At 42.6% G+C, this 144,179-nt stretch overlaps 1 protein-coding gene across 1 annotated transcript; it reads right to left on the reverse strand.

Annotated features, from left to right (window-relative positions):
• Positions 1-5,767: 5,767 nt before the first annotated feature.
• Positions 5,768-79,394, reverse strand: SPATA7 (spermatogenesis associated 7). The gene is made up of 14 exons (XM_065402654.1): positions 79,258-79,394; positions 67,068-67,144; positions 66,349-66,411; positions 61,333-61,407; positions 59,699-59,791; positions 56,853-56,900; positions 43,383-43,516; positions 27,778-28,259; positions 24,928-24,994; positions 18,331-18,398; positions 15,841-15,894; positions 8,397-8,474; positions 6,731-6,788; positions 5,768-6,250 (listed from the first exon to the last, which is right to left on the reverse strand). Exons 1-14 carry the CDS (start codon positions 79,392-79,394, stop codon positions 5,768-5,770), a joined length of 1,917 nt encoding a protein of 638 aa, XP_065258726.1.
• Positions 79,395-144,179: the final 64,785 nt, after the last annotated feature.

A 144,179-nucleotide genomic window follows, 5' to 3' on the forward strand; every position in this document is an offset into this window, starting at 1 on the left:
AATGGATCAGTCTCATGCTGCCCTCTGAGAGTATGAGTTCGCATAGCTCAGTGGGTTGCCTAGCTGGGGTTTGTTTTGTTTGTCTCAGATACCTCACTACTCAGTTATTCTAGCCCTTACTTACCATTCTCAAGGGCTCATGTCACCCCCACCATCCTTCCAGCTGAGGACTGGATAAGACTCACTCCACTGGAGGCTATGAGCACGATTTTGTAAACAGTAAGCGAGATTGCTGCTTGGAAATGCGAGTCATGCCTATTCCATAGGGACTGGGTGTTCTGCTCCTCTAGCATTCTCATCCCACTCTGGTCTGGGAGTGGGCAAGAGAATGGCTTGGGCTATACAGCCCGAGGGCTAGCTCCACAAAGAGGACTTAGATGGTAAATGTTGCAATGCTGTGTTCAGGCATCCTGCCACCTAATGGAATCCACAGGCCCAAGTTACGCACTCAGGAGCGTTAGATGCCTAGGAATGGGATCCAGAAAGGCCAGCTCACTCAGCAGTGAGTAGCCAGTAGGAAATGCTGAGGAAAGGGGTGAGTCCCAAGTCCTGCCCCTCAAAGGGACTTACGGGCCAAGCCCCATGCAGGATTCACAGCTGTGAACTCTCTCCTGGTGTTACAGTGCCAGGTCAACCCTTTCTTCCAAAAACAGGCAGAACCTCTGCCTTATAACGTTTAGCCCAGTGGTTAGCCTGCTCACCCAGGATGTGGGAGCCCCAGCTCCAATTCCTCCCTCTGCCTGATGTGGACCAGGGATTTCAACCTGCCTCTGAGGAGGGTGCCCTCACCACCAGGCTATCTCCTGTTGAAGCTGTTTTACTTCGTATCACTGATTTAAATAGTCATGTGGGGAGGCAGAGCTAAGTAAGGGTGGGTATGACTATAGCCTGGTGGTTAGGGCCTGCTTCTGGTATGTAGGAGACCCCTGTTCAAGTCCTCCTTCCACTGGCTATTTATTTATGCAAAGTAGAATGGCTTCAGTGGGAGAGAGCCTAGAGTGTGGCTCTGTTGCTATCTCAGAGCTGTGGGTTCTGAGCCGTGCTCCACATCAGGCACAGGGAGGATTTGACTCAGTATCTCCACATCCTGGATAAGAACACCAGGCTAACAGTTATAAAGTGTCTTGTATTGGGCCTGATCTGTTAGGTGGCCCCTAAGCATGCCTATTGGATTGGGCCCCGCCAGTGAGATAGGTGGGGAATACCTAATTTGAAGATCCTGCAAGGGTTTAGGGATGGGCTAGGCACCCAGGCCCCTGAACTTTGGTGGCAGGGCACATGCCCAACAGCAAATGTTTAGGTTCTTAGGGGATTTTATCAGTGGAAACTTAGGCATGGAGGGAATTTAGGTACCTACATGGTTAGGCAGCAGCAAAGCAGGGGTTTTGAAGATCTACATTTTGGATTTAGGTGCCTGAAGTGAGTTAGGCAGGTTTGCAAAAGACTCAGGGCTAGATCTACATAGGGATTTAGATGCTCAAGTGCCTGCATAAATGATGGTGGTAAGTATAACTGGCTTCTGCAAATTGCTGATGGGCTCATCAGACACAGCTCCTGTCCCTAGTTGTATATTACAGTGAGACTACTTGAGAGAGTAAGGGTTGCACGAGCAGGCCCTTTGTTTTCACTACTGAAGACAGAGTCCAGCAGCTAAGGTAGTTTTCTACATATAAAAAAACCCTTGTTTACAGTAAACCAAAATATTTTTAGCTCTAGTTTCCTTCCTCTCTGTGAACCATCCTAACTCCTGATCATGGGCTGGCTGACACTGAGGCCTTCCCAGTTTTTCATTGAGCAGGTCCAGTTTTAGATGAGCTCAGAGCTGCTTGGCAGATTCATTAGTAGCCATTATGTAAGCAATGACTGGTATTCTTCTCTTTTCCCACCCACTCCGGAGATACATCACCCAGTGACATGTTTGGCTTCCGCTGGCCCAAGACCTATGCGTGGGTGTTTGAAATTGGACCTCTTGGCTAGTAGTGATGTGACCTGTTGCAACAACTGCTGCAGTGGTTTGTTTTACTATTTGCCTGTTCATGTGTAATTACTATCACTGTTAAGGAAACTGATCGTTGCTGGATAGAGCAGATTTCAATTTTGGGGATGAGGGTTCTACAGAAGAAAACTGGAAGATTTGACTGTTTGTGTATTTGTTTTTAATCCCTACCTGCTGTTCCTTTCCCCCTAATCAGTATCTACCTGTGTGCCCTTCCTTAGATTGTGAGCTGCCGGGGATGGTGTCAGTCCCTTCTTGAATGTCTAAAACACCCTCCACGCTGAGTCAGACTATAATCAAATGATAAAAACTCTGGCGTTTATAAAGACAGCATTAAATAATAGTTCTCAGCACAGAACCCATCGTCTGCAGCAAGGGAGATTTAGGTTAGATATTAAGAAAAAACTTCTAACTATAAGGGCAATTAAGCTCTGGAATAGGATTTGAAGGGAGATTGTGGAATTCCTGTCACTGGAGGTTTTTAAGAAGAGGCGGGACAAATACCGGTCAAGGATGGTTTAGGACAGTGGTGCCCAAACGTTTCCTGTCATGCCTCCCCTTACAGTAATGGAATCTGTCTGTGCCTCTCCCTCCATTACAGCACAGTTGGCTCAGCAGAGGAGCTGGGGCTGCAGGTGGAGCTGGGGACAGAACTGGGGATGGGGGAGGAGCTGGGGCTAGAGGTGGAGCTGGCCTCGGGGCAGAGAGGAAATGGGGGCCGGAGCTGGGCTGGGGGCAGAGCAGGGGGCGGAGTGGAGATGTGGTTTGGGATGGAGCTGGGCTGGGGGTGGAGTGAGGCTGGGTGGCGCTCCTTCCCCACCCCCATGGGGGCTGGCCTGGGCCCCACTGTGTGCGCCCCTGAACTGAGGGGGGCACCCCACAGTTTGGGAACCACTGGTCTAGGGGTACCTGGTCCTGCTTCAATGCAAGGGGCTGGACTTGGTGACTTCTCAAGGTCCCTTCCAGCCCTACATTTCTATGAAACAGAGACACAGAAAGGTTGTGACTTGTCCAAAGCCACAGAACCAACTAGCAGCAAATTTGGAAATACAAAATCTCTCGAGGCCCAGATCTGAATTCCGTCCTCTGGGCCATACTACCATTGTGTGGGTTAGATATTTATTGTAAACTACATTTGGAGTTATTGGGCCTAGTTTTCCCTCACATCAGGATGCCTCTACAGTGCTTCAAGCAGTGCAAAAGGAATAAGTTACTCTTACTTTCAGGCCCCTTTACAGTGCTAGTATCAAGAAGAAACAGCACCTCTATAAATTACTAGATATAGGGTCTGTTTCTCCACTTGCCCTGTATGGTCATTTGCATCTAGGCAAAGTGGGTGTAAACTGCTATCTTTTTGGCTAGGTAGCATTTTACCCCCATTCTGGACAGGTGTAAATGGTGCAAGAACAGTAGAGAACCAGGGTCATTTATTAATGCTGGTTATCATGAACCCAAATAAGTTACTGTCTTATGCAGGACTAATAAGTAGAAACATTTTTTATCATTAGGGAAAGTGTTGACAAGGTGATAATATTTGACTGTAAGCAAAGTCTCCAGTTATAATTAAGTAACAGCCACTGGTGCAGTAGTTGTAAGTGTAATTTGAAATAAAGATGAACACGATTAGGGTCACGTTCTTCTCTGACACAGACCCTTATTGACTAGAAATGTACAGCGTGTAAGTCAGGACACAGCATTTACAATCTTAATGGTAGAGGTTGTGACTGTCTCATTCCCACCATAATATTTTGGTTTAGCACTACTTCTGGCAAAACTTGAATATTGTGCAAGAGAAAACAGATACTGTGGTACTAAGGCAATACAGAAGAACATAGACAGACCAAAAAACAAGCTTGCACTATTGATAAATCTTATCAATGAAGTGGCCTTTGCTACATTAATTTCTGAAAATTGCAACCACACAAGTAACTGCACCCGTTGGAGCTGAAGTTAGCAGTTGTAGCTAGTTCCTTATTTTGCAAAATTGTTTGGGAAAGACAGTTAATCAGAAAATGGAGGGAAGGAAACAGGTAGAGTTGTGTAAATGAGCTCTCGCCACCTAACCTTGTTTTTGGAAGAAGGAGATTAAGAGATAAAACCAAGAAAAGAGCAGGTACACTGGAACAGGTGGCCGTTTCCAGTTCCTAAAGTTTCTTATAATTAATCAGAGCCTTTGTTTAGCCTCTTCAGTTGTGCTGTTCCACTACAGCAAAGACAATTACTTATTTCTCACAGATACTTCAGGATGAACTGGATCAGGAAGATGAATGTCAGTAATTTAAGGGGAAAAGTAGCAAGATGTGACTTACCCATATGTATTCTCAGGCCCAATCTATTTAGGTAAATGTTGAACCAACTAATTATACACTTAAAAATGCTGAAGTGTAAGATAGTGTAAGATACCAGGACAATGTCAAGCAACCCACAGTGCTTCCCTATGGAATTAACCCTTCTTTAACAGGTGGTACTGGTGGAGACACATTGGTGCAGCTACAGGATGAAGCTTGCTCAGCCACTGTTCAGGCTGTAGCTGTACTATAGATAAACAAAGAACTTCAGTCTCTCAGTTTGTCAGTGCAATACATTTCATGTGTACTAGTATAAATACATATTTAAATAAAAACCTGCCCTTTCTACATTTTCTACATGATGCCTGATGTTTTAGCCAAACGCTCCTGATCTTGAATTAAAGCCCAACTTTCGTCAATTTATTAAAACAAAAATATATGCAGCACTTTAAATCAAGGCTTTCCTAGGTGCAGGAAACTGAGCTGTACATTTTAGTGTTGTGCAGTTTGACAACTGTTGCAAAATCTCCACCCTCCTAAAATATTAACATGAACATCCAGATTAAAACAGTGTACCAACAAAGCCAGCCAACTGCAGCAGTTACCGAAAGATATCCTTTCTTAGCCAAGCAAGACGGCAGGAGGTTAAGTGAAGACTGAGGGTTGCTATTATGGGAGAAGTCCCACTGCTTTCTACAGCAGGTAAAGACAGGGTAGAAAAGATCTGGCGATGAATACAGGAAAGAAGGGAGTGAAAGGAGGAGTAATCACCCCCTAGCAGCCAGTCACTGGCACAGAGAAATGCTCATGTTTCAGACTGTGTAACTGGATTTGAAGAGGGGTTCATCTCCTCTTGGGAATTTAGGACAGCCTTCAACAATGGACTAGGAGTGCCAAGAGATGCAGAAATCCCCTCCAATGTGGATGCAAGAGACTCCATGTTCACTCTGCACATTTCCTGCAGACACTAGACTCTGTGTCTTGTTTTTTGATGCTGATCAATCCTGAATTCTTCCTGCAAAGTGATACTGAAATGTTCAGTAACAGCTTAAGCTGTGATCTTAGCTCTTGGTGGCAAAAGCTTATTGTATTACAACTGTGCTTTAAATGCTTCAGTTATTGCACTCATTTATTATAAAAACAAAGAATAAATAATATAACTTATTATTACATCTCTAATAATCCTAAAAATATATACCTCTAATTTTAGCACTTTCAACAGTTATTTCCAAATTAGACACTTAGCTGAAATATATAAAGTCCTTTTTAACCAGTGACATTTGACACACTACAGGTGTATGTTAGTACATGAATCAGTTAAAGCCTGATTAATAATACTTGTACTCCTGCTGGAGAGGCTATAGCAGTGTCCAAAGAGAAAAATTAAAGGTAAAATGAATGATTCACTAGCATTTATTTAACAAACGTCAGCTCTCTGCAACAGTCTACTGTCCTGTTCTGCAGCTAGTTCTTGTCTACTACTTTACATAGAGGAAATTTGAAGGGCCTCTGCAAAGTTTTCCTCAAGATCATCAAGTTCCTTATTTGATTCAAAGTCACTGTCACACGTGGTTGAGTTCAGTGTTGGCTCAAATGTGTGTGAAATATCTGGGGCTTCTTCAGATTGCACTGAAGAGTAAGGATCTGTTCCAACACTCACCACTTCAGTTCTATCTTTTGAAAAGATATCCTTGTCATGCATCTGCTTTGAAGTTTCACTGTGTACGGGGTGTTTTAGTTTGTCTGTCTCCTTTGATAATAAATCCATGGCTTTTAGGAACTCCTCACTTTTTGTAGTCTTATTTTGTTTCCAATTTTTGCTGGTAAATTGGAGCTGGTCCAAGGTCTCAAATCTTTCCAGATCAAATGGGTCAATCACTTCCATGCTGCCATTGACTCTCTCAGATTTCTCTGTGCTGCAGCCCAGGTCGACTTTGAGGACATCCAGTAGGTGGCGCATTTTGTTCTAGAATTTAAGGGAAGAAATAAGGTTCTTAATCACTTATGGCCCACTCCACACCTGCCTGCAGTCTTAAGACAGGATCTGTAACAGATTTCATAGTCCAAATAGCTGAATGTATTAAGAATTTATTTTCAAATTAGCATGTTCCATTTAGTTACATTTTTGAGGAAATACAGGATGCATAAAATCAAGTAACTTAATTATTCTTATAATTACTTTGCAGAAAACAATGATCAAGTTTCTGAAATAACTGTTACCCAGTGCATGAAAGTATGCATGATGTGGGTGATCTAGAAAGGTCACATTTCCCACTTCCACTGCTGACAAAGTACCACCACACAATCTCTCATTTAAAAGGTGGATCTGTACTGAGGGTTATGGCTACATTTGCAGCATTTTTAAAAGTGCACTTTGGAAAGACCTCTCTGAAGTCACTTACATGGACTGAGAACATTACAGACTCTGTTCGGAAAAAGAACATACCTCATCCAAACGGTGTTTATTTTGCTCTATGTGACGCTCAAACAATCTCTCCAAAACCCTAAAAATAAATAAATAAGTAAGGCTCAGGCAGATCATTATTTTGAGAAGAGAAAGATAAAATGTCCTAAACAAGCCTAGATGAGTAAAGGATCCAAGCTCCAGAGTCTTCATGCATTTACTAAGGGGAAATAATCAGATTCCCCTCATTATACTTTGTCACAAAGAGGCCAACATTGTGTCTACAGGTCTCTCATATCTTACGCTGGGGTTACATTCTGCGGTCAGCGCGTAAAGCGAAAACCACGTAAAGTCAAAATTACATTGAGTGTAATGGCGGACGGAATCGCCCGCACTACAGGAACAGTATTTAAATTGTTATTTTTCTCTTTTTTTGTGTTTTTGCCGACCGCGTAAAGCTGAATTCGCGCATGTTAAATGCGCGTAAGATGCGACAGACCTGTACATTTTAACAGACATTTACTCAGTGGGCCAGGCCTTGTCATAGGGCTGAATGAGAACACTAACTGATGTACCCCTTGCTCTGTCTTAGCCAGTCTCAGCTCAGATAGAGTGAGCGGATGCCACAGACTGAAGTATTCACAATCCCATAACCCCTCCCCATAGTGGCTGCTGATGTGCAGAGGTACAAGCATAATCCTATACTCCCAGCAGACCCCCTGTCCCAGGCCCTATACTCCCAGCAGACCCCCTGTCCCAGGGGAGGGGGAAGAGACAAAACACAGCTTCAGCAGCTCACTGTGGCAAGGGAGAGAAGATCCCTCAGGCCCTAAAGGCCCTCTATCATGGCCTGTGGGGAAGGCAGAGAGAAAGAACCTCTGGTCCCTTCTTCAGAGACTGGGGAGAAGAAACTGTGAGGAGAGAGTCAGGAAGGAGATGCTGCTAGGGCACCTCTGTCAGTGCCAGGATTGATATGGGCTGTGCCCCTCTGCTCCACTTGATTTGAAGTGGGGGGAAGGAGGAAGTGGACTAGAAGGGTGGAGAATGTGCACGAAGGAAAGAGTGGGGGGGATGAGGAAACAGATTGAGAATAGAAAGAAAAAAGAATTAGTGAGAGTGAGGGAAAGAAAGGAGAGACAGGAAACAGGGAAAGAGAAAGAGGACAGGCCGGTTGTTGGGGATGAGAAAAAGAGAGACAGAAGGAAGAGAATTCAGTGCACAGAGAGAATTTAATGGTATGGGAGAATAACCATTGGAACAACTTTCCAAGGGACATGGTGGACTCTCAATAGACTTCATTTGAAGTCTATAAGATTGGAGATCTTTCTAGTAAATATGTTATAGTTGAAACAGAAATTATGGGCTTGATGCAGAAATTACTGGGTGAGGTTCCTTGCTTTGTGTTACAATGGCCTTAAAATCTATGTATCTCTGATAGGGGAAGAGTGACAAGAGATGGAGGAGGAGAGGAAGAAAGAGAGCAGTCTATGAAGATGTGCCAAGATCTACAACAGAAGTAAAAGGAAAGGAGAGAGAATGAGAGCAAAGGGAAATTATGTTTTTAGAAGTGTATTTAATAGGAGGTTAAATGCCAAAATCTTATTATAAAAATGTCACCAGGGTCAGAGATACTGCACTCCACACTGCTTACAGAATCCAATCTGTTCTGAGCACAGTCCCTACAAACCTTAAAACAAAGATATCTAACCTGTTGGAAAATAATCCAAGCTTCAGAATTTCATCTGTTACATCTTCAATGAAACTCAAATACCGAAGCTCTTCTTCTCTGCACAGAGAACAGAAAATCCAGTCTGAATGTTTAAAAGTAGAGACATCTGTCACACAACAGAGCAAGAAGCTTTACCTGCTAAGGGAAATTACTTAGCAAATACCATGGAGAAAATGGAAACACTTATAGCTCTTGGGACCAACTTAGCTTCTTGTCTTACAGAAGACAAGTTACTTAGGTCCCATGTTTAGGTTGAATAAAAATAAGCTCTGTATAAAGTACGATGATATCTGCAGAAATGTTGCCTTGGCATGTCAGAGCAAAACTGTCAAGCTTTATGTTAACTTCCTGCTCTTGTATAAACTAGTCCAGAGCTCCTGAGGTGGGCAGTCCTGCAGGAGGGGTGACAGATCACAACCTGCTTTGTGCTGTGAGATCTGGAAGGCTAACACTGCTCAAGAAATGGGTAGTGCTAGCCAGGTAGGGGGCAGAGACATGATGCAGCGCAATGCTCTGATTCAACTGCTTTCACAGGGGTTTCCAGGGAACTTCAATTGCTACTCCCTGGTGGGAGGGCAGTGTTTCCACTGAAAACCTCCCTTACTTCAGGCATTGCTGGTGCAGGGAGAGGTAATGGATACCTCTCGGAGCCAACTTCATTCATTCTGATCCTTTCTTTTTAAATTTCAATGGAAACAACCCTTTAGCAAGACAGAAACATTCCTCTGCAGTGTTTGCAACCCAAATGTTGCAGCATTCAGCTAGTGCAGGAGAATCAGAGAATGAAACTCACTAGCACCTAGCACAACAGGTCCTGCTCCAGGACCAGGGCTCCTAGTCACTATGGTAATACAGGTAATAATAATAATGATAATAGCCAATTTTCATTGTAGAGTCAGAGAGCTACAGAAAGAAAAACAACGCCCTGAGTAGAAAGTTCATCAGATTAACATATTTTCAATGCTAACAGCCAAAGGTTTTACTAGTAACAATGCTAAGGAATTTTTTACACAAGGGTTTTAGCCTATAACTACTCCAGGAAGAACAGGGGAACACTAGACTGTTCAAACAGCTAAGCATTAAAAGTATTCTTCAGTGGCACGTGCAAGCAGCTGTCATTAAGAAATATGTAAGAGAATTAATCAGGCATCAGCATAAAAATATATTGATGTAATGTGTTGTAAAATGTCCTTTCAAGTAAACAAATGATATAGCTAAAATGAGTTGCTTGGATTATGGGAGTTCAACATCACAAATGCCTTGAAGAGTGTTGAGGTGTTGTGGAGCTCTTTGGCTAACATTCCTTAGAACCAGTGGTGATGCCAATCACTATGGCTGGGAGAGCCACCAAAAGTTTGGAGTTCTGTTGAGACAACCTAATAATAACAACAATAACAACGCAGTAATATGTTCCCCTTCTATAGCATCTTCCAAGGATTCCAAAAAGCTTTTCAGTCAAGTCCTCTTCAAGACAGGGAAGCATTATCATTCCTTTTATAGATGGAGAAACTAAGATATAGAGCAGGGGTCGGCAACCTTTCAGAAGTGGTGTGCTGAGTCTTCATTTATTCACTCTAATTTAAGGTTTTGCGTGCCACTAATACATTTTAACGTTTTTAGAAGGTCTCTTTCTATAAGTCTATAATATATAACTAAACTATTGTTGTATATAAAGTAAATAAGGCTTTTAAAATGTTTAAGAAGCTTCATTTAAAATTAAATTAAAATGCAGAGCCCCTCGGACTGGTGGCCAGGACCCGGGCAGTGTGAGTGCCACTGAAAATCAGCTCGCGTGCCGCCTTTGGCACACGTGCCATAGGTTGCCTACCCCTGATATAGAGAAATTACGTGACTTGTAAGTCAGTGTAAGAGCTGGGAATATAATTTCAATCTCTGACTCCAGGGTCTCACCAGGTTTCTGGCCAGAAATACTAGGAGAATGCTCTCCATGATCAGTTCTGTTCCTGGATATAAACTGGAAATAACAACAATCAACCAACTTATCCATGTGTTTTAGAACTTCAAAAAAGGTTGGGTTCTAAAAAGGAGTGAGGGCTGGGGGCAGGAGTTCTGACTTTATTTGGACCGGGCTGCCCATCCATACAAGTACAAGACTGGGAAGGAGATCTGGGTTCTATTCCTGGCTTTACCCCTCCTGAACCCAGTTGCCACATCTATGAAATGGGGATAACTATCTAGCTCACCAGGGGATTGTAATGCTCAGTTCACTAATGTCAGCAAAACACTTTGTGTTATTCAGATGGAAGGGTCTATGGAAGTGCAAAATAATATTAATGCCTCTCTGAATATCCTATTTCTTCAGTGTGCTTTCCTCTTCATCCCTGTTGCATGTAAAGGGGATCTTTGTTCTCAGAAATTTCTCTGTTCCTGCTACTTGTTCTCCACCTGATGCCTGATTGCAACATTACACTTCGGTTGCTCTGGAAATGTTTGTTGTATATGTCTGTTGTCAATACAAAGAAAAGACCATGGTATCAAGGGGGGAACTAGTAGCAGGAGCTCTGCAGTAACAAAGGTCCCGTCTTCATAGAAATATTCCTAGTAATAAACAAGAACAAGAATAAACAAGAATAGCAGAATCTAGTCACTTTCCCCCAAAAAGTTGTAGCTAGTTTTCCTGATTTTTAGATCCGTGGGGGATATTTCACATGCTGTCAAATGGATTTCTTTATTTGTAGCCATGTCAGATCCAGATCAGACTCTGATGTGATAGTTTATTACAATGCCTCATTTATTGTTTTAACATAAGAACATAAGAATGTCAATACTGGGTCAGACCAATGATCCATCTAGCCCAGCATACTATCCTCTAACAGTGACCAGTGCCAGATGCTTCAGAGAGAATGAAACAGAATATGGCAATTATCGAGCGATCCATCCCCTGTTGTCCAGTTCCAGCTTCTGGCAGTCAGCAGTTTAGGGACACCTGGAGCATGGGTTAGTATCCCATACCATCTTGGCTCATAGCTATTGAAGGACCTATCCTCCATGAATTTACCTAATTCTTTTTTGAACCCAGTTATGCTTTAGGCCTTCACAACATCCCCTGGCAACGAGTTCCACAGGTTGACTGCATTGTGTGAAGAAATACTTTCTTATGTTAGTTTTAAACCTGCTGCCTATTAATTTCATTGGGCGACTCCTGCTTCTTGTTTTATGTGAGGAGGGTAAATAACATTTCCTTATTCATTTTCTCTACACCACTCATGACTTTATAGCCCTCTATCATATCCCCCCTAATCGTCTCTTTTCTAAGATGAACAGTCCCAGTCTTGTTATTCTCTCCTCATATGGAAGCTGTTCCATGGCCCTAATCATTTTTGTTGCCCTTCTTTTTACCTTTTCCAATTCTAAAATATATTTTTGAGATGGGACGACCAGAACTACATGCAGTGTTCAAGGTGTGGGTTTACCATGGATTTATATAGTGGTATTCTGATATTTTTCTGTCTTGTCTCTGTCCCTTTCCTAATGGTTCCTAACATTCTGTTAACTTTTTTTGACTGCAGCTGCACACTGAGCAGATGAATTCAGAGAACTATCCACAATTACTGCAAGGTCTCTTTTCTGACTGGAAACAGCTGATTTAGACCCCATCAATTTGTATCTATAGTTAGAATTATGTTTTCCAATGTGTATTACTTGCACTTATCAACATTGATTTCATTTGCCATTTTGTCACCCAGTCCCCCAGTTTTGTGAGATCCCTTTGTAGCTCTTCACAGTCAGCTTTGGTCTTCACTACCGTGAGTAATTCTGTATCATTTGCAAATTTTGCCACTTAACTGATTACCGCCTTTCCACATCATTTATGAACATGTTGTACAAATCCCTGGAGGCCCCGCTATTTATCTCCCTCCATTGTGAAATCTGATAATTTATTCCTGGCCTTTGTTTCCTATCTTTTAACCAGTTACTGATCCATGAAAGGACCTTCCATCTTATCCCATGACTGCTTACTTTGTTTAAGAGCCTTTGATGTGTCAAAGGCTTTCTGAATGTCTAAGTACGCTGTATCAACTGGATCACCCTTGTACACATACTTGCTCAAAGAATTCTAATAGACTGTTGCGGCATGATTTCCTTTTGACTCTTCCCCAACATATCATGTTCATCTATGTGTCTCATAATTCCGTTCTTTACTATAGTTTCAACTAATTTGCTTGGTACCGAAGTTAGGCTTACTGGCCTGTACTTGTTAGGATTGTCTTTGGAGCCTTTTAAAAAAATCAGCGTTAGATTAGCTAACCTCCAGTCATCTGGTTCAGTGACTGATTCAAACAATAGGCTATATACCACTGTCAGTAGTTCAGCGATTTCTTATTGGAGTTCCTTCAGAACTCTGGGTTAATACCATCTAGCCCTGATGACTTATTACTGTTTAATTTATCAATATGTTCCAAAACACCCTCTACTGACACCTTAGTCTAGAATGGTTCCTCAGATCTGTCACCTAAAAGAATGGACTGGATGTGGAAATCTCCCTCACATCCTCTGCAGTGAAGACAGATGCCAAGAATTCATTCAGCTTCTCTGCAATGGTCTTATCTTCCCTGAGTGATCCTTCAGCATCTTGATCATCTAGTGGTCCCACTGATTGTTTGGCAGGCTACCTGCTCCTGATGTACTTAAACATTTTTTTGCTGTTAGTTTTTGTGTCTTTTGCTATTTGCTCATCAAATTCTTTTTTGGCCTGCCTAATTATACTTCCATATTTGACTTGCTAGAGTTTATGCTCTCAAAAAAGATCTCACAAAACTAGTGATTGGGCAACAAAACGGTAAATGAAATTTAATGTAGATAAATGTAAAGTAATGCACATTGGAAAAAATAACCCCAACTATACATACAATATGATGGGGGCTAATTTAGCTACAACAAGTCAGGAAAAAGATCTTGGAGTCATCGTGGATAGTTCTCTGAAGATGTCCACACAGTGTGCAGAGGCAGTCAAAAAAGCAAACAGGATGTTAGGAATCATTAAAAAGGGGATAGAGAATAAGACAGATAATATATTATTGCCCTTATATAAATCGATGGTATGCCCACATCTTGCCCAACTTCAATGTATACCCCAAATTAAGAAACACAGTAAAAGAACTAAAAAAGAGCCACCATGGCTTAACAACCATGTAAAAGAAGCAGTGAGAGATAAAAAGACTTCCTTTAAAAAGTGGAAGTCAAATCCTAGTGAGGCAAATAGAAAGGAGCATAAACGCTGCCAGATTAAGTGCAAGAATGTAATAAGAAAAGCCAAAGAGGAGTTTGAAGAACGGCTAGCCCAAAACTCCAAAGGTAATAACAAAATGTTTTTTAAATATATCAGAAGCAGGAAGCCTGCTAAACAACCAGTGGGGCCCCTTGATGATCGAGATACAAAAGGAGCGCTTAAAGACGATAAAGTCATTGCGGAGAAACTAAATAGATTCTTTGCTTCAGTCTTCACGGCTGAGGATGTTAGGGAGATTCCCAAACCTGAGCCGGCTTTTGTAGGTGACAAATCTGAGGAACTGTCACAGACTGAAGTGTCACTAGAGGAGGTTTTGGAATTAATTGATAAACTTAACATTAACAAGTCACCGGGACCAGATGGCATTCACCCAAGAGTTCTGAAAGAACTCAAATGTGAAGTTGCGGAACTATTAACTAAGGTTTGTAACCTGTCCTTTAAATCGGCTTCTGTACCCAGTGACTGGAAGTTAGCTAATGTAACGCCAATATTTAAAAAAGGCTCTAGAGGTGATCCCGGCAATTACAGACCGGTAAGTCTAACGTCGGTACCGGGCAAATTAGTCGAAACAATAGTTAAGAATAAAATTGTCAGACACATAGAAAAACAAACTGTTGAGCAATAGTCAACATGGTTTCTGTAAAGGGAAATCGTGTCTTACTAATCTATTAGAGTTCTTTGAAGGGGTCAACAAACATGTGGACAAGGGGGATCCAGTGGACATAATGTACTTAGATTTCCAGAAAGCCTTTGACAAGGTCCCTCACCAAAGGCTCTTACATAAATTAAGTTGTCAAGGGATAAAAGGGAAGGTCCTTTCATGGATTGAGAACTGGTTAAAAGACCGGGAACAAAGGGTAGGAATTAATTGTGAATTCTCAGAATGGAGAGGGGTAACTAGTGATGTTCCCCAAGGGTCAGTCCTCGGACCAATCCTATTCAACTTATTTATAAATGATCTGGAGAAAGGGGTAAACAGTGAGGTGGCAAAGTTTGCAGATGATACTAAACTGCTCAAGATAGTTAAGACCAAAGTAGACTGTGATGAACTTCAAAAAGATCTCACAAAACTAAGTGATTGGGCAACAAAATGGCAAATGAAATTTAATGTGGATAAATGTAAAGTAATGCACATTGGAAAAAATAACCCCAACTATACATACAATATGATGGGGGCTAATTTAGCTACAACAAGTCAGGAAAAAGATCTTGGAGTCATCGTGGATAGTTCTCTGAAGATGTCCGCGCAGTGTGCAGAGGCGGTCAAAAAAGCAAACAGGATGTTAGGGATCATTAAAAAGGGGATAGAGAATAAGACTGAGAATATATTATTGCCCTTATATAAATCGATGGTACGCCCACATCTCGAATACTGTGTACAGATGTGGTCTCCTCATCTCAAAAAAGATATACTGGCACTAGAAAAGGTTCAGAAAAGGGCAACTAAAATGATTAGGGGTTTGGAACGGGTCCCATATGAGGAAAGATTAAAGAGGCTAGGACTTTTCAGCTTGGAAAAGAGGAGACTAAGGGGGGATATGATAGAGGTATATAAAATCATGAGTGATGTGGAGAAAGTAGATAAGGAAAAGTTATTTACTTATTCCCATAATACAAGAACTAGGGGCCACCAAATTAAATTAATGGGCAGCAGGTTTAAAACAAATAAAAGGAAGTTCTTCTTCAGCGCACGGTCAACTTGTGGAACTCCTTGCCTGAGGAGGTTGTGAAGGCTAGGACTATAACAGCATTTAAAAGAGAACTGGATAAATTGATGGAGGTTAAGTCCATTAATGGCTATTAGCCAGGATGGGTAAGGAATGGTGTCCCTAGCCTCTGTTTGTCAGAGGATGGAGATGGATGGCAGGAGAGAGATCACTTGATCATTACCTGTTAGGTTCACTCCCTCTGGGGCACCTGGCATTGGTCACTGTCGGTAGACAGGATACTGGGCTAGATGGACCTTTGGTCTGACCCAGTATGGCCGTTCTTATGCTCCTTTCTATTTTCCTCAGTAAGATTTTACTTCCAATTTTTAATTGATGCCTTTCTGCCTCTAGATGTCTTTTAATGAAACTTAAATTTATATTTGTAAAAACTTAAAAGGAACTTTAAATTTGTTGCCATTTTACTGTTTCACCCAGTAAAAGAGAGAGGAAAAAATATACTTACTCAGCCTGGATTTTTCTCATTGCTGAGGATTCCATAGAATACATGGATGTCACGCTAGTCAGAAAAATAGATATTAAAAAATAGCATTAGGCAATTTCCTAGAAACCTCCAATTCCCTGCATTTCACTCTCTTTCTGGAGCAACCCACAATCATGAGATGCCCTCACCCAAAAGTGTCTGCCAAAGAACACTGAATCCCTGTGGTAATAACTGGGTTAGCTGTACCAGTGAGAGTTATGGGAATGTCACTAACATCCTTTATCCATTTCATCTCTATAGAAAACAATCCCCTGCTCCAGTGGTAAACTCCACTTCTTAACTTCAAGGCAGATGAGAGTTTCCTCTAATATTGGGACAGTCAGAACCCTTACCCCAAAGATGGAAGGTATCCCTCAGACTGAAAAGAAAGTCCCAATGTTACATCTGAGGCTGGGTTTCCATCATGGCAGTACAGCATCCCATAATCCATTTAGTGCTTTTAGTAGAACATTTAATATGCTGCATGTAACTCCTACTCATGCAAGTAATCTCACTGCACTCACATATCATCTTGGCACAGAAAGGAGGCTATTATTTAATTTCTTGTCATACAAACATCTCCATGACTTCTTCCATGCCACTATATATGGAGCTGAGCAAATAATTGATTTTTTGGTTTGATAGATACAGAAAAACCCAAACAAACTTTTGTTTCGGGTCAAACTAAACATTTAATCCGACCCAAAACAACATTCTTCCATTGTTTCGTTTCATTAAGTTTTCAGCTGTTTTCTACCCTTTAAAAAAATCTCTAACAAATATAACTAAATTTCTAAACCAATCTGCAAATAGTTTATTCACTGATAAATGCATTTTCAGTCAAACAAAACTATGTGCCAAAAAAATAATAATAATAATAAAAAAATGCACCCAGCCCTAGCCCCATATGCTTGGAACACTGTCCCAGAGACTGCCCACTAATCCACCACTCTTGCCTCTTTTAAATCTCTTCTAGAGACACATACACTTCTACCAAGAAGTGAGCTACCTATCATTTTAAATTATAGGCTCAAAGTTCATCAAGAAGTGTACACAAATGAATGGATTCTCTGCATGATCTTATTTATGTGACTCTACCTAACCCTACCCAGTGCCCTCTTGTTTGCATGTCCTCATAACTTCTATTGTGTATAAATTCTAGACTGCAAACATTTGGGAGCACAGAGCTTATCTATCTGTTCTATGAGGTTCCTAATGCACCTGTATACAGGTGGTGTATACATAATGATAATTTGAGGTGACTCAAAAGATCAGTTCCATCTTAATGCCCCCTTTCTGAACTTGAAAACTAGATCAATTTCTGTTTGTCTTTCAGGTAGAAACTGAGACAAGAACCGGAAAGGCCATTTAGCATTGTAAGATTTACAATATTTCCTAGATTTCCAGTGGAAAATATTTCAGAAGTAGAGCTTTGATTGACTCACCGATTTATAGTTTGCCTATCACTGGCTCTTACGTTACAGAAAACATCACACAGATGTTTTAATCCTGATGTTTTACCCAGTGAGACTATATCTGCTATAGCAACATAGCATGAACTGAATACAAAACACACTTGTGCTTTGTCTTCAGATGAGACTTAGTATTTATTTTTAGCCTCTATGGCAGACAACAGGTGGATTATCAGGGATAATTAGCGATGGGCTCAGCTGGCAGTGTGGCTGTTTAGGGTAGAGGATGGGGTAGGCTGTGGTAACAGGACACATAAAAGCATTACAGTCTCATAGGAGGCAGTCTGCTATCTTGGGCATAGTTAGCATCACAATGTAGCTGAAGCACAGGTGGGAGGGATGGGATTGTAAAAAGGGAGGAGAAAAGGTAGCCATGAACAAAAAGGTGAAAGCCCGGGTACCACCATCAGTCTAACTTAATATCACCAGTTACTGCTACATAGAGGTAAGAACCTATTCAGTATATGGCCTTGCTTCATGGGTAATTTAGATGATCAGATATTGGGGATCTCTTTTCCCTTGAAAGGTACTTATTCATGCATGACTATGGCAATGCATCAATAACACCATCACCACCAACCTAACAAAAGAAATAGCTTGTAAGTTCTGATCTTAGTTCTAGTGTGTCTAAGGAGTTATTAGCGGTGTTGACTCTGTCATACTCACTCCTGGCTAATGGAAACTCTTGCTCAAATAAGCACAGGAAATTTGAATGCAAGAACACAGTGATCTACATATTAAGAGATGCTACAGTATATAAAGATTTCTTCACTTATTTCACATGTATCTCACTATATTGGCTTCATGTTGGAATTTTATCATAAGGAAAATGTGAATATTGCTTCCTGATCTATGCACAAAGTCATTAATCTCCAAAAACTCCTTGCTATAAAACAGGGCTCGCAGACAGAAATGGTAATAATGGCCAATGAGCCTAATAACTAGTGGTAAGGCAAGCAATAAAGAATGTTTGAAATATTTCCTTCTGCAAATCAGGCACCTTGGCAAGGAGTACTGAAAAGCATCCATCCTTCCCTCAGACTCATCTGGAGCAGACGTGACTTCAGCCTATAAACACAGAGATAACATCTTTATTATTGGTGCAACACTACATAGCAAAACAAGGCTCAGAACATGGTTAGTCATAAGGCGCCAGGAGTGTGGGGGGACAGGAGGTTTGTGCCACACACATAGTCATTAGGAAATTCCAGCTTAGAAGACCAGGGGGAGAATTTTGTTATAATTTTATCATCTGCATGTGATTCAGCTAATCTATTAACATTAGTTTTAAAACTATGTTCTTAATAATCCTTTGCTATAATATTATAAGCATACAGCATCTTTTATTCAAGGATCTCAGAGTATTTACAAATATTAATAAAACCTTACAACACCTTTCTGAGGTCAATATTAACAGTACATTAAGGCACCTGGAGGTTAATGGCCTAATTTGAACATAGGCTAAACACCTAAATCTCCAGCTGAAGCCAAGGGAGATGTGGGTACTCACCTCCTCTGAAAATCAGGCAAAAATGACTTATCTAACCACACAAAATGTGTCAGTGGTAGAGTGGGAGTAAAGTCTAGCCGTGCTGAGTCCTATTCCATTGCACTAACCACCAGACCATTCCCCCTCACTTCAGGCACTCACACAAACATAGAGATGGTAAAGTTGTCTACTGCCTGCATTTTAAACGACAACACTCAGAAAAGGCCATTAATGCTCCATTATTGACTGTCACTCTTTCATCAGCAAGAAAAAGGCTGATGTGACAGATGTTGCCATATGAATACATAGTACTCAGTTGGACTGGAGGGGAGCTACCTAATTATTAAAGCTTTGTCTGAACCAATTTCTACCCAGTTCAGATGCAGCCACTCTGTCATTTTCAGGGAAGGTATAAAGCAGCAAATATCCCGCAAGCATAAACAGAACTATTTGCTTTATTCATAATCTGAGATGTTAAAGGTCCAGTACCTACTCATGTGAGTAGTTCTATTAACCTTGACAGGATTATTTGTTTCAGGAATACGTGTCTGTGTACAGGCTATAGGATGAGGTCCAAAATTCGGTAGCTATTTGAAAAATCTCAGTTCCAGGTCATACTCTTCAACACAAAAATGAGCAGAAAATGAAAATGTTAAGACAAAATATCTTCAGAGCTGAAGCCACTTATCACCACAAATCAATAGTGTGCATTCAAAAATTACTGAAAATTCTCCTCCGGTAAAAGACATTTCTGTGCTATTGCAATTATTGTCACAAGCTATATATTTTATCTGAAAAATATTAGCTGAGGGACAGAATCTGCCTCCCTTGCTCATGCTGAGCAGTACCCTACTCCTCAAAGTCCTACTGAAATCTATGAAACTACTTGTAGAGTAAGATACTATTCAACATGAGTAAGGGCAGCAGAGCCTAACAAAGAGATCTGTTAGTATAAAAGACAAAACTAAGCACCAGCTAACCACAATCATTATAAAATCTCCTATGACTGTCAAGAGTATATTTAATAGTGTAGTGCAGCGGTTCTCAAACTTCATTGCACCGCAACCCCCTTCTGACAACAAAAATTACGACATGACCCCAGAATGGGGGACCGAATCCTGAGCCTGTCCCAGCCCGCTGCCCTGGGTGGGGGGAGAAGGAGCCAAAGCCGAAACCCAGCCCCAGGCAGGGGGGGCCTGTAAACTGAGCCCCGTCACCCGGGGCTGAAGCCGAAGCCTGAGCCCCACCACTCAGGGCTGAAGTCCTTGCGCCCTGGTGACCCCATTTAAACAGGGTCGCGACCCACTTTGGGGTCCAGACCCACAGTTTTAGAACCCCTGGTGTAGTGTAAAGACAAATTGACTGATGGCACCAATATACAAAAGGCTGAGACTTCTATCTCAAATCATCCTGTTATGTGTAGGTGTTGAAGCAAATCAAGAATTAAGCTCAAAACGGAGATACCATGTGTGCGCCTCCCCCCCCCACACACACAGTGTAACTATTCAAGGAAACAAGGAAATTCCCAAATTATACCCTGATAAAACAGCTCCTAGGCATTTGCAATATGAGAATCTAGCAGCTATTGCATATTTTATACTTTTTATGAAATGAAGATTCTGTAAAATACATATTTACAGGGCATTTGAAACATGATTATTGATTCTGAATCCCTAATACACATTTGGAGGTTAAGCAGCTATAATAGTTTCTTATCTAAATACTTATTTAAGTCTTTAATAAAAAACGGTTACCTACCTTTTGTAACTGTTGCTCTTATAGATGTGTTGCTCATGTCCATTCCATTCTAGGTTTGTTCACGCCCACCTGCCCGGTTATCAGAGATTTTTGCCTTAGTGGTATCCGTAGGGTTGGCCTTGGCACCCTCTGGAATGCTGCACTCATGCATCAGTATATCAGGCACCGCCGGCCCTATGCCCTCTCAGTTCCTTCTTGCCAGCAACTCTGACAGAGGAGCAGGCGGGGGCAGGGTTTGGAATGGACATGAGCAACTCATCTCGAAGAACAACAGTTACAAAAGGTAGGTAATTGTTTTTTCTTTTTTGAATGATTGCTCATGTAGATTCCATTGTAGGTGACTCACAAACAGTATCCCTGGAGGTGGGATCGGAGTTCACGGTTGTGTGGCTTGCAGCACTGCTCTGCCAAAGCCAGCATTGTCTCGGGCTTGCTGGATAAGCACATAGAGAGACATAAACATGTGCATAGATGACCAGGTAGTGGCCCTGCAGATATCTTGAATAGGCACTTGGGGCAGGAAGGCCACCGATGAGGCTTGCGCCCTAGTCGAATGGGCAGTTACAATTGCTGGAGGAGGCACTTTCACCTGTTCATAGCAAAACTGAATGCAGGCAGTGATCCACGATGAGATCCTCTGGGTGGACACCAGATGACCTTTCATCTGGTCCACCACTGCAACGAACAGCTGCATCGACTTACTTGCTTGGTCCTTTCAATGTAAAAGGCTAGCACTCTTCTGACATCCAGAGAGTGCAATCTACGCATCTCCTCATACCTATGAGGCTTTGGGAAGAAGACTGGCAAGAATATGTCCTGGCTCACATGAAACTGAAACAACGTTGGGCAGGAAAGCTGGGTGTGGCCGCAGCTGGACTTTGTCCTTGAAAAACACTGTATAGGGCGGCTCTGAGGTTAGTGCCCTAATCTCAGAGACCCTATGAGCAGATGTTATTGCCACTAGGAATGACACCTTCCAGGAGAGCAGAAGAAGGGAACAGGAAGCCAGTGGCTAAAATGGGGCCCCCATGAGCTATGCCAGCACTAGCTTCAGGTCCCAAAGAGGGACTGGGTCTCAGACATGGGGGTAGAGTCACCCCAGACCTTTCAAGAACCGGACCATCATGTCGTGAGTGAAGACCGAGCTGCCCTGAACTGGGTGAAAAGCTGATATAGCAGCCAAGTGGACCTTAATTGATGAAATGGTCAAGCCCTGGAGCTTAAGATGTAGGAGATAGTCCAGGATTGACTGCATTGAGGCCTGCTCAGGCCTAATATTCTGGTCCAAGGCCCAGCATGTGAACTGTTTCCATTTGGCCAGGTAGGTTGCTCTGGTAGAGGGCTTCCTACTGCCCAACAGTACCTGCTGGACACGGCCTGAGCACTCCCGCTCTTCCGCATTTAACCACACAGCAGCCAAGCAGTCAGTTGCAGTGCTGCCAGGTTCAGGTACAGAAGATTGCCATGGTTCTGGGACAGCAGATCCGGCCAGAGAGGCAGCTGCAGTGGGGCCACCACCGAGAGGTCCAGCAGCATGCTGAACCAGTGCTGGCGATGCCAAGCCGGGGTTATTAGCATTACCTTCGCCCTGTCCTGTTTGATCATCGTGAGGATTCTGTGGATTAATGGCACTGGTGGGAAGGAGTACATCAGGGCCCCCGACCACGGGAGTAAAAAGGCATCTGACAGGAAGCCTCTGTCGATCCCTCAAATCAAGCAGAACACATGGCATTTCCTGTTCTGAGAAGCAAACAAGTCCACTTGGGCAGTTTCCCTCCTTTGGAAGATCATGCTGACCACCTCCAGATGGAGTGACCACTCATGGTGAGACACGAAGGTTCTGCTGAGGCGATCTGCTAATACATTCCAGGTCCCCAGGAGGTGCACGGCCACGAAATGAATGGCATTCTGCACACAGAAGTCCCAGAGCCGGAGGGCTTCCTAGCAAAGGGCTGTCAACCTGGCTCCACCATGTTTGTTGATATAAAATTTTGCGGTGGTGTTGTCTGTCAGGACTTGTACCACTCTGCCCTTCAAGTGGGACTGGAAAGTCTGGCAGGCCAAATGAACCACTCTGAGCTCCCTGACATTTATGTCACGCAGCCAGCGGCCTTGCGTGCTGAGCTCGCCCAAGTGGACTTCCCAGCCAAGGTCCAAGGCATCGTAAACCAGGGTCAGCGACTGGGACAGGGCCGCGAAGGGAACCCCGTCCAACACCAATTTGGGGTCCAACCACTATTCCAGTGACAACCGGATGTGGTCTGGTACCCTGACTACCAGGTCTAGATCATGCCCTTTGGGGGTGTAGACTGACACCAGCCATGCTTGCAGTGCAGGAGATGGAGCCAGGCATGACGGACCACGTAAGTACAAGCTGCCATGTGGCCTAACAACCTCAGGCAGGCCGTGATGAGCGGGTGGACCCTTATGGGGGAGTTCAAGTCTGACATAGCTTAGAAACGGGCCTCCAGAAGGAATACTCTGGCCCGCGTGGAGTCAAGGACTGCCCCTATGAACTCTATCTGTTACACTGGTACGAGGATCAATTTATTTTCATTTACTAATAGGCCCAGGTCGTGACAGGTAGAACGCACCAGATTGAGACTCCTCTGCACTTGATCCTGCAATCTGCCCTTGATGAGCCAATCGTCGAGATAAGGATAGATCTGGACCCCTCGATGTCTCAGGTAAGTGGCTACTGGGGCCATGCATTTTAAGAATACACGCGTGGCCGACGAGGGGCCAAAGGGCAGCACTATAAATTGGAAGTGAATCTGACCCATCATAAAACAGAGGAACCGTCTGTGTCATTGGAAGATGGAAATATGAAAATTAACATCTTTCAAGTCGAGAGTGGTGTACCAGTCTCCCAGATCCAGGGAGGGAATGATGGAGGCCAGGGAGACCACGCAGAACTTCAACTTTTTGAGATATTTGTTGAGTCACTGCAGGTCCAGAATGCGTCTTAGGCCCCCTTTTGCTTTCAGGAATAAAAAATAGCAGAAGTAAAACACTTTCCCCCTCATTTCCTGAGGGACCTCTTCCATTGCCCCCAACTGCAGGTGGTTGTCGACTTCCTGAGCGAGGAGTTGCTCATGAGAAGTGTTTGCCAGAGGGATTTAGCAATCTTTAGGACCCCATCGTGCACCAGAAGCGTGACACATGCAGGGGTTGATGCGGAGAGCACATTAAACAAGGTGTCCGATTGCGCCACCATCTCCTCCACCTCTAGGCCTAAGTTCGTGACCACCCTTTGGAGCAGAGATTGGTGCTCCTTAAAATCATCTGGTGGGCTAGCGTGAGAGGCTAAAGGCAAAAATCTCCGATGAATGTGCATGTGAGCGCGCACACATCTAGAACGGAATCGACATGAGCAAGCACTCGAAGAAGAAGATGGGGTACAGATCTATCTGATTCAAACAACTGGTATCAATAAAGTCCATACTAAGAGATGGCTCTCAAGAGTCCATTTTGGACTACAGCAGGAATTATTTTTATTTTTGGAGTACCAGAAGCTTCTTTACTACATATTCAGGAACTGAATGGTTTCTCACAAGTTCTTTTTACTTCCCTAACCTAACAGCATATAAAGGCTCCTTATTAATATTCAGGTTCGTGTGTCTGTCCAGCTCTCAAACATACATTCAAGCGCAAGTGCTAAAAATCCTTACAGAATCCATCTCCAAACAAATTCTCCTGTGCATGATTCTTAAGTCATTTTTTTCAAGAAAATAATTGATTTTTTATTCTTTTCTCCCAAAGATTCCCCAAAAGCCCAAAGTCCACACTATTGTCTAATGGGCTGCTACATTCCAGCTTAGAAACAATGCCATTTTTGAGCTATAGTATTTAAAATAAAAGTCACTAAAGATCTGGCTCTGGTTTTCAAATCCCTCTCCAAAAGTTCTAGGACTGTATTCCATATGTACAAAAATTCCATAAATCATGTTGTGTACCTATGAGCTATCTATCTGCCTACCTACAATACTGCACCAACTTCATCATGTTTAATGATACTGGGCCAAGTGTCTGCATTCTTATCTGTATCTCAATTTCATACGTGTATATTTACATGTGTGCTTACCTGTAAACGTCACATACTACACATAGGTTTTAAAAAAACTAGTTTTTCAGAATCTATTTCAATTTGTCCATATTCTTTCTTATCATTCCAGCTCATTCCTTTGAAACAAGTAGCTTGACACACACCAAATTAATCTGTCGCCCATCCAGAATATGAAATTTAATTCAGCTTTACACTGTAGTGGCAAAGATAAAATATGGGTTCTCTGCATGGTGGACATGTAGTCAAAACACCTCAGTGACTGATAGAGATATTATTTGTATTACCTGTGTTATGATCTTCTTCAGTATGGTAGTATCTTTTCTCTCAGGTTCTCTGGTCTCAGATTGAAAACTACAAAGTTTAAAAAGAATATTAGACAGATCTCTCAGAATGTACATGCCTTGTAGTCGAAACAGCTGTTTTCTATATACATTGACAGAGATTTTCAAAGCCACCTACAGGATCTAGACACTTGATTCCCATCAATGTTAAAGGTTACTGGGCATTCAAATCCTTTAGACATCTTTGAAAATCTTTGCTATAGCTTCTACTCTCATAATGAAAGTAAGAGTCAATTTTCAATGATGGCAATATTTAAGGTAATAAAGCCATATCCAGATCATCCAAATTGATCTGCTGACTGCATAGCAAAATATTCAGAATAATTGTCTGGGATTGGGAGTGGAGACTGCCAAAAAATTAATATAAAATGCAATAGGGCCATTATATAACCTACACACAGCAAATCAATAGTACAAATATGAAAGATGGTAAATTACCACCACTGCAGTCTTCTGAATTCTAAAATATATGGAATAAAATAAGCAAAGACCAATCACCTCCAAGTACAGGGTAGAGTATAGGAGACGCTTGCATTGCTACTGCCTGTGTTTTTAATAAAATGAGGGCTTGAGTGTCCAGTTTGGCCAATATACCACCCTTCGTGAGCACAAAATTAACTTAAATATATCACATAAATTTCAACTGCTAAGGAAAAAAGAATTAAAAATAGAAAGTAACTGACATTCTCAAAAAGGTTTATGAAAGACTTGTGGTAAGAAGCATAAATCAAATTATATTGGGAATCTTGATCTTTGTTTAAATGATCAGACTCAATCAGCAGTGGTTCATGTATTAGAACAAAGATATTTGATGACAAATGTCTTAATAGAACTATTTAAAACAGCCAAACTTAATGTTTCTTCTATATGCCTTTTTGCTGCAGATGGAAAAGGGCACAGGTATTTATTTTAAATATACATTACAATGCCTATTCTCCTCTAGGTATCAATGGAAATTTCATCTAAGTGGTCTATCTACCTGTCTATAAAAAGGGACTACCTTACCCGAATTTTAATGTCTAAAGGTGTTTTGTATCAGAGGGGTAGCCGTGTTAGTCTGAATCTGTAAAAAGCAACAGAGGGTCCTGTGGCACCTTTAAGACTAACAGAAGTATTGGGAGCATAAGCTTTCGTGGGTAAGAACCTCACTTCTTCAGATGCAAGTAATGGAAATCTCCAGAGGCAGGTATAAATCAGTATGGACTGATTTATACCTCCATACTGATTTATACCTGCCTCTGGAGATTTCCATTACTTGCATCTGAAGAAGTGAGGTTCTTACCCACGAAAGCTTATGCTCCCAATACTTCTGTTAGTCTTAAAGGTGCCACAGGACCCTCTGTTGCTTTTTAAAGGTGTTTTGGCATTTTATCTGTGGTGAAGTATATTTGCCATTAGACCATATTACTTTAGTCACAATCTATATCAAAAGGAAGTGATGAAGTTAACAGAGGTAAGGGAGGAAGGAGAAGCTCAGTTTCTTGCAAATTTTTTGTTCAATCATTTCATTACATCCACCAGGCAAGCCCTGGTTTCAGATCTGGAACCCTACTTGAATGACCAAGGAAGCTGACAGAAGTTGAGCTCTTCCTACCTCAATATTCCCAAGATGTTGGAAAACAAGTCTCCTGCTTTAGATTCAAGTGCTTTCAGGGGTGCTGCACTTGCCACTTGAAATCCAATAGTATGGATTTCAGTCCTGATGCTATGGGGTGCTGAGCCCCCTGAGCTCCCATTGACATCAGTGGGAGTGGAGGCCATTCAGCATCTTGCATATTGGCCCCACAGTGATTATCCTCTATCCACTGTTTCCTCAAAACATGCACATGCACAGTAGTGCTCTCATTTAAAGGTGCTCAGAGACTATGCTGATGGACATGGTAAAAACCCTAGGCAGGATAGACAGCTCATACAGGAGAGCGGAGCATTAGGGATACAGGCACTGAGGCAACTAAGGTCCCTAAGACTATAAGAAACTTACTTCAGAAGGAAAAATCTGACAACAAAAATTCTGCCTATGAGAACATTTTATACAAAATAAAATTGCCTTCTTCTGCATTAACATGTCCACTGCTCCAAGCAGCAGCACAGTGCAAGAGAAGGCAATTTTATCTTGTATAAAATGTTCACACAAACTGTATCTTAAAATGTTTTAACTAAAAATAGAATCACATATCTTAAAAAGAAAAAAAGAGGCATTAAGAGATGTATTCAAGGGGAAAAGGGCATTGTGAGTGAGATTTCAAAAAGGGATGGAGAGTCAATTAGGGAGACACCAGAGTACTCTCTATATAGACTGCAGGAGCTGCAGAAGGGAAGGTTCATGTGTAAAACTGTGAGAAAAGACAGAAAGAAAGCCAGTGTAAAAAACAGAGAGAGCAGGGAGGAGAACAGATACATGAGGAACGAGTCTCCACTTTCTTGTACCTTGTGTTGGCATTGACACCAGTGCAAAGTGCATGTAGAATACTGCCATTTGGATCTGGTAGCATTTGAAATCCAGAATGCATAGGTGTAAACAGTGACACAAAGTAAAAGGGAGTAGAGAATCATGTCCACAGTCTATGATACAGATTGGAGCAGGTCTTTGGAGGGTTTTTAACACAAGAGACCAAATTCTATTCTAATTTATATGAGTGATAAGTCTGGAAGAATTGTAGTGATTTCAATTAAATTACACTGGATTTGCACCTGTATAGATGGGAGAAGACTTCAATGCAGTATGTAGCTTTATGAAGATCCTGACATAATTAACACTTAAATAACACTATTTTAAAATTTTAGTCTCTGTACCTGCTCAAGTCAGTTTGTGTTTCTGCTTCCACCTGCTGCTTGGGGGAGTCCTTCTTTTTTCTTTTAGCAGGTGTGTAATACCTATACTGTGACAGGAAGGATTTAGCATCTGATTTTAAGGTGCGTGGAGTGAACGGTTGATGGCTGTCAGTAAAGTGGTCAGAGTGCCTATCTAGGAGATCCCCGCTGTACACTTTGGATTCAGTATCCTGATGCTTGTGAGAAGGACTGATGTTCATAACACTTTCAGCAGAAGAACTGTATGAAACTCCAGAGTATTTTCTTTGTGGACTTGAAACACTGACACTTGAATTAGAGATCGAGGCATTAGATGTTTTCCGAGTATCTTTTCTAACACATTTTGCAGGGTTGGGAAGATCCAGGCCTTGCCTGTCTGAAGACAATAATGATCTAGACAAATACTTCTGTGCATTTTGTGTGTGAGAAGATAGCTGGTCATTGGCTTCTGCTTCAAATGAACTCTAGAAAAACACAAATGATAATGTTCTGTGAAACGATTGCTTAACCGGTTTCTTTTCAAGAGATTACATGGAGCACATCTAAAGTATGAGGCACATAAAGAGTGTCAAAGAGCAACTATTTATCTCAGAAAATCAGTGTGAACAATTGGTTTGACCCAAAATAAAGGAAATCATTAAATATGAAATAATTATAAATTATGAAACTGAACAAAATTTAACAAATTACACTTATTATTAATACAGTAAAATGTCTGTACACTTTTACGCTGAAAAGTGTCAAGGTAAAAACTGCACATCCTTATTCAATAGATAGGCTCCCTGTGGGCTTTAGAGACAAAAGCATAGTAATCTTTACTACTATTAGCACTGCAGAACCAACACAGACCGGTAGGGAATAGTGAGTTGGATTCTACTCTTTCTTGTGCATAACCAACAGAATTGTGTACAAAATTTCAATCATTTACACCAGTGCAAAAAGCCACTGAAGACAATGAGGTTGTACAGGTGTAACTGAAGGCCTGGATTGATTTGCAGAACACCTTCATTGCCGAGGATGATGTGTAAGAAAGAAAACCCCTAGTGTAACTCTCAGATCCCAGGTTGAAGTTTGCAGGGCTGCCAGTAAGAAAGAACATCTGTCTCTGCAGCTCAGGCTGTGGTTTTAACCAAGTTGGAGATGTTTTCTATAAAGATTTTGCATTTCAATAAAGTCAAATGCATTAGCAAGAAACACCAATGGTGGTATTTTTAGTCACCTCCAAACAATGAAGGATTTTAAAGTGCAAAGGTTGTAGGTTGGATACTGAAAATTAAATGCGATGTCTTACAATCAGAACATCCCTACAAACGCTGAGGTGCCATATTACATATAGCCTTTGTATAGACTAGAGCAGGGGTGGGCAAACTTTTTGGCCTGAGGGCCACATCGGCCTTGCAAAACTGTATGGAGGGCTGGGTAGGGAAGGCTGTGCCTCCCCAAACAGCCTGGTCCCCGCCCCCTATCTGCCCCCTCCCACTTCCCACCCCCTGATTGCCCCCCTCAGAACCCCCAACCCATCCAACCCCCCCTGCTCCTTGTCCCCTGACCACCCCCTCCTGGGACCCCCACCCCAACCACCCCCCGGGGACTCCACCCCCTATCCAACGCCCCCCGTTCCCTGACTGCCCCCCCCGAACCTCCGCCCCATCCAACCGCCCCCTGCTCCCTGTCCCGACTGCCCCCCCCCCCGGGACTCCCTGACCTTTTCCAACCTTCCCCCCCCCTTACCATGCTGCTCAGAGCAGCAGGAGCTTGCAGCCCCGCCGCCCGGTTGGAGCCAGCCACACCGCCGCACTGCCCGTCAGGAGCGGTGGGCCAGAGCACGCTGGTGGCACGGCGAGTTGAGGCTGCGGGGGAGAGGAGATAGTAGGGGAGGGGCCGGGGGCTAGCCTCCCCGGCCAGGAGCTCAGGGGCCGGGCAGGATGGTCCCACGGGCTGTAGTTTGCCCACCTCTGGACTAGAGACTGGACTAGAGATGTCCAACCTTTTCAGCCTGAGGGCCAACCATATTTCAAAAAGGTCAAAAGACCACAATCAATGCTTTGGCGCAGGTTCTCTGACCTATTCAGCTCCCTCTGTGCTGCACAGACAGAGAAAGATGAGTAGAAACCACCCACAATTCTCCTGCATGGTATTCCCACACCGGGGGTATCCTCTAGCAGGTGTGTTGCTGGCATAGCCTGCTTCTATACTTCCCTCCCCACTGTTCCTTGCTGGTGGGAGCATGTTGCATTCCTGCTATCCTCAGATGGTGTATTATCCCCAAGGTGACCATTACCAGGTGGTGCAACTTAGAGCCATTTGGGAGCTGCTCTAACTTGGGCTGGGGCACAGAATTGGTTGTTGGTTCTCAGCTTCTCCATTTTATCCTCTCTCCTGGGCTGCCTTAGGTGGCTGCCTGGGTGAGAGGAGCCATTTTTTGATAGACGCTGCTGTAGGCTCTGGAAGAACCAGTCGTGGTCCTGTCCTGCTCTCCATTGGCCTTCCTCAGCCCTAAGCGACATCTGACAATGTGGAAAGGATTCAGAGGCACTAAATGAGGAAAGGCACGTTAGAAAGTTAAGTGTGAATGGCTGTGTAATGTATCAGCACTAGTCAAGCCCATTGTGATGTGGGTCCAAATGTTCAGGAAGCATCCTAACAAGACAGTTATTGCACAAGCCTTTAACACATCCCTGGAAATGTGTAGTGTCACAGTTGGACTTGAAGGATAGTAAAACTTCTAGTGACTCTGCTAACTGGCAAGAGTTATTTCTAACACTTTATTAACTCCAAGGTCAAGCTGCAGCTAGGAAACTGACTCAGAAGCTTACAGACAACCACCACTTGCCAAAAACTTAAATATATATTTTTCATCTGTACAATCTGTACAAAAAGTATAAACTATGTGAGGGAGGGGGGCACAGCACATACTATATGTATTTAAAACTGCTCACTAGGATAGCCTTGAGAGAGAAACATCTCATTTGCATGTAGGCCCACGCGAAAAGCCACAAGGATACGGTGTTACTCTAGCACAGGGGTCGGCAACATTCGGCACACGGCTCACCAGGGTAAGCACCCTGGCGGGCCGGGCAAGCACGCCAGGCCAGTTTTATTTACCTGCTGACGCGGCAGGTTTGGCCGATCGCGGCCCCCACTGGCCGCGGTTCGCCGTCCCGGGCCAATGGGGGCGGCGAGAAGCCGCGGCCAGCACATCGCTCGCCCGCGCCGCTTCTCGCCACCCCCATTGGCCCGGGACGGCGAACCGCGGCCAGTGGGGGCCGCGATCGGCCGAACCTGCCACGTCAGCAGGTAAATAAAACTGGCCCGGCCCGCCAGGGTGCTTACCCTGACGAGCCGCGTGCCGAACGTTGCCGACCCCTGCTCTAGCACATCTAATTATCATACTGTATAAACAATATAGTGCAGCATTCAATCTAAAAGAGCAATTTACAAAACCTGCCAGTTTAGTTCACTTTAAACTGAATAAAGAGGCTTCTTAAAATGAGGGATTCATTGTTCGTTACACTCAATGGGCCTGCCTGGCTAGCATTCATATCATCAAATGTTGTAAAATGTAAATGAATGTAAATATAGAAAAGGGGTTTCTGAAGGGCAGAATTTAATTTATTAGGCTAATTAGTTACCAGATTTCTTGTGAACTTGAAGTTTAGCTTCAGACAGGTGGAAGTAGAAACCTTTCATATGATATATACCCAACATATTAATTAGGAATAGGTAGATCAGAAGACACTGGTATATGACTAAAGATTAGGCAGCATGTACTTTAGAAGTGATAAAAGAAGGGAGCCAAGGCAGTTGAATTCATGAATAAAATACATTCAGGAATGTGTATGAGTTTAAAATTATCTTAAACATCTGGCTCTTTATACAGATTAATTAAAAAATAATATGCAATTCAGTCCATCAGCAGGCTTTCATACAAATGATTACAGATTATCACTTGACAAAGCCTTGATTCTAAGCAATGTCCTACTCACAAATGCCACATGATTAAGGCCACATTTTAGTCATGGGCATTATTAGTAAAAGTCATGGACAGGTCACAGGCAATAAACAAAAATTCACGGCCCATGACCTGTCCATGATTTGTACTATATATCCCTGACTAAATCTTGGGGGGGCATCCCAGGGATGCCGCGGGTGCTTGGGCAGGGGTGGGGTGGCGGTCCAGGGGACACCGTGGGTGCTCTTGGGGGAGCAGCCCAGGACTCCTGCTAGTTCTGAGGGGGCGGGGCTGGCAGGATCCCTACCTGGCTCTGCGCGGCTCCCCAGAAGCAGCAACACATCCCTCCATCAGCTCCTAGGCGGAGGTGTGGCCAGGCAGCTCTGCGCACTGCCTCCTCCCCAAGCTCCGCAGCTCCCAAAGGCCTAACTATTTCTAAAAGTTCCTGATAGTACATTTTCTGCTCTCTTGTGTGCACCTAAGCAATGGGTTTTTGTTTTTTTTTAAGATCCAGGAAATGTGCCTTTTTGCTGTATAAATGATGTTACATTACCTCCTAATAACGGTGTTATTAATCCCTGTGTCACCAATAGCCCATTTTTTCACTCTCAGAACTCCATGGTGTTTTAAACTAAAAAACAAACGTGCCTTTTGTGGTATTTTAAACAGTTCTTGTAATAGCTTTAAAACAAACAAAGAAAACCTCTCTCTAGGAAGACCATCAAAAATAAATCACAGTACACATTGCTCACATATAACATGATATTTCCCTTTGCCTTCATTACACTTTTCTCCAAATTTAATACAAATGTTACTTTTCTAGTGAGAACAACCATTTGAGATATGTTTACATGCTAATAACTGGAGCAAACAGCTCATATATTTACAGTTAGTAAGGATGCAATGCACCCTTCTTTGTGGTATTTCACACTTAATTTTACTTCTACAGCACAATTAAGTGCTGAACTGGTAACTTGCAATAACAATGCCAAACAAATGCCTGTGTTAGCAAGCAGTATAATAAGGTTTACTACATGATTATTTGGATATAAAATAATTGCAGCTATAGTTTGGTGCTATGGAAAACAGATAAGACTGGAATGTTTCAAAATCCACCTATATGAATGTTTTGGAAAGCAAATTGCAAACCCTTTAGCATTTACATAAACAACAACTTCGTTTTTGTTGTACAATGTATATTTGGTGCTCTTATTTTTTAAAATAGCTTAAGGAGTTTCAGCGTAAATCAAACTTTAGAAGCACTTAGTACATATGACAACTTAATCACATCTACAATAAAATAGAGTAATGACTTTTTGTTGCTAAGGGTAATGGGTCAATTATTGTGCTGATTCCATCTCATGAAAATACACTGGACCCAGTCCTTAGACACACTGAGCTGAGTGAAGGGGGTGTCAGCTAGTGCAAAATTAGGCGCTGCTGTTTGCATGCACTTTACTCCTATGTGTACAACAAACTGATTCTGATGTTTAACAGTTCTTTTTGTATAAGCAATCTAATTTATAGATTTATATATGTATGTGTATATATATTCATTTATATTACGATGTCATGAATCTACTTAACATTAGAGATTTATATAACCAGGGCCGGCTCTGGCTTTTTTGCCGCCCCAGGCAAAAAAGCCTCCGGCCGCCCCCCCCCCCACAGGGGGGGGGGGCGGAGCCGGGGGGGGGGCGGCGCTCTCCCGCCGGGGGGAGGGCAGCCGGAGCCCCGGGGTGAGGGTGGCGAGCCCCGGTGGGGGCTCCGTTCTCCCCCCGGCGGCCGGGCGGCGGGGGCAGGGCGGCGAGCCGCGGCGGGGGCAGGGTGGCGAGCCCCGGCGGGGGCTCGGCTCTCCCCCCGGCAGCCAGAGCGCCGGGGGCAGGGCAGCGAGAGGGCAGCGAGCCCCGGCAGGGGCTCGCCGCTCTCCCCCCGGCAGCCGGGGGGAGGGCGGCCAGAGCGCCGGGGGGAGGGCGGCGAGCCCGGCTGTGGCCCCGCTCTCCCCGGCGGCCCGAGCGCCGCGCCGCCCCCCTCCAGGTGCCGCCCCAAGCACCAGCTTGGTTGCCTGGTGCCTGGAGCCGGCCCTGTATATAACCATGAAAATATGGCTAATTTTACACAATACTACAAATATTCAGTGTGAGACTGCATGGGAGATTTTACTCTATCCATCAAACAAAACTAAACAATTTAAAATAAATAGTGGAAACCCCATTGTTTGGGACATGTAAAACTAGACTGAGTATGGTACTGGAAAATATACTGTAAGGGACAATCCTGAGCTGACTTCTCTTTCACTTCTATTTTCTATGATCCGACTGTATATGAATGAGTAATTTACAACTCCTATGTTCTTACAAACACAACCTTACTAAGGCTACTTCTGCGATACATACCCATACTAGCTTTAATCTAGCTAGCTCACAATAGCACTGACTTGGGGTGGTGCGGGCTTCAGCATGGACTGCACAAAAAGAATGCACCTAGGTGAGGTCATGCAGGCATGTGCATCCTCACTGCTATTTTTAGTGAGCAAGCTAGATTACACCTAATGCAGGTTCATCTACATAAGCTGCAAATCACACCCCTAGCTGCAGTGAAGACGTAGCCTGAGACAGGCAGTTTTCACAGAAATAAAAAAAAGGCTTCCAGAAAATATGTGAATACTACTACTACTAATAATCATGAGGTACTGAATTAGCTGAATGTCAGTAGTCACAATTTTGTGAAAAGTGCATTAGTTACAGAGCAAGTCCCTGACCCTGCTGCGAGCTCTGCACCAGTGGACCCCTGAACCTACACTGAAGCCCTGGAAGCAAGGGTCCGTCCATCAGAACAAATTGCAGATCAAGGCCTCAGCTTGCTAAGTGGTGGGCAAGAGATGCACACAACAAGCCGGGGAGAAATGGATTTGCCTCTAAATTATTTTTATTTTCAAAAAGAAAGTGTTATTGCTTAACCAAAAACCCACTTTGATGTCACAGATGCCTCCTAAAATCGGGCTAGTTCATTGAAAAGATCTGCTTTTATACAAAGGTGTAAATTCATCCCTGAATGAAGCCAGCAGAAGTGCACCAAGGATGAATTTGGCTCAGGAAATTAATTTTTGCTGTAGGTGAGGGTCTAGAATATGACAGCACGTCTTCTAATGGTCAGAAAACAAGCTTCATGATTTATAACTTTGTAGGTAATTCATCACAAAATTTAATATTTTTACAAGCTAAATAAAGGATGGAATTATAAGATGTATTCTCATGTTTGCTGCAGAGAGCAGTTCACAGTTTAATATTCATTCAGTCTGACTAAAAAATATTTGCAATAGTCGAGACAGCAACAAGAGCCTTGTGGACTTTAGAGGGTTTCCTTTAATGAGATTATTTAGGCACTTTGAAAGCTATACTATCAAAATGCAGAAGCTGCAATTTTGTATCATTTTGAACTGCTAGTTCTTTTAGCTTGAGACAACCTGAGTTGTAATAGCTACTTACAGATGCCTATGGCAGGCAGGGGTGCTGGAACAATTTGTATAGTGGGGGTGCTGAGAGCCATTGAATCAAACTGTAAACCTTGTATATGATGGAAATCACTTCAAGTCAGAAGGTGGGGCAGCATCCCTAGTTCCAGCACCTACCATGGCAGGTCTGACTTGTGCTTGACATATCTGCAGAGTAGCTTGCTTGAATAGAGCAGAAAATAAGATCTCGTTGGTAAATATTAGTATTTTACATAATCTGTGTTTCCATCACCCCTTGTACATACTATCAGTCCATCTAATTACACTCTAATATTTACTTAATGAATGAATAAAATGAGGGAACAAGTTCACACAAACCTGTTTCTGTCATTCAGGGGTGGTCTGACTAGAGCCTTAGGGATCTAATTTGTTTACAAGCAGATATATTAACATTCATGATTTTTCTCATTTTACAAAATACCCTGTAGTGTTGGTATTCATATATAGAGTAATATTTTTGACTGTAATCTATTATGCAATATTCAGATTGTATAGTGTGATATATTCCTATCTTCAACAAGTAGACATAGATTAAATTTGTTAACTAGAGATACAACTAAATGTATATGTGAAAATGTATGAATTTGGACTTCTAGCATAAAAAATGTGGTTGACACCATGAAGCCATGAAGGAATTTTCCGTTTGTATTTAAGTGTTCACAATGTAAGTATGGGTTTTTATTTTAATACTTTAAATGGTATTTTTGGTTTCTATAGGAGTTCATTTATTTAATTCAGAAAGTACTAATTTGAGTATAACATATCTTGAGAATGTTAATAGCAATATAACAATAAATATTTAGAGACAAGACATCTGATTAGGCAATTATAGCTATGAATGCATGCACAGTGTATCTGAAATTAAAAATATAGATAAAAACTTAATACCATTTCCTAATATGTATTTGATATGCACAAACAGATTTCCATATGGTCATAGCTGTCATTTTACAACTAGATTTTCTGAAACTCAGCAAAGCACATACTACACATTAAGAGCTACCAGCCAGTTTTGTGCCATCTCTCTCTGGGAAAAAACCCTGCAACAATAATTGAAAATGGGAAATGTGTTGGACCTGATTCTCTCCTCATTTTACATAGCTTTTACCCACCAATGTAATTTCACTGACTTCAATATTTTTTCATCCTCTAATAACTTAAGTGGTTGAAGGGATTTATTCTCCAGAAGAAAGAACCTCAGAAATGATGCTGGCATCCAGGTTTGGCTTTTGTCATGGCTGATATCTTGAAAATTTCCTCATCTCAGAACTGGTCAGTCAGAAGCACCCACTAGCAGGGTTGTCTGAGCATCAGATAAGAATTACCCAGCCTTGCCTGAATCACAGCTTTGACTCATGGTAGGATCAGCCCAGCTATGCGTGCTTTATAAGATGAGCTCCAGCTTGATGCCTGTGGGTTTTTTAGATGAGGGCTTATAAACCAAGGTCTGTTCTGCCTTGGCATCAAAGATGCCATGGCACTTGTTACAAGGGCAAGGATTTCTACTGGGGTAAAACCTTCCCACCCTTGCTCCCTGTGTTGTGCACTACGCTACTGTGCTATCTTCCTGGTTGCTGCTATCTACCCTGTGGGTGGTTGCATTTCAGTGGTGCTCTGCGTAGATGGATCGTACAGTACTTTGGGAGCCTTTTGGAGAAGGGCACTATATAAGAATGTCATCTGCAGGTGAAACTGAAAGAAGTCGGCACTCCTGATAGCTTTGGCTGACTTTTAAATGGAGATGCTGAAATATTCAATCTAACACTACGTTTTATTGAACAGGGGGAAACCTTCACCATCTAGGTGAAGAAACACAATGTTACTTTTAGAAATATTAAATTTCATTAAAATTAATAAACCTCTGTGCCCTCCCTAGCTCCTGTGTCCATATACCCTTTTCTGTTGCAGGAAAGCTAATTAAAATATTTAAAGTAGCTACACTTAAAAAGGAATAAATGTGCCTCATGCATTGCACAGAATGGATGGACAAGGGGAAAGAATTAAGATTGTGTGGACAACCACAAATCTTTCAAATCCTAACATTTAAGTGCTTGACTTTTCAACCTAACTTTCATTCATTTAACAAAGTTTTTTTGCATGTATACATACAATTTTAAGTTAAGTGCCTCTTTCTACCTAGGTACTTATATTGTGCTGATCACCATGGTGTCTGAGTACCTTTCACTTATATGTGCCAGCAATCATTAATGTGTTGCTATGGCGACTGGAGAAGGGGAAATGTTAAGAAATGCATTTGTATAATATTTATAAATACAATGAGAAACTTTTAAAAGGAAACATTTAACTTATCATAGTATTAGGCTCAATCCTGAGCTGTGCTGAGTATGAGGAGAAGTAAAGGTGGCTCTGCTCCATCTTTATGCTTCCCCTCATCCTTGGCCAGGATTTTAAGACTTTAAATGGTATTTTTGGTTTCCTTAGGAATTTGTTTATTTAATTCAGAAAGTACTAATTTGAGTATAACATATCTTGAGAATGTTAATAGCAATATAACAATAAATATTTAGAGACAAGACATTAGGACAAAACAGACCCCAGTGTAACTAAGAGCAGCAAAAAGGGTGCGCTAAGTTGTGCTGACTACAGCAGGCTCCAAAGGACATCTCTGCCACATGAAAAATCAGGCAGAAGTGTAGGGAAATGCTTGTAGTATTTCAGACACCTGTGTGTGCCAGCTCTTGGTAAATGGGGTCTTAGTATGTAATACTGTGATGAGGCATTTTTATCATTGTGAGCTAAATGCTTCCTTTTTAAGAGCACTCACTCTAGTAAAAAATAAGATATGAAATCTGCATGAAGTAACTATAGAAGTAACAGTTCTGAAACATATTAGTGTAGTAGCTTTTGAGAAACAAAACAGAATATAGTATTACTGTTATAACTGAAGCAATTACAACTAAAGAACTTACTCTATTAATGAATTTAAAGTCTTATGCGTAGTTAATTTTAGTTCAAGTTACACAAAATCAACGCAGCGGTGGGCCATTCTGGTGCAACAAACACCGTATGCATTCACTAACCTGGTTACTCAGTGTATAACAGGACATGCTGAATAGATCATTTGAGGTATTGCAAGGTGCTTATCAAGTACAGTAATATTCCACTCTTGCTATGCATCTTTTTAGCACCTGGTGGTGTTCCACATTGTTTGCACCAGTATTTCTTACATTTTGATATTTAAATTGATTACCATCATGCCCCATAAGCATCTTTTGACTCAATATTCAAGATTTTGCAGTGGTTCTAAAAACAGAAAATTTAAGATCAGCAGTTTCCCCAGGAAATGGGGATAGCACCAACAGCAGTACGATTATATTGCCTGGTGATAATTCTGTGTCCTATCATATCTTTTAATAGGCATGTGTAGAAGTTGTCTTATGGTTGCTAGTTACTCATCTATTCTTATGGCTAAAGAAATACAATTTGAGAAGTTATGTGACCCTAAGGATGCATTAGGAGTGATCCAATAGATCAACAGGAATAAAACTCCCTAGGTACATCAATAAACATAGTAAAATCAATACACTGTCTGGTAAAAGAAACAATATTTAAATATTGCTTCGGTTTTGGTACAGATATATGAAAGCCCAATTACTACCACTGCTCACTTTATAGCAGAAGCCCCTCCTGCAGAAATATATTCACTTCTTACTGATGCAATGGTGCTTCGATTCACATGCTGATGAAAAATATTTTGTAAATCTTTAAGCAAGATTTTCCATATTATGATCTAATGTCTATCATCAGGTCCATGGCTCAGATGAAAAGCAGTTAATGGCTGTATTTTTTGTTCTGAATCATGCAGAGAGGGAATTCATGGGACTCTCCTAGTGCCAGGTTTTATCTTTTGGAACATCTGCTTTCTGTCTACATGGAGATGAAAAGATCTCCAGAAAAGGGCTCAAAATAGGTGACATTAAGTATTATCCAATGTTACCTAAACAGGCAAGTCTGCCAAAACCACTTATAAAATATATTATGATTGCCTATTCATATCTCACTCAAACATGCAGTTGGTTGAATCACACACAAATGCTGGCAAGACTGAGATGTTCTTGTTGACAATCATTCTGCAGTCACTGTACATGCGAGTCAAACATTGATAAACAGGTACCTACAAGTAATTAGTAGTGCTAAGTGACACATACTACTTGAGAGAGCTCTTCTTTGGGGGAGAGGTTAAAATACAGACAAGGAACTACAATGCTCTGACATTGCTATGTCAAAGCACGCACTTAAAACACTTTTTAAAAAAATAAATAAACTCAGATCCTGTATTTGATGGGGTGTATAGACCCCACACAGAGGAGGAAGGTGCCAGAGAGGCACGGGAGGCAGGGCTAGCCACATCCCTGTGGACTTGTTAATCACATATGATAGGCAGGAGGCCTTTAAAAGGGAGGAAACTGCAGTCAGCAAGGGTGGGAAGGGAAGGAGCAGGACTGCCAAGCAGGAGACTGCTGGTGTGATCCCAGGAGCGACAGGGAGAACTTCCATCCAGAAGAGCTTCATCCCAACCCTAAGGGGTGTGCAGTGAACTCCCAGGGAGAGACTTAAGGAGACCCACAAGGGTTAGGGGCCCCTTGTAAGAAGTTAGGAACTAGGGCCAGTGCTAGAGCCAACCAGTGCAAGTAACTGAGTGTGGTCAGGTTCTCCCACCATCTGGGAGACAAACCTCAGGGGACTCCTTTACACCATACAATAAAGTATAATAGAGACAGAGTGTTAGTAACTGTTGCTCAGGATTTTCAGGTAGGAATCTAAGAACAAGAGAGAGATTCAGAAAATAACAGTGAGAGAGGAAAATATAATGGTGACTAAAAGATGGGATCTCACAGCTTTAATTTGACATATCCCTCCCTCCCTTTTTCCAATACAGATCTGTGCATTCATCCATACGCAAAAGTCTTGCATAAAATTTCAAACTATTATTACCCGGCACTCTCAAAAAGTTATTACTCAAATTGTCTCCTATGAAATACAGCCATGCAGAAAGAAACCAACTAATGATCAGTTTTATATATTAGCTGGAAATGTACTGTATCTCTGTGCATGCTTTAAACACAGAATAAATTCTAAAGATATCAAGCATTCTGTGCTGAAGTCAATACAGTGAAAATAATGTATTCTTCCTTAGGTAAAGTTGGCAAAAGCTTTTGCTGCTGGTTAATGCAATTCCGTCCCATACTAGTGAATAACACTTACTAGACTAATATACTTTATTTCAGCAATTTATTTCTCTCTTTCTTGGAAATATATTTAATATATCTGATGAAGCTCTTGCTAACAAAATTCAACTTACGAATATAGATAGCGAAGTCTTTACTTATTTCCATTGTTTCGATGGCTTAAGTAGCATGTTGGAAATCAGAAAATTCACTTTCTAGTAATAGCAATTGTGTGAACATGTAACTAATGGAATATCTCCCCAAATTAGGAATTTTGTGGCATAGGGAAATAAAAGAATCTTCAATTTGCTGCATATGTGTAAATTAGAACAGATCTAGCAGCACATATTTCCAAACCTCTGCATAGATATCTATGATAGTTACATTTGTGTATATTTTGTAAAATACAAACACGTAGTAACACAGAAACACCACACTTGAATTACCTTTCTTGGTAAAGATAACCTGTAACTGGTTAATCATCAAAAACCTCGCACTGTTTTATTTTGGTGACATCTGCCTAACTTGTTACTGAAATAGTGTGGAATGTAATTGTCTAATGCAAATAGGAAAATCTTACTTTGTCTGCAAAAGTGCTATTATCCATTCTATAAATATTTCATTTTCTATATTAACACCACTGAGGGCACTGAATCCAAATCTCTAACCCTTATTCTCATGGAGTATTGCTTAACCCTGTGAGAATAGTCTACCATGCAGTTCCTCCCATCACCTAAATCCTGCATGGTGGCGACACTCACAGGATGGTGTTCTGTCTGAGTGGTTGTGCAGGGGTGCCACTCCTGGGTGCTTGCAGAACTGGTCTCAGCTCCAGTCTATGCAAGCCTGGTGCAGAAGGCCAATTCAGGGGTGGGGTGAGATGAGACCCAACGGTGAGCCGGGGGAGGGGCTCTGCATTTATGCTGCTCCATTGCCCCCAATGCTCTGTTAGGGTTGCCAGGCGTCCAGTTTTCGACCGGAATGTCTGGTCAAAAAGGGACCCTGGCGGGGCCACTAAAACTCCAGCTGGCCACAATGGCTGGCTCCGCGTGGCTCCTGGAAGCAGCTGCCATGTCCCGCCGGCTCCTAGGTGCAGTGGCGGCCAGGGCGGCTCCATACACTGCCAATGGGAACTGTGGCTAATGGGAGCTGCGGGGGTGGTGCCTGCAGACAGGGGCAGCGCGTAGAGCCCCCTGGCTGTCCCTGCGCCTAGGTAGAGGGACATGGCGGCCGCTTCCAGGAGCAGCCTGAGGTAAGTGCTGCCTGGAGCCTGCACCCCAAACCCCCTCCTGTGCCCCAATCCCCTGCCCCAGCCCTGAGCCCCCTCCCATGCTCAAACTCCCTCCCGGAGCCCGCACACCCTCCCACACCTCAACCCCCTGCCCCAGCCCCGAGCTCCCTCCTACACTCTGAACCCCTCGGTCCCAGCCCAGAGCCCCCTCTTACACCCCAAACCCCTCACATCTGGCCCCATCCCAGAGCCTGCACCCCCAGCCGGAGCCCTCAGCCATGCCCCCCATCAACCTGGCCCAGACCTGAGCCCCTTCCCACACCCAAAGTCCCTTCCGGAGCCTGCACTCCACACCCCCTTCCACACTCCAAACCCCTTAGCCCCAGCCCAGACCCCCTTCCTGCACCCCAAACCCCTCATACGTGGTCCCATCGCAGAGCCTGCACCCCCGGCTGGAGCCCTCAGCCCCCACCCATCCCCCCTGCCCCAGCCCAGAGCCCCCTCCCACACCTCGAACCCCTCATTTCTGGCCCCACCCCGGAGCCTGCACCCTGAACCCAGAACCCATACTGCCTCCCAAACGTCAACCCCCTGCCCCAGCCTGGAGTCCCCTCCCGCAATCTGAACCCCTCATTTCTGGCCCTACCCCGGAGCCTGCACCCCAGCCCAGAGCCTGTACCCCCTCCCACACCTCAACCCCCTCCCCAGCCCGGAGCCCCCTCCCACACTCTGAACCCCTCAGCCCCACCCCCAGCCCAAAACCCGCTCCTGCACCCCAAATCCCTCATCCCCGGCCCCACCCCAGAGCCTGCACCCCCAGCCAGAGCCCTCACCCCCTCCTGCACCCCAACCCCCTGCCCCAGCCCAGTGAAAATGAGAACGTGAGTGAGGGTGGCAGAAAGCGAGCGACTGAGGGACGGGGATGGAGTGAGTGGGGGCGGGGCCTCGGAGAAGGGGCGGGACAAGGGTGGGCAAGGGTGTTCGGCAACCCTATGCTCTGTACAACTGACAAAGAGAGGCTACGGCTACGGCTATTATTCCATCTAGGGTGACCAGACAGCAAGTGTGAAAAATCGGGATGGGGTGGGGGGTAATAGGAGCTTATATAAGAAAAAGACCCAAAAATCAGGACTGTCCCTATAAAACCGGGACATCTGGTCACCCTAATTCCATCCCACAGGCTGGAATGGCAGCTGGGGGTGGGGGAGGGTGCTGTACAGTAGCCCTCTGGCCTCGGGGTGCGTGGGAATTTCAACTCTTCAACCTCCTCCTTCAAGGTTTACCCTAAGAAAGAAGGCATTAGGGGTGAGGCAGGAGGAAAATGCAAGAAAACGACAGCTCAAGAGAAATCTTGGGGCTAAGGCTTATCTTCATTTTCTTAGGAAAAGAGGAAAAACCCAAGTAGTAATAAAAGGGAACAGGGGAGGTTTGGGTTGTACAGCACTGTGTGTGGAGAGCAGCATGGGGACTCTGCCTATTTACACTAACGTTTAAACACAAAGGGCCAAATCCCAAGGTCTTTACTCAGTTTTTACTCAGTCTGAATTTCTTTGGACTCCTGACTAAGGAGTGAGCATGGAGTGAGTAAAAACTGAATAAGGACTTGAAGTCTTGGCCCATAATATCTAATTGTTAAATCTTGGTAATTTTGTATGTAAAAAGGGAAATATCTACAATTTGAAACAAAGTTAAAATATCTACCTTTACAAAAGTGGATAACAGTGGCCTCCTGCTCCCTCTGGAGCTGGACCGTGAGGCATTTTTTGCTGAGCTCATCTCCTTCTCACACCTGGCAATTTCCTTCTTGAGTTTCTCTCTCCGTTGCTGGTCTGCAACTTAGGAAAGAAAGAACCAAATAAAATTAGTGAGATTTTAAAGGAACGTTACTGAGTCCTTCTCTCTAAATGCATTACCTTGTGTGGCCTTTCATTCAGTCAGAAAAGTAAAATGTTGTCACGTGTTCCAATTTTAACATACTGTAATCATGAAAAATAACTCCTATTGTCAAAAGAAAATATTAAAAATTATGTTGCTTCCTTTAGAGTTAGAAATTTTAAGTTCTACAACTACAAAAAAATACAGTGGAATTGGAAGACCAACTTCAGCGATATGAGAGTCTACTCAAAAATCCATTGCACTGTTCCCATCCATACAGCACTAAGAACCCTTCCAATTTTAATCCTGCTGAACAACAGTATTGAAATTTTTGGTGAAAAACAAAATCATTTGTAAATGTTAAATCTTGCTAAATTTATATGTACAAAGGGAATTGCAGGACTCAAAAAATTCATGGTCAAACTCTGCAAAAAAGTAGAAAGGTCCCCAAAACGGGCATACAAATAACACTGTAAAAGCAGCAAATTACATGTCAGGACCATGAATAGTCTAGGTAGGGTCTGTGTGGACGGGCCATTGCTGGATCAGGAGGGAAGAATCAGATAAGCTACTGAATCTTTGCCCAAATGCCTCTCTAGAGCAGAAGATTGGCAAAGTGTCTATGCCATCAAGATTTTTTTTGGGGGGGGGAGAGGGAGAGGGAAGGGAAGGAACCATGGCTTGCTGCAACATGGCCCTTTGTTCTTAATGTTACAAAGCTTTTCATGTGCATTCTAGCTGCATAGTGGGATGTCATAAACTCTGAAAGCTAATGTGATTCACAAAGCTGCATGCCCCAGTGGAGGAAGCCTGAACCAAAACCACCAACATACTCATTTCCAAATGTGAATAAAGAGGCCCTACAGAAGATACAGATACTTGTAAAATGCATGCAAATGGGACCCAATTTTACCCTCAACCCCATGGGCACAACTCTTATTGACTTCATTTGAGTTCAATGCATTTCTCCACTGCATGAACAGTCTGCCTGAAGCAACCCAAAAGACCACCATTAAACCAATTTCTGCCTTATCTATCCCATACTGAATTTAGCTCATACTCTGCTAGGCCCCAATCCACAGAGACTTAACTTTACACGAGAACTTGGTGGGATCAGCACTTTGATGATGTTCTCAGCTTTTGCAGAAGAATCACAGGAATCTGAGGGCCAGAACTCAGGTCTTAGAGGGTCTTTAATTCACCTTTAAAATGTATTCTTCTGTATGTATTAATCCTACAGATAGTTGTTAATGACTTGGAAAAACAAATATGTATTAAAAATTTCAGTCCTCCTCAAAGCCAGGTACTTGTGCTTTTCAGATGTAATGTTCTTGCTCTCATTCCTCAGCCAAATGCCCTTTTCTGTTTCTTTTAATTCTTACAATTGACATGGAAGATGCAAAGCAATTGCTTCTACAGCTGCTAATTGCTGCAGCCTTTTCTGTTAGAGTGCTTTATGTTATACATTGACCTTCATTAGTGAAAATCCATCCTATGAAGAATGTAAGCAGGTTGATGCTAAATACTGTAAATCAGAATTAAAACATGGCTACTCTAATTTATTGGAGTTGCCGATCGCATGGGTCCTAACTCACAGTAGGAGCATCTGAAAAATAACAAAAGGTCTTAAGAACCCAGTCCAGCAGAAGCAGATAGCCTTTGTGTGCCTGATCCAAATAATCACTCAGGGTATGTCTACACTACAAACTTAAGTCAACCTATATTAGGTTGACTTACAGCCACTGCAGTAATTACTGCAGTGGTGCATGTTCACACTACCCTCCTTGGGTTGGTGGTGTGCGTCCTCACCAGGAGCGCTTCCAATGAGCTAATGGGCAGTGTGGGGAGCTGAGAGCATGGTCTCTCTGCTTCGCTGGCAGCTCCCTGACAGTAGCCTGGCTGCCCCACAAGCTCCTGGCGGGCTGCCCACCTCATGCTCCCCATTCCCTGCTGTTTACCTCTCCCCCCCCATACCCGCCAGACACTGTGTTGCCCTAACTACACCGACATCAGCCCTACACCTCTCATGGAGGTTGGAGTTATTATGTCTGTGTAGTAGGGCACTTACATCAGTGGGAGAAAGGCTGTAGTGTAGATACTGACATAATTAGGTCAACATTAGCTGTCTTATGTCGACCTAACTCTATAGTGTAGACCAGCCTTCAGACTATGCTAATATAGCTGGTGTGTTGGAGGCTGCAAAAATGCATTCTTTGCCTGCTGCTCAGATACTATTGAGATGAGCATTGTACAAATGCCTAGAGAGAGGGAGACAGATAGAATGACAGGATACTATCAACTGTAAATGCAGAATGAAGAAATCAGTTCAGCCTCTACAAGGATTTAGATCTCTCTACCTTTTATAAGTTCAATCAGATATGGCTCAGAAGAAACCTACTTTCCCCCTCCGGCACAAGCCCAGTATTTAAGTCACAGGGAATATTTTACATTGATTCTTCTTCTGTGTCCATATAATACACATTGGCCTTGATGCTGCAAAGCTTGTGGGTTCCTACTCCCTTACTCACAAATGCTCAGGAGGAGAATAGGTATGTCCGAGAAGAGATGGGCTTAAGCAAAATGTTCAATATTAATGAGATTCTTAGCCGCACACTCTTCTTAGGCCTCACTCCTGACACTAGGGAAGAATATCCGAGCAACTGTGCATCAGCATCAACATTAATGAAGGATCAGAGTCTTCTACTTTCCTTGTCCTATTCATCACTTTTTATCTTGCATTTAATATGTTGTAGTAGGATAGACAACTCTGGCACCCCTCTGAGGAGAGGATGGGTGCTGCTCCTGTCTCAGCATCCAGGGCACAGTCTTCTGCCTGTGCTGTTCATGGCATCTGCCCCCTTACAAAGGGCATGGGAGTGATAAAGTAGTCCAAATAAAAAGACAGTATGCTTCAGCAGCCCACAAAGGGCAGAGTCCTGGGCCTTTGGGAAGACAAAAAGAAAAGAACTGGCCCCTCTCCTTTCTGAGAGGGCCAAGGAGGCCAAGGCTCTGAAACCATTTCCTCAATCAACAACCCCCGCTTCCAGGGGACGGGGTGCTCTGAGTTGCAGTCCTGCTCCTTCAGAATGTCACGCTGGACTAAGCAGGGACCCTCCTTTTTAAGGACCTGCTCATCTCCAGCCTTGACAAGCCTCACTGGTGTGCTGGATTGGGACTGACTGTGCACAGAGGAGCTCTTTAACCCTTTCCTGACTGGAGTGGGGATCTGCCCCAACACGTTTGCAATATTTCACATCTGAGCAGTAAAGGATTGAGCCCACTAAGGGTATCTCAATTAAATAAAATAAATGGACAGATTCTGGGGAAGGGCAGGGGAAGGAGACAAAGGGAGTGGCCAAAGTATCTCTGGCTATTCCTAGCTGCCCAAATGATCCCTTTGGGCTATAGGCAGCTAGATGTAAGTTTCTGGGTACTGTAAAAAACTTTCCCCTCACCGATTGCACAGCTCAGCAAATCCAGAGAATCTGGTCCAAAAGCTGTAAAGTCACACAGGGGTGTCACATGGCATCACAGAAATATGCTAGCCAGAATGGTAGAAAATTTTACCCACATACAAATCCTGATTTGTTGTTATGCTACAGCATCTTCAGGCCGATTTTGCCAGTGCAAAGGGACTGCAAGCCACCCACCAAGGAATTCCCCCTGTGTAGAAGGAATCTAGAGGGCAGTAGGCTGCTGGATGCAAGTTGGGGTAGCCCTGAGGCAACCTCCCAATGACCCCAGACTAAGGGAGACAAAAAAGTAACATAGATCCACCTTCCCCGCCCCGCCCCACCTCTTGGGTCCTGCACCAAGCAAAGTGAGAATCAGGTCTGGAAACTCCATTCTTTAAAGTATGGGTTTACTCAGACAACAAGTGAATCTGTATAAGGGACTTGCTCCCATAAGGCACTGAGCACTCATAACTCCCACTGCAACCAACTGGAGCTGAAGATACTCACCACCACCACACAGGATCAGGCCCCAAGACATGAGCCGATGGTGCAGCTATGACTATGTTAATTACAGCAAGAAACAGGCAGGCATTTGTATGAGGGAGAAACGTTATCAGTTAATTGGACACACTAAGATAAGCTTCCTCACTTCCTTCTGCCCTAGAAACAGTATGGGCCAAATTAGTCCCTGATGTAACCTCAACTAATTTCAATGGGTTTATACCAGGGATGAATTTGTCTCTGTGTCCTTGTTACTGTGCCATGGACTAAATGCCCATCACTGCCAGCAGAATAATTCAAACAAAAGGAGATGCATCTTTTAACAGATTTAGTAGGAATGTCTGATAGATGAACTATAAATAGCCTTAATTGTACAGAGACTCCCCAAACTAAAGATCAAAATTGATCAAAAATATCAAAATGTCAAATGTCTAAATCTGCTTGTTTACAAGTAAAAAAAAAAAATCATTTCATCCACTCTTTAAAAAAAAACAGTGATTAATATCTGAGTATAAAATGCATCCTGCAGATTTAAATTGCAAGATCTCCAAATCTTAATGGAATCTAGAGATCAATGAGTTTAATCAGTGACTCTGCTCACAATCATTGTCAGGCTTAGTAATGAGATAATGCATTATATTATAAGCAAGGCACTGACAGTTAAATGCACAGTGTGTACGAATAAGTTCCTTAACTTATTCTACCCAGTCCGTGAGCCTGTTCTGTTAATTCTACAGGCAACAAAAAGTGGTGTATGTATGGCTGTATTGTATACTATTCCTCCCACACACACAACTTTTTAAAAGGATACCGAGCTATAAAATTGTTACTAATCCAATTTAGAAATTACACTACTGACTAGGCAAATGCCTATTACACAAAGTTCAGAGGATACCAAGCAAATTTCCCTTCATTACAATTTTATTTTTCTGCCCTGGTTGCTCCCTCTACAGGTTTGACTCTATTTCCATAAACCCAGCACTTCAGCAATATTTCTAGAAACCTGCCTGGAGTTACAAAACATTGCTTGGCTGACTGAAATGAAGATGATAAAACTTGGAAGTAATTCAAAAATCTATCAGACATGTCACACTTCTAAGTAGTTTGGCAGTCCGGTGCTTATAACCACAGTACGAGTTTGCAATTGCTTAATATGAGTGGTTGTCCTTTGCTCTGAATTTCAGATCTCTACAGTCACCGTATATCACAGCTAAATACAATTTGCAATATTAATTCCTGAATTGATTTATTTTTAATGTAAATAAACTATTTCAGACATTGAAACATTAATTGAACAAATAAAATATTATCTTATTGAGCTTAGCCAAGGGTAGCGCATGTCCCAGAGCATAATTTAACACTGAGTAATGCTGTACTTCCCCATGTGAACCAACTATTTATTTGCCAACTCAATTCTGGGCATTATTTTCCCATATGAATTCCCCCAGACCAAGAGCATGCAAAGAAGTCACATCATGTATCTTTCAAAGTGGAGATGCCATCCTCAGTTTGAATGTGCTGGAAGAGGCCATGAAGCTAGTTCTGTAAACAAGTGCTGTCTTTCGTAACACCCTTCTCCTTTGCATAGCTCAGTCTCAGTTAACAAAAGTCCCAATCACACCACAACTTAGCCATCTAGGGTGAAATCCTGGCCTCACTATCGTTTTAAATGAGCCATGATTTCACCCCTGGAGAATTCACTGTTTATTAAGAGGACAGACAATATGAGGTTATGGTTTTCATAATTTTAGGACACGATTCTGTCACACTTCCTCAGTGTTAAGTTGTACCTTACTTTGAGAATAGCCCATTCAATCAACGGCACGACTTGTGGAATAAGAGAGCACTCAACAAGAGTAAAGGTAACACATGATATTTATTTAGGAACAGATTCTTCCAGCCTTACTCATGTTGAGTGGAACGTTACTCAGAGTAATCTCACTTAAATCAAAGGGACTACTCAAGAAGCAAGGTACTACTTAGCGTGAATGCAGATGGCAGAATCTGGCTACAAGTAAAAGGCAGAAGTTAAATACCTGCATAGCTGAGGGTAAACAGACTAAGAATCACAGCTATATTAGTGTAGTCCAACGGAAAACACAAAATTTAGCCCCAATTCTCCAGTGTAATGTGGCTATTTTGTGCTCCTCAGAAATCCCAATGCTGCCCTGAAACTAGCTTCCTTACTCTGCAGTTGAAGGATCCTAAAATTAAATAGAATTGCCATACTGACTCCCAACAACACCCACTCTCCCAGATGTCCATGTAGGGAATGTCCCCAGAGAAAAGAGTGTGTGTCATCCCCTTGTCCACCAGAACCTCAGCTGCTGGAATGTCCACACGGGGCTGTTGGCTACTGGTATAGATTACGGTAGTTTCAAATTGCTCTAATTTATGCTGAGGGACTGGACTCGCACCCTCATCTCAAAACTTGCACTAAGTGCTCCCTGGCCAGTGTATCATCAGCATTTTGTAGTACTTCATATACAATAATGCAGTGATCAATTTCACTTTAATAAATTCAATCAGGAAAATGAATACCTGATTTAGCAAATTTAAAAGGAGAGGTACACTTAGTAAGAGCAATATATTTCTATGTGACCAAATCCTGTGGTTCATACTCAGCTCTTACTTGGAACTAGTTTATTGCTAGGTCTTTTTACTAGGCAAACTCATATTTACAGCTGCTGTGCACACCGCTACATGCTCTATGGGCTACACAGCTCCCATGACCGTAGCCCCACCACTTCTTAAAAACCCTCTCTGTGGCAGAAGGAGCCCACACAAAGCACAGATCCGTGGAATGTAAGGGCACAGATCCTCTGTGCATGTTTCCCACATCCGGCTCCACCAACCCACATGGGAAGCATAACTGCAACATCTCCCCTTGCTTATTTGGCTTTCCACTCCCGCAAAGGGCAAAATGCACCCCTTCCATACCCTCCCCAAAATAACCAAGTTTCGCAACTGTTTTACAAAATAATAAATAAGTTAGCATTGTATCCTGTTTTGAAAAAAAAGAATGCAGTGTTCTTTCCATCTTTTTATAAATACTGTTTGCCATTAAAGTAATTGAGCCCTTAAGATGAAAGGCTAATATCCGCTGTTTTGAGAATTGGTTAGATTTTCTTGTAAGAATGAAGATGTAGGCCCTGAATCATCCTGAGAGTCACAGAGTGGACATCTGTTAACTACAGGCTTACTGGTAACAGTCTTGTGTGTACTTTGCACCTCTCCATTTACCAATCTAGTTTCTTATGGATTAGAGCCAGTAATACAAACTTGCTTTTGACTTTTTGGTGCTGCGTATGACAGAAAGTGCATTGATCACGCAAAGCCCCACTGGTAGAAAACAAAGAGGTGTTGATTGAATTTATGCCTACATAACACACTCATTTACACTTTTAAAATAAGTTTTTCTCTTTAAAACAATTTCCATGTCTTTCCATCTTAATCTCCCACAGAGTGTCCATCAGTATAATATCTATACAATACACTGCACCCACAAATAATTGTAAAATTGTGGGAGAAAAAATAAGAGGCCAAGACTAGGCTGAAAATCTGACCTTTATATGTAAAATGTTGTTTTCTTCAATGTAGTTTGTGGCAATCTTTATTGGGCATTATGTATAAAGTTTAAAAGAGAAGAGTCACAAAAATTATTCAAGGACTGGAAAAAGTGTCTTACAGTGAGAGACTTAAAGAGCTTGATCTGTTTACCTTATCAAAAAGAAGACTGAGAAGTGACTTGTTTATGTATATGTACCTTCACAGGGAGAAAATAATAGGTGCTAAAAGGATTTTAATCTAGTTGGAGAAAGGCATAAAAGGAGCCAATGGCCAGAAGTTAATGACAGTCAAATTCCTAGAAATAAGGCACAAATTTTTAAAAGTGAGGGTGATTAACCATTCGGCCAAAATATCAAGGTATGTGGTGGAGTCCCCATCTCTTGAAAAGAACAGGAGTACTTGTGGCACCTTAGAGACTAACAAATTTATTAGAGCATAAGCTTTCGTGGGCTACAGCATATGCATCCGAAGAAGTGGGCTGTACCCACGAAAGCTTATGCTCTAATAAATTTGTTAGTCTCTAAGGTGCCACAAGTACTCCTGTTCTTTTTGCGGATACAGACTAACACGGCTGCTACTCTGAAACCCATCTCTTAAGGTCTTCAAATCAAGACTGGATGCTTTTCTAGTAGATGTGCTTAGTCAAAAACAAGTTATTGGGCTCAATACAGGGATGACTGGGTGAAATTCTTGGCTATGGTAATATAGGTCAGACTAGATGCTCTAATGGTCCCTTCTAGCCTTAATCTATGAAAAATGTATTATGTTGCTTTAAATAAATTTCTTCCTCAGAGGTACTGCCTTTCATAGAGAACAAAATGTGTATCTACTGCAGAAGCATTTCAAATTGCTATAATTCAAAATGCAGGGACATAGAGATATTTACACATTTGGTTTTCATATTTATAAGCAAGAAATTCAGATGACAAATACACAGGACTATATTTTCAAAAAGATATGTCTGATTTCTGTGCACTATTACCATGTGTGTGCAAACATGCACCGTTTATATGCATAATTCAAGTGGATCTTTTAGGAAAAGATACATATATTATAGTTGGAGCAAACAACAACAGTGATAATTAAGATTGCCTGAGTGTTTCTGTTTAAAGGCCGTATTTCAGTTACTTTTAACCTTCACCTTTTGGTCTGAAATTTTCTGAGTCTGACCTCAATTGAAGGATTATTTTTTAGGAAAGTTTGAGAAAAATGGTTCTGCCATTTTTGAGTACAATAATAGTGAAAAATATACACAGCTCTTAATGGCTCTAATGAGCCCTCAGGGAGTGACAGAACTTGGAAACTTGGCAGTTGTAGTAAATAAGTTAACCCCTCCCCCCATTCTCACTGTTCTGTTGGCACTATCTGTGTATGTAAGAAAACCCCAGGTCATTAAAAAATGCAGGTGTGTCTGGAATGAGGCAGGGCTCCCTTGTTGCACAGAGTCTTAGAACGTATGCATGAAAACGAGGCAGGACTCATATGGGGACGGTGGAAGGGCCAGTGCAGGGAAGACTGTGCGAACTTCCTGCACAGCAGCAAAACATGGACAAGTTTGATTTTCCTGGTTTACACAGAGATTTTATGTTTTTCACAACACAAAGATCATCAGTGATCATGCACAAAATGTACGTGTTCACACGTGGAGGTAATGCTGGAAAAAATCAGGCCTAAAAATATAAAAATCCTGATAAGTTCCTAGGTCCAGGCAAGGAAGAGTATCAGTTAGACTGCATCATTATTAGTTTCCCCCCCCTAAAAATGAGCGTGTTTAATGACTTCTAAAAAATGTAACTGCAGGTTCATACTTGATGTCCATCCACTATGTGTGCCGGATTTCTGGTGGGCAATTTCTCAGAATGCAGATTTTTCCTAGCAGGAGATCTACACTCTCAATCACTAGGTTCAGGCTGCACTATCAGTGTGTTCTGTGGAAAAACCTCTAAGCATATGGGTTGCAAAAGTTGTTATTATTGGAATCCAGACATGTGTAACAGCACCTATCTTATTTGGCAGGGCTTTTGTCAAGTTTTCTGGCACAAATGCTACAATAATGAGATTTCTAATAGCCACTGGTATTGACATGCTTAGGGTAATTCTGCACATAGAAGTTTCAGATTTCAAGAAGTTTCAAATTTAACAACTATTTTAAGTCAATAGAACTGATCTAATACACATGTGCATGCTTGCTGCTGGCTCAGTGGCATGGCAGCTTGCCTGCTTTGCTGCCAGCTAGGATAGTGGGAAAAGAACTGTGGAAACTAAATACACTTTAAGGGCAGACCTATTCAGTTGTTCAGAGGAAGTGCCAGCTCCAGTATCATGTTAGTGCTTAAGAACCAATGACTGATCCATGGCAACAGCCCAAAGGGAACTATTCAACTGCTATTTTAGCAGGGCAAGCAGCACAATTTTGGGGAGAAACGTTCAGCATGATGTGCAGGTATTCTGCTTTGCAACTCTCATTAATGTTAATAGGAGCCATGCTGATAAATCTCAGCACTTCATATTGAAAATTTGCTCTCAATGTGTACTTTGAGAAGCAATGAGGGGAGAAGAGGACTTCAAAGGAGAACGGTGAGAAAATTCAACATCTGAAAAAGTAATTGCAGAAACTTTACAAAAGCTCAATAAAGTGACTGTAAATCTCAGATTATGGCACCACAAGTAAAATATGTTCACAGTTAAGAAGTAAAAAATAGTAAGATAGTAGTAAGATATGGAATATAAAAGGAAAAAATAGTAAATTAATATGTTCCAACAGAGGCTATAAACTAACTACTCCATGTCCCAAGGCTCAGATGGAAAGGACAACTGATATGAGATTATTTTAAAATGATCTTTTTCAAATTTTCTTTTTCAATACCCTTCTAGCAATCTCAGTGCTTGTGTTGTTGATTGCTATGACACTACCACCTATTTGATATGGGATGGGAAGAAAAGTTCCAGTCCAGTTTGAAAATAAGGTGAAAGAGCAATTTAGTGAGGATTTAGTGTACTGTTTTTACCAAGCAGATGGGCAAACACAATAGCAGCAGCAAAGGTGTAAAGTTTCCATCACACACTGGTAGGCGATTAATTCAAATTCTGTAACCATGACAAAGTTACACAGTCTGAGAGTGGTCTGAGTAAACTGAACGGAAAGGGAAATATACTGTACCTAGGCAAGTTCCATTTGAAATGGAATTTTACTCACTATGGAATACACCTACTAGTGCCATTACAATTATCTGTTGGGTTAAGGCTCTGTCCCGGTTTTCAACATGTACTCATATAATCCAGAAAAATTCACTATGGCATGAACTGTGTCATATAGGCTCACAGTTCAGGAGTATTTTGTTTGTGAAAATAACAGGCTCTGAAAAAAATGGGCAGAAAGTTCAGAAAGGCCTAAGCAGGTGCGGGAGAATCATCTTTATCCAGGTGGGAATTCAAATAAAGGCCTGACTGAGGCAACAAGAGAAGTCACAGAAGTGAACTTTTTTTTTTCAAAAAAACCCAAGCACTTTAATCCTCCCTCCTACACCAAGCTGATGTAGTCACGCTACAGAGGAGCTATTGATACAGCTGGGGCGCCAGGAGGAATCCTACATCCCAAGCTGTGGGTCTGCAGGATAGCTGATATGAGGCTGCAATAATCCCTTGTGATACCGTTCCAGCCTGTGCTGCACCCTCTGGAAACAGCAGATGATGAATCCACAGCTTGTCTTGGACCTTTTGGCCCTGCTTTGCTGCTTGCCTAAAATCCCTAAAACCCATTCCACAGGGACATGTACCAGTCCCAGTGAAATTGAGTTCTGCTGCCCAAAGGGTGTGTGAACCATGTATCTTGTCTCCCCACAACACATTGATTTGGCTGTGTCTCAGACTAAGTACAGAGAAGAAGGGTCTAGATTCTGCACTGACAGGGCCGGCTCCAGCTTTTTTGCCGCCCTAAGCGGCGAAGCAAAAAAAAAAAAAAAAAAAAAGATAAAGCCGCGATCGGCGGCACTTTGGCGGCAGCTCTATCGCACCACTTCATTCTTCGGTGGCAATTTGGCGGCGGGTCCTTCGCTCCCAGGGGGATCCGCCGCCGAATTGCTGCCGAAGACCCGGACGTGCCGCCCCTTTCCATTGGCTGTCCCAAGCACCTGCTTCCTTTGCTGGTGCCTGGAGCCGGACCTGTGCACTGAGTAGAAAACACATTCCATGGCCTCCTTCCATCCAAAATGACTGCTTTAATAAGTCACTTATCATCACCATCACCACCACCACCACCATCATCATCGGGGGGAGGGATAGCTCAGTGGTTTGAGCATTGGCCAGCTAAACCCAGGGTTGTGAGTTCAATCCTTGAGGGGGCCATTTAGGGATCTGGGGCAAAATCAGTATTTGGTCCTGCTAGTGAAGGCAGGGGGCTGGACTCGATGACCTTTCAAGGTCCCTTCCAGTTCTAGGAGATAAGATTTTTTTTTTTAATGGAGATATCCTATCTTTTGTTACTAATTACAATACAAGCATGGAAACAGATACACAAATCATTAGTATGTATCTTGACAAGAATACAATGAAGAAATATGTTTGTTAATTTAACAAGCAGCTTAGGTTTAGCCTCTTTGACTGATATACTTCTTTTAGCAGTCAGTAAGCTGATGTCTTGAAAGTCACTGCATTTCAGCTTGCACTGTTGTCACAATAACTTTCTCCTTTCTCTTATCACAAACAGTATTTGATACAGAGATATAACTAACCATGGTAATAATTGCAGCTCAGTCCGGGTTGATTGTGACTTATGTTGTTACCACCTGATGGCTGTTTGATTGTTTTTGTGAAATGATTTGATTGGTCTCAGTCCAGTTCCTGGCAGGTGTTGACTTCCCAAAAACTCCTCCAGAACTGGCACTAATGGGCACTCTTGTTAAAAGTCTTCATAGAGAAGCTGAGTGCATATGGAGACAAAATTTACCTCCCACCCCACATGTGGTGCCATAAGGTCAGAGATGTAACACATTGGAAGGGAGGTGGGAGAGAGAATATTGCACTGCTCCTGCTTCTGCTGCATCCACCATGGGGAAGAAGACGACTTTAAACTTCAAGGTTGGCAATAACTGGCTAGATGCATTTCACTAGGACTAAATTCATTACAGACTGCCACAAAAAGGGGAATGAGGAGTGTTATAGAGTCATGAAGATACACGTGTGCCTTATTGAGTAACTGTGATCTTTTATTGTTACCCTTGTGCTTCCTCTCTCATTCCCTCCCTTTTCTGTTTATGAGCCTCACTTATATTGTGAGGAATTTGGATTGTGGGCCCTTCTGGGTGGGGACCGGGATTTTTCTTGTATTTGTGAGGACCCTACTGCAAATTTGAATGTTGTATCATTAATAGCTAGGGCCCCATGTCTGTCATGGAGGTCGCAGAAGTCACGGATCCCTGGGGTCGCTGGAGCAGCTCGGGCAGCCCCCTGCAGCGGTCCCCAGGGCGGCTGGCTGGAGCAGCTGCGGTCGGCGGCCCCCGACAGCTGGTGCCGCTGGCCCCGGGCGCCCCCCCAAACAGCACCCCCCAACAGAAGCCCCCCTCACAAGATTTAGTCAGGGGTATTTATAGTAAAAGTCATATAGCCATATAGTCATATAGGTCACGGGCCATGAATTTTTGTTTATTGACCATGACCTGTCCATGACTTTTACTAAAATACCCATGATTAAATCGTAGCCTTAGTAATAGCAAATAACACCCTAACTTTATTAAACTTTTTAAAGAATTAACGTCTCATAGTAAATACTTACATTTGATGCTGGTTAACCTGCTTTTTGGCACTGAACAGTCTACGGCTGCTGAAAACAATAAAAAAAAAAAAATAGAAGTGAGTTATGCAAGATCCTATTCTTAATATTTGCTATGGTTAGAACAATATATTACCAAAATATCACTAAACAGAGACTTGTTTAATTAAAGGCTAACAGTTTAGCTAATTATTTTTCCAGTACCCTGTCTCTGAGAATGGCTGGAAGAAGGTGGAAAAGTGTAATGCATCTAGTGTTGTGATAATATATCATGAGAGAGGAATTTCTTCCTGACCTTAACTAGGTCCTGATCCTATAAACACATGTGTGTTTAACTTTAAGCATGTGAGTAATCCCATTGATTTCAATAGGACTATTCAGGTGCTTAAAGCTAAGTATGAGTAAGGCTACATTTTAGTCACGGCTATTTTTAATATAAGTCATGGACAGGTCACGGGCAATAAACAAAAAGTCACGGCCCCGTGACCTGTCCATGACTTTTACCAAAAATATCTGACTAAATCTTACCAACTTCCCCAGCTGCTGGGATGGCCCTGGGGTCAGCTACACCAACGCTGCAAAATTCATGGAGGTCATGGAAGTCACAGAAGCCGTGACTTCCATGACCTCCATGAATGATTCGCAGCCTTAAGTATGAGCATTAATATTTGCAGGATTGGGACCAGTTTATGCCATGAAGCATGGGAATAGGCTGTGAAATTTAAAACGAACAACACACACAAAAAATCTACTTTTTTTTTTTTTAATACTACGCACACAAAATATTTAATAAATTCCCAATGACCCTTGGGACACTGCCCCAGATCCGGCACATTATATTCTATTATTTGACTTAAAAAAAAAGTTAGGCAGAGCTTTGTAACCTACTTTTTTCACTTGATTCTTTAATGAAAGGTTGACTGTAAACACTGCATAACGACAGCATCATAAGTTTCTAAACTTCAGTAATATTCAACCTTTGGGCATAGTTTTGCCACAATTAAGCAAAATGTACTAAGTTTTGCACTAAATTTATACAAAAAATTGAATTAGCTGTTCTATGTAATTGAAATGGAAAAGGTATTGCTTCAGAAGGTTGTAATGGGTGGTATGAAATCTGAATTGTGCTTTGGTGCAAAAAATTTCCATATACAATACAAGACAGAGATAGTTGGGAATTAACCTCTCCAAACTGGAATAAGAGATTAAAATGAAAAGGTTGTGCACGTTAAGGAAATCTGTGAAGCAGCCTGCATAAATGTCTGAGTACTGCAACTCCTCAGATCATATCTGGAGCAGGTTGCTTGTGATATTCAAAGTTAAAAACCATTTGGACAGAAATATGCATTTCAGTTAATATGGAAGTTAGAATGGTGCAACTACTGTTTCACCCTATTGCCATATATTATTGTGAGAGCCAGAACTCACAGTAGCAGATGAGAAGCAGATAGAAACTTTTCATATCACTTACTGTGATCATATGGATAGTGAGAATGAGTGCATATTAAAGCAATGTGATTGATTCTAGTATATTTCTGTCAAATATGAATCAGGAGAGGAGAGTGTATTTGGAAGCATGCTGCAGCTGCAAGAATGAATTCCTTGGCAGAGATCCAAAGAAAAGCAAAAGCTATAGCTAAACAACATCAACCTGTACACTGACAATATATTGGCACAGACAAGCCAGAGAGTCAGTACTCTTCCTCCCATCGCAATTTTAGAAAAATAAAATTGTAAATAAAGCACACTCTGGAGCCTCTGATTCACCTTTCGGTGCTTCCTCTGTGCCTAATAAAGATAGTTATTGGCATTATCTTCTTATTCATATTCTGAGTCTGAATTTTACTGATTATTAATAACTGAAGATTAGCAGTATCATTAGCCTGATTTCCTTTGACCATCATCCCACATCAAGCAAAAATGGATGAGGCAAGAAAGAGGATAAAGTGTTGGATTCTTAGTTCATAAGGAATCAATATAAAACTGCACTGTTATGAAGAGGCAGTGGTTGACTAGCTTTCCCTTATAAGCTCAATTTGATCACAGCTACTCACCCAACCTTATCTTCACCCAAACTAAAACAATCTCCCTGATCCTTCTCATGAGTGCCCATTCCTCTGCCAGAGAAGATTAAGGTGTGCATGGAACCTTTACTCTGAAGTTCCAGACTTCCTAACATTTGCTTTGTGAAAACATTACTCTAAAGTTTGAATTTACTTCTCTGTAAAGAACAAAGCATATTAATATTGCTGTATGAATAACAAAGATTAATAATAGATTATATTAATTTACCAACATTTGGGGAAATTTTTCAAAGTGCTAAACACTCACATCTTCCACTGACTGCAATGAGAACCCTTAGTGTTTAGCACCTTTGAAAATTAGGCCTTTTGGGGGTTTCTTTTGTTTGTTTTTAAAAGATGAAATGCTGTACATTTATTCTGATGTAACTAATCTGTGTTTACTTACTCTATCCTAATGAAGATTTTTTTTTTTTTTTTGGTCTATGCAATTTACTTAGCATCAGCAACAAAACAGAGCGAAATGAAGGGAAATCAAAGACAGACTCACAGCACTAGACATCATTAAATAAAAGTAGTAACTTTCTATCATCACCCGAATGAATAAAAAAAAAGATGTTAATGTGAGAAAAACAACCACACACAAAGTTACTGAATGACTTTTCATATTTATTATTAGTGGGAAGCAGCCAACTGACATCAGCAAGGAACCGAACCAGCAAAAACAAAACTTTCTACAACCCAATTCCTGTTACAGGTCTATTCTAATGCAAAGTGAAGGAAGGAGCTAAAACTGGGTGTAGAAGTTTCATGTTTGGACGTTTTTACCTTTGGCTGAAAGGATTTTGTTATAATGAACAGCCATGTGATCCCTGATCAGGTACTGGTTATTTAGTCTCCGGGAGGAGTCAATGCAAAAAGCTATAAAATTAAACACATTTGAATGTTATAAAAAGTAGTGTAAAGATAAATAGTTATTAATTAATTACAGTTCAAACCCAACACAGTTCCAAACAAGAGCGGCAAAGATGGCAGGCGGTGTTACATAATGGAGGCCACAAGAACCAGAGCATGGGCCTGCCCTTGCCTTTGTCCTCCCAACTTCACAAGCGACATGCCCTAAGGAGACACTTGTCTTTCCTAACAACTTCAGAATCATGGTACTTTTGGGAAAGGGTACCGAGGCTTTCACTCACTCCTTCGTTCTAGGAGGTCATCTCTCCCTGCTACCTTTTCTCCTTTCCCTGCAGTGTTGGTTTGCACTACAGCCTCAGATCCAGTGGCTAAGCACTCTCATTCCATTTTTTAAAAGATCATACTGCATCTCTAAACAAACCAAACTGAAATTTGGTGGTCATCAAAGTGTGCTAATGCTCCCTCCCCTCTCTTTAAAACTGAATAGCGTATGTCTGACAGCCTCAAATCCAGGTGTTCTACCCATGAATCCCATGCACTTTGTCTCTCCCACATTAATGGGCTGGTTTGGTAGCATTTTCATAGTTAAAATGCTGAGTGGATAAAGTCCCAGTTTTCCATCACTTCCACCGCATCCATCCAACCCCAAACTTTTAAAAACGTTTATTCCAAACCAGTAGCAGAATATATGTTTAAATTTCATCAGTATAAATAAATACATTTAAAAACAATACTCAGTTAATTGTCCCTCCCCTCCATTTACCTGCCAGCCCCCAAGGTGAGGGTCTGCAGGAAAATGTTATTCACATTGTTAGAAGTTTTAGTGATATTACCAACTGTTACATGGGAAACAGAGATTCCTAAACTCAGGACATTGTGGATAAGGGCCTGATGCTGTGAAATGTTGACATTAGTGGGAGTTCATCACACTCAGCACCTTACATGATCAGATTTGTCCCATAGAGTCATAAACCATTTTCAATCATTTCTTTTTATTTAAACATAATCTTTGTTTAAGATATCTTAGGACACAAAAATTTTAGCTTGGACAGAGTTCAAGAAGTCCCTATAAATATAGGCACTGTTTTAGCAGGGCATTTAAACACATGTTTAAGTGGTCTACAGAATAGAGGGGACTACTCACAATCTTAAAGTTATACATATGCTTAAGTGCTTTGCTCAATGGGAGCCATAGCTTCTTCATCACCTGAATGGAAACAAGCTCAGTATCATATTAGAATACACATTATTCGTTCTATTTGAGCCATTAGCTCATAAGAAATAACACTTAAAGGTAGTATTTTTACCTTTTTAGCTGTAATTTTATGTATTCTAGCCAGCAAAAGCACCAAGATACATAAAACCCAATGTGAAAAGACCAAATGTCCTTTCAGTAAAGCACATTTGTATATTACTATTATTAAAACCTCAGTAAAAGTTTAAGTCAAAGGTTTTAATGAAATAAACATTTTTTAAAATCATAAAATAAACATGTCCATACAAAGCAACCATGACAACCCTTTAATCAAATCATACATATTACTTACCATTACTCTGAGTACTTAAATGTCCTTTAAATGGGCTTGCTGGACCATATCTGGGAATGGCTGGGTATTCGCTCACTTAAAGAAAAATGTCAAGCAATTAGAAGGAAATACATATTTTGACAAATAAGATAAAGCAGAACATGTTTCTTTAAAGCTGCAAAGGTCTGTTTAAATTGGTTATTATGAGAAATTTGAATCTGTGGCAGCCAATCAGATTACTGGTAGGGTGGACTTTATTCAATGTTATAACGTGAACATCATTACAGTTCAATGAGCTTCCCATATTACCTAAATACCAAAGTATGATTGTAGAGAGACAGCATGGGTGAGGTAATTTATTTGATTGGACCAGCTTCGGTTGGTGAGAGAGAGACAAGCTTTCGAGATTACACAGAGCTCTTCTTCATGTCTGGGAAAAGTACTCAGAGTGTCACAGCTAAATACAAAGTGGCACAGATTGTTTAGCATAGAGAATGGTCCCTTCAAAGGAATGTTCCCTTGAAATATGTTAACTACTTATGCTAAACAATATGTGCCACCTTCTATTTAGCTGTGACACTCTGAGTATGTTTCCCAGACCTGGGGAAAAGCCTGTGTAAGCTCGAAAGCTTGTCTCTCTCACCAACAGAAGCTGGTCCAATAAAAGATACCTCACCCACCTTGTCTCTCTAATATCGTGGGACTGACACAGCTACAACAACACTGCATACAAAGTATGACTGTGATGTTTTCATAGATTCACAGAGTTTAAAGCCAGAAGGAATTATTAGATCAACTAGTCTGATCTCCTGTATATCACAGTCCATTAAATTTCACTCAGTTACCCCTGTACAGCGCCCAATAAAAACTTGTGTTTGGCTAAAGTATAACTTGTTTTAATGTTTTATTGTAAGGACTTTAAATCCATTACATCAAATGCCTGATGTATGTATAATCTTTTCCGATGATAGATGCTGATGTAATTTAGCTTCATGCCCATAATTTACACTGCTAAATTCTGAACACTTTAAGGAAACAATCTGTGCTTTCTCCTCCAATAAGAAACCATCTTGACAATAAAAGGAGTTTGTTTCAAAGTATACTGTATAAAGATAACTGGTATTGCACTCGCTGAGGTCATTTAAAAAAATAATCATCCCAACGGTTTGATGGACTGGCAGAGATTCCATTTAATATCTTTAGATCTAAAACAATCACAGTGCAGCTATTCTATGACAAATGTTGATGCAACTACTCACTCTAGTACCAGTCGTTTGGCGTAATAGGAGAATAAGCATCATAGAATCAACATATCCTGCTCAAAAAATAAATGTCTTAATATTAAATGCAGCAGCTGTTGTTCACTGGTCAATATTTTATCCTGTTGACAGTCAGTATGATTTTCAAAAGTGCTCAGCACACTGAGTGCACTTGAAAATCCCATCTATTGTCTCTTATGTAAATTAGGATCTTAAAAATCACCACCTGATTTCACTGAGAAACTCCACATTCCTGAAGCAATTTTTAAAAGGAGATATTGATTGTTATGAGCAATAACATGCTCTGAGCCTTCCCTCTAAGTGGCTAACCCCAAGAATTTAAAATATAAAACAAAGAAAAAGAAAAAATCCACAAGATTCTTCTAAAACAAGATTTCTTTCTTGAAGTTAAGGTACCATACCTGCTCCACTTACTATTGACTATAATAATTTGCAGCCAATTTCAAGGAACATATGATCATTGTCAAGGGCTGAACTAGCCCATTCTCTCTCACCTGTAGATGTGAAGAGAGCCTGAAATGGTCATGTGAATGATTGCCTTACAACTGATACATGGCACCACTGTGTGCAAGTAAAAACACATGACAAGGTGTATGGTCATAAGCAGATGTACACACACCTCAGGTGCTCTGTGAGGTAAGAGGCTGAAAGTAACCAATAAGTGTGGTTATCTAATACACTTGGACTCTTCAGTCTCTGGTACAACTACACTCCATGAAATACATTATGCTTTTTACTGTATTAATTTTTTTAAAATTTAGATATTTGAAAAATTGTGGAGAAAAGAAATGTCTTTATTTTGGGATATATTGTATTTTTTAAATTATTTTTTAAAAATATTATGGGTTTTTTTTTAATCCCCTAATTCAAGGTCCTTCACATTAGGAGTAGGGATGTAACTTTTACTATTCAGGTCAACACCAAAAACTAGCCATCCTTTTCTTCATCTGCATCTTTTTTCCATTCTTCATTACTGCTTCTATCCCTTCTTGTTTCCTGGTTGCTTCTCTTTAACTCCCCTCCTATTCCTTGATTGCATACCCTTCCTTCCCAGTCCAAATCCCTCACTGCTTCCCTTCCCAGCACCTCTGCTCCATGTACAAGCAGAGAAACAAAGTGAAACTGATAAAATAGAGCAGCTCTCTGGTTATGGCCCCAATCCTGCAAAAACTTACATATCTGCTTAACTTTAACCAGATGAGTAATCTAATTACATGCTTAAAGTTAAGCACTTGGGTGAGTGTTTATAGAATTGAGGGCTATATTTGTTGCTTCTGGCATATGGAACGTAACAGTAAAGAAGGTATGGGGAACAAGATAAAATTGGTTTGCATTTGATGATTTCTAAAAACTAGCAATAAACTATAGGACCCTTTTGGCTCTTAAAGGCTGTAGTATTTTAAAGCACCGTTAATACAAATCAAAATAGAAGGGGAAATCTTAAGATATTTTTATGACATTCTTCTTTTTGATGGGTGTAATGATTTCAATGAGGGCAAATTAGTAAATTTCTTTCTGTGTAGTTACATTAAATACTATAGATCCTGAATAGATAGTCAAAGCCACTGTCACATGGAATCTTCTTTTATAATATAACAGCATTTCCAAACCTGGGATATCTTAACACTCAGCGAATGTATAGTTCCATCATACAAGCTCTTTAATGGGCTTTTTACTGTATTCCAAATGTAGGCATGTTACACTTTACATAAACAAAGCACAAATGCTATAGAAATCTTCTGACTATTCACTAGGAGCCCTGGATAGAAAAGGGAAGGAGCTATCAAGTCCATTAGCCTAAAGCATCTATCTATTTTTTGATGTACCGCAAAAGCTATTACTCTTGAAAAGGACAGGATATATCTGTTGCTAATTTTCACATGCAACTAAATAATTTGAGAGGCACATTGTGATCTGGGTTACTACATATTCACATCCTGAATGTCTACTATACACACAAAAAGAACAAGAATACTTGTGGCACCTTAGAGACTAACAAATTTATTTGAGCATAAGCTTTTGTGGGCTACAGCCCACTTCTTCGGATGCATAGAATGGAACTATACACATACTATACACACAGAATATTGACCCTACAAGAAATAAAATGGGCCACATCCAGGCTGTTGCCAGATCCTATCTGTTCTTCATTTAAAACATCTTTAAAATCTGTCCTCTCTCCTGCACTTTAGATCACTATCTCTTGGCCCTACCTTAGTCAATTATCTACTTGAGCAACTCCTTCTCCCTGGCTTCCCTACCTCTGACTTGCCTCTCCTCCAGTACATAACAAATGCCACTAGTAAAGTCATCTCTCTTGATCAGTGATCAGATCAGCTTAACCCCTTAAATGACTTTCTCCATTGACTTCCTCTCACCTTTCATACCAGGTTCAAATTTCTCAGCCTCACCAGCGAGGCTCTTTACATTTACACTCCTGCTTTCATCTCTGCTCTTGTATCTTTCTAAACATTGCCCCTCTGACTTCACTGAAGCCTCCTGACTAGTTATCACATTTGGTTGTGTGTACAGTAGTATTTTCCATCAAATTTTCCACCATCTTGGGATCACTACTGTGGACACCTGGTTACTGGCTTTTTAACTATCATGTCACCTAGATCTGCTCTGAGCAATCACACACAATACAGTGGTTAAAATATTGGCAGATAGTCTATACTAGCACTCCCACCATTATTAGTAGTGGTAGTATGATGGAAGGAAATTTGAAGGAAAATGCTAGTGTAAATATATTATTTGTAGCCTTCTTTCTCTCATCTGCAATCCATCTTTCATGTTGTCCTGATCGCTGGAATAACTTCCTTTGTCTTGTGTGCCACTCCATTTAAAGGCATCCTTAACACACTCCTTCCACAATGTCCTCCAATGAGAATTTATATTTATAGTTTTAGAACAAATATAAATATTAAATTGAATTATATTTATTTTAAATATTAAAATCCTAAGTATCCAACAACAAATGTGAAAGTAATAAACTAGCAATCTGCTCTAACAATCTATCCTTCTCTGTTACTTTTGTGTAGTGTTCATGATCTAATTTAGACCTCTATCCTGCAAAGCATGGCTATTTAAACTTAGTCGGACTGTTCACATTTAAAGTTATGGGGGTATGTCTTTGAAGGATTGGGGCCACAGATTATAAACATCAAGAAGCAGGGGACTAGTATTTTAGCTGCTTATGAAGTGGTACGGCACCTACATAATTCAGAAATCTGGACCAGAGAGGAGATCATAGAATCAACAGATTCTCATCCAGAGCTGATCAAATGGAACCTAAGTTTTCCATCACTTTGTAAGTGATGTATACCTGAGTCTGATAATACCAGAAAAACACACATTTTATAGACAGATGTCTAATTATAAGATCATCTCTAATGTATTATTTCAGGTGAGGGAACCCTGGAGAGAACAGTCCAGGCACCATAAGAGTATCCCTTTGTGCATTCTTGTAACTATAATTTTGATCCTATTCAGTGACTTGTACAGTTTGGGTCTGATTTTAAAGGTGTTCAGAGATCTGATGCTCCTACCGTCTTCAGTTGGAACTGTGGCTCCTCAGCATCCCTGAAAATCAGGCACTTTATTTTTAACATTAATTTACACCTCTACCCCGATATAATGCAACCCGATATAACATGAATTCGGATATAACGCGGTAAAGCAGTGCTCCGCGGGGGTGGGGCTGCGCACTCCAGTGGATCAAAGCAAGTTCGATATAACGCGGTTTCACCTATAACACGGTAAGATTTTTTGGCTCCCGAGGACAGCGTTATATCGAGGTAGAGGTGTACATTATAGTCATCTGTAAAAGCAGCACATTATATCACCAGCAGATGGCACACTGTTCAACTGTAACAAGTGAAATATTTGGTGTTACTGTATCAGACTTTTACTATTAATACATGTTATTTGTAAAAAACAAAACAATGATCTAAATCATCCGTCTACCACAGGAAAACCCAAAAGACAGAGCCAAGAGGGAGATATCTTGCAGCGTTTCCTCTGAATCTTTCTCCTCAGGAGGAGCAGAGTCAGCTACACAGACCTCAGGAAATTAGCTGAAGATACAAAGCCATCTAATAACAGGCCCTATCGTTCTCCATAGACTTAGGAAGACAACGTTATGTCAGTTTACACTCAGTTCATATTTCAAGGTTATCTTCACAACGACAAAGACTAGAAATTAAAATGTAAGGCTTATATTTGGGAGCACAGGGGGCCGTTTCTTCAGGAAATTCCATGGCTACAGAATATACATAAGCTTGACAATAGAGATGTTTTCTGGGGGACTTGGATATTTTTTGGGGGGAGGGGTAAAGATGACTTGTTCTGGGAAGATGGGAAGGGGGAATAAAGGTAATAAGACTTGTACCTATCACTTCAAACAGTATAAATGCATTCTGTCTACTGTAAGAGAGATATAGTGGGTGAGGTAATATCTTTTATTGGACCAACTACTATTGGTGAAAGAGACGAGCTTTTGAGCCATACAGAACTCTTCTTCAGGTCTGGGAAAGGTACTCTGAGCTTCACAGCTAAGTGCAAGGTGAAACAGATTGTTAAGTATAAAAGTAGTTAGCATATATTCTAAGGGATCATTCAAGATAGAGTAACCGGCTAACACCTCTGCAGTCATAGGACAAAAAAGATGGGGTTAGAGTGTTACAGATTGTTATAATGAACCATAAATCCAGTGTCTCTGTTCTATACAACTACACTGCATACAACAATGGAAGATATCGAATTTAGCTGTTTGAAGCTACAACTACTTCTGTCTACTGTTGTAAGTCTGCTTTGTCTATTTAGGACCTGATCCAATACCCATTTATGTCAGTGGGAGTCTTTCCAATGACAGTCCTTCCCCTGATTTCAGTGAATTTTGGATTAGGCTCTCAAATTGTAAATTCTCTGGGGAAATAATCATGTTTGTACACTGCCTAGAACAATGGGTTCCCAGTCCTGATTGGGGACTTTTAATACAACAGCAATATAAATAATAATAAAATTTCTGATTAAAAATGAACCTTTACTACCTGTGCTTTTCTTTCCTTGTAAATATAAATGATTCCATTGTAAACACCCTTTGACCACAGTTTTAAACTTTTTGTTATCACATATGTAGAACTGAACTGGGAACTGTACAAACCAGTTTTAGCTTTATTTAGGAAATTAGTCAGATTTAAATGTGTCATTTCAGAAAATGAACTTTTTCTGCCAATAAGTACGTGGATATATATATTTGATACCTAATGCAAATAACTGCAGTAGGAAGCCACACATTTATTCAAATTTCAGAGATATTGCATTGTTCACCCTAGGTAATTTACACAAGAGTTTTGTCATATATGCAGCTTCCCAAGGTACAGAATGTAAACAAAATTACATAGGAAACATCAAAAATCAATTAGGTCCTTTAGTACACTGTTAATGCTTGTAATTGCTTCCTTTTGTGGGCTTTGCTTGTTAATGAAAGATACATTGCAGTACAGAAGGGAAAACTGGATGAGAATCATTCACATTTTTTTTCTCCAGCCAGTGGCAAGGGTGGATATCAATCATGATTTTTTGTTTGTTTAAAAAATATTTTGTTTAAATGATTTCTCCATTAATTTTTTTTTATTTACCTGTTGCCAGTTCTTACTTTCTTCCCATTTTATAGTCTTAAATTGCTAAGATGGATATTCTGTGCTTCCTTCTTAATTAGTTTCCTAATTGTTAGTAGAATTTCAGAGTTTACATAGAATTTTTAAGAAGATATTTATAATATTCATCTATACTGAAAAAGACAATTCTATATCTCATTAACATCCCTCCTGTGAGATCAACACAAATTCAAATACAAAACTGATAAGGAAGCAGCAGGGCTATTTTTACAACCAACACCACTTTCTGACATACTGAACTTCTGCACATCAAGACAGATGACACGTTTTGACTGGGCTATAGTCTTTCTTCAAGGTTTGCCGTTTGAAACCAGTCAGACTTGTATTCCTAAGTCATTTATATACCTTTGAAAACCACCTTTTTAAATGCTTAGATATTGGGTTTAGGATATTAACCTTAGGCTTCTGTTTTGACAAAGATTTTATGCTGTGAGACTGTTTTAAAAATAAAAATACAATAGTAGCCCCGATGCTGCATACACTTTTATGCACATGCTTAACTTTAAGCATGAGAAGTTCCACTAAAGATAATGGGTCTATTAATACGAGTAAACCTACATATCTACTTAAATATGTGTGGGATGAAGGCCTTGATTATCAATATTTTTCTAACATTAAAATAAGTTATCATACTAGTAGTGACATTTTAAAAAACAAAATAATTATAATTTAGTTCATTATAAATTTTATTAATAAATTAAGGCCAGAAGAGACAATTATGAGCATCTAGTCTGACATCCTGTGTAACACAGGCCGTAGAATTTCATGAAATGATTCCTGCATCAAACCCAATTTTTTTTCCAGTTTGAGCATATCTTTTAGAAACAGACATCCAAATTTGATTTAAATTAGGTTTTTTTTTGCCTGGTTTATTTATAGACTTTTTTTTGGAAAAGGGGCCCCCCCCCTTTTTTTTAGAATAGCTGCAAAGTTTAACTGCTTAATTTTTTTAGCCTTTTCAGAATTAATTTTTTACTTTTAAAAAAAATTATTTGCTTATTTTTTAAAATGACACCTTTATTAATTTAGATTTTACCATTTTATTATTGTTTGGGGGATTTGAAATTTTTATGTTCTTATTTACTTTTTCATTTTATTTTTGCTATTATGCTTTTAGGACTTTTAATTTGTTTTTTATTTTTTATTTGTTTTTATTTGTTGTTTGTTTGGGCCTGATTTTGCTTTTTTTCCTGAATCGTTTTTTTATGGACCAGGCTTTGTTCCATTACCAATTTAGCAAGGAGGGTGGGCTCTTTAACTAGCTCCCACCCCTTTTGGTCCCTTTTTTTAAACATTTTTTTAAAATTATGAAATTACCATATTACTACTTACAAAAAATACTACACTGCCCAAACGCCTATATTTTTTAGAGTTTGGTTTAACAGAGCAAGATCTGTTATTTTTGGATTACTTTCTTTAAAAACATTTTTTACACAGGTGCTATTACTATTTGCCCGCATTCTCTACCAAAAATGTTATGCTTAAACAGAGCACACGAGATCTTTTTATAGGGGAAAAGGCAACATGCCGCATTTATTGAGAATACAGCAATTAGCATATGCTTTTTAGTTACACACACACCATGCACACAGTTCCGCCAGTCGATGTTTATAGTTACTAATCCAGAGTCTGGATTAATTTAGTGGCCAGCCAGATTGGTCGCAGAGGGGAGCCAGGCTCTGTCGGTCACAATCCGATGCTTTTGGAGTAGTGGCAAGACGAACCCAAAGTCCCATGGCAAAGCACTTTGTTTTTATAGTTTTTTGTTGTTGTTGAAGTTTATGGATTTTGCTGTGTTAGTTTGTGACTGGTTACTTTTTAATTGGTGTTATTTTTTGATGGCCCAAAACACCTTTGAGAGGGTTATTTTGTTTGGTTTTGAATTAATTAATTAATTTGTGTTTTAAGGGTGCCAGCCTTCACCTTAGGGTTGTTAGTCTGCCCCCCCTTAACCATGGATGCGCGTTGATGGTTCTTTGGCATTTTAGAGTTTTTTGAGTTTTTTTTTTTTTGGCCATTTGGCTTCAAAAATGGCCTTTACACCTTATTTTTTCCTGATGCATACATTCCTTATTCACATACACAGTTTTTTGCAGAGACCTTCAAAAGGTAACAAATAGCAGTGTTTTATGTTGAACAAGAAAGGCATTATAAATTAGACTTTACTCAATTTTGTAACTGTCCTTTCCCACATTGGGGCCTAAGCCTCCAAAATTCCTTTAATTTAATTAACATAGACACCGATAAAATTCTGTTACTTACAAGGCATAAAAAGAAAATGGCTAATACTAGTATTCACTATTCTATTTATTTATTTTAATACCTTAATTCTTACTATAAAACATACATTGTATATAGCCAAAACATAACCAATTATATAGCACAGTACCCATGGTACAACACTTAGACTGACAGAGAATTCACTACATTCCTAGGTAAGTTGTTTCCATGTAGAGTTGCCAGGTGTCCGGTTTATGACAGGAATGCCCCACTGAAAAGGGACCCTGGCGGCTCTGGTTAGCACCACTGACTGGGCCACTAAAAATCCAGTTGGCAGCGCAGCGGGGCTAAGGCAGATTCCCTGCCTGCCCTGGCTCCATGCAGCTCTTGGGAGCAACTGGCATGTCCAGCTCTTAGGCACAGGAGTGGCCACAGGGGCTCCATCCGCTGCCCCGACCCTGAACGCCAGGTCCGCAGCTCCCATTGGTCGGGAACCACGGCCAATGGGAGCTGTGAGGGCAGCGTCTGTAGGTGCAGGCGGTGTGCAGAGCCCCCTGGTCCCTCTGCCTAGTAGCCGGAGGGGGGACATGCTGCCACTTCTGGGAGCTGCGTGGAGCCAGGGCAGGCAGGGAATCTGCCTTAGCTCCACTGCGCCGCCGACTGGGAGCCATCCAAGGTAAACACTGCCCAGCCAGAGCCCACACCCAAAACCACCTCCTGCACCCCAACCCCCTGCCCCAGGTTGGAACCCCCTCCTGCGCCCTAACTCCCCCCCAGAGCCCACACCCCCTCCTGCACCCCAATTCTCTGCCTAGCCTGGAGCCCCCTCCTGCACCCCAAACCCCTCATCCTCAGCCCCACCCCAGAGCCTGCATCCCCAGCCAGAGTCCTCACCACCTCCCACATCCCACCGCCCTTCCCCAGCCCTGAGCCCCCTCCCGCACCCTGAACTCTTCATTTCTGGCCTCACCCTGGAGCCTGCACCCCAAGCTGGAGTCCTCACCCCTTCCTGCACCCCAACTCCCTGCCCCAGCATGGTGAAAGTGAGTGAGTATGGGGGAGAGCGAGCGACGGAGGTAGGGGGGATAGAGTGACTGGGGGTGGGGCCTCAGAGAAGGGGCAGGGCAAGGGTGTTCGGTTTTGTGCGATTAGAAAATTGGCAACCCTAGTTCCATGGTTAACTCTACTCTCTGTTTCAGAGGTTTTAAGGCCAGAACGTACCATGGTAATCATCCTGTCTGACCTCCTGTATAACACAGGTCTGTTAAAAATGTACAATTGATTTCCAGTCTGAATTTATCTAGATTCAGCATCCAGCCATTGGATTTTCTTATGCCTTTGTCTGCTAAAGTAAAGAGCACTTTATTATGAGAATCTTTTCTCCGGGTACATACTTATATACATCATGATAGACTCCCTCTTAATCTTGTTTTACACAAATCAAATAGTGGACACCAGAATGGGACACAGTACGAGACACAATATTCCAATAATGGTCTCATTACTGCCATATGCATTGGTAAATAACACATTCCTACTTCTATTTAAGTATCAGAGGGGTAGCCGTGTTAGTCTGAATCTGTAAAAAGCAACAGAGGGTCCTGTGGCACCTTTAAGACTAACAGAAGAATTGGGAGCATAAGCTTTCGTGGGTAAGAACCTCACTTCTTCAGACTTGCATCTGAAGAAGTGAGGTTCTTACCCACGAAAGCTTATGCTCCCAATTCTTCTGTTAGTCTTAAAGGTGCCACAGGACCCTCTGTTGCTTTCTACTTCTATTTGATACTTCCCTGTTTACCTATCCAAAGCTTTAATTCGCTCCCTTAGCCACCACAGTGCATTCGGAAATCATGTACAGATGATAATCCAAAATGATCCCTACATTCTTTTCTGACTGTCTGATTTCCAAAATACAGTCCGTCTCTCCCACCCCATGTCTGACCCACATTCTTTGTTCCTAGATGTATATATGACTTTTCATTTGGCTGTATTAAAACGCAAATTTGTTCAAGTGAGCCTAGTTTACCATGCAATCCAGATCATTCTATGTACACCTCTACCCCCATATAAAGTGACCCGATATAACATGAATTCGGATGTAACACGGTAAAGCAGCGCTCCGGGGGGGCGGGGCTGCGCACTCTGGCGGATCAAAGCAAGTTCGATATAACGCGGTTTCACCTATAACGCAGTAAGATTTTTTGGCTCCCGAGGACAGCGTTATATCGGGGTAGAGGTGTAACTTACCTGTCCCCACAATTATTATTTGCCATTCCACCAATTATTATGTCACCTGAAAACCTTACCAGAAATGATTTTATATTTCCTTCCACAACATGGATAAAGATATTGAATGGCACTGAGCCAAGAACAGATCCCAGTGGGATCCCTCCAGAGACACCCTCGCTGGATGATTCCCATCTACAATTACATTTTGAAATCTAAAGTTGCATTAGCACAGATTATCAAATTATTTTTACAAACTTGAGCATGATTTAAGTCATTTTCTTAAAATTTAGTGATTTAAACACCCCTTCCTGCCATTGAATCTTCTGACACTTATTCTTTCCTATAACTGCACATTTAGGTCTTTGTTCCTTGGATATGACAGAATTTTTTTGAATTGGTTTCTGCAGTGCTCCAGAGTGGTCATTATAGCACAGTGCTTTATGGGATACTTCTGACAAGGAATGGGAGCAGGCATATAGACTTGTATACCACTCTCCCTATAGACTGTAGGCTAATCCTAGCCATGTGCTAATTGAGTGGCTGATATGGGAGTGGGAAGGGGAGCAGTGCATCTTTGTTAGGGTTCATCTTGGCAAGTACAGCCACCTTCAAAGACTCCCTCCACAACCTTGAAAGATAAACATGGACCCCAGGTCTTCTCCGTCCCCCTGATCCATCATCATCTACCAGCTGTTGAAATCCTTTCTTTCTACCTCCTGTATGAAAGAGAGATTACAGAATTCTAACAGACCAACCCAACCTCTTTTCAAGCATCTTGCACAGGACCCCACAAACCTAGGGCTGAGCCTTCACATTCCCAATCCCAAGGTCTTCAATAGAACTACTTGCGTGAATAAAGTGGAAAGAATTTTGCCCTGAATCTGTTTTTGAGAAGGAATGCTGAAGGGACAGAGTAACCTATATCTGATTACTACAATAATTAAGGGTCTGTCAGCATTTCGAACTCAGGCCCTATAATAGGATTTATAAAGTGTCCACAAAATTCTGTATTGGCCTGAAACTTAGGCCATGTCTGTATTGGTACAGCTGTGCCCCTGTAAGAGCGCTCGTGTAGCTGCATAATGCTGAGGGGAGAGAGTTCTCCCGTCGACAAAATAAAACCAACTCAATGAGTGGCGGTAGCTATGTAGGCGTGAGACGCTCTCCCACTGACATAGTGCAGTGCACAAGAGAGCTTATGCTGGCAAAATTTATGTCGCCCAGAGGGGGTATTTTTTCACACCCCTGAGAGACAAAAGTTTTGCCAACATAAGTGGTAGTGTAGACATGGCCTTAATAAGCAAGATGTCAGCCCAGGAGTTTACCACTTCCACTTATACTAGCATGATGATATCACTTTATTATTTAGAAAAACATGGGGCACATGCATGGAAGAAATCTGCAAGGTTTTGTAGTCTCCTGAGGGATTATTCAACTCCTACATGCCATTTTGGAGTCATTCACTTTAAGAGCCAGCCAGATGCAATAACAGCTTTGAAAAAGCTCAATTTCATTTGAAAATTAGGTATTAGGCTTGTTTGTGGCTGCCATATGGGATGCAAAGTGAAAAGAGCCTGCACCTACTTTTGAAGCTACAAAAAACTATTTTTAAAATCATAAAGGCGAAATTGAGCACATAGTGGTCTTAACTATGATTTTTTTATGTTTATGCAAATGGAATACAAGCATACTGGACCAAGTTCTGGTCTCAGTGAAGTCAATGACAAAACTCCCATTGACTTTGATGGGACAAAGATTTGGTCATTAATCTGACTTTAACGCGGTTAACTTTATAATTTAATATGAGATGAGCAGTGTTTGCTGGATGAGAATTCTTGTAATTTCCTAGACTTTTTGAATAAAACATATTCAATTCCAAAAAAATTCAATAATATGCATTTAAAATGAAATTCCAATTTTGCTGTGTTTGAATTTTGCATGTAATCAACTACATTTGGGTGTAAAACTGGAATGTTATGAAAGTGACGTGACTCCTACAACAGATATCAGTGTCTACCATATGTACCCTGGTAACGCTATATAGTCCATTAACTAATTAAGTACTATTAATAGGCATGCTGAATTACATGCAGGAAGCTCTTCTTTACATCTACTATTAATGCCCAACAGTGTGCTAGTTTTCTCAGTGCTCCAGGACAAATAACCTACTAACTCATTGCATAAACAATGTAAAATGAACAAACTGAAAGATATTTATGTTTTACAGTTAAAAAAAATCCCAAACAAAAAGCAAAATAACACTACCCAAAAAAACCCTAACTGATTACTTTCTAATCAATCAATGTGATGAATGAAATAATCTTGTGTTAAACTGACTCAAACAAAAGGACAACGAAAGCAAATTTTGAAAAAATTCATGAATTTTTTTTTTCCTAATTAAAAGCTTCAGTTTGCTGACTGGGGAAGTTATGGATGAAGCACTATTGCTCTTGCTTTGCGACAATTGCAGAAACTGCTGGCTGTGTCAATCAGTGGTTTATTTATTAACGGAAACGAAATAGGAAAAAATAAATTAGTTTAAAAGGTAACTGAATCTGAATGCCCAGAAAAGTTCAATGGGTAGCTGTGTTCTATGTTTAAAGCAGTGGGTCTAAGCATCTTAGGGTATGTCTACACTGGCAAGTTTCGGCCCCACAAGTTATACCACTTTTATTAAAATGCTGGAATTAATAAACAGCTGTTGCGTGACCACACTGTGCTCCTTGTGACGCTGGAGTGCATCCACATTAGCAGCTCTTACACCGACAAAGACAGCAGTGCATTGTGGTAGCTATCCCACTGAGTACCTGGATGCAGGGTGCTTTGGGAAGGGTTTGCAATGCCTCATGGGGCAGGCACAGCGTCACATGACGCAGGTTTCCCAATTCCATTGTCCCATGGGCATCCTACTACATTGCTAGCTGCTTTTCAACTGAAGTGTGTGTGTGTGTGTGTGTGTGTATGAAGCGGAGGAGAGAGACAGTGTGTTTTGGGGGGACAGAGAGTGTGTCAGCATGCTGTCTTGAAAGTTCAGACAGCGGCAGGAAACAACCAGTCCTGAGGCAGGAGGAAACCCCGACATCAGCCCTGGCCTCCCTCTACAGGAATCTCTCTCTCACACACACACACACACACACACACACACACACACACACACACACACACACACACACACACACACACACACACACACACACACACACACACACACACACACACACACACACACACACACACACACACACACACACACACACACACACACACACCCTCTGCCTCTGGGTTTAACAGCATGAGCCTTCCACATTCATGGTTTGCTTTGTGCCCCAGAGCAGATCAGCACAGCACACAATGGCTGTCAGAAACCACGCTTTGAAAGGGGAGGGGCGCATGTCTCCAGGGCAGCTGAGTTCAAAACAATGAGCAGAGCAGTCACCTGAGGCACTATGGGACAGCTCCAGAGGCCAATTACAGCACACAAAGCAATCAAGTGTCTACATTGGCAATAGAGCGCTGGAGCCTCTGCACAAATAGCCTTACGACTCTCATGGAGGTGGGTTTTTGCAGCGCTGCAACCGAGGAGTTTCTGCGCACAAAGTGGCTTAGCAGTGTGCACACGCCTGCAGTTTGAGTGCAAAAAGCTGCTTTACTGCGCAGAAACTTGCCAGTGTCAACTTGCTCATCAGCATTTGGGGAGAAGAGGCTGTCCAGTCCCAGCTGCACGCCAGCTGCAGGAATTTTGATACCTACAGACAGATTTCACGATGCATGACAGAAAGGGGCCATGACTGGGATACATTGCAGTGCAGGGTCAAAGTTAAGGAGCTGCGGAACACCTACCAAAAGGCGTGGGAGGCAAACCGCCGCTCCAGTGCTGTGCCCACGAGCTGCCGGTTCTACAAAGAGCTGGATGCGATACTTGGTGGCGACCCCAGCTCCACTGCGAAGGCCACTGTGGATACTTCCGTGGCTTGCATGCCAGTCGAGAGTGGACTGTGCCAGGAAGAGGAAATCTTGGAAGAGGATGGGAAGGAGGAGGGGGACCCAGAGGCAGAGGACGACTAGGAGGTCAGAGATGCATGCAGCCAGGAGCTCTTCTCTAGCCAGTCACAGCTTTCGGAGCTTTGCGAAGTGCAAACAAGAGAGGAGGCCCCTGGAAAGTGGCTTTGATTTTGGGAATCGCTGAAGCGAGTTGTCTGGGGCAGGAGGGTTGCAGAAAGCAGGCTTGTGTCTGTATGATGCGTGTACCACCACATGCCTAGTCTGAGTGGCGGAACAGGGTGCTGATTGACTCCCTCACTTCATGGAGATACTGGACAATCCGCTGCCGCAGGTTCTTTGGCAGAGCTGCTTTGTTTCTTGCCCCATTAAGGGTAACTTTCCCGCACCACTCTGCCGTCACTGCGGGTGGGGGGACGGACACCATTGCTGCACAGAGGCGAGCCGCATAAGGGTCAGGGCAGAAGCCGCAGTCTTGGAGAAGACCCTCCCTTGATTCCCTGCTCACCCTCAGCAGCGAGATATCTTCCATAATGAACACAGCCTGTGGAAAATGTGGGGACAGTAATGATTATAAGGCCCCCCCACACACACACAGTGCTGGCTCTCCCCAAGAGCCACGTGCCCAGTGTACAGTACGGTCCTGGAACACTGATTTCTCCTGCCCCTGTGGTTACTCACCATTTTTGGGGTCTTGTGGCTCATATGTGCTTGCCTGGGTTCAACCAGTTAGTGACAGGTATGTGAATAGTGGCTGTGTTTTAAATCACTGAATCAGTGGTCTGTGTGTTGCAAACAATACTGCTTCTGTAAAATGTTGCATTTTGGCTTCAGAGATATGACCTTGGGAGCCCAGCCTCCCTCTTTATTATTGCCGGCTGAACAGCTGCGCAGAATTAGAAAGCAGCCACGAAGAACTAAAGAGGACTTTCTGCGTGATGTCATGATGCACTCCGCGGCCAAAAAACAAGAATTGAAGGACTGGCGGGACAGTGAGAAGAGGGATCGAAAGGAGAACACGGCACACCAGAACGAAGCCACGGAGCGGATCTTAAACATTATGGAGCACCAAGCGGACATGCTCCAGGCACTACTAGCACTGCAAACCAAGCAGCTCCGCGCCCGCCCTCCCCTGCAGCCGCTGTCGCAAAACTCTTTCCCATGCGACCCCCAGACACTGCCAACGACACTCTTATCAACCTCCTGGCTCCAGTCTGTACCTGCGACATTCCACTCCTCCACTGTCACTGTCCAGCACTGCGGACTCCCAGTACCCACTGCACTCAGCACCCGTTGCTCTGCAATTAGGCCCTGCTGAAGTACAGTACCTGCTGCACTGTACTCCAAAGAACAAGGTTGCATATGATACCTGGACATACACAAATCTTTAACTGTCCCAGGACCTCCCCTCCTCCTGAGACCCTCCCTTCCCCCATTCCCCACAGTGCTAATGTGTTTTTCTGTTTGTCTCTCTCCTCCAGTTGTTGTTTTTTAATAAAATAATTGTTTTGGTTTGAAAGCAATCTTTATTCCATTAACTGAAAGCAAACAGAGCCCTTCAAAGCAACAGGCAATTTTCTTAAACCTTCACAGTGCATCACATGCACCAATCTCAATCATCTCCTAGTATTACAAGCACTGCACTCTCGAGCATAGCAACAAATATTAGTGACTTTCAGCTTAAAATTGCTGCCTCAAGGCATCCCTGATCCTTATGGCCCCGCGCTGTGCCCCTCTAATAGCCCTAGTCTCTGGTTGTTCAAATTCAGCCTCCAGGCGCTGAGCCTCAACGGTCCAGCCCTGAGTGAAGCTTTCACCCTTCCCTTCACAAATATTATGGAGCGTACAGCACACAGCTATAAGAATAGGAATATTGTCATCGGCCAGGTCCAGCCTCCCATATAGGCAGCGCCAGCGGGACTTTAAATGGCCAAAAGCACACTCAACAGTCATTCTGCACTTGCTCAGCCTGTTGTTGAATCACTCCTTGCTGCTATCAAGGTTCCCCGTGTATGGCTTCATAAGCCATGGCATTAAGGGGTAGGCAGGATCTCCCAGGATCATAATGGGCATTTCAACTTCCCCTACGGTGATCTTCTGGTCTGGGAAGAAAGTCCCTGCTTGCAGCTTCCTGAACAGGCCAGTGTTCTGAAAGATGCGTGCGTCATGCACCTTTCCGGACCAGCCTGCGTTAATGTCCGTGAAATGCCCACGGTGATCCACAAGCGCCTGGAGAACCATAGAGAAATACCCCTTCCGATTAATGTACTCGGTGGCTAGGTGGGCTGGTGCCAGAATTGGAATATGCGTACCATCTATCGCCCCCTCCACAGTTAGGGAAGCCCATCTGTGCAAAGACATCCACAATGTCATGCACGTTGCCCAGAGTCACGGTCTTTCGGAGCAGGATGCGATTAATGGCCTGACACACTTCCGTCAACACGCATCCAACAATCGACTTTCCCACTCTGAACTGTTTAGCGATCGATCGGTAGCAGTCTGGAGTAGCCAGCTTTCACAATGCAATCGCCACGCACTTCTCCAACAACAGGGCAGCTCTTATTCTCGTGTCCTTGTGCCGCAGGGCTGGAGCGAGCTCATCAAACAGTCCCATGAATGCGGCTTTCTTCATCCGAAAGTTCTGCAGCCACTGATCATCATCCCAGACGTGCATGACGATGTGATGCCACCACTCAGTGCTTGTTTCCCGAGCCCAAAAGCCCAATGGGACTCAATGCTCAGTCTAGAAGATACCATCAGAGATGCTTAGTTTTGCAGTTCTCAAACTGTGGATTTATGTCTCCAGAGGTAACATGCTTGTTAACAGCAAAAATGTTTTTAAATAAAATAAATAAATAATATATAAAGGTGAGAAATACAGACCTCAACTCTATTGTCCCTCTGCAAATTTGTGTACACAGAGTCAATCGCTTACCTCTCTCTAAAAGTGCAAAGTTTCAAAAAGTTCAATGAATAGAAGATTGTTGGGGGCAGAATAGATCTGGACAAGGAGATGAAGACTGGAGATAAATGTGAGACGCGAGGGACATATGCTTGTTTTGTTAAAATATTCTATGTTTGCAGTTGAAGAAAAAAATCCAGAATACTTAAGGTTGTTGTTTTAGTTAAATAAAACAATTTAAATGTCTGTCTGGTGCCGCTCTCCTCCTAATACAGCATGGCAAGAAAATCCTCCAAATATTAATGATTAACCTGTTGAATTGGAGATAGTTCACCTTCCAATGACTTCATAAATATCTGCTTCAATTACCTTTGGTAAATGAAATAACCAAACAAACATTCATTTTCTGATATAGCTGTAAAACTAATCTGAAAAGTTTTCAAAATAAATCACTGTTTAAAAATGTATAGTGTGTACCTTCTAAAAATGAAACCTACATCTATCTCTGAGTTGTGAAGAATATGTATTAAGGTTATAACAACCCACAAGAATGCACTTTTATGTAGAAATTCATGATTAAATCGAGTCTTCCTGACTAGTGATTTAAATCATGATTTAAATCAAATCCACCCTGAGGAGCACTAAGGGCTGGTCTACAATGGAAACTTACATTGGCACAGCTACGTCTCTCATGGATGTGAGAAAGCCATATCTCAGAAACGTAGCTATGCTGACCTAACCCCCAATGCAGACAGTGCTAAGTCATTAGGAAGAACCCCTCCCATCACTGTAGTGAGGAGTCTATACTGTAGCATTTTCAGTTTAGACATAGCCTAATACTTTAGCGGCTTCTTTATATTACAGATGCTACAGCGACACAGCTACAGCGCTGCAGCTGTGCCACTGTAGCATGTAGTGTAGTCCTGATCTACACTAGAAAATTAGGTCAGCATAACTACATCACTCAGGAGTGTGAAAAATCCACACCCCGAGCGACATAGTTAAGCCGACCTAAGTCCCTGTGTAGACAGCTCTAGGTCAACGAAAGAATTCTTCTGTCAATCCAGCTACTGCTTTTCAGGTCATGTCTACACTAGCAAGCTTACAGTGGCACAGCTGTGCCTATGCAGTACATGTCAGTAGTTTTCTTGTTTCCACTAAAAGATATTACCTCGCCCACCTTGTCTCCCTAGTAGTTTCTTTGAAATTCAATGGAACTACTCATATACTTTACTTATTCAAATGCTTAAAGTTAAATACACTCTTAAGTGTTTTGCTGAATAGAAGCCTAAGGTATAGTTGCCCCCAAAATGGGAAACTCTCCTGACTATGTCTAAAGTGTGCCTTTATCTTTCAAACATTACTTCTAAGCCTCTGACTGCTTTTTCCCCCTAGACATCACTAATGCATTATTCTTCCACTTGCCTGACTGGTCAATGAACATTTTGGGGCAATTTTGATTTCTGAAAAACTCAGACTAGTCCGAGGATATGATAGTCCTGCTCCAGTTTAAAACCTATTTGTTAGCAAAGTGTTATACAGAGAAATACACAAGCAGCACAGGTGGTCATATTTGCATGTAGAGTATCAGAGGGGTAGCCGTGTTAGTCTGAATCTGTAAAAAGCAACAGAGGGTCCTGTGGCACCTTTAAGACTAACAGAAGTATTGGGAGCATAAGCTTTCGTGGGTAAGAACCTCACTTCTTCAGATGCTTGCATCTGAAGAAGTGAGGTTCTTACCCACGAAAGCTTATGCTCCCAATACTTCTGTTAGTCTTAAAGGTGCCACAGGACCCTCTGTTGATATTTGCATGTAAATACTCAGAATGCCCTTCCAGCTCATAGTTAGATCAGAGCAGTGTCAGTATCTACGCTGAGGGAAGAAACTGAAAGGGCTGGTGTTGCTTGTGAATAAATGAAGTATTTTTGTTTGGTACACTTTGAAGCCCATTCAAATTACAGAAATATCACAGCAACATCCTTGTGGTAATTAAATGATGACTTTTGTGTTGCCGTAACAGAGCTACATCACATTTGTGCATCATTGATAAGCAATAAGCCTACAATTTTATTACTGTTCAGAAATGTGCCAAGCAAAGGCAGTGGAAGATAAAGAACCAAATGTAGACCACTAGCTTTAAATAATAAAGCTGGTTTGGATAGTTATATTCCTTATATGGCCATAAATAACATGAATCTGTGACTAACCTAACTGGCTTCTGGGATCAGTACAGTAAATAACTGTTGGGTTTAATTCTGTATCTGGAATTTTAAAAAGTGAACCATGTTCTTTTCAAATTAATCCTAGGTGAAAAAAGAACCAATTACCCTATATTTCAACAACAATACTATACATTTTTATAGGGCAAGAAGCCATACCCTTGTTTGAACTGTGCCAAGACATTCCATCACATATGGTCCTGAAGAATTCCACACCACTAAATAATATAACAGGGGTCGGCAACGTTCGGCATGCGGCTCGCCAGGGTAAGCACCCTGGCGGGCCGGGCCAGTTTTATTTACCTGCTGACGCGGCAGGTTCGGCCGATCGCGTCCCCCACTGGCCGCGGTTCGCCGTCCCGGGCCAATGGTGGCGGCGAGAAGTGGCGCGGGCGAGCGATGTGCTGGCCGCGGCTTCTCGCCACCCCCATTGGCCCGGGACAGCGAACCGCGGCCAGTGGGGGCCGCGATCGGCCGAACCTGCCGCGTCAGCAGGTAAATAAAACTGGCCCGGCCCGCCAGGGTGCTTACCCTGGCGAGCCGCGTGCCGAACGTTGCCGACCCCTGTAATATAACATAACCTAAGGCAATGAATATCCTAAAGCTTGATCACTGCCCAAAATTCACATTGACATGAACAGAAGTCCCATATGATATATGGAATAAGTGTAAAATTGTATTTAAAATATAAGGGTCTAATTCTTCCATGCGTGTAATGTATTTTACACTCTTACACTCACACTAGCAGGAGTAACTCATGCAAATACCACTGCACAGATGGAAGACTAGATCTTACAGACTACTAGACTCAGTTGAAGCTCTGGACAATGAGAACCCCACAGAATCCTTATGGGCCCACAGAAAAAATATTTTGAGAACCAATAGTAAGAGATGGAGGAGGATTTGGGAAGGAAGTGAGCCTGTAAGTGGATCTTCTTTATATTGAGTGAGTAATCTGCAGGTAAAACAGTTTGAGAATACCTTATAGAGAATTTAATACTTCAAATCTTGGGCACAGATAGTATTTTTCTGCACCGAATTTCATTTTTCTAAGCATTATTAAAACTCACATTAAAACTGTGTTTTTGATGGCAAAACAATGTCTGCGGAGAAATCATCTTGTCAGTGTCACCACAGATTTGAACTGACACCACTGATATACTGCATGATAATGTAATGTCATCCCTGTTGACTTAAACTTGCTTGTATATCACTATGGCACTTCAACATGGTGCTGAATAGCATAGCAGCCATGGATCTGTACTATCCTCATTATACAATTGTCACAAGAGATAGCTAGGAAATTAGCACATACATATTATATACATGTTGTTGTTTTAGACCTAAAAATATCGTGAGCATTTTAAAAACAGCTAGGGCCTGATCCTGCAAACACAGGTGTGTTTAACTTTATTCCTTTGTTTGTCCCATATATGCCAATGGGACTATTCTCAGAAGTAAAGTTACACGTGTGCATAAGTGTTTGCAGGATCAGGACACAAAGGATTAAATCCATGCAAAGACTAATTTTTAAATCTCTAAACCTTTTATTTTTAAATTAGAACTTGTCCAAAAACCTCAAAACCAAGAAAATTGAATCAGAATCCAAGTTATATTTTTATTTTCACCATAAACTATTAATAACAATTTTAGGTAAAATAAAATTATGTTGATTTCAAATACCCTGAGAGTCTGAACTCTGAAAACTGTGGTTATTAGTGAGAAACTCAAATCTTTACCATATTAGCACTTGATACCATTAAAAACACACATGTGCATTTATTATTATTATAAAGCAGACCTTCTAAGGCCCTGATCTTGCAAAGACTTATGTGCATACTTAACTTTATGTACTGATGTAATCTCTTTGCAGTCAACGGAACTAATCACAGTGCATAAAGTTAAGCACATGCATAATGCTTCATTTCATTAGCTGCTTATATGCATTACAGTCACTAGGGTCTCTGTTTTGCAATCTGATCCATGTGGACCTTTGTGCCATTTAAAAAAATTGGAAAATGTGATTGAAAAGCTAAAAAAATTGACAAAGGGACTCAGGTGCAAGTATAGTATTATCTGAAACTACTTTTAACTTCTGTTTTGATACTGACTGGCAAAATCTCTTCAACATGCTTCAGCTCCATGAAATCATGTTAGGGTGTGGTATGCTGGCGCTCTCTGCCTATGGGGCTGTGCCATGGGATCAGGGTGGAGCAAGGCATATTGGTAGCCTTCTCCCCAGGGGGCTGCCCTCTGGGATTAAGGTGGAGTGGTACATTCTGGGAGCTCTCTCCCCAGGGAGTTGCCCCATGGGATCAGGATTGAGTGATGCATGCTGACAGCTCTCCCCCTATGGGGCGCCCCCTAGGATTGGGTGGAGTGATGCATGCTGGGAGCTAAGGGATACAGAGAGGTACATAGACAAGACTTTCCAAGACATAGAGCCGTCCCACCCACTGTCTGACAGCCTCTGTGCTATTAATGAGGATGCTAGTCTCGGAAAAGAGAACATCAAACTGAACTGGAGGGCAACAATCCCTCAGTTGGGACCCTTCTGCCACTGAGGATATCATCTAGCACTGAGTATACCCCTCCAGGGGACGGGACCCCAGTTATTAGGAAGAGACAAATAATAGTAATGGGGGATTCAATTATTAGAAATATACATAGTTGGGTTTGTGATGACTGGGAGAACCACATGGTGAATTCCCTGCTGGATGTGAAGGTGGCAGATCTCTCAAGACAGCTAGAGAGACTTACGTGCATTGCTGGGGAAGAGCTGGTGATTGTGGTACATGTAGGTACCAATGACATAAGGAAACGAAGGAGAGAAGTCCTGGAGGCCAAATTTAGGCTGCGAGGTAAGAGATTAAAGTCCAGGACCTTCATATCATTCTCTGAAATGCTTCCAGTTCCACATGCAGAGCCATTCTGACAGGCAGAACTGCAGGTCTCAGCATGTGGATGAGATAATGGTGTAGGGAGGAGCATTTTAGTAACTGGGCAACCTTTTAGTAGGGTGACCATAAGTCCTGTTTTGGCCGGGACAGTCTCTTTTTTAAGCCCTGTCTCAGCCGTCCCAACTTTTTTTTTTCCCCCCAAAGGAGGCATTTATCCCATTTGCTCTTGCTGACTTGATCAGTTGGCAAGAGCAAATAGGACAAATGACCACTTTGGTCAAAAACATTCAGTGTGGTGTGGAGGGGGCGAGCGAAGATGGGGCTGGGTGGGGGAAAGCAGCATTCCAGCATGTGGACCCCCTACAGGGTTCCAGCAACCGGGCAACAGCCTGGCTCAGGGTAGGGGCAGGGTTCCAGCAACTGGCAACAGAAAGGGGGGGGGGGGCAAGCCTTGGGCGAGTGGCTGGGGGTGTTCTGTTTTCTCTTAGAAAAATATGGTCACCATAGCTTTTGGGAAAAGAGGAACCTATACAGGAGGATGGGCTCCACCTAAACCAAAATGGAATCAGACTGCTGGCATGTAAAATTAAAAAGGTTGTAAAGAAGTTTTTAAACTTAAGGCTGGGGGAAAGCTGACAAGTGTGGAGGACCACATGGTTTGGACAGAGACATCCCTTAGGGGAGGATTTATTTATAGGGATTCTCTATAGCCTAATAAAAAGGAGAGGATAGAAGGTGACAAAGTACAGGTAGGAGCTGAAGAGAAACAGTCAAATGAAAAAAGTCTCATTCAGTTACATCACATGAAGGCAGACAACTAAATATTGACAAATTTTATAAGTGCTTGTATACAAAAATGCTAGACGTCTAAATACTAAGATGGGTGAATTTGAGTGCCTGATATTAAATGAGGATATTGCTATAATAAGAATCACAGAAACTTGGTGGAATGATGATAATCAATGGGACATGGTAATACCAGTATACAAAATATATAGGAATGACAGAGTGGGTCGTGCTGGTGAGGGAGTGGAACAATAAAGGAACGAAAGCATAGAGTCAAATATAATAAAAATCTTAAATTAATCACACAGTACCATAGAATCTCTATGGGTAGAAATTGCATGCTTGAATAATCAGAGTATAGCAATAGGAATATACTATCAGCCTCCTGACCAGGATGGTGATGGTGATTGTGAAATGCTCAGGGAAATTAGAGAGGCTACTGATTGGGTACATGTCACCTCAGGATGGTATGCAGAGATAAAAATTCTAGACACCATTAATGACGGCTTCTTGGAGCAGCTAGTACTAGAACCCACAAGGGGAGAGGCAATTCTTGATTTAGTCCTACATGGCACACAGGATCTGGTCCAAGAGGTGAATATAGCAGAACTGCTCAGTAACAGTGATCATAATGTAATTAAATTTAACATCGTTGTTGGAGGGGAAAACACCAAAGAATCCCACCACAGTTGCATTTAACTTCAAAAAGGGGAACTACACAAAAATAAGGAAGCTAATAAAACGGAAATTAGAAGGAACAGTCACAAGAGTGAAATGCCTGCAAGCTGCATGGAAACTTTCTAAAAACTCCACAATAAGGTTCAGATTAATGTATACCCCAAATAAAAAAAAATAAAAAAAGAGGACCAAGAAAATGCCACAACGGCAAAACAACAGAGTAAAAGAGGTGATAAAAGGAGAAAAGGCATCCTTTAAATATTGGAAATCAAATTCTCCTGAGGAAAACAGAAAGGACCATAAACTCTGGCAAGTTAAGTGTAAAAGTATAATTAGGCAGGCCAAAAACGAATTTGAAGAGCAACTAGCAAAAGACACAAAAACTAACAGCAATTTGTGTAAGTTCTTCAGATGCAGGAGGCCTGCCAAAAAAAATCAGTGGGGCCACTGGATGATTGAGGTGCTAAAGGAGCACTCAAGGAAGACAAGGCTGTTGCAGAAAAGCTAAATGAAATCTTTGCATCAGTTTTTATTGCAGAGAACATGAGGGAGAGTCCCACACCTGAGTCATTCTTTTTAGGTGACAAATCTGAGGAGCTGTCCCAGATTGAGGTATCCATAGAGGAAGTTTTGCAACAAACTGATAAATTAAACAGTAATAAGTCTCCAAGACCAGATGTTCTGAAGGAACTCAAATATGAAATTGCAGAACTATTAACTGTGATATGTAACCTATCACTTAAATCAGATTCTGTACTAAATGACTGGAGGATAGCTAATGTAATGCCAATTTTTTAAAAAAGGTCCAGAGGCGATCCTGGCAATTACAGACTGGTAAGTCTAACTTCTGTACCAGACAGAGTGTTTGAAACTATAGTAAAGAACAGAATTAACAGACGCATAGATGAACATGATTTGCTGGAGAAGAATCCATACAGCTTTTGTAAAAGGAAATCATGCTTCATCAACCTACTAGAATTATTGGGGGGGGGGGGGGGGACACACAAACATGTGGACAAGGGTGATTGAGTGGATATAGTGTACTTGGACTTTGAGAAAGCTTTTGACAAGATCCCTCACCTAAGACTCCTAAGCAAAGTAAAGTTGTCATGGCATAACAGGGAAGGTCCTCTTATGGATCAGTAACTGGTTAAAAGACAGGAAGCAAAGGGTAGGAATAAATGGTCAGTTTTCAAAATGGAGAGACATAAATAGCAGGGAGATCTGTACTGGGACAAATGCTATTCAACATATTTGTAAATGATCTGGAAAAAGGGGTAGCAGTGAGGTGGCAAAGTTTGGAGGCAATACAAAGGAGGGATACTTAAGGCATACTTAAGATAGTGAAGTCCAAAGCAGATTGTGAAGAGGTACAAAGGGATGTCACAGAACTGGGTGCCTGGGCACCAAAATGGCAGATGAAATTCAGTATTGATAAATGCAAAGTAATTCACATTGGAAAACATAATCCCAACTATACATACAAAACGATGAAGTCTAAATTAGCTGTTAACACGCACGAAAGAGATCTTGGTATCTTGTGGATAGTACTCGAAAACATCCGCTGAATGTGCAGTGGCAGTCAAAAAAGCTAACAAAATGTTAGAAACCATTAGGAAACGGACAGATAATACAGTAGATGCTTGTTTGTTGAAACACCTCATAAGTGCAACCACCACTTATGAGCAACATTTCCACTGGGAACATTTTCCCTACCACTTGGTAACAGCAACATAGCTGCCACGTAAGAGCAACAGTTGTGACATCACATCCAGGGCGGAGATTTGGGGGGGGACATTTAGAGGCATTGCCCCCCCAAACTTCATCTTTCCACTCCCCTCCCAATCCTGGACCTTCAGCACAGCTCCAGGGCACACAGCCCCACCACTTGCCCTTCCTGAGAAAGCCTGCATAGAGAAAGCAGATGGGGCCGCACTCGAGGGCTGGAGTAACAGGGGGCTCTGTCCAACAGGGACCCAATACTCACAGGGTGCATCTTTTCACTCCCATCCCGACCCTGGCTCTTGAGTGCAGCTTCAGGGACACAGCCCCATCCACTTGCCCTGCCTGACAGAGCCTGCGTGGAGGGCATGTGTAGGGGTGAGTTTTGGGGGGTGGGAAGTTGGGGTTAGGGGGAACAGCAGAAGCGCAGCTGGAAGGTCTCCTCCTCCCTTCTTCAGCATCTGGCTTGCAAGAGGTTGGGGGGACGGGAGGTTGCTATTTTGAAGTGGGGAGCATCAGGGACCCCCGTGCACTGAGCTATCCCCTCCATCTCGGTTGCTGGTGGCAGGGTGTGGGTGTGCTGTTTTGCAGTGGGGGATTGGGGAATCCCCCTCTCCAGGGCACTGATCTGTCCCCTTCCCCCTCCCATCTCCGGTGTCAGTGCTAGGAGCCTGCCCCTCCCACCCCTGCAGACTGTGCATGGTGCCCTCCCCAGCCATATATCCCTCGCCAAGGTGGAACATGAAGTCCGACAGCCAGGCTCACTCAGCCATTTTGTGGCTGGGGGCTCCCCGGCCAAACCCAGGGTTCCACTTTCAAACTTGGTGTTCCCTCCTCCCCACACCCCACACACACAAAATGGCTGCCCCTCCCCTTCCAAAACATCCTTTACTCTTCATATGCCTTCGGTCAGATGACACTCCCCATAACAGCAACAGATGCTTGCATATGTTGCTACTAATGAGCATTTACTGTAAACTGAAAATATCATAATGTCTCTATATAACTCCGTGGTATGCCAACACCTTGAATACTGCATGCAGCGCTGGTCGCCTCTACACAAAAAGATAGATTAGAATAGGAAAAGGTAGAGAGAATGGCAACAAAAATGATTAGGGGTATGGAACAGCTTCATATGAGGAGAGATTTTAAAAACTGGGACTGTTCAGATTGGACAAGAGGCAACTAAAGAGGAGGATATGATAGAGGTATCATAATGATAAAATCATGAATGGTATGGAGAAAGTGAATAAGGAAATGCTATTGTCCCTTCACAAAACACAAGAACCAGGGGTCACCCAATGAAATTAATAGGCAGCAGTTTAAAAAAAAAAAAAGGAAGTAAAGCTTCACACAACGCATAGTCAACCTGTGGAACTCAGTGCCAGGGGATGTTGTGGAGGCCAGAAGTATAACTGGGTTCAAAAAAGAATAAGGCTATATCTACACTACCGCAGTAAGTTGACCTACGCTACACAACTTCAGCTACGTGAATAAGGTAGCTGGAATTGACGGACCTTAGGTCGACTCTCCTGTCGACTTACCTTACTCTTCTCGTCGGGGGTAGAGTACAGGGGTCGACTGGAGAGCGATCTGCTGTCAATTTGGCGGGTCTTCACTAGACTCGCTAAATTGACTGCTGGTGGGTCGATCCCAGCTGTAGTGTAGATGTAGCCTTAGATAAATTCATGGACCCTATTAGCCAAGATGATCAAGGACACAACCCCATGCTCTGGGTTTCCCTAAGCCTCTGACTGCCAGAAGCTGGGACTGAAAGAGAGGGGATGGATCACTTGATGATTGCCCTGTTCTATTCATTCCCTCTGAACCATATGGCATTGGCCACTGTCAGAAGCCAGGATACTGGACTAGATGGATCATTGGTCGAACACAGTATGGCCGTTCTTATGGGCTACCCCCTGGGATCAGGGTGGAGCCAGGGACGCTGGGAGCTCTCCCCGCATGCGCCTGCCCCCTGGGATCAGGGTGGAGCGATGCATGCTGGGAGTTCTACCCCACCCTGTCGGAGCAGGTAGAGCAATAGATGTTGGGAGCTATCGGTCTCCCCCTCCCCCAGCCAGTGACTAACAGCTCCGACCGGGTGGAAGGTGTTGCTGCTGCCGAGGTCACCCCCCCGCTTCGCCCTTGGCGAGTCCCTGCAGGCCCGCCCCGTCCCTCCGCCGGGGGGGCGCCAGGCCCCGCGCTACCTGGGCTCCTCCTGCTGCCGCTCTCCATCCTCACGCCCATGCTCCTGGCCTGGCCCCAGGCTCCGCTCCCTGAGCCGCGGCCGGCCCGGCCCCCTTCTCTCGGCTCCGGAGTAGCGGCGGCCCCTCCCCCCCAGCCGGGGCGGGGCCGCTCTGGCCGCATGCAGGGTTGCTATGACCACGGACCCGGTCACGTTGCTGGGAGTGTTACGTCCCGAGGAGGGGGAGTCCAGAGGGGGGCGGGGAAAGAGAGAGGCTAAGGGCGAGGGGCGGGGGAATGCGAGGAAGAGGAGTTGGAGATGGGAGGGGAGAGGAGATGGCGGGGGGGGGGGATGGAGATGGGAGGGGAGAGGAGATGGCGGGGGGGGGATGGAGATGGGAGGGGAGAGGAGATGGCGGGGGGGGGATGGAGATGGGAGGGGAGAGGAGATGGCGGGGGGGGGATGGAGATGGGAGGGGAGAGGAGGTGGCGGGGGGGGGATGGAGATGGGAGGGGAGAGGAGATGGCGGGGGGGGATGGAGATGGGAGGGGAGAGGAGATGGCGGGGGGGGATGGAGATGGGAGGGGAGAGGAGATGGGGGGGGATGGAGATGGGAGGGGAGAGGAGATGGCGGGGGGGATGGAGATGGGAGGGGAGAGGAGATGGCGGGGGGGGATGGAGATGGGAGGGGAGAGGAGATGGCGGGGGGGGGATGGAGATGGGAGGGGAGAGGAGGTGGCGGGGGAGGGATGGAGATGGGAGGGGAGAGGAGATGGTGGGGGGGGGGATGGAGAAGGGAGGAGAGGGTAAGGGTAAGGAGGATGGAGAAGGTGCAGCCCACCCAGGCATGACCATGGAGAGGGCTGTGTGAGGCATTGGCTGGTACAACACTGTTGTCTTCCCTACCAAAGTCCCATCTGGCCCTGTTTGGGGCTGCCTGACCCATCTCTGGGCTGTAGCTAGGAGCCACAATAGGCCATGGCAATGGGTAACTTAGTAGCTAGTGGCCCTATCCAAAGGGTGTAGCTCTGTTTTGTGTGCTTGGGGGGGTCTCTTGGCCATGGGCAATGTTGCTTCTTTACAGAGTCATTCCTAGAACAATAACATTAAGAAATGAAGGACCACCTGCCACCCATGGTAGAAGAAGTATTATTTAGCATGTTTATTACAGTAGTGAATGAGAACTAACCAAGATGGGGCCCCATTGGGCTAAAACACTACTGGTATTGATTGATGGTCCTGGGGACTGACATCCAATACACAGATCAGGTGCAGCATGGGCAGTGGCAGTGCAAGCTTTACCCATGCTGCTACTCCAGGGAGCCTCAGCCCTTATCAGGAGCATCACCCTCTAGAGAATGAATAGGTAAGTGAATCTTCAGACTATGAAGGCCCTGATCTTGCAGTGTCCAACTACCAACAAAGCCTGACTTCAGTGAGAGATGAGGATGCACAACACTATGCTCTAGTTCAGAGGTCCCCAAATTGTGGGGTGCGCCCCCCTAGGGGTGTGTGGAGGAACATCCAGGGGCAGGGCCCAGGCCAGCCCCCACACAGAAGGGGGGGAGGGAGTACCCCACCCAGCTCTGCTCCGGTCTCACTCCCAGCTGCGTCCCCCCACGCCCAGCCCTGTGCCTGACCCTGTCCCCAGCTTCGGTGCAGCTCCGCACCCAGCTGGGAGCCTGGCTGTCAGCCCCCACCACGGCCTGGTGGTGGCTCTGCTCCCATGCTATCCTCCCCCATTGGCCGCAGCTCTGTTCCCAGCCTGGGGCCGAGGCTGGGAGCGGAGCTGCACCTGGCCTGGCTGCCGGCCCCCACCGCAGCCTGGCTGTGGCTCTGGCTCCACTCCCGCCCCCAGCCTTGGCCCCTTGCTGCGACCGCACTCCCAGTCCCAGACCCACCCCCAGCTGTGGCCCCAGCGTTGGCCCCCTTACTCCTGTCCACATTCCCTCCCACTCCTCCAGAGCCGCCGCCCCGCTCCCAGCCTAACTCCAGCAGGGTGGGAAGGGTGCTGACGGGGTAAGAGTGGCCATGACTCTCAAAAGTTTGGGGGCTGCTGCTGTAGTTCAAGTATGAATTATTTTAGGGGAGTTCTGTGGCCTGTGTTATCAGGAGCTCCGACTACTAGATGATAATAGTGGTCTTTTTGTCTTTAGAATCTGATCAGCCCTCAGATTGTTTACTTCTGTGCTGAGGCTGTCAAAAATGGGAGCAATTATATCTTCTGTGGTGGTGTTTTTGTAATGTGGAAAGTAATCCCCTGGAGACTGGCCACCCATACATAAAAGTCAATTTTGAAAGCTCTATTTTTTTTATGAGAACTCTAACGGTGAACTGGAGAACATTGAATCACAGCTGCCCAGATATTTTTTTAGTAAAGGTTTTAAAAGGCAGTACATTACAGAAGAGTAGGGCTTTACCTTTATTAGCAAAAGGATAATTTGTAAGCCGTAATTTGTAAACAGCTGCACACATCTATGACCCAATGTAAATAATAATAAAAAGGACTATTTTATTATTAATCTCAGTAGTACAGTGGGAGGAGGGACTACTTTTTGTTCTCTTTCTCCATTAGTGTCAAAACACCAGCATGACAGCATAATTAAAAACTGTACCAACTTGGGACTCTAACTCTCTGTATGCTTAAATTAGTCCTGTTCTTACAGTGCTGGCCTAAAAGAGATTTCTAATAATCTCACCTATATGAAGTATTGAAAAAGGTGATATTTTAAAAAGGGGAGTTTTTTTATCACTCATAGTACAGTAACTATAGCAGCATCATTTCTCTGTAAAACTGCAAGTCATCCAGTGAGACTGCAGCCACAAACAGGCAGTGTTCCCCCCCTCCCCAAAGCCCAAATAAGATGGCTTTACAAAGGAGTCTCTGTGGGGGCTTGGGGCACAGAATATTCTTCTCAGCCTGTGAAGCACCAGTGGAGTTGCTCTATGGCCACTACTGCTAACCTTGCCTTGCGAGGTTGATCTCTCTAGTCATGGATCTACTCACCATGTCTCCACCTTTTCTCCTGTCTGCCCTTCCCTGCTACCTTGGATGAAACTCCTGCAGAGCACAGCTTCCTTGCCCTCCTCCCTTCGTGCCTTGTTTCTGTTGCCCTTCAGTCCCTATACACCTGAGGAAAGGTTAGGCGTTTCCCCAGTATGGCTGAGCTGGAAGTGGAACTACAGAGTTCGGGAGGAAAAACTTTTCTAGCTGACATCTGCATGTGCTATTTAACTTTCAACCCACCCAGAGGAGCGACCAGTTGAGCTAGTTATGAATTTACAGATATGAGCTGTAAACCACTGGTTTACTAGCTAATACTACAACAGATGTTTACACATGTGCCGAAGACCTAAGGATGGATTAAAATTCTAGTCCCATAGGTAAGAAATAACTGACAGGGCATTATTCGCTAACTGATCCCCCATCTGTAAAGGGCCATGAAGTTACTCTGAAAAAATCAGGAATATTTAGAGTGATTAATGCTATAATAGCTGTGAGTTTTGCTTCTTCCCTACCTTAATGTGTTTCATTAAAATCATTCATATCTGAACATGAGATGTCAAAGAGACATGGAAGGTAAAGGAATATTCATTACAATGTGATCATTTTGTCTGCAAGTAATTCCTTCCCATCATCCAAAAAGATAATTTGATTATGGGTAAAATATATGGTTTGCTGCCTTTCTGGCATCCCTGGAGAAATGTCTGAATAAACCTGGAACAGTTCAAACTTGTTACAAAAACAATGAAATAGTATTTACAGGGGCTCTGTTCTTACTCCTAACTCAGACAAAACTCCTGTTAACTTATAGGGACATGGAAATTGCCATGCTGGATTGGACCAATGGTCTATCTCAGGGGTCGGCAACCTTTCAGAAGTGGTGTGCCGAGTCTTCATTTATACACTCTAATTTAAGGTTTTGCATGCCAGTAATACATTTTAATGTTTTTAGAAGGTCTCTTTCTATAAGTCTATAATATATAACTAAACTATTGTTGTATGTAAAGTAAATAAGGTTCTTAAAATGTTTAAGAAGCTTCATTTAAAATTAAATTAAAATGCAGAGCCCCCCAGACCAGTGGCCAGGACCTGGGCAGTGTGAGTGCCACTGAAAATCAGCTCGCGTGCTGCCTTCGGCACGCGTGCCATAGGTTGCCTACCCCTGGTCTATCTAGTCCAATATTCTGTCTCACAGTTGCCAGCATTAAATACTAGAGAGGAAGGAAGAGAACTGTAAAATAATTTGCCCTTAGGCAAAGTTTCTTCCTAACCTCTATCAGTTAGTGGTTGGCTTATGCCTTGAAATATTAATATTTATATCCCGTTCAACATTTTTTAGTTCCTCTATTTTAACACTGGATATTCTTATTAGCTATATAAACAGCAGATCCTTATCGGAAACTTGATAGCTTGTAGCAATAAATTCTCCAGACTAATTGTGCATTGTGTAAAAAAATTATTTTCTTTGATCAATTTTAAATTTGCTGGGAGAAGGCAGAAGAGAAGGGGTACACCTTGGGACCCTTCAGGTCCTGGGATTGTCAGTCCGTTTGTGTATCTAGGTTTTCCTAAAGTGCCTCTCATCATGGTATCTAAGCACATGTATGAATCATGATGTTACAAATACCGTTTTTTGTCATGGCCAAATCCTCCCTTGAGGTTTGGGGAAGTTCCTTTATGTGCACAGAGCATTAGTTTTGTTTTACATGTTACGTTTTTTCTGGCTGTGAGAGAAGCAATCCTCTTAGTTCCTCATGACACACCCTAAACCTACAGGAGCTCTTAAACAGTGGAAAAAGTAAAATGAATGCTCAATTACATGTTAAATGGTAACTGGGATTTTCAAAGGAGCCAAAGAGAGTAAGGTGCCCAAATCCCATTGAATTTTAGGCTACTTTGAAAATCCTAGCCTAAATGGTTAAACCCTCAAATGATGGAAACAGAGATTGTATTAATATGATTTTATTTCCTGTTACCTAAAATAAAATACTACAGTTATCTTAAGTAAGCTATTTACTGCTACAGAACATAAAAATAGTCATAAAACACAACCTTACTTATATGCTTAAGCTAGAACTTTAGCAGATAATACAGAAGATACTCCCTTCTCTTCTCTTATGCTTTCTCTCTCTTAACTAGTTTGATATTTTCAGAATGATTCCTTCATCCAGAAATAAAACCCTAAGTTCCCAGCAGTGTAACTGTCAGACAATAACCAGGCTCATCAGCCTAGCCCAAATGATCCTTCCATTACGGTCTCTCTCTTTCTGTACCTCTCAATTCTCTCCATCACCTAGTGGGTCAAGTCTGAGAATTAAAAAACCCAACTCTAATCGTGTGAGCAAAACATTTCAAGAGTATCACAACCATTCCCTGATTACTAGGCAACCTGTCCCTATCACTTAAAGAATGTAGCTATTTCTATTGTTTTTCTGCCCATCAGCTGCCACATTACATTAAAGATGTCTTGGGTCTGAAATTCTTGCCCTCCTATGCCAACACACTTCAAAGCTTCCTGCATTTCTCACCAGTTTGACTTGTGCTGAGATGGCTTCATTGCTGTTTTAAAAGTACCTCACACTCCCTTTGCCTCTTGTAAATCTTTTTCCTGTTGGCTTTAAGAGTGGCACATTCTTACCTGCTGGAATATCTCCAAAAGTATAAACAATGGGCTTAGATATATAACTGTGCACAAATGCACCAGGATGTGCCTACTACATATATTGACCAAAAATAAGGCTGAAAGAGGGCTGGATCAGTTAGAGTCACTGTTCTAACCAAAAGAAATAGCTCTCTCACTACAAAGGGAGCAGTGATGCAAATGAGTCTGCAATATTTTCCCCTAATTGACAAACAGGGGGCACAGCACTCCAAAGGTAATAACAAAATGTTTTTTAAGTACATCAGAAGCAGGAAGCCTGCTAAACAACCAGTGGGGCCCCTTGATGATAGAGATACAAAAGGAGCGCTTAAAGATGATAAAGTCATTGCGGAGAAACTAAATGGATTCTTTGCTTCAGTCTTCACGGCTGAGGATGTTAGGGAGATTCCCAAACCTGAGCTGGCTTTTGTAGGTGACAAATCTGAGGAACTGTCATGGATTGAAATGTCACGAGAGGAGGTTTTGGAATTAATTGATAAACTTAACATTAACAAGTCACCGGGACCAGATGGCATTCACCCAAGAGTTCTGAAAGAACTCAAATGTGAAGTTGCGGAACTGTTAACTAAGGTTTGTAACCTGTCCTTTAAATCAGCTTCTGTACCCAATGACTGGAAGTTAGCTAATGTAACGCCAATATTTAAAAAGGGCTCTAGAGGTGATCCCGGCAATTACAGACCGGTAAGTCTAACGTCTGTACCGGGCAAATTAGTCAAAACAATAGTTAAGAATAAAATTGTCAGACACACAGAAAAACATAAACTGTTGAGCAATAGTCAACATGGTTTCTGTAAAGGGAAATCGTGTCTTACTAATCTATTAGAGTTCTTTGAAGGGGTCAACAAACATGTGGACAAGGGGGATCCAGTGGACATAATGTACTTAGATTTCCAGAAAGCCTTTGACAAGGTCCCTCACGAAAGGCTCTTACGTAAATTAAGCTGCCATGGGATAAAAGGGAAGGTCCTTTCATGGACTGAGAACTGGTTAAAAGACAGGGAACAAAGGGTAGGAATTAATGGTAAATTCTCAGAATGGAGAAGGGTAACTAGTGGTGTTCCCCAAGGGTCAGTCCTCGGTCCGATCCTATTCAACTTATTCATAAATGATCTGGAGAAAGGGGTAAACAGTGAGGTGGCAAAGTTTGCAGATGATACTAAACTGCTCAAGATAGTTAAGTCCAAAGCAGACTGTGAAGAACTTCAAAAAGATCTCACAAAACTAAGTGATTGGGCAACAAAATGGCAAATGAAATTTAATGTGGATAAATGTAAAGTAATGCACATTGGAAAAAATAACCCTAACTATACATACAATATGATGGGGGCTAATTTAGCTACAACAAGTCAGGAAAAAGATCTTGGAGTCATCGTGGATAGTTCTCTGAAAATGTCCAGGCAGTGTGCAGAGGCGGTCAAAAAAGCAAACAGGATGTTAGGAATCATTAAAAAGGGGATAGAGAATAAGACTGAGAATATATTATTGCCCTTATATAAATCGATGGTACGCCCTCATCTCGAATACTGCGTACAGATGTGGTCTCCTCATCTCAAAAAAGATATACTGGCACTAGAAAAGGTTCAGAAAAGGGCAACTAAAATGATTAAGGGTTTGGAACGGGTCCCGTATGAGGAGAGATTAAAGAGGCTAGGACTCTTCAGCTTGGAAAAGAGGAGACTAAGGGGGGATATGATAGAGGTATATAAAATCATGAGTGATGTGGAGAAAGTGGATAAGGAAAAGTTATTTACTTATTCCCATAATACAAGAACTAGGGGTCATCAAATGAAATTAATAGGCAGCAGGTTTAAAACAAATAAAAGGAAGTTCTTCTTCACGCAGCGCACAGTCAACTTGTGGAACTCCTTACCTGAGGAGGTTGTGAAGGCTAGGACTATAACAGAGTTTAAAAGAGAACTGGATAAATTCATGGTGGTTAAGTCCATTAATGGCTATTAGCCAGGACGGGTAAGGAATGGTGTCCCTAGCCTCTGTCTGTCAGAGGATGGAGATGGATGGCAGGAGAGAGATCACTTGATCATTGCCTGTTAGGTTCACTCCCTTTGGGGCACCTGGCATTGGCCACTGTCGGTAGACAGGATACTGGGCTAGATGGACCTTTGGTCTGACCCGGTACGGCCTTTCTTATGTTCTTATGAATACCCAGGCACCCTTTCTTAGTAGTGGTCTTTTCCACTCTTTTCAGGACACAGTGCAACAGGCCATGGTGCCACAATGCACTGGGAACATGTTGCAAGTTTCATGGTTGCTGGACTAGCTGCACCTCTGTCCCCTTTATGGTCTTTGTCTGAGCGCACCCCCGCAGATGGCAGGCCTTGTGCCTTTACCTTTCCTGGGGTGAAAATTTGCAATTATTTTATTCATAGACTGGGCCCAGGGCTACAACACCCTGTGTATCATGTGGACTTACCCAGCAAGTCTGACTGAGAGTGGACACCTGTGGTTCTTCCCTTTGGTAGTCTGTGATCAGTGGTAAATCTGCAATCAAGCAGCCTTCTTAAAACCCAAACATTGTTTATTTCCACAGTTGGAACAAAGCCTTTAGAGAAAAATTATTTTAAAACCACAGTCTATGTATGTCTATCTTACCTAAGGCTTACAATCCCCTGATGGTAACCTAGGCAGGCCTAACTTCTCCAGGCACCTCCAGTGTGATGTCATGTATCTCAGTCTGGCTTTCCCCCAAAACTCCCCCCCCCCCTTGAAAGAGAGAGACTTTTAAAACTGCCCAAAGTCTTTTGTTTTTCTGCATTCTGAGTGTTGGCTGTTCTAGAAAAAACTAGTTTTGCAGGTTGGTTAGCGAGATGGTAAAATCTTCAAAGCTAACTGTTCAGGCACTGTCCGTTAACAACCCTTATGTGGTTGTGGAGGGGCGGCTTATCTGGAGCCATTGTTTCCCCTTTCTGCTTGTTCCAGCCCTTGTTAAACTAAATCATTATATTCATACAGTAAACATCCCAAATAACCAGGTTAACATACAGTATTTACAAACTATTACAGAACAGCTTCAGATCCATCACAATGTACATTTCAAGTTGGAAATAAATCTCATAGGTTTATTTGGGTTTATATTCTGATTGCTGATCTCTGGGTTTGGCAACAGTGCACCTTTGCCAATCAGGGATCACTGCCACATCAGGTTTCCCTGTGTTACCACTCTGGATCCATCACTAGTTTCTCAACAGGCTGATGATGTCATGGAGCATCCCTAACTGGCAAATTCAGACCATTAAACCTTGCTATTCACTCTGATACTGCTGTCTAGTAAGAAAAATATTCCTCTGCTCCATCAGAGGAAGCAACAGTTTCTTTATAAGTGCATTTAAACTGTTCAAATCCTAGCAGTTTACTGATACCCACTAATGACATTCCATTGTCAGGCAATGGAAGGATAGCTCAGTGGTTTGAGCATTGGCCTGCTTAAACCCAGGGTTGTACGTTCAATCCTTGAGGGGGCCACTTAGGGATCTAGGGCAAAATCAGTACTTGGTCCTGCTAGTGAAGGCAGGGGCTGGACTCAATGACCTTTCGGGGTCCCTTCCACTTCTATGAGATAGGTATATCTCCATATATTATTAATGGAGTACCTCTCATGCGGCTGCTGTGAGGAGAAGAGAGGGGACTGAGACTAAAGTATCTGTTTTTAAAATAGTGTTTTTAAATGCATATTTTTTGTGTGGAGGGAGGATGAATTTCTGTGTATCTCCCTTAATTGTGATGGAGGGGCAGGTTCTTCAAGTGAATGGTATGTTAAGCACTGAAATCATCCTCACAACCTTCAAAATTATATTAGGGTTTTATACTTTTATTGGGCCTGATCCAAAGTGTGTTGAAGTTAGTGGGACTCTTTCCATTGGCCTGTGGTGCATATATATGCTGCATGTTGTCAACACATTTGGTTACTCCATTACTATTTACATTTATTATTTGTCTGGCTGTAGTGCCCAAATGTTTCAGTCAAGACTGGGGCCCCACTGAGCTAGGCACTGTACAAACAATTCTTGAAAAGCTTGCAATCTTAAGACAAGGTGCAATCAGGGCCGGCTCCAGGCACCAGCGAAGGAAGCAGGTGCCTGGGGCGGCCAATTGAAAGGGGCAGCACTCCATCCGTCATTGGGGCGGCACGGCACGGTCTGCGGCGGCATTTCGGCGGCGAGTCCTTCGGTCCCTCTCTTCCTCTTCAGCGGCACTTCAGTGGCAGCTCAATCACTCCACTTCTCTTCTTTTTTTTTTTTCACCGCTTGGGGTGGCAAAAAAGCTGGAGCCAGCCCTGGGTGCAATGAGTGAGTGTAACTAACAATAGGCGGGAATGGGGCAAGAGAGGATGAGGGTAACTAAGAAGTATGTAGTTACATAGGCTGGCAGTGGGGACAATGACACAATCCTTTCCCATTTAACAATTTAGAAAAAACTCTCCTGCAGTATAAATAAATATTAACAATCCACCTATGGATTGTGATGCAGTTATGCCTAATCTTTCTGTTGAGTTCTGTTCGGGTTCTTTTATTGTACCCATCCAAGTGGCCTATGAGTGCTTATTTTTAAATGCAGAAAGAGAGAAACATCTATAAATCCTAGGACCATCTAGATGGTTTAGCAATGTTACACTCTGATGCATTGTAAAACCTAGCAGTTGATGTGGCCCAAGATCTGCTTACAGTTTGTTCTTATACTATGCCACTTTCTGTTTATCTACTGTTACCTCAAAAATTCAGACAGGAGATTGGACATGAAAAATTGCTTGTGTACTGTATTAGTGCTGAGAGTTGTTCTGTTCTCACTACTTTACTTGAATTGGTAGGTATTAAAGAATTCAGGCAGCAATTAATTAAATTGGAATTTTAAAGAAATTGTGTATCTGTGAATCTAATATCAGTCATCCAGATGTAAGATCTGTCGTTATTCTCTCTGTAAGGAGATATGACCATAGGCAAATGCTTAGTACTAATAATTAATAATTAGGAATATTAATACACATCCAGACTATTTTATATGTTAAGTGTGATGCTATATGATTGAAGATGACCATTTATATCGGGGTGGCCAACCTGGGGCTCCAGAGCCACATGCGGCTCTTCAGAAGTTAATATGCGGCTCTTTGTATAGGCACCAACTCCGGGGCTGGAGCTACAGGCGCCAACTTTCCACTGTGCTGGGGGGGTGCTCACTGCTCAAGCCCTGGCTCTGCCACAGGCCCTGCCCCCTCCCCTGAGCCTGCCATGCCCTCGCTCTTCCCCCTCCCCCCTGAGCCTCCTGCATGCCATGAAACAGCTGATCGGGAGGTGCAGGGAGGAAGGGGGAGGCACTGATCAGTGGGGCTGCCGGTGGGTGGGAGGTGCTGGGAGCGGGGGAAGGGGGAAGCTGATGGGGGGCTGCTGACATATTACTGTGGTTCTTTGGCAATGTACATTGGTAAATTCTGGCTCCTTCTCAGGCTCAGGTTGGCCACCCCTGATTTATATCACTGTTGCTACCACTGTTGCACAATTGCACTCAATTTGATACAAAGTGTATCATGTAAGGTGTCAATGAAAAAGTTACAATCTGTCAAGTATGATTATCCTGGTTAAATCCCTGTATCATCACTATATCTAAAGTTATGAATATTGACTATGTATTTGTATCTCAAATGTGTTTGTTCTCGGGGTGACACATACAAGGTAGTTTATATCCAGTCTCACCAGCCTATTGTGAATGGACTACTCAAGCTTGATGGGCCATTAAGAAAAATCAACTCTCCAGATAGCTCTTCCTCAGAGCGCCTCAAACAGCAAGGAGCCAATGGCCAACCCTGTGATTCAGCAAAACATGTAAGGGCATGTGATTTGGACATGTGACCTCAGACTCCATCTTTGTCAGTAACTTTCCATACGCAGGGGGTGTGGGCTTTGTTTGGGACAGTAAATATCCATGCTCATGGCAGAGGATATAAAAAGTCTGGGGCATCTCCATTTTGTGTCATTTCTACTCCAATTTTCTGGAATGTGGATTTGCAACTAAAAGGATTATTTTGAACAATGGACTGAGGACCTTCCAATCTTTTGGAAGTTACCAGAGAGACTTTTGCAAGCCAGCAGTCTATTCCATCACTGCTACAAACCTGATCTAAAGACTTTGCAAACATTTGTATGTATATGATCTTTTAACCATTTATAACTCTATTCTTTTTTATTAATAAATTCTTCGCTAGTTTACTAAGGATTGGCTGACAGCCTAATATTTGGGTAAGATCTGAAATATATATTGACCTGGGGGTAAGTGTCTGACCCTTTGGGATTGGTAGAACCTCATGTATAGTGAATTAGGTTTTCAGTAACCTCTCATTGTACAAGACTGTAGCGGGATGGTCACCCCGCTCCAGTTAGAAAGGCATTAAAAGCAGCCAAGGGAGGCTGGTTGGGTAGTCAGCCAAAGGTGTGGTTGTACCCAATTAGGGTCCAGCTGACTCTGATAAAAGGGCAGGTTGAGAGAGTGAGAGAAGACTCTTGCTCTAGCTGGGGAGCAAAGAAGACCAGGCTGCCTGGGAGAGCAGGACTGGGGAAAGGCAGGCAGAGCTGGGGAGTTCTAACCTGGTGAGTCCCCAGGCTGAAGCTTTGCTAAAGGCCAGGGAGGCAATAGGGCTGCAGGGAGACAGCTGGGGCTAGAAAGGCAGCAGGTCCAACCCCCTTGCCAGTGATGAGTGACCATTACAGACTGCAGTTTGCCCCTGAGAGAAGGGTCTAGATAATGAATGGCAGTAGCCACTGAGGCAAGGTGGGTATAGGGGGTTGGGGTTCCCCTGGGAGGGGAGACCCAGAGTGTGAGGACACTGCTGTGGGGCAGCATCCCATGGTAAGGGGCACCGGGAGGGATGTGGGGCCTGAAGTGTTATGAGTGATGGAGATCAGGTAGGAAGCACTGGTAGGAAGACACCGGCAAGCAGAAGGCGCTCCAAGGCTAAAACTGAGCTAATTCCCGGATGACCAGCAGGAGGCGCTGTGGCGGGGCGTGCCTGCCATGCTACAAAGACCAATTTGGAGGGGAACCAAGAGCTAGAATGCCTAAAGGGGACTGTCTTTGGCTTCTTGTTAACCAGTGTGCTGCTACAGAAGCTCTTTTGTTACTGGCTTGGTGAATCTAATTATAGAATAAACCACCAGTTTTTGGGGTGTGCTTGCCCTGTTTCTTGCAGTTTGCCCTGAGGTGGCATTCTCTGTGGTGATCCATTCCAGGTACTGGTCACATTAAGTATCTCACTAAATAACAGAGAATTATAGGTCAGATTAGGCCTGAAGTAAATGATACCCTCTATTGAACACAGTGGAATTACACCTGCTTACACCATATCTGAATGTCACCATATTTTAAAACACATTTTCAAAACATTGTTACTACCTGCATGGTTTTGTGCATGAACATAGTCTGTAGTCTTATGAGAACTAGCACATAGCTGAGTCCAACTTGCTACCCAACTAGAATGGTTTGTTTAATTTTATTTTGGTCTAAGGAGGTACTATAATAAACATTGTGTGTGTGTTTGTGTGTATTGATGGATGGTGAAAATAGACTGGGGAACAATCTCTAGCAAATTTTGCTTTACAAGCAACAGCAGTTTCTGGCACGTGAATCATTTGTAACTATATGTGTGAAAAGAAAGCAATGTGCAATAAAATTTCAAGAGTGAAAAATGGACAGTCTGAAATGTAACTACCACAGTAAAACCGTTAACAGTGACTTTCCCCACCAAACAACTTCATAACAAGTGAAAGTTTTGTAATAACAAAAATTGCAATTGGCACATTCTACTGCACTGAAACAATCCAGGACTTTCAGTCCATTTTTAACTAAAATCCACTACAACAATCTACTACCACTAGAATGGCATTTAGATATTGACATAAGTAATTTAGGAATAACCTAGATGATGGTAGATAGCTAGAAATTGAGTTTTAATATGTCCAAGTTCATTACAAAAAACTTTTTCTATAAATATTATTTTTATTCCATGATGAAAATATGATCATCAGAAAAGGAACAGCGTGCAGTTGGATGGATAGGACACAGAACTAGGATTCAGGAGACTTGTGGATATGTTTACACTGCAGTGTAAACTCAGATTAGTGGGACTTGAGTCAGCTGACCCTGAGTTAGAGAACTACTCAGGGCTTGAGCATCTACACTGCTTGTCAATCCTACATTAAGTATTTCCTAACACAGGCTCAAACCTGGGGCTTTGTTGTCCACACTACAGCACACAGACTTGAGTCAATTCAACCATATGCCACACACTCTAGCACCTTCCTGAAATGTGGCTGCTCTAGCCCTTTCACTGTGGTGCACTGTGGGAAAACTTGACTGTCTACCCTTCATGTTATAGGAAATTTGAACAACCCACCAACACATCCTGCCGAGCAGTCATCTTGGTCTGTGTGTTCCCAGCTACTTGAGCCAGCAACCTGGAGGAGGTGCCTTTTGAACAACTTTGGCTTGCGCTTTCTCTCCTTTGTCAGGAAATGAGTGAAGCTTCCATGAGATGCTGGTGGACATTTTGGCAGCGTTTTCTGGTCCACGAAAGGCACCTGGAGGAAGAGGAGGAGGACACAGATATGGCAGACTTGAACTGGCTGATGCTACTCATGACATTTGGTACCGCCACTGATGTCCCCTACATAAATGGGCTCTTCTGAAGTAGGGCCACAAGCATAGGCTGGTGGTACCACATTGCCATGCAGACCTGGAGTGAGCAACAGGGGGTCCATGACTTTTGCATGAAGAAAGCTACCTTTCTTCATGCCCTAACCCTCGAGCATAAAGACACATTCACGAGGGCAGCCATCCTAGACCAAAAGCAGATTGTGACAACCACCTGGAAGCTTGCTACCCCAGACTGCTACAGGTCCATTGCCAACCAGTTTAGTGTTGGAAAGCTAACTGTGGGTAAAGTGGTGGTGGAGTTTTGAGGCAATCAAGCGTGTGGTTTACCCCAAGGTGGCAGGCATAAAAGATATTCCTGAAGTGATCGGTGGGTTTGAGAGAATGGCATTTCCAAACTGCACCAGGGCCATTGATGGGAATCATGTGCCCATAGTTTGCCCTCCTTAAGGAGCATGAGTACATAAACTGGAGAGGGTACTACTCCATTGTCGTGCAGGCCCTCGAGGACCACACACAGAGGGCAGTTTGTGAATAGCAATGTGGGTTACACTGGGAAAGTTCATGATACCAGGTTTTTTTTTGCTGATCGAGAGTCTACTTTCATGGACAGGTTGGGACACAGTTCCCACCCAATGACATTGTCATAAATGGAGTTTCTGTCTCCACTGTTATTATGGAGACTCCATGTGCCCCCTTTGCCTTAGCTTATGAACCTGTACCCTGATTTCAGAGACCCTACCAAAAGATGATTTAGTTAATTGTTTAATGACACTCTCAGCAGGTGTAGAATGGTTGTTGAATGTGCTTTTGGGAGAGTGAAATCCCATTGGAGATGTCTATAGACCCATTTGGATTCCATCATCATCTGTGCTGTCTGCATTACTGGAGCTTGCTGTGCTCTTCACAATCTTTGTGAAGCCAGAGGTGAGCCATTTCCCTCTGAATGGACCTTTGACTGCAAGGGACCAGTGGATGGTACCCTCAACCAAAATGTGCACCTACTGCCACAGCTGGATGCACCCAGGGAATAGGAATCAGGGATGCTTTGTGGCCCTGCTACATTATGGACTTGCATGGTCCAATGGAAGAGGGGGGAATGTGCCTGTGGAGGATAGGGAAGGGGTTCACTGATTGTGGGGATTTTAGTGCTGGGGGAGGGGTTGATTGCCAGGCAATGTATTTATGAATGACATGGGCACTTTTAAATTATGGCGGGAGTTGATTCACAGTATGGATTGATATAGATAACTGTAGTGAGAAATAATGTTTACATACTAATTCCTAATTGTCCCTGATCATGTGTTCACCTTTATTTTAAATACACATTGTTGATGGGACACAGTGATAGCAATAAATTTTCTTGATGAAATAAGTGTTCTAATGCATGCTTATCAATAAAAGTATAATATTCAGTTGTTGCCTGGCAGGCCAGGTGCCATTACCACACCACACCATTAGTAACAACAGAACCTTAAAGACACAAACAAACAAAAAACCCCAACTGAACAAGTGCAAACAGATAAACCATGTACAAGATAGAAACCCCATACTGTTCCGTGTTCCCTGGCCCCCTATTCTTCTTTCCCCCATTTGCCACACATGGTGCCCAGGGCAGGGGTGGAGGAATCCACAGATGCAGGGGTCAATATGGTGGGCTGCATGGGGCAAAGTTGCTCTGCTCAGCTGCTCATTGCATGGGTCACCCACCCATGGAGTATTCCAAGCTGTTTCTGGACTGCATCATAGAGTACCGTGGAGGGGCACAGGCCGTGGTTGATGCAGCAGGAGCTGGTACTCTTGCTGCCATTAGTGATATCAGCCACTCAAACAGTTGTCTGCGGAGCTCCCTTAGCTGCCATTCCTGTTCCAGGAACTGCAAGCAAGTGCCTGCTGCTGGATTGAAACCCCGCCCTCAAGCTGTGCAGCCAGCCTCAGCCTTTCCTCATGCCTATTGCCATGCCTTTGTCTAGCCGTAAGTCCCTCTGTCTCTTTGGAACTGGACCTGCTTGTTTGCCCCGTCCAGAAGTTCACGGAAATGCTTCCTCTTGGAACAGTCCAGGATGGTACATTGGCTCAGGCTTCTGCTGCAGTGTGGGTAAGGTGTGGAGGTACTGCAGCCAATAGGGGTTTAGGGGCCTGGAATAGGACAAGACACAGAGGGATCTCACATAGATCAGTGCAGGAGCACAGAAACAATCCTTGTGGAATTTCCAGGATATAAAATGTTACTTTTCCAACCTGAACTTCAATATATTGTGAGAGGGATGCTTCAGACCACAGAAGCTCACTGGATACAGCCTGGTGCAGAGGCAATGGTAAGTTTTTAAAAATTCAAAGCTGTTTTTTGCTTTCTAAAAATGCCAGAACTACTTGTGTTTTGGGGGGGGGGAGGGGAAGAGAGACAGGGGCAGGACATAACAGTTCTTGTGGTGCCCAATTGGCAAAAGGAGATGTTATTCAAAGCTGCTGGTGGGAACCCTGCAAAATACGCAACTGAAGTATTCAAATATATAGTGACTGAACAGCACATCTATGAGTGGAGTGGGCTGGTCAGCTACCCAAGTGGCCCTGGAAAATACATCCTTCCCCAAAATGTGACTACCTATCTGAAGTTCCTGCTCCAGGAAAAGTTTGCAGCTATCAGCACTTGGGATTGGGTCAAAATGTTGAACAAAACTGGCCCCAAGACAGACCCCGTTTGATACCGGCTGCCAACTAGACATTGAGCCATTGATCACTACCCTTTGAGCCCAACGATCTAGCCAACTTTCTATCCACTTTATAGTCCATTCATCCAATCCATACTTTAACTTGCTGGCAAGAATTCTGTGGGAGATCATATCAAAGGCTTTGCTAAAGTCAAAATATATCACGACCACCACTTTCCCCATATCCACAGAGCCAGTTTTCTCATCATAGAAGGCAATCAGGCATGACTTGCCCTTGGTGAATCCATGTGGACTGTTCTTGATCACCTTCCTCTCCTCCAAGTGCTTCAAAATGGATTCCTTGAGGACCTGCTCCATGATTTTTCCAGGGACTGAGGTGAGGCTGATTGGTCTGTAGTTCCCCAGATTCTTCTTCTTCCCTTTTTTAAAGATAGACACTATATTTGCCTTTTTCCAATCGTCTGGGACCTCCCCCAGTCGCCATGAGTTTTCAAAGATAATGGCCAATGGCTCTACAATCACATCAGCCAACTCCCTCAGCACTCTTGGATGCATTAGATCCGGCCCCATGGATTTGTGCATGTCTAGCTTTTCTAAATAGTCCTTAACCTGTTCTTTCACCACTGAGGGCTGCTCACTTCTTCCCCATACTGTGCTGCTCAGTGCAGCAGTCTGGGAGATAACCTTGTCTGTGAAGGGCGAGGCAAAAAAAGCATTGAGTACTTCAGCTTTTTCCACATCATCTGTCACTAGGTTGCATCCCCCATTCAGTAAGGATCCCACACTTTCCCTGACCTTCTTGTTGCTAACATACCTGTAGAAACCCTTCTTGTTACCCTTCACATCCCTTGCTAGCTGCAATTCCAATTGTGCTTTGGCCTTCCTGATTACACCTCTGCATGCTCGAGCAATATTTTTATACTCCTTCCTAGTGATCTGTCCAGGTTTCCACTTCTCGTAAGCTTCCTTTTTGTTTTTAAGCTCACCGAAGATTTCTCTGTTAAGCCAAGTTGGTCACCTTCCATATTTGCTGTTCTTTCTGCACATCGGGATGGTTTGCTCCTGCACCCTTAATAAGGCTTCTTTAAAATACAACCAGCTCTCCTCAACTCCTTTCCCCCTCATATTAGCCTCCCAGGGGATTCTGCCCATCAGTTCCCTGAGGGAGTCAAAGTCTGCTTTTCTGAAGTTCAGGGTCCATATTCTGCTGCTCTCCTTTCTTCCTTTTGTCAGGATCCTGGACTTGACCATCTCTTTATCTTAGGTTGAAAGAGAAATGATTGCAGTCTTGTTAGCTGAAAACAGAGCTAGAGTGCTTTAGTTTGTTGACTGCTACTAATTTCCCCCCCCACTTGAAAAGTTCAACAAGCATTTTGTTGGGATCTCTACAGTCTTTTGAGGATAAAGTATTCGTAGGGGGCTAGTTTTTTGTTGTATTGTGGCTGACTATAGTGTTACTGATCTGATAACTTGATGCTGCAGAATAATGAAATGTATAGCAAGATCCATATGTTTTCAGCTGGAAAACTGAGAATCAGTTCCCATGGCAGCCTCTCCAGCTGTAATGTCGCAATAGGCTGTCAGAGTGTTATGAATCCACTGTTTGCAACAGCTGGATTTTCTCCGCCTCTTAATTGTGAGCAAGAAAAATGCTAACAAAAAGAGGTTGGCTGCCTTCTATTACTAACCCTTGATTAATGAATACTATAGCAGAGCATAAAAGAGGCCAAAAATAGACCATAAATTTAGTTACATGTCCCCTAAAGCATAAACTTAGAGTTATTCATTTTGAAAAAAGTTTCATGACAAAGAGCTGTACATATAAATTGAGCTCCATGCACATGAATGCTAATGTCTTTAGGCCAAATTTTTCACATGCATAAAGTCCTAACCATTTAAAAAATGCACCTGCCTATAAATAAAGGCCCCTTAAATTCTTAACCCTCTTTCCCCCAAAAGAAATTCTGATGTGCAGGAGATTTCCTAACCTAGAAGGATAGGAGGAATAGTATATTCTGGAGGGCTGGGGAAATTCTGTGCAACCCCACTGGCTTGAATCTACGTCCAAGTGTAAATGAGTGCAGAGTCCAGTCTATCAGTAGGAGTTTTGCACAATGACTGAGGGCAAAATAGATTTTTCTTGCCCAGTGTGCAGCAGCAGTTCTGAAAGGAAATAGAATACTTTTCTATGTCAAGAAGGGATGGAAAATTGTGCAAAAAATATTAGCTTCATTGCAGAAAATGGTAATACATCTTTAACTGAAGTGTTTTGATCAGTTTTGGCCACCATTCCTCAAGAAAGATGTAATAAAGATTTAAAAAGGCCAAGAAAAGCATGGCAGTGAGTGAAGTGATATTTATGTACAAAGTTAATGGACAAAATATAGCTTATTGTGATTGGAAAAGAGAAGAAGAGATGGACCTTTTATGAACATATTCTAATTTATGGAGAACAGTTAGAACTGATCTGAATTCTTCCTGTGTCATCAGATGTCAGTTAGGACACAAACAAGAATCCACCAGCCCTGTCTATCATGCTGTTTGCAGGAATGGCTAACTATAGCTTAACTTTTTATGAGGATAGGTTGTTGGCTGATTAATAGTTCTGCAGGTTGGGAGTAGAGCAGACTGCTTTTCATCTGATCACTATCCTTTTACCTGTCTGGCTTTGCTGGCCCAACCAGGAGTTAAAACTCCTGCAGACATAGCTCTCAGGGTCATTGGAGCACATAAGCCTTCCCACCGCATTGAGGTCCAAGGAAGGAGAACCAATCAGTCCCTTCTTTTTAGCCTGTTACATAATAGAAGAATGAGACGACATTAAATGTAATTAAAGGACAATGTTATATTTACAGTAAATAAAAGGAAATAATTCTTTATGCACCGTATAGTCAACATATATAATACACTGACACTTGTGGTCATTGAGATGAAGGGTGGTTTTATGGCTAAATGATTGGGCTTGAGAAGACCTGTTTTCTATTCTTGTCTCTGTCACAAGGTCCCTATGATGTTGGGCAAGATGCTTAGCCTTTCTATGCTTCAGTTTCTTTGTCTGTAAATGGGTATAAGTAATAATATCTACCTGCAAGAGCTGTTGTGAAGCTTAATTCACTAATGTTAGTAAGTGTGTTGAGTGCCTCAGCTGGAAGATGCTAAAGAAAGGGAAAGTATTTTTATTAATGCTTTTCTCTGAGATTTCAGATGTCTTTAGCTGGTTGTGCAAAATCACTTGTCTCTGTTGAAAGTCATACTCACTGTGGCCAACCAGATATTTTAAAATAGAAAGTCCCCCAATTACTCTGTAGAACCCCTAAGGAATTTATACATAAAGCAGGCCCTTTTCCTAAGGAATAGCCTTGTTAGAGTATTTCACAAAGAGAAAGAAAGAGAAAGTGCTATTGACCAAAAAATGTAGTCAAATGTTTGATTATACTCGTGGTTCGTTCAAAAGTGTTCGAGATCAAGTTATCAAACTTGGCCAAATTTATTGTCTAAAGACAAAATATTACAATACAAAAAGGAGACATACATACACCCCTTCTGGGAAGCAATTCTTATCTCGAAACGTTCACCTTACACAGGTGTGCTTCAAAGGTACTACCATCCACATTAATAGGTATGTGCTACTAGGTTTACCATATGCACATCTCTCTCTCATGTATGTATATGTATATGTACATACATATACATATACATACATGAGAGAGAGATGTGCATATACATACATATACATATACATACATGAGAGAGAGATGTGCATATACATACATATACATATACATACATGAGAGAGAGATGTGCATGCATGCATTTTCTAGTGCTAATAATTTTGATTTAGCTGTTAAACAAGTGTGTCAGTCTCTTGGAACTGGAGATTAGCCATGCCTCAGTGTTCTGCTTCATAATGCAATGAGAAAGTAATTAAGCCAATTAAAAATGTCAGTATCTTTATCAACAAAGATCATGTACATGTGTAACTCATGATAATTTACTTTCAGCCAGAGAACTTACATATTTTACATACAGAAATCACTGCAGCCACTTCAGGACTCCATCCTCCAGTGCTGGAAAAGAGACATAAGCAACATGTAAATTCAAACTGTAAAGTGACTCAGACTTATATATGTAAACAGTGGGCTAAATTCAGCAATATGTGGATTGGGGAAAGTTATATGCACTGCATTTCTCCATTATTTCTCAATCACAGAGAAGTATAATCTGGATATGATTGTACCCAGTCCATACATGCTCTTCAATACTTCTTAAAAAAAAAAAAAAATCACAGAATACATATAGTTCAGAAATTTACTACACCTAACGATATACATTGCAGCATGTCTTGTAGCAGGTTGCCGAATTCTATGAAATGCATGTCACCTGCTGGTTTGTGGGCAGTGGCATACCACGTAGCTGTGCCAAGCCATAGCCTAACAGCCGGTGTACAGTGTGCTTTTCACTTCACTGACAGCCATGCCATATGTGACACAGTGCTGCGATCCCTTTGCACATTACAGTTCCCATTCCATTATGTTCTTGCCAACAAAGTGCTTTGAAACAGTTAATAAAATGGAGAACATGATCAACATTGTACTTGTCACAGACGTCAACATTACATTTTGGAGTCAGTGTAATTTATTCATTGCTTTGTTTTCTCCAAGTCCACCAGGGAGTATGTAAAATCCACATGAGTTTGCAGTTAGAGCTCTGATTTATTGTACCTAAAAGTTGTACAGAAACCATGATGGTGATGCATCTTCTATTTGTCTACACATCTTTTCAAGTACAAGAATGCAAGTTATTCCTCACTTATAATATAAGACCTTGCAAGGGGGCTGTGAACTTATAAGGGATGCCATTCCTCTAGGATCAGAAGCCTCCAGCTGGATGCTTAGCCACCCACTGCACCTGAGCAAAGAGCTGGAACTTAATTAGCTGATCCTTATAGGAGAGAGCAGCAGCAGATGGAGGGTTACGACTGCAACACCTAGAAAGCTGAGGGCTGTGCTCCCAATGGACTGCTACTGGAGCCACTGCAGAAAGGAAGTGATCCAGAAACCAAATAGATAGAAGGGAAACTGTGGAATCCTTGATTACTGAGTCTCTGAGGTAAGAGCCAGGAATTTTGGGTTGCTGAAGATATCAGTGTGAGGGAAAAACTTGGGGAAGGGACTACCCAGCATGCTTTGAGATAAGAATCTGTGAGGTCTGATTTGTTAAGAAGGGTTAAAATAACAGCTAACCCAGCTGGCAACTGCTTTCCTGGATTCTTTGGAGAGATTTCAGACAGAATTCTCCAGGGAGTGAAGCAGCTTCCCAGGAGCGAAACCTGGCCCAGTAGGAGGGGGATGCAATGCAATAGCTCCCAATGCTTCACAGGAGCATACTCACCCTTGGGGTATCCCCTTACACCTGTGTGTAATGTTGCCAGTATCCTCAGCTCCAGTGCCTACTGCAGGGCATCTGCCTTTTGCTGGGTCTTCCATGGCTTGGCCCTCCAGCCAAATCAAAGTTCAAACACCTTCCAGGCTATCATGAACAAGTCCAAATGAATCTGAATAATTCTTCTGCCCCCTTGGGTTACCGAAGTCTTCTGTTTCTAGTTACAAATGCTATCTCGGGGCTCCCGCCAACAGAAGTCTACTCTGTTCCCTCTGGGGTTCTCACCCCAGGAGAATCTTGCCTCCTCTGCAGTCTGCCCCTAGGTCTTGCTCCCTTCCCAGGGCCCTCCAAAAGGATCAGTTCTGTTCCCGTAGCCTTCCTCAGTCTGCCTTCCCAGAGGGAGGGAACTCCCAGGGTTTTCTTATAAGGCCTAGGTCTGCCTCTTCTGGCCACAAGACAACTAGTTAATTAGGTGCACAACATGACTAATTAGGGTACTTTTTCTTTGCCTTGCAGGTGACAGGGGTTAAACCACATCACAGACCTTTTGGGAATAGACTATTTTCCTGCTTGCTTTTACAGTCCCTGGCACACAGTGGGCTACATAAATTATGAATATTATTTTATTATTTCTTAAAAAGTAACTTGTAATTTACATTCATCAGATTGTCTCCAGATTTATCTATTTCAAACAGTAGACTAGGAATAATATAACATTTAATTTTGCTTCAAACATACATCTCCCAAAGCCATATCACCATTTGGAGATCTGGCACTGGATGTGTAGAAGATGTGCAGATCTGGAGATCCATGTGGATTTAGAATGCCAACCTTTCAAATACTGGAACCATGTATTGCCCTCAGTCTGCATATGGTCCATAGAGCATACATTTTTCCACAACAGAGAATGTAGTAAAGCTCTTCAGGGCAAGGACCTCGTGTTTTATGTGTTCTGTAAAATACCTACTATTACTTTTGAATGCTGTAAAAAGAATTATGATGATTAATTCAGAAGCTGCAGTCATCCCCTTAAATGTTCACTATGATGCTGATGCTTCTCCCTGCTATTCAGGAAGAAAGTGCTAATGAAAGACGTATGGCTGGGTCAAGGGGAGTGATGGTTATACAGGCTGCTCCCCACATTCTATGTTGTAATTTAATTAAAAAATGAATAATACAAAAATCTGCATAGTCTATAGGCCCTGTGAGAAAATGGAGAGGGTGATGGGGCTGGAGGGAGGAGTTGCACTAAGTGGCATGCTCTATCTCAACATCTGAGTGAAGCTTGCAGTAAAATGTGTGGCAAGGTAATGCTGCGTGAACCAGCATTAACCTCTGCTGTGAACACTGCCCCTTACCAAATCAAAGAATGCAACTGGAGCCCAGCAGCTAGTGGTGGCACGGTTTTGCTGCTATAGTTAGTGGGAGCATGGAAGGAGAGAAACATGCACTGAGTTCCTGCATGTAGTTGGCTGAGATCTGTGGCTATGTGGGTTTGGGTACCTGAGCTTCCCTGGCCCTATGTTGCAGCTCTTGGCCCTGTCTCCTGCCAGTGCCACACTTCTGCTAGTCCTGTGGATCAGGAGGAAAACCCACAAACTCCATGATTCTTACAGAGCCCCAGAGTCTTCATAATAGTTTGTTCCCAGCTGTGAATTTTTTTGTGCAGGAGAAGACCATATAGGCCTATAACTTTCAGATATATGCTGTGCAGACCTTTTGGTGGAATTGGGGTCTAATAGTTTGATTTAACTATGTGACTCTCACTGGGTCATCTGAAAAGTGTGTAATTTTATGCATGGTAGGGGCTCTTTGCAGTTTAACCACCAAACATGTGATGGGCATGTGTTACAAATGTCTAGATTAGATTTACATGCTTGCTGTATTTGGGAGGAAAGGGGGACTTGTGCCAGAAAGGGCATTTCAACCCAAATTGCATAAACTGAGCATTGAGTGCTACCATCTAAAATCACAAATCTAGAGACATTTTCATAAGATACTACTGACACTGAAAGCTGTAACTTAGTCCCTGATCCCTTCTGTGCCATTACTGTGCCCTCACATCACCCAGATTGCAAGAGACTGGACATAAATTATTAATGTAAAGAAATGTCAGAATGGATTATGGCATCCAACTCTTGAGGATGTAGCATTAGCAAGATTTGATGGCTTTTATCTATATCCAGATCATGATGAAGCTCACGTTCCCCCATAGTTTGACCATTTGGAGCTTGATTTTACTTTCACTAACACAGGTGTAATTCCAGTGACTTCTGTGAAATTACTCCTGATCCTCAGCAGTGTGAGGTCAGAATCAAACCTATAATATTTATACATTAGAAGTATTTGTTATGAACCTGTCAAATGTGTTTAGATGGGATTGTGATGCTGACAGACCAGCTCAGATCAGAGCAATAGGCCAGTTCACTTTTGTGTGAATAAAAAAAAATGTTGTGTACTAATTCACTCGAGTGTTAATTTAGTTCAAAGGAAATGTGAATGATATTGCCTTCACTTCTCTATAACTTGTTGATTGCTATTGGATTACATTATGTATACCCTTTAATTAGATAACCCTAGACCAGTGTGTGTTAGTGCTAAGATGAGAAGATGTTTGATGTGTAAACTGAATGAAAACTAATGAAATGTTACTTGTATTGTTTTCACTTATCTATGCCTATTATAATGTAATGGCAGGCATTTGCATTATGTATATCACTGAACTATATTACCTGTGAATGCAAAGGAAGTAGAATGCTAACTTCAAGGCAAGGATCATTGTGTTCAACAATGGAAATTCAAAGATTCAATCTGTATTCAATATGATTCAATCAAAGATTCAATCTGCATCAAGCTTTTGATACGGTCTCCCACAGTATTCCTGCCAGCAAGTTAAAGAAGTATGGATTGGATGAATGGACTATAAGGTGGATAGAAAGCTGGCTAGATCATTGGGATCAATGGATAGTGATCAATGGCTCCATGTCTAGTTGGCAGCCGGTATCAAGCGGAGTGTCCCAAGGGTCGGTCCTGGGGCCGGTTTTGTTCAATATCTTCATTAATAATTTGGAGGATGGCATGGATTGCACCCTCAGCAAGTTTGCAGATGACACTAAACTGGGAGGAGTGGTAGATACGCTGGAGGGTAGGGATAGGATACAGAGGGACCTAGACAAATTAGAGAATTGGGCCAAAAGAAATCTGATGTTCAACAAGGACAAGTGCAGAGTCCTGCACTTAGGACGGAAGAATCCCATCCACTGCTACAGACTAGGGACTGAGTGGCTAGGCAGCAGTTCTGCAGAAAAGGACCTAGAGGTTACAGTGGACGAGAAGCTGGCTATGAGTCAACAGTGTGCCCTTGCTGCCAAGAAGGCTAACGGCATTGTGGGCTGTATAAGTAGGAGCATTGCCAGCAGATCGAGGGACATGATCATTCCCCTCTATTCAACATTGGTGAGGCCTCATCTGGAGTACTGTGTCCAGTTTTGGGCCCCACACTACAAGAAATATGTGGAAAAATTGGAAAGAGTCCAGCGAAGGGCAACAAAAATTATTAGTGGGCTGGAGCACATGACTTATGAGGAGAGGCTGAGGGAACTGGGATTGTTTAGTCTGCAGAAGAGAAGAATGAGGGGGGATTTGATAGCTGCTTTCAACTACCTGAAAGAGAGTTCAAAAGAGGATGGATCTAGATTGTTCTCAGTGGTAGCAGATGACAGAACAAGGAGTAATGGTCTCAAGTTGCAGTGGGGGAGGTTTAGGTTGGATATTAGGAAACAAAATTTCACTAGGAGGGTGGTGAAGCACTGGAATGGGTTACCTAGGGAGGTGGTGGAATCTCCTTCCTTAGAGGTTTTTAAGATCAGTCTTGACAAAGCCCTGGCTGAGATGATTTAGTTGTGGATTGGTCCTGCTTTGAGCAGGGGGTTGGACTAGATGACCTCCTGAGGTCCCTTCCAACCCTGATATTCTATGATTCTATGATTCATTCCTCACTCTCAGCTAACAAAGGAAGGCCTATGTGGGTACAGAAACTGTCAGCTTGCTCTCTGTGTAAAGGAGCTATAAATATGGATTCAAAAAAAGATCCATCATTTCTGTACTATTTGGACCCTCACAGGGAAGTGGGTATCTCTGTCTTGCATCTGGCCCAAAGTTATTTTGGATAACCCTGAGAGACTTATGGAAAACTAGTAGATTACTACATCTCTGCTATCATTTTGGACTTACAAATGTAGAGTCACCTGTTAATGTATTTTACCTGCTTTAACCTCTCAGTAACTCTATCTTCTTTTTATGAGCTAACAAATCTTTAGTTAGTTTACTAGAGAAATTGTCTGCCAGCGTTGTCTTTGGTGTAAGATTGATCTTATCCATTGACCTGGGGTAAGTGACTGATCTTTTGGGGTTGGGAGTAATCTAATGTGATGTGATATTTGGTATAGAGACCAGTATCACAAAGTCCAGTTTGTCTGGGAGGCAAGGTAGGCTGGAGAGCCTAAGGGGACTGTTTGTGACGCCATGGTAAGACTAACATCGTGTTCCAGGAGTGCACATTTTTTACTGGCTTGGTGAAATCTAATGATCGAATATACCACCAGTTTGGGGTGTCTGCCCTGTTTTCTGACAGTCTCACCTGAGATTGGCACTCACAGTTGTGAGCCACTTCAGATGGCATGACAGGGATATTAAATGTTGTTAACCTGCACTGGTATTGCCCATCTGAACCATGTTGATGAACATGATCTGAAGTCTACCCCAGGATCAGTGCATAGTTCCAAATACCCTTAAACACAATGCAATATTTTGTATTAGAAGAACAGAAATATACTTGGGGCAACATTCTCTAGCCTCCTATGCTCCCTTTTCCCTGGTCATCTGGGGAAGGTGGAGCTATATGCCACTCCTTACACAAGCTATGCCTAAAGGTACAACCTATGTATTTCTCTAGAACACTAACTTTACAGAGTTCAACCTTGGAAGGACATTTTCACTTTGTTGATCTTGAATATTTTTGACATATGTCTAGCATTTATTTTGTAGACATGATGATAGGTATGGCAGATATTTTTCTTTTATGATCCACATGGTATCAAGGCTTATTCTTAATTATATGGGTGGTCCTGAGAATTGAAAAATAAAGACAAAGAAAGCAGTACTGTAAGAGAATGTGGTAATCCAGGCTAGAAATTGTTTCCTTCTGCTAAATAGATTGATGTTTGCTCAGAATACACGATGCATGGTTATTTTGTGAAAGGTTCAATGAAGAATGCAATAGGCAAAAGATTAAAAATTAATTTTACGTCTGTTTGTTGCACAATGAAAATACATGCAAACCTCTGAGCAATATACTGGGAAATGAAGAATTGTTTCTTTAAACAGTAATTTAAATAGAGAGGAAGAAAGTTTACATGTTTGCTATTGCTGAGCAATTGTTTCTTAGGGAAAAAATCATGGAAGCAGCTCTGACTTTTTAGTTCCTCCCATCAATATCCTCATTTCAGAAGTGCAAGAATACTCGCTGAGAACTGTGAACCTCCCACTGAGGTCAATAGTTCTGTGCATAGAGAGATGGCAGGATTAGTCTTTAGAAATACACCAAAAACATCTGTGGCATCCAAAGTTTCTTTGTTTTTAACTGATGATCAATGTGTGGAATTTCACAGATGTATTTCTGGAAATCTGAATTATCTTCCATAACTGATTATCTGCACATGCTGGGATCCTTATCACTAATTGGAGTGGTCTATATTGCTGATATGGTTACTTCAGTGTGCATCATAATGGTGCTTTGGTTACCCATACCTGAGTGTCTTGTGACAGAGTAGATTAGCTAAATTAGGGAATATCACCCACAGCAAATTTATTTTGTTCGCTAATTGACAACTCACCTGCAACAGAAAACACTGTAGCTATACAACAAAATGTTGGTATTTTTAGGTTATAAGAAACTTTATTTTTAACGTCTACCTTTGTTTTACTATAAACCGAGTGTGTTTATTAAAGAGAGACTTTTTCACTTTCCCCAAGAAATAGGGAAAAAAATAAATCCAACAAACAATATGCAGAGATATACTGTGACCTTTTAAATGCAATCTGTCAATTTTTTCTCTTTGCTTCTCTCATAGAGAAGCACCAGACTAGAGGATTTTTTTTTTCTCCAAGATCTGGATTCGCTAAAGGCTTACACACTTCATAGTTTGTGTGGGCTGGGCTCACAGCACACACCAGGGGCTCCTTGTGCTCTCCATTCCTACACAGACTTCCTGTGTGCCACCTTGCCATCCACATCTCTTTCAGGGATTCCTTGCAACCTCCTTCCTTCCCCTCATGCCAAGGGCTCTGTTTATCCTGTGGTAACAATTGGAGCCTGGAAGGCCTATCTGACTTGTGAGCTGTTGTATTGATATCAAGGGCCAAAAGAGTTAAAGGTGTTTAAACTTTCACAGTCCAATATTAAATCAGATACAAAGGTTCAGTGTTTTTTACAGAGACCCTGGTTCCTTGGCAGACAGCCAGAAGCTTTCATTCTTAAGTTGGAAGTTTATTGATCAAATACAAGAAATCAAAACAAGCACTTACACTGACAGTGAAATTGAGTAATTATGCAAAGCAAACTTAATTAAAACCTATTAAAGTCTCTCGCCTTTAGGAGGCAAAATATCAGTCTTTTTATTTTCATGAACAACCTTTCTTTGAGAAGGAAAGGGTTAATTTTACTCTCAGTTCTGATATGTGAGATGTATTCACTTCTGTTTTTAACAGGCACAAGGTGGAGGAGAGACAGGACAGAACAGGTGGGGAGAAATATGGCTTTGGTGGTGACCTTAGAACACTGGATGGCAGGTCAGTCACAGCCTGTTGCTTGGACCCAGCCTCACGTTCCAATCAGGGATATTGTTTGGTTGGGTCCTTTCTCCTCAGACAGGGTAGAGCTGAATGGGCTGTTTCATCTCGCTGTGGTAATGCGTGCAGTTGATTTTTGGATCCATTGAAAAGCTGAGGGAGTGAGAGATAGGATAGGAGGAAAAAATAGTGTGGCAGAAAGTTACGCAAAAAGGAAGGGACACAGACCCAGATCTTATTGCAGTACTGCCAATTAGGTATCCCCACAGATGGGCTGAGGCCTGGATGTCATGATGATATGATGACTTTCAGACTAACAGGTGAAAACAAAGTTCCTTGACCAAGAACAAGGCCTGCTGGCCTTCCTCTTGGGAAGAAAATTCTTCAGATACACAAATGAAGACACCTGGTTGGCACCATCACTTCAGTGGAGACTCCAGCTGTGGATATGTGTGATCCTGCTTTGTTTCTGCTTTCCATCTGATCTGCTCCTAAGTACAACTGTACTACCACACGGCACCAGGATAGGTATGTTCTCAACACAGTCCTTGAGTTATATCAGCAAAGCCCTTTTGTTTAGATGAATGCATTCTTCACATGTAACAGTCTGAGTTGGACTTTTGTTATCTTTTTTCCCATCAACATTTGGTATGGATGACTAAATCATTGTACAAACTTCCATACACTTTCCCACAGTTAGCCTCACAGCTGAATTAGGCCTTCTAGGCCCCAATTATCACAATGTTCCCTCCTTCTTCTCCATGCCAGGGACACTATGTGTCCCCCATTATCTCCTCTGCTATATGCCAGGTGTTTTGTCCCCTATGCTTCCCTCCTCCCATACCACAATTGTCCATTTCCCCCCCTTGCCTATGCCAAGGGTTCTCTGTGTCCTCCATTCCTCCTTTCCCCTTACTATGGTCTTCCATTCTTTCCCCCATTTTCCCTTGCCTCCCATGCTAGAGATTTCCCTTGTGACTAATCCCGTTTTAGCCTACCCATGTCTAGAGGGTCACACACTTCACTGTGTCTCTAGGTTGAGCTCACTGCACGCACAGTGGTTCCTTGCATCCCTCCATTTCCACCCCACATCCCTCCCATTCCCTTCCATCCCCCTTTATTTCAGGTATACGTGTAAATACATAAATATTTAAGTTTGTAGAACTTGTAATTTGTTAAATGATTTCTATCTCTCTGGGAGATAAATCATTCTCGGTGTCAACACTTTAAACTCCATTGGGATGATGGGCAGAGTTGAGATGAGGGTGTTATGGCAGAAGAGTTAATAGCTGTCACCAGCTGGTTCTTTAATCTATAGACAATTAGAATCCTCGTTAAAAGCTGGGTCTGCTAACCAGATGCAAGCAGCTCTGTGTGTACCTGACTATTTCTGACATTCACATAAATCAGTAGTGTTCTGCCCATTGATGCATAGAACATTCCCCCAAATTTTGAAATTGATCAGATACAGCATTAAAGAGTTATTATGTAACATCCAAACAGATAGACAAAAAGAGAAAAATGACCCCAAGTTGAGTGTAGGGCTTTGCTTAAGGATTGGCCAGTCATGAGGCATGAATGTGCTTTTAACTGTCCAGGGTCCTGAAATACACCAAACAGCTTTTCTTTATTTGACACATACTCTTCCATGACTCTGGCTTTTCCTTTCACATCACAGAAACATTCCTTAGGCATCACTAGAATTTGAACCCCAAAATTCCGGAATTTTAGCCATCTACTAAACTATGGCACTACATATTGAGCTGGTAAGAAATCTTTTGGAGGAAAATGACAAAAGGAAACAGAATAGTGCTGTAAAGTCAGTTTGTTTTTATTAATCTAGTTTGCTATTTTCTTTAACATACTTGACTTTGATCCAATGAGAACGCTCCAGGGATAGTTTTTACATGCTAAGAGCCAGATTCTTATCCCACAGCACTGTGAATCAGGTGTAATTCCATTGAAATCAAGTTACACTAAGGTAAAACAGGTGTAAGTGGGATCAGAATCAGGCCCAATATCTAAGCTGCACAGTTTGTGGCAAGGAGATTCTTGTACAGTACAGAAACTTTCCTGAAAGAGCTTAATTGTTTACAGCAATCTAATTAGCTGAATTAATAATAATAATACTATTGTGTATCCAGTGCCAGATATATGCAGAGTGCATTACAGACAGATTAAAAGACATAAAATGAGATTCTCACTCTTGCCTGAGCCTCCTGTCTGCCATGTAAAGGGGCTGGGGTGATGTAAAGGGGCTCTAAAAGCCCTGGATCCGGCCGAGGGAGACCCTCTCTAGCACTGAAGCTGAGGGTGAAGAAGACAACTACAGGCTGACTCTCAGGGACACCCTTATAAGTCCTGGCATAGGGTGTGTGTGTCTGGGGTGAGGCATGTTAGGGGCCAGAGGGGGATGGAGTTGTAGTGCATAGTGTTGTGGAGATTATGTGTGGTACTGCTGCCCCTAGGCAGCTGGGGAAGGCTGCCATAGGCAGTGCTCTAGAGTTTGTTATGCCATGAGCTTCTCCAGCCCCTAAAGCAGCCTACAGCTGGGAAGGTGTTATGGTGGCTTAAAGCCACTTTAGCTCCCACTTCCCCTGGCCTGAGTCCTGTGCTGCACCTCTTAGAGATACAGAACAGAATCTCAGCCAGGGTCTCTACCCTAAGCAATTTACATCTAGGGGCTCCATCCTGTAAACACATGCTACAGAAGGATAGTATTTTTTTGCCATGAGTAGCATCATTAATTTCAGTGGAACCTACTCACAGCAATAAGCATTAACTTCTGAATGTAATGCTTGCTGGATCGATCCCTAAATGAATTAATTATGCAACATAACACATAGCTGCTAAGAAGATGGGTACTGCAGGGAGATGAATAAGAATAAAGATGTGAGGTTACTCTTTATTGCACTATACAACTATATCAACTATACAACTATACAACTATAGTTGTATATAGTGGGTTTGTATATAGTGGGTTTGATTCTCAGTTACTCTGATGTCCCTGTACACCATTGTGATAGCATGAAAGGGCCTTTGAGTGGGTATAAATGGACCTCTTAGAATACCTGTACAGAGAGGGCTACTCAGCCAATTTAGAACTGGTGTAAGGGCTTTACACCAGACCTGCTCCAAATCCTAGGCATGGGGGAGGGGCGTGGATCAGTGGCATATCACAAGTGTGTCCAGAGTGCACTTCACTGTGCTTATTCTCTGGCCAGAGTGTAAATTAAGAGTCCTGCAGCAACTCTAATTCACAAAAGGGCCCTGCATGGCCCCAGAATATGGGGAGAGCAAAAGTGGCTTAAAGCTGCCCTTGCCCCCAACTGCATCCCTGTTACTGATGAGAATCTCGTCTCTGATGTTAGCTCCCTTACATATTTTGTTTTGGTTAAGTTTGGTTAAGTTAAGAGAGAGATTTGAGGAGGAATTTGAAGAATGGGCAATGTGAGGTCATGCCAGTTATGTGGGGAGTACAGAGTAAACTTTTTTTAAAATAGTTTTTTTCCCTCTGTAGCAATGTCATGTGTCTCCTTTCCTCTTTTTCCATTTCAGGTTTTTATTTTTTAGTCATTTCATTTTGGATTTTCACAACATGAAACAGCTCAGTGGGATATCAGCAGAAGGTCTAGATGTATTACAGCTTTTCCATGACCAGAGAGAGCAGTTACAGCAAACGTGACACATGGAACAATCTTCTCAATCAGAGATGCCAAATTTCAGAAGGCAATTTTATATTTAGTCTTCATATTTGAAAAATGGGCAGATCATCTAATAGCAGTAGCATGATGTCTTAAAGACTGATATGTATTTTAAATCTAATCATGTCTGGTTTTCTCAATGCATCAAAGAAATGGCAGCATTTTATATAGAAATCAACTGTTATTTCCTGCATCAATAAACCTTTCAGTATTCTTCTTCCCAAATTCACCCTTTAGGATCTAAGTATGAATAAGCAATATTTATTCACCTGCACCACTGCAAATTTCCATATGTTACATCACAACAGTGTCTAAATCACTCATGCCATATTGTTAATGAATAGTAAAATGACACTTAGGATTGTAATGCCAACCCTGTAAGGCATTGAGTGTCAACTCCCACTGACTCAAATGGAAGTTAAGGGCACTCAGCACCTCTTCCTATTAGGCCTTAAATGAAAATACAGTTTTAAACCCAACCAACTTGTTGAGCTATTGCTATGGGGCCCAATTCTACATACTCTTATGCAAGTAGTAAGATGGATCCTGCACTACTTGAAATTTTTAAAAGACAATGTAGGTAGTAAGCAGTACTAAGACTGCTGCATTTATAAGAGGTGCAACAGCTTGAGGCACTATGCTTCAAGACACAAGCTTGCTCTTTCCTTAGAAATCCATATCACTAAAGGGTGAAAAGTCTCATATTTACATATGATGACTGTTAAGTTCCTATGCAACAGCTGCATAGGCTGTGAGAGGTGATTTCATTGTGCTAAATTAATCCATGGTGTAACCCCCTTAATTTTAGTGAAGTTACATCCAGGTATCAATTTGGTCCCCTAAGTAGAAATCACAGTTCTGAGGCACTGAAATAATTGAGCAAGATTTGTCTGCTCATAACATGGTAACTAATTGCAAAGAAGTTATATGACATCATGTGGTTCAGTATCTGATTGTATTTTTAAATGAACCTTATTGATTTGCCACAAGTCTCTTAAACCATATGGCTGATAGCAAGACAAATGTTTATATAGAGTTTGCAGATGCTGTTTGGGAAGTGCATTTACAACTGTGAGAGTCAGGAGACAGGAATGTGGTATTATAAAATTAGAGTTTTTAAGATACTGTAAGTCAAAAATATATAGGCATTTCCCTGAGGTCAGTTTTACTAAAACATGAATATGAACATATGAAAATCCCTCTTCATAAGATAACACTGACAATCAGGGTCCAGATGTCTCAGGAGTTTGGTAATGGAGTACATGAAATGTTCACCTCTACGCTACAGATTTAAATCCAGCCCCAGCTGGCAGTAATTGAAAGCTGTTGGTTTTCCAGTAGCCTCTGTAAAATGAGTTTGGTGATCTCAATCCAGTTCTCAGAGGACAGATGTCCACAGCACAGAATCCACCACAGCAACTACTGGCAGTCATAGCAGAAAGGTGAAGTAGTAAAGGGGCTATGGAGACTGAGATAGCTAAAGGTGGTACTTCTAGTTCACAGGGTGGGGGTGAAGCTTGCTGGGTTGTTCTGTGGGGGAAATAAAGGCTTTAATCTGCAGGGGTGTCAAGATGGCATCTTTCATGAGTGCTAGAGAGTAAAAGGTTTCAGAGTAGCAGCCGTGTTAGTCTGTATCCGCAAAAATAACAGGAGTACTTGTGGCACCTTAGAGACTAACAAATTTATTAGAGCATAAGCTTTCGTGGGCTACAACCCACTTGTAGCCCACGAAAGCTTATGCTCTAATAAATTTGTTAGTCTCTAAGGTGCCACAAGTACTCCTGTTATTTTTTAGAGAGTAAAAGGTAACAGCGCAAAAGTTCATTTAAAAACTTTTGCATGGCATCATTAGTCCTTTAGTGATGTGTGGACACTGGGTTTGAAATTCTTCTCAACAGCTTGCCTAAGCAAGGACATACCTGAATCATCAAAAGGTTTCTTATTCATGGTCAAAGTCATTGTAACGCGTTTGTACAGCACAGATGTAAAACCTAATCTGAGTTTTGTTTCCATTCAGTTTGTTGAAGTAATGTCAACAGGAATCCCAAAGCCTCTTCAGAATGCAGCGGGATTCGCTTTCCCAGGAAATACTCCCTGCTTCTGGTGTCATCACTGCACTCATGTTAAATTCAAGTCTGACTGAACAGGCTCATTATCATTCTCTCCATGTCTTCCCTCACAGCAACTTCCTCTCCTCCTGTTCAACACACCACAAACTGCAGGGGACTTGAGATTAGGGAAAAGGAAGGAAGTCAACGGCCTAACTCCTTGAAAACTTGCTGCGCTACTTTAAACTAGTTTCTTAAAACTAAGTCTCATTTTAGGGGCTTTGCCCCCAGACAAACAAAAGAAACTTAAAGAGGTGCCACACTATTGGTTTTTCTTTCTTCTTGTTCAGTGGTGGACAAAGATTGGGGCATTTACAAATGCTTCTGAAATTGATTTTAAAAAACAAAATTCAGGTTCTGTTACTAGCCAGAACCGCAGTTTGCAGGAGGAGAAAGTTTGGCCGCCACACTCTTCATTAAACTTTGGTTTTCTACAACAGGGATTTCATGTTATCACTTACCCAGGTCTAACCCCGGGTGCAGTAACCAGGGCAGCTTCAGAAGGGCAGCCGCAGAGGGGAATCGTTCAACAACAGAGATGGGGCCAAATGAACAATTTCCAGCTTGGCTCAGGTTTGAATTGGGAACCTCTCTCCTGACAATGGAGGGCATAGGTGCAGGAACTAGGGGTACAGGAACTAGGGGTGCTGCCACACCCCCTGGCTTGAAGTGCTTTCCACCATCAGGGTTTACAGTTTGGTTCAATAGCTCTCAGTACCCCCACTATAGGGATTGTTCCTGTACCCCTGATGGAGGGAGTGGGGGTTCTGATCCAGCCCCTGGCAGAGCCAGGCCCCTAATGATTGAAATCTACCATGCAGATCTAGATTGCTGAGACACCCACGCCCTGAAAGTTTGAAGGCTTCAGGAAGCCAGCTGGTCCCCCTCCCTATTCACCCCCATTTCTTTTCAGAGCATGACTGTTCCGTGCCAACAAGGGGTTGGTCTCCACTGTCAAAGAAAGGGGACAGCGCAGGGTTAACCTCGCGCATGGAGGGACTCCGATCGTTTTCAACCCCTCTGTGGGAGAGTCTAACACAAATATTTTGTGATTTTAGCTCAAGATCCAGCCGCTCCTTCCTGGAGTTGAGCGGGGCCCACCTATCTTTGGCTGGATGTCAAAGGATTGTCACCTGGAGCAGGGAGAGAGGAGGAAGGATGCAGAATTAGCAGGCGAACAGCAGGTGTCTAGTAACTGCGACAGAAAATACAGCCCAAGAGTCCCCGTCTCCTCACCCCGGGGCCCCTCAGGGCGCTGAAGGGCAAAGGAACACACAGCTCCCATCGAGTTCTGCTCACCTCCTCCTCCCACCGGGCTACTCAAGAGCCAGCTGAACCTCACCGCCTGGCTCTGGCTTGGATTTGCCCGGTGCCAGCGCTTTGTAGGTATCTTAAAGGGGGCGGACAGGGGAAGGGTCCTGGATGGAATGTGCTCTGTCATGTTGCCCCTGCTGTGAGGTTCCCACCTAGCACACTGGGCTGGAGGATGCACGATAAAGCCCACCCGTTTGCTGCAAGGACTCCCAACGCTGCTCTCGCTCCTGCCATGTGCTGCTGCTGCTAGTAGCTAGTCAAGCGTGTCTCCGGCTGCAAACTCCACCAAACAACACACTGCAGCCTCCTCTTCCTCCTCCGGAGAAAGAATCCAGTAAGTATTCTCCGAGAGCCCTCCCCGCTCCCCCCGGAGCACCCTGCGATCAGAGCTCCTGGGCTCTCCTCACAAAGGGAGTCGATTTCCCTTTGCCTTGCTGGCTCCCGTTCGAACTCACCGAGCCGTTGCCCCAGCCGGGCAGAGAAGGAGCTCCCCGGGATTCCCACCAAAGCCATAGAGCGCTCTCCTCCTCCTGGCTGCCTCGCCTTGGCCGCACGACGAGCCGCTGCTGCATTCAGATGGGATGGTCTCCCCAACCCTCCCACGAGCCATGCTGCTGCAGCTTCCCACATCAGCCGGATGACTTCTCTGTTTGCTACTAGTGCCTGGCGCAGAGCTGGGCTGGTTCTTGGCGGTGCTGAGGTTGGAGGGAGTGGAGTGGGGGCGGGGGTCTGTGTGTGTGTGCGCTTCCTTCTCACCAGACGCAGTAGCTAGGAGGGAACAAGGCTGGCTGTTTTTCCTTGCCACCCTCAGGTCTGCGTCTCGCTAGCCTGTGATACACTCACGTGTACACCAGTCAAATGTGTAATGCTGCAGTGGGCAGCCCACCACCACTACCGGAACAACTGCAAATGGACTGGGCGAGCCAGCTGCTGAAGGACCCCGCTCGGGAGAGAACAACACCTCGGCTCTGACGCCCCATCTCAGTGCAGCCCCTGTATTTCCTCTTTCACTCAGACCCACTCTCACTTTATTCCCCCCTCCCCAATCTGGGTGTTCCCCTCCCCCACTTTACTCTCCAACCCTAAAACCTCCATTCCCTCTTTCCACCTTCCCTCTTGTATTTGTATGTTTCTTTGCTTGGCAACCACCGGTTTCCCTCAGTCAAACGGCGCAGACTGCCCATCATTTGAAATTAATTTGTTTGACTGCAGCACCGAGACAGGAAGGTTGGGAAATTTATTTAATTCATTTCCCTCCCTGTGCAAAAGGAAGCGATGAAATTTCCAATCGAGACTCCAAGGAAACAGGTGAACTGGGATCCTCAAGGTTGGTGTTCCTGACTTTATGATTCTTGCTGGTATTATTATTCCTCCTGCGTGTGACTGGGAGGAAAGTGTTTGGCTCGGAATTGGAGTAGATGCTTCTTTACAGCCTGCTCCCCATGTGCACTGCTCAGTCTCTCTCATTTAGGCTTACCGGTGTCTTGAAGCTCGGAAATGTTACTAGGATCTGGGGGAAGGAGAAGCGAGACAAACCTTTTTTCCCCGAAGTGACCTATTCCCCCTCCCCCCGTATTTTAGTATTTCTATTGCAAACTTGTCTGGGATGACTGGGTTCACCGCATTGGTGCATTGTTTGTTTTATTTTATGCGTGGCTCCTTTGTTGTTTCTGGTGATCATTGTCTCTAGTACATGGGTGGTGTAGGGGTGGACACAGAGGTGACGTCTGGCTCTGATGTCCTCGGTGGAGAATATCTCTCGGCAGGCAGCTGGGGGTAAAAGGCTACTGCAATATGCCCTGTAGAGTGGGCAGCAGGAAAGGCATGTTAAATAATGGAGCCCAAAGGGGCCTTTCTACGCCTGACTCCATCCTATTAACAATCGATCAGCAGAAGCTGGTAGATTGATTAACTCTACACTTAGTTTTTCAGCGTGTTGGTGTGGTGTGGGGGGAGGGGAATATGTCTACGCCAGTGCGGTGGTTTGCTGTAAAACGATCCAAGTTGTGTGTGTGGGTTTCTTTTTAAATACTTTCAGCGCCCGAGGCAGTTAGTATACGATCTATTGGCTAAGTGACTGAAAGGGTCCTGATCATTAGCATACTGACGTGCAATCTCTCTATAAACGATCACTAGAGGATCTGAACAACTTGAAGCCATATGTCCACGTTTGCAGTCAGTAGCTGTTTAATAGCGCTCAGAGGAACTATGAAAGGATGGCATAGACTTGGATTATTGGTCTTTCTTCTGCGGGTCTGGTTTTGATTCTCTGCCACTCCACCCTGCTTAGCTACAAAATGGGACATTCAAAACATTTCTCCTAGTTCAGACCAACCAAAATGAGATCAATATCCTCAGGCTGAAGAGTGATGTAGTGTCTGAATAATAGAACATTAAGCTTTAGTTTAAGCACTGTTACCTGCTTAATATGGTGAAAGCTGAAATAGACACATAAAAACCCACCCTGTGGTTCACAACAGGAATGTGAACATCAGTATCTCTTAAAATATTTTATCTCAATAAGTCCGTGTTTATATGGCATCAGGTGTTCTGAAAGGCAGAATTTGGCAGCGTAAGCACTTGTAGAATGAGTGTAACAGCATCTTTGGTTGTTGTTTATTTGCTGCTGTCTCTTTTTTTTGAATTTGATCTTACTGGAAATTGCACCAAAAATTTGAAAAAAAATCAACAAAAAATCACATATGGAATTATGGAATGGTGCTATTATGATGGCACCCTGTATACAGCTCCATTATCTGGCAGTCAGCTCTGTGGGTGTGGGTCCCTCCAACAAGTGGTTGGTCACAACTCACCACGTGCATCCAAACCCTCAATTTGCCAAATCGGGTGAAAACCAGCCAGCACAGATGGTGTGTTTCTTCCTTCCTGAGTTGAATCCCTAGTAAGGACTGCAGGATTGGGCCTATTATTTCCCCCAACTGTACAGACATCAGTCAGGCATCAAGGATGCTGATGTATAACAAGGAAGTGAGCAAAAAAAGGCATGCTAATTTACAGCTTAATGACAAACACAGGAAATAGATAAATGTTAGCCCTGTGAAGGATAATATTAGTAGGGGAAAACATCTTGGGTCCAACCTTTACATGAGTACTCCCATAACAAGCACTCTGTTGAATAGTCCCATTGAAGAACTAATCATGTGAATAAAGGATGCAGGTCTGAGTCCATAGGGTTCAATTTTGAAAAGAAGATAAAATAAAAACTGCCCTTACAAAAGCTCTAGGTACCCTAACAATTAATTAGACTTATAGCCACAGATGCTGTATGCAGTGTTGTTGTAGCTATGTTAGTCCCAGGATATTAGAGAGATAAGGTGGGTGAGGTAATATCTTTTATTGGACCAACTTCTATGGGTGAGAGACAAGCTTTTGAGTTTACACAAAGCTCTTCTTCAGGTCTGGGAACGGTACTCAGAGTGTCACAGCTAAATACAAAATCAAACAGATATGCTAAACTATGAGACTAAACTATCTGTTTGATCTTGTATTTAGCTATGACACCCTGAGTACCTTTCCCAGACCTGAAGAAGAGCTTTGTGTAAACTCATAAGCTTGTCTCTCTCTTACCAATAGAAGTTGGCCCTATAAAAGATATCACCACACCCACCCAGTCACAGATAGATGCTATCCATTTGGTGATCTGCATGCATATATATGCAAAAGAATGGCAAGACTTTGAATACCATAATGTTTGTGGAGTTAAAGATAGCACTTCTTAGGGTATGTCTACACAGCATCTGGGAGTGTGCTTCCCAGCTTGGGTAAACAGACATGCACCAGCTTTGCTTGAGCTAGGGCACTAAAAATAGCAGTGTGGCCAGGGCAGCCTGGGCAGTAATTCTGGCTAGCGATGGGACCTGCTTGCCCTGCTGGGTACATACTCAGGTGGCTAGCTTGAGATGCCCCCGCAGCCACAATGCTATTTTTAGCACCTCTCTCTACTTACACTGGGAAGCACATTCCCAGTTGCAGTGTAAACTTTAAAGATCCACATGTGGAAATCTGTCAGTAAGAAGGCTGTGAAAGGGATTAAGAGATCTTAACTATTAAAACAGGTGATGGGTGTTCCATCAGTAAGTAGCTTCATATATCTAGCTGCATTTAAATGCATGTCAGTTCAATATGCCTTGTTCTGGTTGTCAGACACATAACCCATAGGGACCACAGTTTTGTCTAGCATGAATTTAACCAGAATATTGTACTCACTTGGGGTTAGATCCAAAAAGCGATTTAGGGGTCACAACACCTAACTTTTAGGTGCCTGCTGCCCAATTAAATCCTCAGCCTTGAGCTGGGTGCCCAGGCTCCCATACGATGCATGAAGAGGGTTAGATGCTCAGAATGGGATCTCCCGAAGCCAGGAGCCTAAGTTAGCTAATAGGAGATGGCGAGGATTGTAGTTTAGGCACCAATCTCCTCTCAGCATTCACAGCTTTGAACCCTGTCCTGGAGTTAAGTGCCAAAGCCAGGTCTGTCCTTTCTCATTAGAAATCAGAGAGAGTGAGCACCCATTACAGCCAACAGCCCAGTGGCCAGGGATCTCACCTGGGATATGAGAGCTCTGCTTTCAAATCCCTGCTCAGCTTCATTTGGAGCAGGGGCTTGAACTTGGGTCTCCCACATTCCAGGTGAGTGCCCAATCTCTTGCTAGCTCAATGAATATTTAATTAGTTATATGAAGTGGAACCATTTCAATAGGAGAGACCGAGAGACCCACCCCAGAATACTCAATAGCATAGGGGGGGCTTGGGCAATCACATTAGAGATGGGGACACCGGGTTCAAGACCCTGCTCCAATCAGGCAGAGGGGGGAACTTGAAACAGATCTCCCACATCCCAGGTGAGTACTATGACCTCTAGGCTATTATTCCTGATTTGTGTGCCCAGTGTCATCTTTCGTGTGAGGCCTGATCCAGTAGGCATGCTCAGAGAACACCTACCGGATTGGGCCCCACAGATGAGATCAGTGGCGAGGGGTCGGGAGGGAATGCCTAGACTGAGATTCCCACCACGGTTTAGCTGTGAGACCAGGTGCCAAGCAGCTTGGCAGCATCAGGATTTAAGCAGTTTCACACATGCCTACCTACAGAAACTGAGGCACTTAGGGAATTTAGGCACCCACAGCATTAGGTGGCAGCTAAGCAGGGATTCTGAGGATCTCAGTGGTACCTAAATGTTGGATTTAGGGGCCAAAAGTGGCAGTTAGGCACATAAGTACCTTTATAGATCTACAATATCTGAAGTACACCCATTTATGTTTCTTTGCTAGCAAGCCAGCAATTGGAAGATGTAATGTGCTATAATGCGAGTGATGAGCATTATATTTAGAAACATACAGTTATTCTCAAGATAATTTTGTAACAAATGATCCCAGATGATGTTTTCCAGAAATGACATATATCTTCCAAAGGCCAAAGAACTTGTAATGGAGGATGGCATGAATCGGGGGCTGGTGAGGATGCTGGTTTGAATCCAGGTCAAGATATTAATCACTTAAATGAATTAGTGCTCAGATACCATAGCACTGGTTGCACTGCAAATATTTAGATAGGTAAATAAATTACCATCTAATGGCTCTTTTTTGGGCTTATATGAAATTGTTGTTCTCAATCCACACAACACACACCCCTGGCTCCAAATAATGTCCCATGAAAAGACTTTCTGAAAGGGTATACAGCGTATACAGGTGGAAATTGACAGAAGAGAAAGCAGGTGTTTAGCAGACAGCAAATGGGAGGCTGTTCAGTTTCTCAGCCATAACGCCAAGGAAGGAATGGATTGTGGAAACTGAATCATACATTTGCTCCTCCAGGTGATACCTCCAGGGGAGGGTTGCCACATAATGGTAGTACGGTGCGGGATATTTGTGCTGTCACTGCCCAGGCTGCACCTTCACGCCTCTGCCTGGTTTTTCACACTTTGGCCCCAGTAATCACTTAAGTTCTGGGAATGGCTCTTTTATTGCTTTGAGGAACTCCGTCCAGCATTCCAGGATTTAAATAGGCTGGCACTTTTAGGGATCCTTAAAATTCACATTAACGAACATATCAGACACCTTCATGAACACTATTTGCTGGGGAAGAGTCAACATGGCTTTTGTAAAGGGAAATATTAGAATCCTTTGAGGGGGGCAACAAACGTGGACAAGGGTGATCCAGTGAATATAGTGTACTTGGACTTTCAGAAAGCCTTTGACAGGTCCTTCGCCAAAGGCTCTTAAGCAAAGCAAGCAGTCATGGAATAAGAGGGAAGGTCTTCTCATGGATCAGTAACTGGTTAAAAGATAGGAAGAAAAGGGTAGGAATAAATGGTTAGATTTTACAATGGGGAGAAGTAAATAGCAGAGTCCTCCAGGGGTCTGTACTAGGACCAGCACTGTTCAACATATTCATAAATCATCTGGAAAAAGGGGTAAACACTGAGGTGGCAAAATTGGCAGATGATACAAAACTACTCAAGAGAGTTAAGTCCCAGGCAGACTGCGAAGAGCTACAAAAGGATCTCTCAGAACCGTGTGACTGGGCAACAAAATGGCCAATGAAATTCAATGTTGATAAATGCAAAGTAATGCACACTGGAAAACATAATCCCAATTATACTTACAAAATGATGGGGTTTAAATTAGCTGTTACCACTCAAGAAAGATCTTGAAGTCATTGTAGATAGTTCACTGAAAACATCCGCTCAACATGCAGCAGCAGTCAAAAAAGCTAACACAATGTTAGGAACCATTTGAAAATGGATAGATAATACAACACTAAATATAATAATACCACTATAAAAATCCATGGTACGCCCACACTTTGAACACTGCATGTAGTTCTTGTCATCCCATCTCAAAAAGGATAGATTAGAATTGGAAAAAGTACAAAGTAGGGTAACAAAAATGAGTAGGGCTATGGAACAGTTTCCATATGAGGTGAGAGTAAAAAGACTGGGACTTTTCAGCTTGGAAAAAAGGATGACTAACAGGGGATATGATAGAGGTCTATAAGATCATGAATGGTGTGGCAAAAGCAAATAAGAAAGTATTATTTACTCCTTCACATAACACGAGAACCAGCGGTCACCCAATGAAATTAATAGGCAGCAGGTTTAAAACAAACAAAAGGAAGTACTTCTTCACACAGTGCACAGTCAACCTGTGGAACTTGTTGACCGGGGATGTTGTGGAGGCCAAAAGTATGACAGGGTTCAAAAAAGAATTAGATAAATTCATGGAGGATAGATCCCTCAATGGTGATTAACAAAGACGGTCAGGGACGCAACCCCATGCCCTGGGTTTCCTTAAATCTTGGACTACCAGATGCTGGGATTGGACAACAGGGGATGGATCACTTGATAATTGCTCTGTTCTGTTAATTTCCTCCGAAGCATCTGGCCACTATCGGAAGACAGGATACTGGGCCAGATGGACCATTGGTCTGACCCAGTATGGCTGTTCTTGCTATAAAATAAGGAAACATAAATCATGTGAAGAATGAATATGAAAGGTAGGTACTTCAGGATCAGGCCCTTAATGTCAGTGAGAATTTGGCCCACTGACTTCAGCAGGAACTTGGCTCTTCTCACTACTTGGCTTCACTTATTTTTTAAAAAATCACTTATCTTGGCTTTGTAAAACATCTGTTACCTATTACTGATAGTTGCTTGTTTGTTTACCACATGCTGCTCTCATTTTGGGCAATCAAGGGCCTGATCCAATGCTCACTGAAGTCAGTGGCAAGTCAGGTGATTGGTCTCACACCACACACATGTAAATGTCTTAGACCATCAAGTTGTACATCTAGCTAGCTTTTGCAGATACTTATCCTTATAACTGCGATTCTCATCCTCCCTCCCCCATTCCTCCTGTTTGTTACATGTACTTGTTGTACCTTGTTTAAATTAGATTGTAAACTCCAATTTAAACAAGGGACTTTATTTTCATATACATTTTTAAAAAGGGCAACACTCTGATCCCATTGAGTGCTACCTCGACAAAATTATTATTATTAATAATTAACAGACACTGCAAGGCAATATTTGTCTGTTTAAAACAAATTTCCATTGGAATAACTGAAAAAAATATTTCCATAGGAACATTTGTATTGATTTAGGTCTGGTAAAAGATAGTTTTGTTAACCAAATCTACAACTGGAACCAAATTTGACTTGACAGTGCCCCTTTCAGGTATTGATTTTAATGCTCCAAAGTAATTTTCCTCTAAGCACAGAGGTTCCCTCTTTTTCCTCACCTTTTAAGAGGGGAATGTCCTTCAGACTGAAGAGGGCTGGATGTGACCCCTTTCAAAACCCACCAAACACATCCCTGAATTGCTGATGCCTTGCAGAGTGATGCAAGGTGCTCTGTCCCCTCCAGGGGAAGAATGTGTTTCCTTTGTGATGCTCCTTGTAGTCAGAAGGCCAAGCTCAATCTTGACCTTGGAGCTGGTAGCACATTGTGCAGTCATTAGACTGCCCAGCTTCCTTTGCACAAATGAAATATAGTGAAACTATTATATACATTCAAATGACAGGGATTGTAAAAGCCCTTTGAAACTCAGGTTATATGTGCAGTTCCAATGCAACTTTTTGACACGCTGGATCCACTGAAGCTATAGTGTAACTCCTTGGGTTCTCTCACAAAGGCAATTTTTGTGTAAGAGTAGTTCATGTATTTGGGAGACTACAACAGTAATAAATCAAGAAGCTGAGAGAGCTCTGTAGAGATTAGAGCAGTGACTGGGAGCAAGACTATCTTGATTCTGCCAGTGACTTACTGCAGGACTTCCAGTAAGGCACATAGGCCCAGATCCACAGAGATATTCAGGCATCTAAACCCCAGCTGTGGACACATAAGTCCCAGTTCTGGCTCCAGTGTGTCAATAAAACTCCTGCTGGACCTTGTAGGCACCTAAACTCACTTGGCACCTAAGTTTTCAGGGCAAAGGTTCCCTGGGTGCCTAAGTTCCTGCCTCTGGGCATGCGCACTGCTGCCTCACTTTAGGTGGCCAGACACCTGTCTCCTACCTAAGTCTCAGAGTGATTCATAAACCGGGTGAAGATAGGCATTCCTCCACCTAAACAGTGTGTGGGGTCTAGTCGGGTAGGTGTGTTCAGGGGCTGCCTGCTGGATCAGGTCTCATTCAAAATCTGGCTGGAGGAGGAAGTGGTGCCCATCTTATAACTTTTAGCCCAGTGGTGAGAACACTCCCCTGGGATGTGGGAGACCCATATACAATTGCCGCCCTGCCAGATGGGGAGAAAGGTGTGGGGCCCCTGTTCAAATCCTTTCAGGTATGTTCTCTAACCACTGAGCTTTGGGATATTCTGATGTGGGAATCTCTGTCTCTCCTGTTGGAGCTGTTCCACTTTGTATTAAATCATGAAAGTGATTGGAGCAGAGGGACTGGACCATTGGGGAAGAGAGAAAATGACTGAAGTCCAGGGTTGGGGCACCCATCAGGGAGGGAGGTGGGAGCCCCTGGGTCCAGTCTCCGTATTCCAATTACTCTATCATTATTGAACCTGGGTCTACCACATCCCAGGTGAATGCTCTAACCACTGGGATAAAAGTTATAAGGTGGGCACCTCCTCCTCCAGGGGTTTTGTGTGGAGCAAGACAGACACCTAAGCCACCTGAGCTCAGGTGCCAGGTTGCCATTTGTAGATGGCTAAGCAGAGATAGGCACCTTCTTGTAGCCTGGACTTAGGCTCCTATCTCCAGGAGAAGGGTGGGGCTTAGCATCTGCTATTGACTAGTTTAGGCAGTTCCCCACCTAGTGTGCTGTTTTTTGTGGATTGCATTCTCTCCCTATTCATTGCATAGAGAATCTAGGCACCTCACTTAGGCTTTGTGGATCGCATTGTTGATCCTGTGATTTTCTAGGCACCAAAAGGTTAGGGACCGTGATACTCAGTGTTGCAACATCTAAGTCCCGTTGTGGATCCAGGCCTTAACCTCTCAGTGCCTCTGTTTTCCCCCCCTCTTCATCTGTAAAAGTGGCGCTTCTAATACTTACCTATTGGGCAGGGGTGTTGTGAAATATAATTAACTTTTCTAAAGCAATTTGAGGTCCATAGCTGGAAGAAACTGTATAAGTGAAAAGCAGCAGTATTATGTTCAAATGCTACAACAATTCGGAAAGAGCTAAACAGCCTCATTCCTTGCACACTGGAGCCTCCAGATCACAGCATTTCGGAAGTGGGGTTATCTCAGTATTTTACAACTACAGGAAGTCAGTTTTGTTCACACACGTTTGGAGCCACAGTTTTTTTGTTGGTTTTCTTAATGCAGATAGGAGGACTGGGTTATTCCTTGATGTATGATTTTGGAAGAAACCTCCTGTATTGTTAGTGTTAGTTAAACTAATGTTGACTCTAGTGTAAGGTACAACGTGCTGTGATTGCTGCTTTTTTCTGACGGTTAATTTTAAAGAGGCTGTCATGCTGTCTGGAGTGGCTCACAACCATGAGTGCCAACCTCAGGGCAGACTGTCAAAAAGCAGGGCAGACACCCCAAACTGGTTGTATGTTCTACACTTAGATTTCACCAACCTAGTAACAAATGTGAACTCATGAAGCACTATATCAGTCTTACTGTGGAGTTACAGACAGTCCCCTAGGGCATTCCAGTCTGCCTTGCCAGAGGAAATCTGGAATTAGTGATAAATGGTCACTTACGCCAAAGATCACAAAATATTCAGGTTGCTTCCAGTCACAAGAGACCATTCACTTACCCCAGATCAATTTGTACCTTAGGTCTCACACCAAAGACAACTTTGGTAACCAATCCTATAGTATACTAACCAAAGGTTTATTAACTAGGAAAAAAAGAGTTTTTTGCAGGTTAAAGCAGGCAACATATACACACAAATGAGTTACAGTCTATGTTTCCAAAAGGTGACAGAGATGTAATAATCTTTCGGCACCAAATGTCTTTTATATGGCCCAAGGTTGACCCCCAGGATCTCTGCTTTTGTTTCCTAGCTCCAGCCCTGTGAGATCCCAAACAGCAAAGAGATGAAGAATTTTCATGCAGCTATCTTTATTTCCTTCTTCCAGAATTCAAGTTGATGAGAGAAGCTTCTTTTCATGTTGCACCTTTATGGGTGTGAGAGGGCCATTAGCCCAGTCTTTGTATCATAATGCTTCACAATGGCCCATTTAGTTTTGATAGTTCTCCTTGATGGGTAGCGGAACCACTCCTCCTGCCTGAATTCGTAAGTTCAGAGGAGGCATTTTTACAGTTGTAAAGTAAAACTTACATATTACCTTATAACATGGACTACAGACGTTAAGATTAATGAATGCAGCAATTTACAAGCATTTTACAGAATATCTAAACACATCCTTACAAGTCTAACACCTATCTTGAACAATACCAACATACAGGTGAGTTGTTCTGGTTTCCAGCTATGAATTTGTCAGTGCTCAGCTGATGTCTACAGCCTTGACAAGAGCTGGCACCTGGTCTACCAGTGTCAGAGGCAAAGGTAAAAGGTGAAGTTTTAAGCAAACTACCTTTACAAAGGAGCTGTATAGAATGCAGGGGTGCAGTTCTGCCCTTTGAAGAAAGTGTCTCAAAAGAGGAGGCTGATGATGGGTACAGTCCTATGTGCCTTACTCATATGAACAAGTTCATTAAATTCAATGGCACTACTTGTATTAGTAAGGGAAATAGGATTAACCGTAGACGGTATTACAATTTATGCTGTAAATACAGTTTTTTCTTGTTGCAGATGAATATGTATGCACATCTGGCTTTGAGTGGGTTTTTCTTATCTGTGCTTGTGCCAAACACGGCCAGTGTTCAATCTACAGCTGTGATCCCATTACCTTGGTTTACATATTTTTGGTTTTCCATGAGCTTCTTTTTGGCTGTCTGGTACTCCATGATTGTATTTGCCATTTCTTCTGAAGACATAATAGAAGCCAGCACATAACTGCCTGTGATAAGCATTAGGAGAGAAAGAAAAAATTGTTGACTATAACTTCAGAGTCGAACAGCAGATCCAGCATCTGAATGAGCAGGAAGTTCTAGATGGATAGATATAACAAGCACGTGGCCACTTAGGGCTTCCCTATTGCTACTGTGCTATATATCCTGGCCATTCAGAATATCCTGGTGCTAGTAGGGCTAGAACTCTTATAGGTTCAGGGTACAATCCAGACCAGTAAGGGATTGTGTCCCTTCTTGTCCTGCAACCCTGGGTGCCTTACAATGCTTTGCTGCTGGAGCATCCAGGCTGGGACACTCACAACCAGCCTACAAGCATACGGGTCACACCCTGAAGTGTCTGTGTGCTAGACAGCCTTGGTTCAGCAGCCCTGACCCAAATAGCCTGTCTATGGCCCCATAGCAGCTTCCACCAGCCTTGGTTACAACCAGCAAGGTGACCCCGACACACGCACAGTCCCACATTTCCCCAAAATTCAAGTGCTCTCCAATGCATAGCCTTCTCCTGGACTGGCTTGTTTGTTCTGTTAAAGATACAAAAGCACATCACAATTTATTAACTTAACCCTTCCATTTAAACACAGCACTGAGCTGGTTTATCCAACCTGTGAGGAAGGCAACATGGAGTCTGGTGGTGAAGGAAGCTCCGTGCTCTTTCTTCCCCCACTTGTTAGCTTAATAGCTTTGTTTACCTAATATGTAAAAAAATGGACCTTTATTGACTTTGCCTGAAGACCAAGCTGGTCAGGGAATCAAATACACATTCCTTTGTCTAGGGCAGACCTGTTTACCAACTCCCCCCAACATATCTGGTTTAAACACTCTTTAGTGATAATTTCAGCATATATCCATAACTCTTACTACATAACATACATACATCACACAAGAATAATATTGATCAGTGAGTTATTAGTTTTTAAATTATACCTCACAAGGCATATTGCCATAGTGTTTGAACACAGGGGTGCTTAGAGTCACAGACTCAGATCCTTCTGTTCTAGAAATTCATGATCCTAGTGCCTGAGCTAAGGGACAATTGCTGTTAGCATCACAGAATTGAACCCATGACACCCAGTTGAACAGTTTTGGATCTAACCAGAAGAGGGCAGTGGTACATATATAGGTTAGTATTTGCATTACAAATATTTGCCTCTTTTTTCCTGTAGTTTATTTGTGGTGGTTGTAATCACAGCAGATAACCCAACACTATATTGTACCTGATCAATGTGGATTGCAGAATTCCTGGAAGACGTGCATTTGATGGAGGGAGCTGAAGGAGGAGAGAGTTACACAGGGAGGAGGCTATTGCAAATATAGGGGACTATGTGAGCAAAGGTGCAAAAGCAATAGTGAGGAGAGAGGATGAAAGGAGCAGTAAAGTGATGGGATTAGAAGATATTTAGGAAGCAAATGAGGGATAATGGGGGAAGTGACAGCAGTGATACATGTGGAGGCAAGATTACATAGGGCAGGGGTTGGCAACCTTTCAGAAGTGGTGTGCTGAGTCTTCATTTATTCACTCCAATTTAAGATTTTGTGTGCCAGTAATACATTTTAATGTTTTTAGAAGGTCTCTTTCTATAACTCTATAATATATAACTAAACTATTGTTGTATGTAAAGTAAATAAGGTTTTTAAAATGTTTAAGAAGCTTCATTTAAAATTACGTTAAAATGCAGAGCCCCCCGGACCAGTGGCCAGGACCCGGGCAGTGTGAGTGCCACTGAAAATCAACTCGCGTGCCGCCTTCGGCACGTGTGCCATAGGTTGCCTACCCCTGACATAGGGCCTTGCAGATGAGGAACTTGAATGTGATGTGGTAACAGACAGGAAGCCAAAAAAGGAGTTGAAAGAGAGGTTGATGAGATTGATCAGCAGGAGAGGAAGATAACAGTATCAGCACCTTTTAGGGTAGTCTGGAGGAGGAAGTAATCCGCAGACCAGAGAGGAGAAGACAACAGTAATGAAGTGGAGAGGTGACCAAGGCTTGGTCAGGGTCCATTTTCACAATGGGGATAGTGAGGAAAGGGTTAATGTTAGTTAAAATGAAGAGGGAAAAATAGGACTTAATCACAGACTGGATACTAGGGAAAATGGGGAAAATAGGAATCAAAGGTGACGCTGGGGCTGTGAGCCTAGGAGACATGGAGAACAGTGGAATTGTCCATAGGGATTACCATTTAAATGAAGAATATTATCCTTATTTTTGCCACATGTAGATGAGAGTAATCCATTAATTTGCATTTGGACTGAAAGTCCCCCAGACAATGTTACAAATCCATACAGTGCCATCTCTGAGTGCTGAAGTTAGCTTTTGGGTCTCTGCTGTAGATGAAAGATATGTGAAATCACATGTAGAGAGGCAGCTCTTGATTCGCTGAGAATCTGAGGAAGTTTATGTGTGTTTATTGTAGCCAGTGTGTGGGATGTTGTAGTTGGGCCTTTACCCCACTCCTGAGATAAAAGGAGTGAGAGCAGCTGAAGGAGGGTGGATGAGTAGCTGGCCACAGCTGGCCCTGATAAGAGGACTGTGAGTCAGGAGCTGTGAGAGTCTCACTCTAGCCTTGGAATGGGAAGGACCTAGCTGTCTGGGAGCACAGGGCATCTGAAACAGAGCAGTGCTGGGGAAGGGTAGGCAGAGCTGGGGAGCTCTGGCCTGGCGAGTCCTCAGGCTGAGGCCTTGCTGAAGGCCAAAGGAGATACTAGGGCTGCAGGGAGACAGCTGGGCCTAGAAAGGCAGCAGGTCCAACCCCCTTGCCAATAATGAGTGGCCATTACAGATTGCAGTTTGCCTCAGTGAGAGGGGGCTAGATGATGAATGGCAGTAGCCACTAAGAGAAGGTGGGCATAGGGGGAGGGGGTTCCCCTGGGAGGGGAGACCCAGAGTGTGGGGGTGCTGCTGTGGGGTATCACTCCAAGATAAGAGGGCACCGGGGTCTGGGAGGGATGCTGGGCCTGTGGCAGGTGAGACACTGGCCAGCAGGGGATACTCTGAGGCTGAGGAGCTAATTCCTGAGGCAACCAGCAGGAGGTGCCACGCTGGTGAGTCAGTGACCTGTTACAGATGTATTGTACTGATGAAGTGTCCAACTATGCTAGCTTCAAGCAAAAGTATGCAAATACTTGACAATATGACTTTAGGGCTCAGTCCAGCTCCTGATCAGATCAATAGTTGTTACCATTTTCTTCAACGGGAGCAGCATTGGTCCCTCAATTTGCATACCATCAAAATTGCACAGATTACAAACTGCCCTCAAATGCTTTAAATAATAAAGAGTTGCCTGGTGTAAATGACAGAAAATAAAGGTTCACAACATTATATGAGTTGTAAGACCAATAACAGAGAGAGAAATTAAGAGGCTTAAGTGAGAAAGAGACAGATACATTAGAGTTCAGTTTAGTAGGACCTTTAAACCTTTATTTTGTAAAAATCTCAATGAAATGGCAAAAACCAAAACAGACTATACACATTGGGTAATATTCAAATTTTTCATGGGGGTTTGATGAACAAATGTATTGATACAGCGAACAATAAGATGTAAAATCACAACTTTTGGCAATTTTTTCACTGGATTGTCTCATTGTTCTTTGTATTCCTTTTGCAAGAAATTTAACATGCTTGTCTTGGGACCTGGCCTTTGTCCACCTTGTTACTCCTCACTGCTAGTATTTGTCTAGAATGCATGTTATAACATATTAACTGTAATGGAAAATGTGTGTCAAGGCCAAGCCACTGAATTTGACAACAAATCTGCTGTGCTGCTAATGGCATCACTCACTCCCAGGAAATAAAACAAACTAAGCGAGCTCAGCCCTTGATAAATACTGCTGTACCTACGAGACAGTTCCATAAGTTAGGAATGTGGTGGCTAGGAGTTTAAATTAGGGATGTCAAGTGATTAAAAAATTAATTGTGATTAATTGCACTGTTAAACAATAATAGAATACCATTTATTTAAATATTTTTGGATGTTTTCTACATTTTCAAATATATTGACTTCAATTACAATGCAGAATACAAAGTGTACAGTGCCCACTTTATATTTTTATTACGAATATTTGCACTGTAAGAAATACTATTTCTTTAGTTTATATTTTTCAATTCACCTCACACAAGTCCACTCAGTCCTATTTCTTGTTCAGCCAATTGCTCAGGCAAACAAGTTTGTTTACATTTGCAGGAGATAATGCTGCCCGCTTCTTTTTCACAATGTCACCTGAAAGTGAGAACTGGTGTTTGCATGGCACACCATTGTAGCCGGTGTCACAAGATATTTACATGCCAGATTTTTATGTCCCTTCATGCTTCAACCATCATTCCAGAAGACATGCGTCCATGCTGATGATGGGTTCTGCTCGATAACAATCCAAAGCAGTGCGGACCGACACATGTTCATTTTCATTATCTGAGTCAGATGCCACCAGCAGAAGGTTGATTTTCTTTTTTGGTGGTTCGGGTTCTGTAGTTTCTGCATTGGAGTGTTACTCTTTTAAGACTTCTGAAAGCATGCTCCACACCTCGTCCCTCTCAGAATTTGGAAGGCACTTCAGATTCTTAAACATTGGGTCAAGTGCTCTAAAGATAGTTACAAATCTCACATTGGTCTCTGTGTTTTGTCAAATATGCAGCAAAAGTGTTCTTAAAACGAACATGTGCTGAGACATCATCCGAGACTACTATAACATGAAATATATGGCAGCATGTGGGTAAAACAGAGCCGGAGACATACAAATCCCCCCAGTGAGTTCAGTAGCAAATTTAATTAACATATTTTTTTAACGAGCATCATCAGCATGGAAGCATGTCCTCAGGAATGGTGGCCGAAGCATGAAGGGGCATACGAATGTTTAGCATATCTGGCACGTAAATACCTTGCAATGCTGGCTACAAAAGTCCCTTGCAAATGCCTATTCTCACTTTCTGGTGACATTGTAAATAAGAAGAGGGCAGCATTATCTCCTGTAAATGTAAACAAACTTGTTCAGCCAATCACTAAGACAAACAAGAAGTAGGACTGAGTGGACTATAGGCTCTAAAGCTTTATATTGTCTTGTTTTTGAGAGCAGTTATGTAACACAAAAAAATCTACATTTGTAAATTACACTTTCACGATAAAGAGAATGCACTACAGTACTTGTATGAGGTGAATTGATAAATACTATTTCTTTTGTTTATCATTTTTACAGTGCAAATATTTGTAATAAAAATAATATAAAGTGAGCATTGTACACTTTGTGTTCTGTGTTATAGCTGAAATCAATATATTTGAAAATGTAGAAAAACAATCCAAAATTTTTAAATAAATTTCAATTGGTATTCTATTGTTTAACAGTGCAATTAAAACTGATTAATTGCGATTAATTTTTTAAATTGTGATTAATTTGAGTTAGTCGCGTGAGTTAACTGCGATTAATCAACAGCCCTAGTTCAAATCTCACTGCTTTTAACTGACGTTAAATTAATTTACTACCTTTATGAATAACAAACATCATGACCACAACCTCAGCAGTGTTAAGGCAGAAAAACTTCCCAAATGCCTGGAAGGCAAGCCGGTCAGATGTGCTGATCTGTTGCAATAACTGATACCAAAGGATACAAGGTCACTGTCAAGATCTTGCATGAGAGTGCAAGTTTGATGAAGCTGGGGTACCTATTGCTTTTGGGTAGCTGTTGGAGATGGAAGCGAAAGCCTTCTAGCCTTCTGCCACAATCTTAACTGCCACTAATAAATATAATTTTTGTTTGCTAATTTTACAG

This window comes from Emys orbicularis, chromosome 4 (assembly GCF_028017835.1).
Source record: "Emys orbicularis isolate rEmyOrb1 chromosome 4, rEmyOrb1.hap1, whole genome shotgun sequence".
Lineage (NCBI taxonomy): Eukaryota > Metazoa > Chordata > Testudines > Emydidae > Emys > Emys orbicularis.

Bases quoted from the DNA above. Each gene is read 5' to 3' on its own strand.
- SPATA7 (XM_065402654.1), bottom strand. From the start codon at position 79,394: ATGCACGTCTGGGATGATGATCAGTGGCTGCAGAACTTTCGGATGAAG. The intron at 18,399-24,927 runs GTAATACAAATA...CTGTGTTTATAG, and splicing joins TGAAGAAGATCATAACACAG to GCTGAAGTCACGTCTGCTCC. The intron at 8,475-15,840 runs GTAAGTATATTT...TTCTCTGTGCAG, and splicing joins ATGAGAAAAATCCAGGCTGA to AGAAGAAGAGCTTCGGTATT.